Genomic DNA, 144,179 nt, shown 5'->3' on the forward strand with positions numbered 1-144,179 from the left:
AAAAAGATAAAAAAATATCTTATGATAGGCAAAAGCCATTCTGTATTACAGTCACTACAGTACATAGGAAATCTAAGTGATGATGATATTGTACCAAATAGTGATATTGTGAAATATGGAACAATGGAGCAACATATATTTAAGGTCATGCTTAACGTGAAGACAAAATTACCAAATGTATTACTTTTCAACAGGAAACACCAGCAACACGGCTGGTAACGGAATGATAGTGTAACACTATGCTAAGATAGATCATGAAAAATAGCACAGTACATATGTTGCCCTCCAGTCATTTGTTCCATAGCTTGAGGAGTATTTTTTTAAGGAACAATGAAAATGTAAATACAAAAATTAGGGAGTATCCCGTACCTGCCCCTACCAGACAAGACTTTATATGCTAGTCTATAGGAAAGCCCATAGAGAAGTGACGAACTTCAGTTGAACAATATGTTCCAAACTGATCAAGACATAGACATACAAATGTAGTACAGTGTTGGCAGTTTTGCATTAGTGTGGAGAACAGACATTTTGGTAAAAGTGGCTCTCTTTGCAATAAAACAATTGTTCGAGTTAGTACAGTTTAGCTATGATAGGGTCAGATTTGAATGCATATTGACAAATTACACAATCATGATGAGATATGCTTTATTATAGTGTTTGTACTAGCTCATGTGACTCATAACAGCTACAGTAGATCTACCTCTAAAATAAATTATACTTTTTAATAAACTAAATCAATCAGTACATTGATGTTGGTACGTCTAGTGCCAAAAGAGTTTATCATACTTTCCCCAGGCATCTACAGATTGATATGCTGGCTTTTAGTTGTAGTTGGCTTGTGTTTATTTTAAGGCTTGACATTAACACTGCTGATATCAAGCAAGCAGTGCATCAACTGTTAGTTTAATTCACATCCCACACATGCTCTACTGGCTACAGCTGCACATATTGCTATAGGTTTATCTATTTATATATGCTATTTATGCATTGTTCAGTCTGTGTGTACAGTAGTTCAGTTTTCAGCGCATTGCTGCAAGCAACATATCTCAGGAACGCATTGAGGGAATTCCTAAAAATGTGGTACAAACGTCCAGACGTCCAACTATTTACTAGTTTAAATCTAGGTGGTTAAAGGTCAAAGGTCAAGGTCACTGTAACCTATTCTCTGCCCCATTCTCATGAAGGTAATATATCAGGAATGCCTGGAGTGAATTTCATTATATCTAGCATATTTAAACCAATTTAAACTACAAATGGAATAAAATCAGTATTGAGCAAGTTTACACTTTTCTGATTCTAAGGGCTAATGTTTGTGTTTTCTATAGTTTTCAATTGGAAAATCAGTTATTTTGGGTGAGTGACACTGACACAGTTGTGCGAGTATAAATTAGGCTTCAAATACATGTGTGAAATTAGGAACTAGAAAATGACTCATGATGAAGTTAGAGATAAGTGGAGAACAATCAAGGTATCTCTTATGCAACCTTGGGACATCCACATTATCCTCTAAATTCTACTCTAAATGCCTTGTAGTCAATATTTTATACCAAAATATATAAACCAAAATAGGGAATGGAACATACACTCTCCTTAAAATAAATACATACTGTACGTAAATATATAAATAAAAACCTATTAGCATTCAGTATGGAATGCTACATCCATATTTAATCAGTAGACATATTGCCATAGTAAGCAGTTCTGGTCAAGAATGACCTCAGAACATATTACTGTACATTGATTGGTTAAGAGTGTAAGGGCAAAAGGGTTTTCTTGCATCAGCACAATATAAGAGCAGCTCTATACATTAAGAATGCAAACCTATCAACCCCCCCCCCCCCCCCTAATTTCATTTTGATCACACTTCACTAATGCAGTTCATATTTCTATTCCTTTGATCATTTTTATAAATAATGATACTGTGAAGTACCTATAATCTGGAGCTATTAATAAGGAGTCTCCATATCAACAATCCACCCATTCATTAAAGATTGCAAATTATGGGGAAAAACCATAGGGGGGGAACACATGCTGTACAGAGGTGGACATTTCCAGTACAACCGCCACTAGAGGTCAGTAGTTGTAATGCAACTTCACTACAGCTGCCAAGGCCCTGCCCAAAGTGCACATGGGTCCTTCCAACCTCCCTGTTTGTTTGTTTGTTTGTTTGTTTGTTGTTTAACTTTATTACTTACTGTAACTATATTTTTAAAACCCATGAACTTGTAACCAGGAGTCATCACCATGCCGGCTTGTGATGGACATTTTTGTCAAATAAGATTTTTTTGCCACAGACAAACAAAATGAGTAGTCAATAATATTACCTGAAACACATAGGCCTAGTCCTAAATATACAGTATAATAGTGAACTCCTAATGTGCTATAGTGTCTATGCCAATGCGCTACACATTTAGAAATGATCGTATTTCTGCATGAATTAAATCAGTGCCCTAGCTATTCTGAAGAAAACTGTCATTTCAATACTTGTTTTTTTTCAGCGCAAATTACATGAACAAAATAAGAACATTATAATTTTATATTATAATATAATATATGTTGTATTATATTATACCGGTAGTTCTTTTTTTATTCTATCGGATACATTTGTCCATGAACAAACACGTCGATGACCCTGTCCTGTCCCCTGCTTGTAACACAACAACATGAACGCAATCCCACATCCCAGAACACAGAGGTAAAGTACATGATGGCCTACTGTAAATACATGCACAAACAAACTCAGTTGCCAGGGCAGTGAGGGCACTGGCGCTGAAGTCACAGCAGACTCTTCATGTAAAATAGTTGGCATGGGGACTCTGTTGGCAGCCAGTGAGTTGACAGGCCATCACACATACTGTATGGCTGGGCCATTAGTAGCTGGGATGTGTTACTCAGTATCAATGGCAGAGGACCTACTGGTTACTTACTGAATGACCAAAACATAATTTACAGTATGTCCATGTCAAGTCCCATTGAATACTTGCATATAATGTAAATGATCTGTTTTCTAACATTGGCATGTAACCCTAACGATTGATTGATTGATTGATAGATAGCAAAGGAAATGCCAGTGTTCAGGAAACTCACAGTGTGCATATAGTTACTGGAAAGGCGAGTAGGTCAATTTAAACTAAAATAGGATGAGTCTTAATATACAAATAAAATGATAAGAAAATAAAAAATAAAAATAAAAAATGAAATATTGTAGAATAGAAGAACAATCCACACATGTACATGTGTATATACAGTATGTATACACATGGCAGCAACAATACTAAGTAGATCAAATAAAATAGAATACACAACGATAACTCCCATAAGTATGTTGAAGAAACCAAGTCGCCTGTCACCATGCTATGTTTATACCTCTTGCTTATCACCCCGTTTACTCTCTCTCCCTCTCCCTCTCCCTCTTACACACACACACACACACACACACACACACACACACACACACACACACACACACACACACACACACACACACACACGCACACGCACACACACGCACACGCACACGCACACACACGCACACACACACACACACGCACACACACGTGCGCACACACACACTCTGCCGCTGTCCCCTGGCAGTAAATGCTCAGGGCTAGATGTCCTTATATGGGTATGTGGCTTTAGGCATATGGCCTGATGGTAAAGTCAGCCTCACTTGAATTCTGGCTCTCCAGTAGCTCCAGTAGCATTTGTTTACAATTTTAAATTTGAAGGATGATACCAGCCTTTTTGAAATGTGGGTCCCAGGATTATATTGATTAAAACACTTCCACATCACACAGAACTTACCACACTCCATCAAAATGCTATTCTGATGTTGTGGAGAGGAGGGGGCATTTGCTTATGGCACAATGGACCTATTACAACATCTAAGTGAGAACATCAATATCAGAATAGTATTTTGATTAAGGGTAAGTTTTGAGGAATGAAATCCTTTCTTATTACTAATGAAAACTGTTTTGAGTAATGAAATCCTTTCAATGTAAGATGGCTTGTATGGTCCTTTAAATATTTGGTGTGTTGAAATAAAAACATTCTATAACTTGATAAAATGAGAGACCTTTGATTTTCCTAGTCTTTTGACATAAGTGCTGTAAATAGAGACGGCCTGCATTTCCATCATCAACCAAATTCAAAGCAATTCAAGCAATTTGGTCAAAATGACACTGACTGAAATGCATAGAACATCATTTAGGCCCTCATTTATGCTCTCTGTCTGACCACAAACAAATAGGAAATGGATCACCACCACAGCTGCTTCTCTGCGTGGGATTGAATTGCATATGGTAAAGTATATGAGACGCATAGCCTAAATGGCAGCAGAAGCCGTGCACAGTATTATTAGAACTCCCTTCGGACTTTTCGCCGAAGCTATAGTGTCTCGTGCCTCAAGACAGGACCCTACAAAAGCCACTTGTTTACTGTGGGCTCACTTGGCACTGTGCCCAACTGGAGGCGAACCAGGTAGAGCTGATTGAGTAATGAGTTCAATCAACAACAAAAAAATGAAAGGGGATTTTTTTTATATCAATAATGATTTTTTTAACCACATAAACCTTATACTACTTGGCTGACTGGAGTCCTACAGGGCTCTAGTGACTTTTCTGTTTTCGCTCAGAATGAAATATCTTTGCTGAAAATAGCCGATCCACAAGCTCATGTGTCGTGTCGGCTTGTGGTCCGTTGTGAGCTTACAGATCTGCCATTTTCCTGCGAAAGTTTTCCCCAGAATAGCGATGCTGTTGTCATATTGGAGAATCTAAATATATCGCACTGCACCAAAAAGGCTACAATGTAGAGTAGTAGTCTGCTGCTATTTTAACTGCTTCTTCCAGCTGATATTTATAACCGTGCACCTTATGTATATATCATGTACCTTACAGTATAGTTATATATAATTCACACTACCCACGTAAATTTCAATTTCAGCTAAATCTAACTTTCTTTTTTACACAGCTGTAATGTGACAATAAAGTTGCGTAGTGGAACTTGATCCGGTGTGTGTGTGTGTGTGTGTGTGTGTGTGTGTGTGTGTGTGTGTGTGTGTGTGCGTATTGCCAGGGCAAACATTTCAATGCTTCCATACCATTTACCTCTTCCTTTAATATCCCTTTATTTTCCACTGACAGCTGCAGTAAATAACTACAGCATGATGCCACATTCACACCATGCACTCGAATTATTTATGTTGACATTGAATGCACTATATCATGCTACGCACCCGACCCACCTGTATTCACTAGTAGTGGTAGTGATTTAAAAACAACGCACCTCAGTACTTTTGCACTGACAGGTTTATTTATAAGATTGTGTACTGACAAGTGACAAAAGGTTTAGCTACAAAATCAAAGCTTTAAAGTACATTTTAATATAAATAAATACAAAAGAAAACAGTACATTTCCAACACATATGGACCCAGGGCTTTTTGTTTTCTTCCTCAGAAGGTAGAGTAATGCCTGATTTATACTTCGGGTTAGCCGATCTACAACCTCTGTGAGCTTGTAAATTTGCCAATTCCGGTGAGCAACACAGACCACAATGAAGTGTAAATAACCCTTTAGATACTTTAATGAGACTGGCCTTGTGGGGTTCATAGAACTTCCTCAAATCACATATGACATGCTTTGCATTGTGGGATACAGTATGTGGTAATAATACCGACTTCCTCTGGACGCCTTAACCACTTGAGCCCCATTTCAAAAACAGTTAAATAGCTGATCTATAAGCTCACGCAGCATCGCATCGCGACGTGTTGCAACTTGCGAGCTTGTACATCTGCTCCTTTGGTCCGTGTAGCTGATGTGAGATAAGACCACTTATCGTCTCAGCTGGTAGGAATACTGTGGCTAAATTAAGAGCCTGAAATGTACATGGCCTCATTGGTCTGTAACAAAATAACACATGCAGACGCAAAGCTCTCTGGTCAATTTACCTTCCTGCATAACACAACATATTTATTTTACGTAGCCCTAAAGTCCAGAAAGGAGTATTGCACTAGCGTTATTCCTTAAGGCCCATTTATTTTCCATGGTAAGTATGTGTACGTGTACGGACCAAGCCGCCGTTTTTTTGGCACATTTTCTGAAAGCTTAAGGATACATATGAAACATAAATCATGGGGTACAATGTAGCTCCCACGATTGCTTGAACTGGATCTAGTTCAAGCGAGATATGGTGGACCTTTTTCAGGAAAGCTTGTCCGAGTTGGTGAGAACTGTTGAACATATATTTGATGTCACTTTGCCCAGGCACAGGGACAAACAGTTATAACAGCTCTTTCTTAGCAGGTACATTATTTTGACCTTCTCGACCGCTGCCATGTTTGTTATCAGAAAACGCTTGACGCCGAACTGTCCTCTAGTGGGTGTATAGCTTAACATCCTTGCCAAAGCAAAGGCGATGTGAGCAATGACGCTTGCATCACTTGAAACAGATGTATGTAAATGGTGTATAAATGGGCCTTTAATGACTTAATAGTCGTATGAATTTGTCAACTAACTGATTAGTTAATTTTATCAATACATCTGCAAAATTGTGTTTGCCACATACATTCATGCAGAGACATCAAAAAATGTTTCAATAATTCAAGAGAACAAATACAGTACATAACACTTTGGGTGTCTCTCTTGTAAGGCTGAGGTGACATTCTATGGCAGTCATCATTTCAGAAAAGGTAGGATTTACTTTTTTCCACTCGTCAGAAACCATACCACAGCTGGTCCCTCAAAGAGCAAAGAACACCTCCTTCTAAGCCCTATCCTCTAATATCTATTTCAATGCTCCATACTCACATAACGGCCATTTTGTTCTTATGTCATACTTGAATAGTATGTATGGTATACACACACACATACTGTACATACATATAGAAATGGCAGCCATGTGAACATGGTCTATGACATTAATATACTGTACATAGTATCTTGAACTGAAATACATTCAAGTGTATTCTCTTTGCATTCGACCTCAACCCCCAGTCATACCAGCACAGCGGTCTCAGTTGAACACCGGGGGCTGTCGCTGGGTCTTCCCGCCCTTCCCCCCACTGCTCCTATGGTCCAAACCGTGGCATGTTTCTGGCCTGCACGTCGTCCACACACCTTCCCATGGACACAGTGTGACTATGTTTGTTCTATAACCTCTCAAAAAGGCACACAGGGGAAGGGACAAACATTATACATTAGTGAGGTCTAAAGTAAATTTGCAAGTACTCTGTTATTATCCAGTCACTGTGAGCCTATTCTCTTGCTCTCTCAGCTTCAAGGACAACAGAGGTTCTGCAGAGGCACTGAAAACGACATGAACATGCTAAAGCTAAAAGCCCATTTAAAGAGAAAGCTCCACATATCCTTCTGCTATGGCGCTCATAGTGGCCATGTTGTGGTTAGGAGTCTGGTGATATGAGGATACAGACAGTCAGAAAGACGGTCATGGATGCCTTGAGGTTGCAGGCCTTAAAGCAACAGGCCAGCAGACAGTTTTCACTTCACAGTTTTCACTGCCATCCTGTAGCTGGCGAGGTCTATGGGCTCTCTGCTGGGTACGCACCAGTCATCAGCCTCCTGGCTCACTTTGTAGTTCTTCAGAGTGGTCTTGTTGTACACTGGCAGCCTCTCTATGGAGTCTGTGGACAGTGCCTGGAAGAGGGAGCAGTCAAAGAACAACAATAAGCATAGTTTACGTTGAGTCCACTTGTCTACAGTACAGCACTGCGCCTTAGTGAAATGAGGTCAGCTCGCATTTGACCAACACGTCAAGCAACAAATTTTACCAAATTCTTACTGTGTGCTGTATTGACTTTGAAACGCTTGCCACCCCCTCCCCACGCGGGGGGCCTCTGTACTATCAGTGTCTGGCTCACCTTCAAGTGGATGACAGCATCTGTGCCAAAGCCCTCCATGGAGTAGAGCTGCAGGTTCCCTTGGAAGTACTTGGCATAGAGGCGGGAGATGGGCAGACCATAGCCAAATCCAGCCTGTAGAGAGAGAGAGAGAGAGAAAGGGCGAGAGAGGAGATAAAGGTTTAGCCAAAGCTTTGTAACACAGGAAGCTGTTAGTGCTCCGCCATGATATTGGGCAATTATATCAATTTCAGGTCTGCTCTGTGTATTTTTCTAAAACAAATACTGGCCTGAATGCATGCAAGACAAGTTATTGGAATTGGTCCTGTCTGCATACATGTGTGTGTGTATAAAATAACTCAAGAACAGATGGGTAATAAGTAGGTTACCCCAAAGAGGGTAGTAACTTTTGGGTCACAACTGTCTAAGGTCAAGGTTACAATCAGTCAGGTGGTCATTCTAATCATGACGGCTGGTGAATAAGACAGCAAAAATGCCAATTTCATATGGGTTGAAGCACGAGCCGAGTAACAAACAGAACCCTCCAGAGGAGTGTGGGTTGGTACTTAGCCCCACTGGTTGCATCATAACTCACCAGAGGTGGTGTCCGTGCGTCCTCATTTAACTGTGGGGTAGGAGCGGTAGAGAACATATAACTGAAGAGGTTCTCAGTCTTCCTGAAGGGGACACCGCCTCCCCTGTCACTCACCTACCCGTGGACAGAGACAGAGAGAATGGTCAGACCCCAAAAAGACAGACAGCAAGAAATAGATGTATGATGGAGAGAACGAGAGAGACAAGTCAAAAACTGGAAAACTGCCGAGCCATAAACGGGTGCACTTTGTGACACTTGAGCTAAAGTCAAGGCCACGAGCCAACTGACTCTCCGCTTTAATCCTCTGCATATCGTCATGGAAACTGGACACCAATGAATGCTGCACTACGCTCTTTATGTCTTATGTAAGCGTCAGCCAGGTGGATTGCTGCGAGCAAAGAGCGATATCTGCAGCTTGGATGATCAAGTTACGGCAAGACTGGATCAATAGGCTCTCCAATATGAAGAGTTGTGCAAGTCAGTCTTATCAGACCTTAGCGGCTTTTGTTCCATATATTAAAGCACAGATTTAAGGAGGGTCAAGTTCCCTCTTTGCATAACAGAGTTTAAAGAGCGGCATTGGGCAGGGAAGTAAAAAACTATTCACTCTTTATGTAGAGGATTTTGTGTATAGTGTTTTTTTCTATATGAAATGACAGTAGTGTAATTCTATTCCTCATCTTTGAAAGCACAGACAGTTTGGAACCTACCTTAATGGACATGTCCTCCCCTCCAAGAGACACCATGCACTGAATGGGTGGAAGACTGTTTTTGCCCTCATGGTGCTCAATGGTGGCCCTCATGGCATTCTGTAACACAACAGTCAAACATATTACTGTTTTGGTCTGAGAAAACCATGTGATGTATGGAATATACGGATGTTGTTTTGGATATTAGATATGAAGTTGTGCCATACCTTGAAAAGCTCAAAGAGCATGTGATACAGATGAGAGGGGACATATTCAATGCTTATGGGCTGGTTCTTCATATTGACTGTGGGTTGGGGAGGAGGAGAAACAAAAACACTCTTTTACTCCATTACATCCAGCTCATTTCAGATTCATTACCTTGGGTACTCATGGACATGTACTGTAAGCAACGATGACAGTGATTCTGTCCTGCTCTGTTTCCATCATTTGTGGAATGAAGGGTAAAAACTTAAGTGTGTCAATATTGTCTGATGCATTCAGCCGTCCCCACTTAGCAATTACTTCAGCTTCAGTGGTGTAATTACAGGCCCCTAACGTACACATTTCCCTGCAACTCTTCTAAACTAGCTGTTGGCTGTTTGCCGGCCTCTCATAAGAACACCAATGTGCAGGTAATCAACATGCCAGATTACATAAAGCAAGTCTTACTGTTTGTCTCCTGCAGAAAGAGATCAGGGGAGCTGAGGTAGTACTGATCACACAGCATCTTGGCACTGTGGAAGGCATCTGAGAAGAAAGAACAGTAGTATAAGCGGGGCTAACAACACCACAATGTGACAGACAGGATTTTGTTTGGATGTGATAACATGGGAAGGCCAAAGTACAGTGTTGTTTACTCAGCAGTCAATCACAGGAGCTACCTCTGTGCAAAAAAGTGCGATGTGACGATAAGATCACAGTTCATTTATAAGAAAAGTTAGGATCTTCCAAAGTCCAAAACAAACTGGTCACGTACACAACTCCAGTGTATGCCGTTAGGTAACATTTCCATTCAAAAGTTAATGAGGGCAGTGCTGTTATTTGCTTCTGTCTGTTGTTTACCTTTTACAACCTCTGTGACTTCACAGTGAGGGTCGATGCACCCGATGGTGTTGGGGTGAACCGGATTTGTCGCTCCGTCAAACACAAGAGCTGCAGGGATGCAGGGAAAATGTGTCAGAATAAGAGGGGGAGAATATATATATATATATATATATATATATATATATATATATATATATATATATATATAGCAATAATTACGTACTAGGTACCAAAAGAATTGAGCCCGGTTAATGTTTCCCACCCTTTTTTTAATAGCGGCTACGGGACCATGAGATAGTGCAGACAGAAATGGAAGATAGGAGACAGAGTTGAAGAGAGATACATGTATAGCCTGAAGAGATCGCTTTTCAATTTATGACACACAAGGCTTTTGTCTGGAAATCCTGTGGTATTTCAAGGTTTCTCTTCTCTTCAGTGCCATAGTTCACAATACTGCTTATTCTTCACTCAATTGAGACGATTATCGTCACTGTCGGGCAGAAACCTCTTATCTCCATATTCTATCTTTTGGGTTTTTTTCGTAAATTAATGCCCTACTTGATCACGCTACAACAAAAGTATCAAAAGTAGTACATCCACAAGCTTGAAAGTGAAACGTGTCACGAAGCGACGCGGTTTGAACTTGTATATCTGCTACTTTTGAATTATTTTGAATCCTGAAAAGTAACAGTTTTGGACATGAGGTTTCCACCCGACAGAGACGTTATACATTTCTCAACCATATTAGAACACAGTGCCTCCAGCAAGATGAACTTGAAGACTGGAAACAGCTAAATAACCCTATTCCATCCTGACTCTTGCGCTTTTCATCTTAAATTTCCATTAGCAGTAATTTGTAATACTTCAGTCATATGAACAATTCAAAAGGTTTGATATCCTTTAGAGAGGTCAGTAATATATATTAGGGATACACAATTTTGGCCGATATCCAATAATTGATTATTTACATGGTCATATGGACGCTATAGTAAGAGTGAGTATATTTCGAGATGTTGGATCTTCAGGTCGCTTATTAAGTTTGCTATTAAACGACTGTGTCCCGCTCCCTCCTCACAGGACTGAAGTTGAACGGTCATCATTGCCAATGGAGAATTAGTTGTCACTTTCAGTTACTCTGAGTCTGAATTATTCCGCAGCCATTGTCTCCTGAGTAGGTCAACACATTCTCACACCCAGGTACTACAGTGACGAGTTGAGCTAAATCTGACCAAGCGTCAGACATTTGATGCGACAGGCTTTCCTGTTGCATCGCATGTTGACGAGGACGACAGGATTTACGATTCCAAGCCTATTGGTATGCAACTCTCGGCAGGCACCTCGCTCCAGCATGGAGCGAAAGACTGACTGAGTTACTGTCTGTCTGTTGGCTAATTTATACTTTATCATTTATATTCTGAACATAACTGACAGGACGTGTTGTGAGCTTAGAGATCGCAGATTCATGGTGTGTGACACCGGCATACCAAAAAGAAATCACCCTTTAAACCTAACTGTTTGACTTATGTATTGAAGCTGACAGAACTATGGTACTCACTGTGCTGGTTGATGAGCATACGGATGGATATCCGGCTCATATAGAAGCGGTCCAGGAAGTACTGGATGTTCTGGTTGGTGACTGGGTCCTGGGAGAAGGTTTCTTTGTACTCTATGATACCCTGGGCCATGGTTGGCACCACATCGTTGTGCCTGTTCCTGATAGTCACCAAGGTATCCACAAACCTGCCAAGGAAAAGATTGGCAATCATATTAAATTATGCCTCACTCACAGTGGGAACACTCCAGAACATACATAAAGATCCCTAACGGTAACACATTCTTTGAAGCCCATGTCTATAATGCATTATAAATACTTGTAGATGTTTTTTAATCTGCATACAACACTGTATAATTAGTTATGAGCACACATAAATACTAAAGCGTTCTAACAATAATCATAACACTTTATACAGCATTATATAATTACGTATTATACAGTGTAATACACAGATTATAACGCATTTATAGTGCAAGTACGTTTATAATGCATTATAGACATGGGCTGGGTTTTTTAATGGTTTACAACAGTACTGTTTAAAAAAGTAAGTCAGACCAATATCTTGAGTCTCTGTACCAAAGCATTAGAGAAAGCCAAAACAAAACCAAGAGTGAGATTTATTTCCCCCTTAGGCCCTTAGTTTCCAAAACTCCCACTGACTCTCCAGTGAAACTACAGTATGGGCAGGTGGCCTGAGGCTTTGTCTCCATTAATGATTTTCAAACAGTGTACTGATTGTCTGGGCCTCGAGAAGTGAATTCATGTGTGCCTTGAGACTCAACCCAAATATGTATGTATATTTTAAGTTGGTGCTAAAAATATATTTATACTATAATTTTTTCATTTACTGAATTGTATTAACCTATTTAAACCTAACACTTAAAAAACAAGGTTTATGATAACATATATCTTGTCACAGTGTACTGTAATTGATTCTCTATCTGATACATCTTGCCATTATCACATATGACATCCCATGATTTGATGTATATATAATACACAAATCACTGGGCGACTGGCCAGAAGAACAAGGCGACGACTACAAATTAAATGAATTAATGTATGTATTTCAAAATCACTTACTCCCCCAGTGTTCTATGGTCATCAGGATTCTTGTCCAGGAATTCAAGGATCTCCAATAAACTCTGGATATACCTGGAACCAACATTTACACACACACAAACAAGCTGGTGAGAACGATGTTGTAACCGTTTTATTTTGGAGCCAACTATTTGATTCAGTGCACACTGTAATAGGGGTCTGGTAATTCCTGGTACATAAACAACATGTGATAGTGCTCGTATTTTAAGGGCTGCTTATCATCTGAAGAAAGATATGCAGAAGGAGAAACTGTTCCAACAAAGGGGGAGGGAGGAAACTGGGGAAAGTGTGTCACATGACAAGTGACGTAAAAGTAGGGCTAAGTTCATTGTGCAGAGAACCATCCCCCCCTTGCACAGCACTGCCTGGACGAAGCTCAAGTTGGTCAAAGGGCATTCATAGGAATCCTGACCGTTTGAGATAGTTAACAATGGTGCTGCTCCACTTCCATACAAGGGAGCCAAGTAAAAACATCAACATCAAGGACTGTTCACTTTTCAGTACAGATTAGTTCTGTCATTAAGAATTACTCTTAAATGAAAAGCCACATTGGATACGTTTTCACTCCCTTCAATTATTTTAATTTTCCAGTTTTGAGACACAAGTTTTTCTTGTTTGACCTGTCACCTGATTAAGAACTCTGGGAGGAACGACCTATAGTCTATTAGTCTGCATGACAATAACAGTCAACTAAAGCGGTTATTCTGTTGTATGTTGTAATACATTGCTCTACTCACCAGCTATGTAACCTTTGTACAGAAGGGGTTGTGAGCAGTTTGTCAGGTAGGAGGTTTATTTCCTTCATGATGTTTGATAACCTCACTGGGAGCTCCTGTCTCAAAAACACAAATGACGTCTTCTCACAGGCATTGATGGATCCTGCCATTAAGAAAACAGTGAAAACTACCTTAATGTCTTGTCAAATACTGTAAGATAAGATCAGATAAACCTTTATTGATCCCCTGAGGGAAATGCAATTGTCAAAGCAGATCAGCAGTATGTGTAAAAAAATAAAACAGGATTGATAGCTATAGGTAAGAGTAGAGAGATAAGAATAAGCTAAACAATAATAATAAAATAAAATAGACCACAGCCTGGTTCCCTGATCCAATTAATCACAGGTGGCAGAATTTGATGTTGTGATTAATGGGACTGGATCCAGGCTGGTTTAGTACTGTGTGCATTAATAAAAACATACTTTTGCTTTGCTTAAACAACTATTTCAACCAAACTATTGAAATAGGCAGCCTGGATATGATGTGCAGTAAGTAAACACATACGTTGTTTAATATATTTGCATTATTAGTTTTATTTCAGTGTTTATCAGTTGTCCACAGCCTCCAATGTGGTCTCACACACACACACACACACACACACACACACACACACACACACACACACACACACACACACACACACACACACACACACACACACACACACACACACACACACACACACACACACACACACACACACACACACATTTTAACAATGTATTCATGTCCACATAAAGGAGAGCATACGAGGACACACACACTCAGCAGCTGCACATAGCTTCATTTGCATTAGTGACGCAATACTCGAGCATTCTGCACTAAATGAAGTGCAGGCGACGATTGAGGAAATAAAAACATGCTACTTCAAGTGGCACAGTCGGAGGAATAATACATTATGTAATGTATGTATTGGATATAATATTATGTGATAGGCTATGTGAAGAAAACATCCTTCCTGATCAGTGTTTATATCGGCAGTCGATTGCAATTCGTACATCTGCACAGACACAACGTCTGAAACGCATGCACATGTTATATTAGGATGGTTATTAGGCCTACTTACCAAAATCCAGAAACTGTTTCATGGAGAGTGGTGAAGGCGAGAATTTGGAGAAATGTTCGATATGTTTAGGCACGCTGGCCAACGCCGCATTCTTCATAATAAACCTCACGAACTTCATGTTTGCCATCTTATTAGATCCAAAAGGCTTTTCTCGATCTATAGTCTATTATTTAGCCTGTATTGACTTTGCTTGCTATTATACTCTGTCTGGTCTGGTCCGAACACACGTCTCTATATATATTCATGTAGTAATATATTGACGACTGACCAGCAGGGCGAGGCAGGAAAAGAACGACAGTGTTGTAGCCAATAGGAGGAGAGTGTTGTTTATTTAGAAAGCTGGTCAACCAATAGGAATCGTTAGCAGGAGGGTCGGGCCCTTTTGGGCGGGTCAGAGAACACTTGTTTACATGTGTGGGGAATTCCACACAAGACACACTTATACAAATGAAAACATCTTGTGCAAACTCTTTCACCTGTCTTATAACAACATACATGGTAACAATGTTTGGTTACCCCCCCCCCCCATGTCTGATTATGTAATATGAATAGGCATAGATTAAGTAGTTAAAGTTTAACTCCTTAATCTATGCCTGTATGTGTTGGGATTGTATCCGCGTTTAATGTAATGAGATACAATCCCAACACACACAGGTCATACAGGGAATCAACACTTGGTGTGTTGAGAATTGATTGATTGGTTAATGTACTTTATTTAGTAAGACATGAGAACATCAGTACATGGAAGTACAAATTCACAATACAAGGTCTACTAAACTGGGAGACTCATTAAGCACTGAGCTTGTTTAAGATGAGATCCCCATGCACACAAATCATGATGAGAATCATTCTATCTAATGATGAGAATCAGGTGGATTGCAGACAGGGGTGTAAAGTAACTAAGTAAATTTACTCATGTACTGTACTTAAGCACAATTTTGAGGTGTTTTTTTTACTTTAGTGGAGTATTTCCCATATTCAATATTTTTTACTTCTTCTCCACTACACCTCAGAGGCAAATATTGTACTTTTACGCCACTACAATTATTTGAAAACTTTAGTTACTAGTTACTTTGTAGATTTTGATTATTATTACAAATCATACATTACCCACTTCAGCCTTATATACTTTTCGGCCATTTGAAAATAGCCAATCTACAAGCTCACGATGCGTTGCGATGCGACGCGTTGTGAGCTTGTAGAACTGCTATTTTCAAAAGATTTTTATACAAAAATAAATGTGAAAAGTTGTGAAATGGGACATTCTGCATAATGAGTACTCTCTACTTGTGGTTCTTAAGTACATTTTTATACCAATACTTTTGTACTTCTACTCAAGTGAATTTTGTATTCCGGACTTTTACTTGTAACAGAGTAGGTAACATTGCAGTATCGATACTTTTACTTGAGTAAAACATTTGAATACTTTTTCCACCACTGGCCCTCAAATGTGTTTGTATCTGTGTCGACTAGTGAAATACAGAGGATGCTACTAATCACATCAGTTATTGTGCACTACACACGGTCATGACTGCTCAAGAGCTGTGAGGAAGGAGATTTTCAGAGAAAGCAGTTCTCAGCAAGTAAAACAAAAGGGCATAAGGAAAATCATTTTATTCTATTAAAAAATAATAATAATAATAATAAATATATATATATATATATATATATATATATATATATATATATATATATATATATATATATATATATATATATATATATATATATATATATAATTGAAGGACACATATTTGTGCCCTACCTGTGATTCCATTTCCACTGTGCCATGGTGGAGTCCATATACCCAGGGTGTGATTTTGTTCCCATTAAGGTGGGCATCAAGAATCAGGAAGGTTACATTCATCACTAACTTGTACAAATACAAGCAGCGAAATGTTGATGGGACTTGTTCCGTAAAATTGTGCTATCATTCTAACGTAATAATATAATAAAGAAAATACAATAATGATAAAATACTGGATTAATGTAAAGAAGCGTTTGGGTTTTAGACAGGTACACTAGCTTATGGATAGTGGGAAAATCATATTTTTATGAAACTACTCTCAAAATATAGTTGTTATTGTGGTAGGATTGGGGGTCGGGTATATGTTTCATAACCATAAACAAGGTCAGATGATACCATCCACTCCACTGTCATTCTGCAAAACAAGCCCACCTCCCAGACTAGAACAAACACCTCCTCCCCCTGCTGCTGGTACTCTTCTGCGCCCCTGATAGATAGAATTCCTCCCACATGTGTGATTCCATTCCGTCAGAGAAGCAACAGATCGAGGCTAAGAGAACACCATGTCCTGCTGCACAGCACTGCCATTGCATAACTGGTGGCATTGTCAGTAAGGCCATGTGGAACAAGTCCCAGTCACTCTGTCAATATACACTACAGTTAGTAGGCCACAAGACCAGTGATAAGAAGTAAAAGTACAAAAGTATTGGCATCAAAATATACTTAAAGCACCAAAAGTAAAAGTACTAATTGTGCAGAATGTCCTGTTGTGAAAGTTCAAAATGTATAAAAATCTTTTGAAAATAGTAGATCACGACGCATTGTGAGCTTGTAGATGGGCTTTTTTCGAATGGCCAAAATATATACAGTATAGGGCTGAAGGGGTTAATGTATGTTTTGTGATAATCTCAATCTGCAAAGTAACTAGTAACTAAAGCTGTCAAATAATTGTAGTGGCGTCAAAAGTAAAATATTTGCCTCTGAGATGTAGTGGAATGGAAGTAAAAGTATTGAAAATTCGAATTACTGACGAAAGTAAAAAAATACCACAAAATTGTACTTAATTAACTACAGGACTTGAGTAAATGTGCTTAGTTACTTTACAACACTGTAGTAGACTGATGACATAAGAGATAACATGCAGAGTCCAATGCATTAAAGGTAGGGTAAGTGATTATTTTTTATTTAAAAAAAAAAGGTTAAAGTACTATATTCTGAGTAATCATTGCTACAGAGCGTTTGTTCGGTCACAGGGGTCTCTCCAGCTCTTTAGTAAACAGAATATAGTACATTTTCAGGTAGGTGACACATTTTAAGCCAATCAGGAGGAGAGAGCATTGAAAATGCATTTTCTGTTTAATAAAGAGCTGGAGAGACATTGGAGACTCCTTATATGGACAGGACACTCTATAGTAACGAGCACTATCAGAACATAGACCCATTTCGCAATTATTTGAATAATTGCAAATCACTTACCCTACCTTAAGTTAAAAAGAAAGAAAGAAAGAAAGAAAGGAAGAACCATTAGATAATATCTCATGCTTTTTTATGTAAGGAAATTTAGAACAGCTGCTGCCAGAATTCGATACGTGTTCTCCAGCTTGTGGTTAAAATCGGATTGCTTAAAGACATGAGCAAAACATGAGTCCATGTTGTTTTCCGGTATAGCAGTCACCTTTTTGTACAGTGACCCACATCTGATTTAAACTATGGGCTTCCCAACTCGAAGGGACCAAGTAAAGGGAGATACCGGAAGATACACGTCAGCAGGAGAGCTATACACAGTCACTTGACTCAGATCACATGCTGGAAGCTTGCGTTGAGTCTGTGACCTATGTCATATAAGCTTACATGAACAAAACACTTGTGAAAGTGATGTGACCACTTGAAAATGAAAACAACATGTGCACCCCTCACCCCCTTTTTTCCATACAGGGTTTCTACTTTAAGATTTACCCTTTCATAAGGGCATGTACATTAGTAAATGTCCCCTCTGTGAGCATTAACCACTTAAACCATATATACTTTGTCATAAAACGAATAGCGAAAATAGAAATGTGAGCTTGTAGATGTGATATTTTTGACATTTATAGGCAATTTTCGCCTCTAATGATGTGCACAAAGTGACGCCCGGTTGAATGTGGTTTACTCAGCTTCAGGTTCCACCACATATACGTATACTGACTCATATTTATGTAGCATCCTCAGTTATGATGGTATCTGCTGATCCTTGATCTTGGTTACGAGATTGTAATTATACACTATTATTGTGATATTTACAATACAAAGTAGCACCCTGCAGCTGTTCACCAAAAGTACTGTCAGGATTTTCCAATGAATTCATCCCAAGGATGGAAAAGCTATGCAAGCATCTGAAAATACTTCTCATAGCTCATCTCATGCCTTTAATTTTCTACTGTTTAATGAACAAATATTTATCAATAACTCATATTCAGGAACATTATTTTAATCTAGTTCCATTCACAGGGGATCTAATAACTTAACTTTTGAACAAAATGAACAATTATCACAATGTCTACTATAATATTACGTAATGCTCATTTTGTGTCAATAACATTCCTTTTCCATTTATTCCACAGTCATAGACCGCACCAAGTCGGTAAGAGGTCACTGTGTCACAGCTTGCCTGAGTGACCCTAAAGCATGATTTTAGACTTTAGACCCTGCTGCTGTTGCTGCTATGACACCTGACCCTAAGCACCGAAAACAGAAGATCTACAAGCTCACAATGTGTCACATCAGCGATGCGTTGAGCTTGTAGATCGGCTATTTTCGGGCACAACACCGTTGTGCGTGAATTGGATATGCAGGGGTGGGGTGGGAGGGTATCCTCCGTACTTTTCCAGCCTACATTCCAGCCAGTGGCCAGTGGCCAGCTCCCCTTACCCCTGTCAACAAACAGCGGAGTAGTGTCGGGCATAAGTGGAGGGGCACTCCACGTCTGGGCACTTTGTCAATGCAGACAAGTGGACAACAACTCCAGGGAAAAATGACTCTCCCTGGAGGCCAGGGGGAGCTGTTAAAGCTTGTTAAGCACATTCTGGTTTTTTTCTCCTTCTAACTTTAGTTTAGAGTAGCCGATTATTTTTTACCCCCTTTTCTCCCCATTTTAGTCATTATGCCAACTAGAACTTCGGCCGCGCTGCGCGCGGCCTCAGCTCTAGCGCCCCCACTTGGCAGCGTCGATCACTGGCGTAACGTCATGAGGGCCAGTGGGGCCATGGCCCGGTCAGTGAAGATTTGCCAGAAAAATTAATTCTGCTCCGACAACAATAGACACAGCCGCCGGCCGCCATTCACGTTACTGCAGTGATACATTGGCTGGCCCATTCGCACCTTTTACAAAGCTAAAGCTGCCTACTCCTGCCTATCAATGGTCCAAGTGTGACCTGTAAAGTAGCCTATCGTAGTCTGTAGGAGACATAATCATGTCCTAAGAGGAGTCCAAAAGAGAATGGATCCTGGGATTCATGAATTAAATTACAGAGGTGAGTAAATAAGTACATGTACTCAAGTACTGCACTTTTTGAGGCATTTGTACTCTCTCTCTCTCTCTCTCTCTCTCTCTCTCTCTCTCTCTCTCTCTCTCTTCCCCCCCCCCCCATGGCGAAACGGCTGGGTGAAAATGGGCAATATATTGTCATTTTATTATGATTATTAATAACTTATATGATGATTAATTATATCATATGATTATTATATTTGATTAAAGATGGGGTGCCATGATATTTTTCAACCCTAAAACCTGATCATAAGGTATTATTGTTATGTAAGGATTAAAAAATTAAAAATAAAGTTTACAGAAATTGTTAAAATTATGTTTTTATGTGGACACGCCTCCAGTTCATTAAGTATACCTGGTTCTCACCTTAGCACCTCCTCCACCACCTTAGCACCACCCACCTGTCCTAGTTCCTCCTCCTCCTCATGCCCACACCTGTTGTGTTATGATAATGAGGGGGAGGGTATGGCTTTGTGATGTCACTAAAGCACTGTTTCTCTATTGGCACGTTTGACCCTCAAGGTTTCAGCCTCCAGGAAGAAACTCCAAATAGTCAGAGAAGACATAAAACACCATAAAAACACCACCGGGGGGCTTAATGAAGTTCTATCAACCTCATAGACACATGAAAAACAGAAAAAGTGCAAAAACATGGCACCACCTCTTTAAGATATATGATCTTATAATAATCATGGGGCACGTATAATCATTATCTAATAATCATATAATGAATTATCATACATCTTATTAAGTAATGTGTTCACAGAGAGACAGACAGGCTAGATATAGATAGATATATAGTTAGATAGATAGATAGATAGATAGAATATTCGTTTTATGCTGATTGATAGATAGATAGATAATGTAGGCCTACATTTGTTTGTACTCAAGTACTGTACAAATCTGGGGGGTTTTAACTTTACTGGATTATCTTAAATTTTCAGTACTTGTACTTCTACTCGACTACATCTCAGAGGCAAATATTGTCCTTTTGTAAACTGTAGATGTATATAATTATTACAAAACCTGCATTAACCACTGTATCCCTATATACTTTGGCTATTTTAAAATAGCCGGTGTACACGCTCACAACACGTGGCTTTGCAAGTTGTTGTGAGCTTGTACAGTAGATCAGTTTTCTAAAGATTTTTCAACATGTTGACTTATTTACGGAGCCCCTAAAGGGCCATGGTGCAGATTTTTTTTATATCTTGTTCTAACGACATATATGTTGTTCTAACATCTTATTAACTTGAGCGCTCGAGATCCTAAGACGTTCCCACATCATAATAAAGTGTGGGAACAAGATCCTTATGTCGTGGGATCCATTATGATGTGGGAACAACTTAGGATCTCGAGCGCTCAAGTTAATAAGACGTTAGAACGAGATAAGGATCTTGAGGGCACGACATAAGGATCTTGTTCCCACACTTTATTATGATGTGGGAACGTCTTAGGATCTCGAGCGCTCAAGTTAATAAGATGTTAGAACAACATATATGTCGTTAGAACAAGATTAAAAAAAAATCTGCACCATGGCCCTTTAGGGGCTCCGTAAAAACCCACAAAATACACCAAAATAACGTTCAACGGGCTAATTAGTTAGCATTGATGACATTGACCACACTAACGTTCATACAGGTTGTTGATAAGATGTTTAACATAGCCGTTTGAGCCACGACAACCACGTTAGCGTTAGCTACATGCTACGGTAAAAGTGCGTTAGCCACTAATCACTCAAATACAACGAACGCTATCACAGTGGTGGAAATAAACATTGGTTACATTAGTAGCAGGCTGCAGTGACCTAAAAGTCTTGACAATATGAATGACAGGGCGATTATTAGAGAAATGAGGGTGATTGTGCTGTCGTGTCCAGCTCAGCTCCCTGTTGTTGCTGCTTGTGATTGTAATGGTGACAGCAAGCTCTCTGCGACTGCGATGCCATTGTCTGGAAACTGGCCTCAGGATGACACGACCAATGAGAGTGAGTGCTTTCGTTGTTGCTAAGATACGGTGTATGGCACATGGCGTCTCTGCCCCATAGCTTGTGGATCTCTGTCACATGATTGGCGTAGCCTGCGTTGCCAGGTCTGCCTTTTGTATAATCGATTTTGGTCTTCTTTGGGCGCGCATTTGGGCTCGTTTGCATAGACCACGGCAGCGCTTGTTTCTTTCCCGTTTGACTGATGTGGCAAAGGTGCTCAGTTTGGTGAAACGAACCATCCGGAAGTAAATTGCGAGCTGGCGAAGTGATTTGCATAAGTATTGGGGCATAATGCGTTTCATATTAATTGTACATTGTGCAAGTAGAGTAACGGTATGGGAAGCAGCTGGTGTTACAGGCAGAATATTGAGGAATTTTGGGGGAAAATGTGGAGTTAGTTGGGCCATGTGTCTGCTTTGAGACTGTCCACATAGACTTGTCTAGCCTCCATGAGTTTGGCCGCCAATTAATGTGGAAAGATTGATTCCTCCCCACACACATTCCTCCCCACACACATTCCTCCCCACACACATTTCTGTGTTGTCACTTCTGTCCCCACCGGGAGGACGTAGAGCCTTCGGCCTACTCCTCTTGCCCAACACTCCCCGCTGACAGGTGCCGCCCCAGCCGGTAGGAGTACGTGCAATGACCAATATCACCCTCCCTCCCCGCCCGGCTTCCCTCCCCGAACACGGGGCAATTGTGTTTGTGTAGATGCTCGACAAAGCCAGATGCACCACGGTGGATTCGAACCCACAACCTCTGTGTTTTTTCTTACAGGTTACTTTTGAGAGCTTCTGCATGCTAATAGATCAATGTTTTTGTAAAATCACAGGCACACATCCAGAGTAGATCAAATGGAAGACCAGCATTGCTATTAGGGGTAACCGGAACGCTCTCCCTAATTCACAGTCGGGCCCATTTTTTTAACGGACCGCTCGCCCCCAGCGGCGGACCACTCGCACCGCTTGAGTGGAGCTCTCCCCGAGCGGCGGAACATTCGCCCCACCGGTGCGGAACGCACGCCCGGAACACTCGCCCCGCTTGGTGAGAACAGACTACAGCCCCTAATATTAAGTTAGGAAGTAGTTAGGCAAAAAAATAAATACAATGACGGATGCCCCCCATCTGAAGCGGACTTGAGCCACGAGTTGCCGTGCCGAACGTGGCGAAGTCCGCTTCAGTCGACTCAGCGCCGTTCGAGTTACGTGCCGATAGGGACAGGTGTTAGGACGTGTGGAGCCATTGGCCAATGAAATCGCAGGAACAAAGGTCAATTTGACCGAAAGTCTGTCTGTGGGGTAAGTGGACTTTATGCCGTCATGCAAGTGTTAAGGACTGTGGGGCGCAATTCCTCGCAGTCCTGGTTTTAGTTTGGGATGTCCTTCTCCTAGATGGCTATGTGCCCATGCTATTTGCCCATAGCTGGGACAGTGGTTGGCAAGCGCCAGGGTGTGTCCCACACACCGGTGGGCCTGCGCACCTTGCCTCTGGGGCCCACTGTTGCTCAGTCCTAGATCCCCTACAGTTTAGCCTGGGACCTCAAGGTACCCAGTGTGTGGCCACAAGGAAGCACTGCAGAAGTCTTCGTGGAGCGGTTTTGTACCAGCAGGAGGAGACTTACGCAATCGGCTCCTCTATTCACCCTCCATGAGGATGGCTGGCCGGTGGCAGTAGCTGAAAGCAGAGTAGCAAGCAGAAGCACCATGCAGCATGCACTAACTACAAGCACTACTACCTCAGATCTACTGCACTACGCATCACACAGCCCTGCATGCAAGCACACACACACACACATGCTATGATGTACATCAAACACAGACATGCTTGTTAAAGATAACTGTTGATAGACATACATATTCATTCATATATTGGTGATAGACCATGCATATTAATTCATGCACTCATACATTGCTGATCTTTAGTGCCTGTATCTAAGATCATCTGGTCGGTCTCTTTTGGATACTTTCACTCTTGTGTCCCTCGTGTGTCACAGTCTCTGTCGTCTCTGTGTCTTTGTGAGTGGGCATGTGTGTGGGCGTAGGCTTGGCTCCAGCTCCCAGCTTGGCACACCTGTTACCAGTTCCCTCTTCTGCCTCACCTGCCTGCCATCAGCTCATCACCTCCACAGGCTATAGGGCCATGGCTCAATACGATGCCAGATCGTTTCACAACCTCACGTGTGTGGTAACGCTTTTTGCCAGCTACTGTATTCAGTCCTAGTCATTCCTAGTGCCTTAGTTAGTGTTTCTTAACCTGTGTTTTGGTTCTCCTCGTGACTCACTCCTTTCTCCTGTTCTACAGTGACCATACTCACCTGCCTTGCCTGCCTGCCTGCCGTGCCAGCCTGGCTCCCCTCGACCACTCAAAACCAACACCACCAACCTCCCCAAATCCCCCTTTAAATAAACACCCTTGGACTTTGACTTTGAGTTGTGTCTGCATTTGTTGCTGCTAGACACCTGAATTATCCTATAGTGCGTAGCAAAAAACCTGAAGGGGGCGTCAACAAGTGTCATTTGGTAGCGGCGGACATCTTGGTGGGACATAAACAACATTGACTCCCACCAATATGTCTGCAGCTACTCCACACAGGGATATAGGGATCAATAAGGTTTGTCTTATAAATTGATATAATCTAGCTTATATAATCTTTTCTCTTTTGCTAAGAAGCATTTGAATATAATTGCTGTCTGACTGTATAGGTTAAAATAAAATGACAGCTTGGGCTTACCTTTTCCCCTATCTGCTTGTGTCCATGGAGTGACAAGGCATTGCATCACTGAGTCAGAGATTACAAATTAGGCTATATTGAATTTTATAATCAATAGTCCACCAAAGGGAGAAGCAGAGAGCATATAGCCTCCTGCAGGTGAGGAAATAATTTATACAGAATGTGAAAATGGACATGGGCTAATATTGATTAATGGTCATTACTCATTAGATGAGCTGACTGGTTGGATACATGTTTTTCATAGGCTGTTATGCTGTCTTCAGTGTTGCAGTAGGCTATATAATATTTTGGTTTTCATTCTAATAAGAGAAGCTCTGCAAATAGTAAATCATTCTTAAGTATTTCAAACACAAAGTGGGCTACGATTCATCCCAAAAAGTATTGAGGGATGCATGGTGTTATGTGCGCGCCTTGACTGGGCGAGAGACACAGAAAAACTCTTAACTACGAGAGTGTACAAATGGAACCAAATGGACCAACAAAAGGGTCCATTTGCTTCCATTTGTACACTCTCGGAGTTGCTTAGGATTTTCCAGTGTAGATGTTCACGTTTAGGACTCCATAGTCCCGCGACAACATCCCACAGCAGCTCCTCGGTGGTGTGTGATCATCAGTCATCCAGGTTTAGTTCGTTGTAGGAACAGAACAGAGCAGAACAGAGCAGAGCAGAGCAGAACACAGTCAGGAGGAGAGAAGCAGTAATAACCTGGCACTGGACACACCAGCACCGTACAAGCGAAGCGCTTCTGGGGCGCACTGCCCCCCTCCCGAGCGATGGCATTCACGGATCGATCAAAGGGAGCGTGTGAGTATGATGTCCTCCGACGTTGATGGACATGCATGGTCTTTAATGCGCGCTGTTGGCGAAGAATGCAAACCTACAATGTCTGTGTTGTGTTGTGGAAGATAGACAGGCAGACAAAACTGGATGTGGTGGCGTGTAGGAGGCGGCAATGAATATAGCGCATCACTGCCATGTTTTTACACGCTACTACAATGGCCTTATTAAAGATGCCTAGAAAGTCACGCGACTTGGGAAAAAAGGATAAAACATTCCTATCAAATTTTTCTGCAGTTTTTTTGTTTGTTTTTTTGTTTTAAAGCAGACGTGGTAATGATTTGCACTGAACATAGATGATGCATCTCCTTAAAGGAGACGCGTGTCCTCGATGCTTCGGCAACATCAGCACCACATCGACTGCCGTTCAACTCGAGCTCGCTGTGCTGTGTTGTGTGATATGTTGTGTTATGTTGGGATGCTCTTGTTTCTCAACAAATACAAGTAAATGCATAGCTATTGGGTCTATTCTGCGTGTGGGTGGTCCAAGGCCTAGGCTGATATTGCCTGTATACATTAACAGTGGTCAAATTAGGCTTGAATAGTGGTCATGTCAGTTATCCCAAATTATAGCCTATTCGCCCGCTTCGAATCTCGTGAGAGCAAAACGGAGTGGGCTAAAAATGTGGAACGATGCATGCTGAATGCTAGAATTTGTTTTTGAACATGGCTTGGAATAGAATGAAACAACACAACACTTCACGCAAAATATTTTAAATATTGTTGTTATCCAGTAATGTAGCTTTGAATGAGTGATAGCTGTCTTAGTTTCTGAGATGGTTTGGTCAGGCCATATGTTGGCCGTAAGACAAGTAGCTATATTAAGTAGCTTCCTTGATAACAAGTCCAATTATAGTTTTTAATGGCGGTTGGGCTTCAGGGATCAGACTGATTGTTATTGTCTGGGTGGAATGAGTAGCACATCATCCTATCATAGTCCACAACTAGTGGACAGCGCCATGGTGCTGATCAGTGTAGATTTGAGCTTTCAGAGTCAGGAATGTACAGGATCTCAAACGTTTTTATTGACTGAGTTTAAAGAGTTTTACAACCACCAATATATAGGCCTATGCTACAGTAGACTACATCGGCATCCCAACAAAGATCACAGGAGCTGTTATACTAAATATTATTTAAATACGACATCCTTACATTACTTTTGGTTGGCATCATGGTGTCAAGGAGCCTAGTTGGAAAGCGAATAAGCTGCGATCAAATCCAGTTTGTTTTGACTGGTTTACCATGGCAGACTTTAAGACAATCAAAGTTAGAAGTCACACTTCTAACATTACAGTAGATAATTCTATCGTAATACATTTGGGACAACAACTACCAAAAATCTGTTTCCTTCACCTAACCATGCAACCAGAACTTTACCCGACATGTCGCAACTGAAAACATGAACCTACTGAGGCCTAACTGACTGCATCACTAGTTGTAATGGGTCAGAGATGCAACCCACCCAGGGTTACTTTTCAAATGAAGATCCATTGTGGCTAACTCTGCCATTGTTCCACTGGTTCAGCCTTCATAGATTGTTGTTCAGTTTAGAGTTTGCGTTGGGTGGTACAAAGGCATGAATCCAGAAAACAAAATGGTCCTTTCTCTTCTAGGCGATAATCTGTGGGCTCCCTTTCAGTGGCACAAGGTCACATTCAAGAGTGTGTCCCCGATACTGTGCTCTGACTATTGAGTCTCACCCAATCAGTTTTGATTACTTAATAACTTAATAATTAATATGCTAATGTATTCTTGTGAACAGCCTCTAGCCACCAATCAAAAATAATCATCTTATCCACATCCACCCATCTCTCCAGTGTTCTCTCGATCCAAGCCTCCATCCTCCTATCATCCATCCATCCATCCATCCATCCATCCATCCATCTATCCATCATACATTTGTCCATCCACTGGTCCTTCATCAGTCTCTCTTTAGTCTGCAACCTCTGTTTTCATAGCTGGTCTTCAGGGCTGATTTGACCCTTTCTCTTCATTTGCAGAATGCAGCCCCCCTCCTTGTCAATGCCCAATGGGACCTGTCTGGAGGAGCTAATGACTGAATCATGGCATTAGCCTACCTGCTAATCACCACTCACATAGCCTCTACACTGTTTCATAGCCTCTCATGGGTCTGGGCTTGTTTGTTCATCCTTATTAAAATGTACTGTTTTCTTTTTTTTTAGGGGGGGGGGGGGTTCAGCGAGATGGCCTCTTTAGTCCTTTAGCTCTTACATAAAGCACCATGTAACCAGTACCACCTATGAGTGTGTTGTTGATTGTGTTTCTGTGCTGCATGCACAGTGAAGTGAAGCTGGAGGACACCAGTGATTCTACTCTCCAGTGGAAATGGAGAGTAATTGCTCTCTAGTTCCTCATTTGGGAAATCTCTCATGGCGTGAAATAACCTGCAAACCTTTATCACCAAAAGGCCAGTCGCATAATCCAACATGGATTTGTCTGAGCTTAAAGCCACATTCTATTAGCACATAACGGCTGGCCGGCTACTTTTTCTTCCATACAAGTGATTCATAATCAGAGGCACGCCAATCAAGCCCTGGATTCTTCCCGAGGAGTTAATTAGCAGTGGAGTTTTGGAGCTGCGTTGTGCTGGTTGACCTTCAGTTCAGTGCTTTAGCTCTGCTTAAGCAGACAGGAAGCGTGATGTTGGTTGTGGAGGATAGAGTGGGTCAAGGAATAACAGCCATATAAACCCAGGTAAATCTGGTTGCTCCCCAAACATTGTTTTAATGAGCCACTTTAGCCATCAACACTCTACACTACACCTCTGAGAGCTTAATGGAACGATTACAGAATTAGTGAAGTACAGTGAATGAGTGTTTTTTTGTGAAATGAGCTTGTGCCCCTGTCTGTTTCTTTGTTTCTCTGCGGCTAATCTCACAAACTGCTGGAATAATCAGCACCAAATCTGTTGTGCACCGCTGCAAGTAAATATTTAACTTTAATCATACATTGATAGGGCATAGATGACTGTCATAAACGACTGAAGTCATAGACTGGCCACACTCACTGGTGAGTGTGTGCACCTTTCTAGTTCATAATGTGATTGAGCTAATTGTTGTCACAGTGCCCAGTATTTGGCTGCTTGAGTCGGTCGGTACACGGAAACAGACCTATATATTTGCCTGACTGTAAAAATAAACTAACAAAAAGATGGAACCTCTAAAATCCCTTGTGTTAGGGCCCCTTTAAAAGTGGCGACACTGTAGTACGTAGAGTATTATCTACAATTTGACGTCAAGACAGCAATTATATGCAAGTATGCTGTACATCCCCAAAGGATTTGTTAAAGTATTATGCAACAACATGTATATGTTCTTGATGGAATTTTAATTGTGGTGTCATGACCAGCATTAGAATAACTTCATACGGTATTACCTGAGAATCCCGGTAGGAAATCTGACACTGCTGTGTCTCATCTTATACGGCCAAGCTCAACCTTTGTTCTCCTGTTAGATCATATATGAAATACCCTTGCGGTCTTAGTAATAGCGCTGATATGACTCACTCGTGGCAAGTAGATTCATGCAAAATTCAGTCCTGGATGGTTCTACTTTCACTATTTCTCATTCCCTGCCTCTTCTGCCATCCGTGATCGATATCTGTGACAATACAAACCACTCCCATTTATGCAAACGTACCATGTGTAAATGTGAATGTTTTATGTAAGCTACTTACCGAATGACAGAATTAACAGAGGGTAAGAGCCGGCAGAGCAGGGGCCCCGCTGCCAGATGGAATATTAATAGGCAGCCTTTAAGGGTCACAAGAGGTAATGAAAGGCCCGAAAGACAGGGACACAAAAGCGTGGGGGAATTGCAGAGCATAGCCACGGATACTGCACTGCATGTTTCCCATCTTCTTTCAACTGCACCAGCCCAGATTCCCCTTTGTGTGTTTACCTCCATGCATCTTTGTTATCATGTTCTTACTTCTTTGACCTGTTGTTGACTGAGCAGTCAGTCACGGTTGATTCTTTTGATCACTGCCAGTTCAGGGAAGTTTTCAGGCTCTTGCATGAGACCAGAAAAGCGCAGCAGTAGTTTGTGCCAGATGTTTTGTTTCATAACACGTCTAAAACATCAAATGGTGGTGTGACAGTATTGTCTTTGTCTAGTCGGAGGTGTTGTTTCTCACGTTGTCTTGCGTAATGATAATTCTCTAAACACCCCCCTCCCTGGACCTGGGTGGAAGCTAGCTCCTCCAGTGCGTGCTAACCAGCCTGTGTGTGTGTGTGTGTGTGTGTGTCTCCTAGCATGTTTAATGGCTAAACGTCAATCATTCCTCATAAAAGAAGTGCAGAAATCCAATTAACCATAACAGGCCCTAAGGCGCGCCGGGATGAAATGGAAATGAGCAACTCCTTTGAAAGTATGCCTGTCTGATAAGGTTGTTTGGCTCCGTAGCACACAGTGCGTCATGGTGTCTTTCTTTTTTAACCCATTGATACCTGGAACGCATCTGTGTCACTTTAGATTTCTTTAGGCTATTCAAAAATAGCAGATATACAAGCTCATAGCGCGGCACCGAGTGCCGCGCTATGAACTTGTAGATCTGCTATTTTTGAAAAATCGAGGGAAAAAAATTTGGGTTTTTTTTCCAAAATTTTTTTAGGATTTAGAAGACATTTCTAGAATCTTCTCAGGTTTTAAAGGGTTAATGTGGGGGAAAGTAAACAGCAGCCGACCTCCGGTCAGTGACAGACAAATGGACAGTTCTCCTGATGCCTTGTGTGATGTGGTCCGAGAAACAAGGTTTGGTCATGGTGCAAAATGTTACTGTGTCGGATACACTTGGAGGCCGTTGTGTGTCCATTCAGAGGCCTGACAATGTTTATGGAACTCAGCCTTCAGGGGATGTTCTATTACCTTCAGTAGATAACCAAAACCCTGGAGAAAGAAACCTGTATGTACACTCACGCACGCACGCCACGGCACGCACGCACGCACGCACCCTGAAGGGCCAATCATGCCTTGCTCACTTCAATCTTTTTTCTCTGTTCCTCTCTTTATCACCCTCTCCTCCAACACTCTCACGGTGGTGCATGTGTTCAGACATTTCATATTTCTCTCTTGACTCTTGGCAGTTAACTTGAAGTATCCTTTCCCCTCAAGCACGTTTTTTGACCTCAGGGTGATAAAAAAAAACTCCATGGTTGACAATTTGTATCAAATCCTAAAATTGTGTATTACTGTTGATTACAACACTGTTGATTACAACACTGTTGATTACTGTTGATACAAGGTTTTAGATTTGATACTTCTTTCACTCCTTTTTTTCATAGTTGATCCATCCACCTCAATATTGTACTTCCTCCATTTATATCTTCTATTTTTGTCATCTCTTTCTCTTACATAATCGTCACTGTCAGGCAGAAACCTTGTATCTCCATATTTCAACTTTTCATGTTTTTTCCTTAAATTAATACCCCACTTCGTAGCCGATCACGACACATTGTGCTATTTTTGCTGCTTTTGAAACATTTTGAAGTTGAAAGTGAAAATGGTTCAGTGTATCTGTGGGTTTTATAAATATTTAACCAATGAAATGGATTAGCAAGAGCTTTTTGACATAATATAATAACCACACTGGATCCATTGGAGCACAGGTTATTCCTTTCAATTTCCTGAAAAGTAGCGATTTTGGACATACAAGGTTTCCGCCCCCGACGGTGACATAATGCTGGTGTATTATCTTCAGGCCAAGGCTGCGACCTCTGATTATCAACATTCTGGTGGAAAAAAATGCCCTGGGCGGCCCACCAGCGGTATACTAGACCTCCTCCACCCTACTTCAGTCTTCACAGATGAGTCACAAGTGGCTCCCTCCATCAGGAAACAAGTTCTCACCTGGTTCTCTCTTCTTTAATCCCTGTTGTTTTGCCCAAAGTCTCTTTAACCCATTTTAAGATTTCTTTGGCTATTAAAAGAAATCGCAGATATACAAGCTTTTCACACATTTTCACAATTTATTTTCAAAAATAGCAGATCTACAAGCTCATAGCGCGGCACTTGGTGCTGCGCAATGAGCTTGTGTATCTGTTATTTTATTCAAATAAATCAAAAAAATTACACAGATGCGTTCCCGGATTGAATGGGTTAAAGCCGAGTCACCAGGGTTTTTTGAACCTCTGGTAGGACATACAGCTCATTGCAGTTTAAAGAGAAGTCACTTCACTTGGGAGCCATCTTGAAACGCAATTCTGACTAATAACACTCCTATCTCTTTTAATGGGTGGTTGTCTAAATGTAAAGGACATACAGTATTGTTTACATTTCATATATAACATTTATACTGTTAAAAATGAGTTCCAAAGGACACTGTTGTCACAGAAAGTTTTTTTCGTCATCCAACACTGTCGACAGAGGCTTGTCTTTACGAGTACAACAGCCTTTAAGTTGTTGGTGCTGCTATCTTTAGCATTTACCGTATCAAATATCCCATTCCGATTCATAGAGTGCACTGTGTCCGCTCTATTACACTGTCTCTGGTTTTGCTCCTCTAGGGAGGAATGAATGCAAACCGCCCAACCGTCCTGTCGGTCGAGGCTTTTATGTCTGCAATGACCCCGTGAAGTTTGCCTCGTGCAGTTGATGCGTGGAGCGTCTTGACAGTGGTGGCACGTGGGGGTTTCAGGTGAAGTGCATCTGCGGAGGTTGCTAGAACATGGTGTGAACACAACACTGTGGAGACAAAGAACCGAGGTCATGCTAACAATGTCACTTTTGTCACTGGAGGACGCCCGGTTGCTTGGGAGACCGTAGGAATGTGATTTAGCGCTGTAATGTAGTGGCTCTCCACCCACTCAAGGCAGCAAGCCCACTATACAGGAAGATAATCTGTAGAAGACACAGCATGTAGCCATGTAGTATTGCTCTATGTCATTGACTATATGCTGGTGTATTGCGTGTGCGTGTGCAAAAATTATATTTAATTACGAAATGATTCATTTTGGGATTAGGATTAGGCATTTAGAGGTTAGGTTTAGGGTTTAGGGTAATAATAATGCCTGATTTATACTTAGTTGTGCGCCAGTGTCGTGCACCAAAGTACAACTCAGGCTTTAGGTTAGTGTTACAAATGGCAAAAAAGGTAAAAACTGCATTTATATAATTGCTGTCCAAAAAGTATAGTAATACAAATAAGTGTGTGTGTGTGTGTGTGTGTGTGTGTGTGTGTGTGTGTGTGTGTGCGTGTGCGTGTGCGTGTGTGTGTGTGTGTTTGCGTGTGCGTGTGCGTGCGCGTGCGTGTGCGTGTGCGTGTGTGTGCGTGTGCGTGTGCGTGTGTGGGGACAGAGTAGCTGAAAGTACACATGTGTGGGAGAGAGGAGGCGGTAGTGAGCCTTCAGAGACAAATCCAGCAGAAAGAGTGAGTGAGAGAGTCTAGAGAGAGAAGGAGAGAGCCTAGTCTCTCCATCCACACTGGGGATTCGCACACTTCTTTTTGTGGCCCAGAAAAACCAGGTTACCCACTTGCCTGTGACTTGCCACTGGACCACTTAAATTCCCCTAGGTGTGCCTAAAAATAGGCATTAATGCTCTGAGATTGCCCTGGCAGCATTTCGTAACAAAGCGTCTCGGCGCGTCCACTTGTTAGCGCTCTTAATGCTGCCGCCACTGGGGGCATCAACCCCTTCTCTTAACGGTTATGAAGGAAAGAGCAGCAGTCAGAGAGTTTGACAACACTCCCGCACCTCTGAGAAGAAAGGAGGAGCCCGTCCCTGTCAGAAACTAGACCAAATTAATAAAACGGCCTCAGAGGAGGCACAGAAAGGAATTTCATCTGTGAGACTTTGTTTATAGATTTAAATGCTTCCCTGAAATAGGCTCTGTGTTGAGTACAGTGGTTCATGAGTTGACTAGGAGCAGAGATTCTCGACATACAGTAACAGCACAGCAATCCATACTGGGGGGGGGGGGGGGGGGTATATCTCAGTTGTTGCTTTGAACTCGATTTGTTACATCACTAGGTTTTGCAGACCAGTGGAGTTGAGCCTTTCCCTGGTCTCGTCTCTGTGGCTGTGTGAGGGTGGACTCATCTGGCTTTATTTATAAGCACTTATGAGCACGGTCTGTTTTGGTGGTGGTGGAACTGCAATTTGCTTCAAGCTAGGACAGGAGCAGATTGTCTGGTTCATTTGTTAACAAGAGTGCAGTTTTGCGGTGGTGTCCAGACAAATGCAGCTGAGAATCAAAAATATGCTGGTTATCATTCCATCCATTCAAAAACAAAAATAACGCAAATCCTCCGTCTTTGGTGCTGAGCCAAACTGCAAAAGCAGCAAAAACATATAGAAAAAGGAAGGGCTCGCAACTCACTTTAAATGCTCCAAAACTTTAATAAGCTGCAGCAAAAAAGCTGCTGTTTATTAAGGTCTTGGAGCATTTAAAGTGAGTAGCGAGCCCTTCCTTTTGCTATCATTCCATCCAAACACCACACCGAAACTAGCTGGTGTTGTGTTTAACAGGAATGAAAACGAAACATATTCTCTGCATGCATGGGCCGAAAACCAATGTAAAAAATAGACAAACTAGAAGCTCACAATGTATCGTGTTGCAATGTACTGTGAGCTGGTAGACTGGCCATTTAAAAACAAATTCAACACATTTTCAGAAAATGTGAAGAATAGGGATGTGAGGGTTAAAGTGCTTGATGTAATATATGGTTTTAATATATAACTTTTGCAACCTTTTTTATTTTTATATGTACCTTGTTATCCTTGTCAATGAAAAACCATTGTTGTAAATGTCTTTTTGTACACAGGGCACTATTGAAAAAGAGACCCTGGTCTCAATGGATTTCCCTGAAATAAAGGTTTCAATCAATCAATCAAAAGTGGCTAATAGAACTTTAACTGTAACCATTGCCACTGGTGCAGGATTTAATTCATATTAGGGATCCAGAATTGCCACTAGCAACCTGCTGCCTGAGAGGTAGAAGTGCAGAACTGAAAGCGTTCCATAAACACTGCTTCACGCATGGGTGCTGTCCTTGGTGCTGAAACCCAATAAGCGTATCTAGTGCGAATCTATGTGGCAATACTGACCAGAGGGGGTGGGGGGGGGCAGCTCCTGCCTGCGAGACCCTTTTTTGCCCACTTGCCTTACCGAATGGGTTCCCATATTGATTATTGTGTGGTCCATTGTGTGTTTTCACTCAGGATAATTGCAAAGTAAAATATACCGTTATGATTGCAGTGTGATATTTGTATTATTGTGCTCAAGCTTCAGTAGCGCCCTGTCTACTATTTCAGCCTGACAACTGCCCCTCTCTAACCCTAGAGGGTTGGGGTGCAAAAACCCTAACCCTAACCCACAATACAAAAAAAGCCTTTTGGCTATGTTTTTATCGTCAACTATTTTTAAATGTAAGTATCCCTGCAGGCCCAGCTTTATATGCATTTTAAAAGTCTAATCACTGTATACAATCACTGAATAAGGTGAAGTGAAACCCTCTCTTTCTTCTCTCTGTGCTACAGTAGTAGTAGTGTGTGTGTGTGGAGGAAAGTGGACTGGAACATGTGGGCTCAATGCCCTAACAAGCCGTGTTTGTTTCTGTGTCTGGCTGTAATAATTGGTTGTCGCACACAGCCCCTCTATCCGTCCCCTCCGAACGAGAAACACAACTTTTCTATTCCTTGCAGCCCGCAACCATTCATCTTTCACACACACCCCCTGCCCTCGTTCTGGCCTGTGGGGCTTCGTCCACCCGCACTGTACTGGGACGTACTGTACTGTAGTTTTATTTAATTTTATATCCCCTTCCAGTGTTGCATGCTCCCAACTCCCCGTCCTTCGGTTAGAGTAATGCCTGATTTAACACTTCGCCGTACAACAGAGTGGCGCCCCGGAAATGCTAATTTCAGCGTGCAACTCTGTCGTACAGTATGACGGAGTATAAATCAGGCTTCATGTGCGTCTCTCTGTCGGGTGGCAGGTGCATCTGTCCCTGTTGTTGGCAGAGCATGATGTCTGTGGGCTTGCCTCTCTCAGGAACTATTCTCTGTATTTGAGTGTGTGTGTGTGTGTGTGTGTGTGTGTGTGTTGCATGCTCGTGAATTCATTTGTATACTGGACCCGGACCGCACTTTGAGAACCACTGCTGTAGAAGCACGGGTGTCCGAGTGTGCAGGTCTATCTAAACTACTGTCTTATTAGGCTCACCAGTGTGTGCCTGCATGTGTATTTGCCACACATTTTATGGACATGCATGCATGCCCAGCTGTGTGTCTTTTAACAGTAGTTACTATATCAGTAACCCCCCCCCCCCCCACCACCACTACCACGCACACACACACACACACACACACACACACAAATCTTGCCAACACCACAAGTTCAATAGAGTGGCCCCAGTACATTTCCCATGCCCCTTACCCCCTCCTCTGCCCCCACATGCCTTTTGATTATGCACCCTACTCTCCTCTCCTCTAGAGGAGGAGATGTAATTAGCATCACATGGGGCAGCTTGTAGTGGAGGGTTGGGGGAATGTGCTGTGTGTGTGTGTGTGTGTGTGTGTGTGTGTGTGTGTGTGTGTGTGTGTGTGTGTGTGTGTGTGTGTGTGTGTGTGTGTGTGTGTGTGTGTGTGTGTGTGTGTGTGTGTGTGTGTGTGTGTGTGTGTGTGTGTGTGTGTGTGTGTGTTTGTGCCCTTCACCAAGGACACCAAAGACCTTTCATTAGAGTAATGGACTAATGCCTCAGCACACACACACGAACACACACTGGCTTGGATTAGCTGTTTACTCTGACACATGGAGGAGCCTTGAGATATTGTTTGCATCTCAAGGCTAACCATACACAAACACACATGTGCGTCCCTCATGCGTTCCATGGATTCCTCGTGATGTTCTTCCTGGTCCAATGCAGTGCAGTGCCTTCCCTTCCCACACACATCTTGTCTCTGCTTTTAGCCTACCTTCCAGCAGCAGCACGCTCTATTAATTAATTTGCTCTTGCAGATACTGTAGTCATATTAGCAGCGTGAGTCAATTAACCACTCTGATTTTCCCAATCAAGCACATCAACAGACTCTCATCAATCATAATTTCTTCCCGTTATTATGCTCATGAACTAAGCCAGGGTTTTAAGCCATTAACCTCCCTGTGTATTATTGTGACTCGCCATTCAAAGCAATGTAAATATACACTGCAAAATACTGAGTGTCAACTGTAAGAGGATAAAAACGGACCCTTATTGGTGAATTTGTAGCCAGACATCAGAGATCTCCGCCTACTGATATGACTGGGAAATCTAAATTCACTGAATGGGCTTGGACGCTGGGGAATACCAGCGATAACAGACGCCGTTTGTTTTGAAAACCAATCCTGGTACAAACCCATGAAGGAACTTCCCTTAAGTCTTTGCATTGGTTCTGTGTGTCAGGGTGAGTGTAGAACAGGACCCAAACGCAGGACGACAGAGCAGGCAGAGCAGTTCAACTCAAAAGGTCATTAATAAACTTAAGGTTCCAAACACATACTCACACCAACATAGGATTACAAACCAACAAAAACACATCGAAACAGAAGGCTATAGACCATATTCACACAGCAGCCATGTTGGCATTTTACATTGAAAAAATCGAAACAATCAGGAAAACATGACTAAACACCAAAACAGGGAGCAAGAACACAGAGAGAAAATAATGTCCAATTTGACAAATGCAGTCAATGTTCAAAGGCAGAGGACTGTGACACTGTGTAGTAGTTTTTCTTTTAAATGTCTGAATTGTTTTAGCCCATTCCTTGAATTCAGATGTCACCAGACATATCAGTAGACTAGGCGGTGGTCTCTGATCTTCTGACCACGCAAGTCTAGATTAGCTTGAGGTCAATTAGGTTGACTTTTTTAAATTTAGGTTTCCCCACACATTTCTGTGAAATCTTGTCACTGGCTGAAAAAAATTAAACCTGACTTATTTGTTTATTTGGTGCAGGATTGAAAAGGGCCGAAAGTATAAAAAAACTAAAACTAACACTAAAACTAATAAAAAACAAACTAAAACTATTACCATTATCAAAAATAAAAACTAATACAAACTAGCAAATCCGCTCTAGAAACGAATTAAAACTAAATTAGGAGAAAAAAAAATTCAAGACGAACTAAAACTAAAAATCCCAAACTATTATAACCTTGGTTGGAACGCCCAGCCAAGCAGGATTCAAACCCTTAGTCTCAGCGGTGGTGGGCAGGAACTTTTACCCCGTGTCACACGGGTGCCAAATACATTTCTTTAACTGTACAGCTCAGTACAGTGTGGGATCTCCATGTCCCATTTACTGTATATTTCACTCGTTTATAAGCAAATAGAATATGTGTTTTCCATTACACTCAGCTGCCATCATGATTTCCCCTCATAGAGATAGACTTGAGTTGCAGGGAGCTTACATAAATGGAACTCAGTTTTCCATTTGCAGAACACACTACAAACCTCTCATGGTTCTCCTGTCCTTGAATATCATTATTTTCCCTTTTCATTCTTCATTAGGCTGAATAGTTTGCATATTTGCATATTTGGTACATCTTCTCTTTGTCATTTCATCCCACGCATTGTGTGTGTGTGTGTGTGTGTGTGTGTGTGTGTGTGTGTGTGTGTGTGTGTGTGTGTGTGTGTGTGTGTGTGTGTGTGTGTGTGTGTGTGTGTGTGTGTGTGTGTGTGTGTGGGGTCTCTACTCTGTGAGTGACAGTAGGCAAGACACGCACACACACACGCACGCGCACACACACACACACACACACACACACACACACACACACACACACACACACACACACACACACACACACACACACACACACACACACACACACACACACACACACACACACACACACACACACACACACACACACACACACACTGAGTGAGTGAGTGAGTGGATGTGATGTTCTGTGAAGCACAAGAGGCTTTAGATGCCTTGCCGGCAGGCACGAGCGTACATGTCAGGGCCACCCGGCAGCAGCGTAATGACTGCACTCGCTCCAGGCTGTCGAGGTCTTTGGTTGGCATGAATGCATGAATTTACCATGAGGCTGTTAGTTTGGAGGCCGGGATGGACACAGAGTCACGGGGGGGGGGGGGGGGGGGGTACAGTATAGACCTGAGCCACGTAGCGCTGTATGCCACTATACAGCCAAGGCCGGGACCGCTTCTCTCTGCTCTGCATTATGACCTCCTTTTAACATTGCCTGCCTCCTCACCGCCCTCGCCTATCACTCCTCCTCTTCTTTCTTTATTTCTGTCTCTTTTTCTTTCTTTCTTTCTTTCAGTTTCTTCCTCGCTTGCTCATTTTAAGCACTGTCTCAGGCCTGATTTAAACAATGTATACGCCGGTATCGAGCTTGAGGACACCATTCAAAGTAATAGGGCGACAGAAAAGAACAGGGCGGTCGCGTCCATTGAGTTCAATGGAGAAATAGCGCCATGTTACATTCAGTTCCACTTTCCTTATGGCAAACACGTTGCAGCACACATGCATTGCGAGCTAGTAGAACTGATATTTTCAGTGCACGATACCGTCACACATCCAAGTATAAATCAGGGGTCAGAGACCAGTGAACACTGAGCATTTGACTGTGTATCCTGAGCAGCAGTGTGTCGATCCAGCCTGCCAGTGAGTCTATATTCTGCATAATAGAGACGGCTGTGAGGCCTTGATCTTCAAGTGCTTTGTAACACAAATTACCCGGCGCTTTCTTTAGCTGGGATCCACAGCAGTGGCTGTGAGTCATTCACTTTGTCTCATTGTCATTCACTTTGTCCTGAATGTGCGCGTGCCAGTGTGTGTGTGTGTGTGTGCGTGTGTGTGCGTGTGTGCTTGCATAATTTGCTTTGCAGTCTGGTCTCCAGAATAAAATGTTAGCATTGTACGTTTCGTCAAACTATGGATACGTTGAATCTCAATATATTTCTGAACCAAAAATACATTTCATGTCAACATTTCTAGACACTTTGTTTATGATGACGGGCTGCAGACCATGTCAACTCAACGCGATCTAACCCTAACCTTACAATAATGCTATGTTCATACTAGCAGCAACAAAAGCTACACAACGACCAAATGCGGTCAGCTACACTGTCTCTGAGTGACCATTGACGTGTTGCTCAACATGCTCGTGTTGAAACTTGCTGACGACAAGAATAAATTTTTCATTACTAGTGGAAATGGTCAAACTTAAAAAACATAATATGATTGATTGACACTACTGCATCATTGGAGCACTGCAAAAAGGTGATGGCCGGCTAAACAGTTTTTGTAGCTTTTGTAGCTCGTCACGCAGCGACAAGTGTCGGCCGTCAGTTTGTATGGCAATCCATTGAAAATGACTTGTAGCCTGTCGCTTTTGTCACTGCCAGTGTGAACACAACATCAGCCTAACCAGGGGTATCTAAATATCAGGGGCCCGGGGGAAAGCACTCTTAAGGAGCCATTCTGATTAAATCATTTGAAAATGGACTCCTGTAATATAGCTGATATCCTATCATAACTGACACTTATTGAGCCAAGCAAGCCGCAAAACACGCTTGTAGTGAAGGACACAAAAATGAAAACAGGTTACCGGTCACGATAAAATGGATGGTGAATGGTTCAGCACCACCGCTGGTGGACAGTGACAGACCAGGCCTGTGACCCAGCACCGTGCCTTTTATACACAGAGAGATACCCAAGAGAGCAAAGCAGCAGTCTGTATGTTTGTTTGTATGTATGTACAGTATGCCATGCAAAGAGATAGAATGCATAGAATTCAATGATGGAATGACAAGCTACAGTATGTTGACAAATGAGTTGTGATTTTATACAACACTCTCTCTCGCAGTTGCAATAGAATACAACTTACTAATTATCACCAAAATGTTCTCTTTAAACTCTATAGCGGTCAAGAGGTGCACGGCACACACATCCAAACATTTCGACGGGTGCTGGATCAAAATAGATAAACTGTAAAGAAAAAGAGAAGGTCCGCACACCATCTTAATGCTCCCAAAATAATGTATTAATAGAGTGGTAAAAGAATAACAACGTTTCGTCAGGTATACTGAACAGTGCGTAAAAATGCAGGTATATAAAGGGAATAGTGGGCAGAGCTCACATCAGTTTGTGAATGGAGACACCCGGGGACAACGCCCCAATTTGGGGTTGGAACTGATCACAGATCAGACAATGAGGTTACACATACAGTATGCGTCAGAGTAAGCAGCAATATAAGCCATATATATATATATATATAAACCCACATACCCACAGACATAGAGTGTCCTTACAAAATACCTGTCACATATAGAACAATTCTCAAAGCTCCCTGAACTAAACAGAGAATCATACGCAGTCAGCTATACTGAATAAAAATGCAATATTAAAAAGACAAGACCGGTTACAGGAATCGTTTGATGTCGAACTCCTCGTTTAAACCATGAGGAGCCATTGTGTTGAGATAATGAATGTGAAACATTTCTCTTTGCAAAAGGCGGTGCTCCTGATTGCCTCCTCTGGGGGTCTTTTCCACCTTTTCGATGCCTACATACCGGAATGAACTAATGCTGTGGCCTGCCTGTTTAAAATGCAAGGCCACGGGATTTCGTTCATCCCCGCATCTGATATTAGAGCGATGTTCGCTGATGCGGGTGCGAAGGGGTCTGTTGGTTTGCGAAGGCAAATGTTATGGAGTATCAAAACCCTGTTTGAAAGTCATTGTCACATGACTCATGAGGCCAACTTGGTGGAAGGAAAGTGAAATTGAAAGTGAAATCCTTCGGGGCTTGGCAGTAACATGGTTTGAGTTGAGTTGACATGGACCACATTGGTTCAGAAAAGAAGTTTACAGAAACATACAATGACAGGATTTTATTCTGGTGATTGCGTTGGCTTTGCGCCAGCATGCTCATGAACCTGTGTGTGCGTGTGTGCACAAGTGCATGATGGTTGTGTCTATCCACGTGTTACGTGCATATGTGTGCATGTACAGGATCATATCTACAAACCCTATCACCCCGCTCTCCCTATGCTCTCCGTCTCCTTCTCTCTCTCATTCCATCTCTCGCTCTGTCTGTTTCTTTCCCTCAGTCTCTCTCTTTGCTCTGTATTTCTGCTTTCTTTAACTCTCTATCTAGAACGAGACTAGAGAGATATTTCTGTTTCTTGTCCCCCCCCCTCTCACACTTCCATTGTGCTGTGTAGTTGACTTTGATTCAGATTTCAGGGAGGGGATCCAACTTTTGTATTGGTCGCAAAGAGATTAATGTCTTCGTTGGGAAAAAGTTCCCATTGAGGCTGAAGGCGGAGGAGCTAAAGACCTTGCTCTGAATGAGAGAAAGAGACAGAGAGAGAGAGAGAGAGAGAGAGAGAGAGAGAGAGAGAGAGAGAGAGAGAGAGAGAGAGAGAGAGAGAGAGAGAGAGAGAGAGAGAAAGAGCTGGTGGATGTTGGATGCAATGATTCCCTATTGCAACCAGCAGGCTGAAGGCGGAGGAGCTAAAGACCTTGCTCTGAATGAGAGAAAGACAGAGAGAGAGAGAGAGAGAGAGAGAGAGAGAGAGAGAGAGAGAGAGAGAGAGAAAGAGCTGGTGGATGTTGGATGCAATGATTCCCTATTGCAACCAGCAGAAGGAAAGACAATGGAGAGAGAAAAAGAGTAAAAACAGTAAAAAGAAAGCAATGAGAGGAAGAGAGAATCTACAGAACAGAAGCAAATATAGTACACAGCTGACTGTCTCCATCGTGCTCCATGTCATCAATCTCCCCCACGCGCGCGCACAGACACACACACACACACACACACACACACACACACACACACACACACACACACACACACACACACACACACACACACACACACACACACACACACACACACACACACACACACACACACACACACACACACACAGTACTCGCTGCTGAAGGGGGGATGATTCATATCATGGTATGGAGCATGGCATTTGTTAGAGGCTGTGTTCTGTGCTGCACTGACATACTGACTTGCTATTTTCTGTCATGTAAGTGTGTGTGTGTGTGTGTGTGTGTGTGTGTGTGTGTGTGTGTGTGTGTGTGTGTGTGTGTGTGTGCGTGTGCGTGTTATGGACATATTGTATTCATGCTGTACTAGATATACAGTATGTGAGTGTGCATGTGTGCAAGCTTGTCTGGAGGGAAAGAAATCCTATATTTTAGTATAGGATTCCTTTTGCATCTATATAAGGTGTATCCGCTCTTTTTTCACTCTACACAGAATCTCTATGCCATAAATAGTCGATCTACAAGCTCTGCTTTCTTGTGCGAACATTCCCTCCATAATAAGGATGCATGCTGGCTGGGGTTCAAGTGGTTAAAGGACCATACCGGTGGACTGGCACCACGTTGACTTCGACTCATGTTATACTGTACATGTCATGACATTACTGCTGACCATTTTCCAAAGCATATCATGGTTTGTTTGATTTCCTAAAACTGTGTTTTACTCAGTAAACGCACATCTAGGACCATATGAATCAGTATCCCATGCCAACATTGTCACTGTAATGTTCCATGGATGTATTTTTGTGTGATGGTGTTGAAGGAATGAGGTTTAATGTACAGTATGACTCTATTTTACTTTTTTACTCTTTTCACCAGGCTAATGGTTTTCATCCATGGCACATTCGCTGGCCACTGCTTCTCTGACAGAGTTCGTTATACCAAACAAGCCCTGATATTATCTACAAAAACCGCTGATACAATAGGCTGCCGGAGATGCTGATAACATACTGTATATTTGACAATATGTTTTCAGTCCAGGTAGTGAAGTGTTATTATGAGTGTGAAAAGATTCTGGTCCTTTTCCCTTGGTGTTCAGTGAAGCAGCTCAGAGATTAGGGCCTTTTTGAACTTTATTCATGAAGACTGCCTTGTATCTCCTCTCTTTTGTGTGAGAGGATTATCTCTTTGGTTTGAGAATAATGTGCCTTTGATACAAGCTTAGCCCCAATGAAATCATCTGCAGAATGTGTAGGCCTAGTCACCATATACGGTATGTCACACACAAGGAAAACGCATTGAATTAAGAGCAAGGGTACAGTCACACAAAATAATATTTTTGGCAGTGAAGATAATTTTATTATAAATAGTTCACACCTACACCATGTGTTTATTACACCTCGGTGTGGTGAGTCATGCCTACATTATCCCTTTAGGCTTTTGTTTCATTATTGTCTAAACACGACAGGCAACGGCGACCTTATCAGTTATCACATTTAATGTGGGTTTTCCCTGTGATTTGTTATTACAGTAGAAGCAAGCATTATGTTATTGACTGCTGCACAGTAAAATCCCCAGTGTTAATTCAACTCTGAGTCTGAAAGGGTAGAAATGGACCCACACGGGTCCATTTGGGTCAATTTAGTCTTTTTACACTGAGTTTGGATGACAGCAGGTCTAGAATTCAAATGTCGTCCAGTACACAGTGCAACCCTCAGTGTCAGATCTATGGGTCCATTTGGTTTCATTTGTACAATCTCTGACTTAAATAAACACTGAGGATTTCACTGTGTATATAAAACATAAAAGGGAGGTGAGAATACTTTCTTAGTCACCCTGATGGCGGCTCCCAAACATGACAGGATTGACAGTATTATTTTTGGTACCCTCTGTTTTGGCATCTGGTTGTTGGGATCCAGAATTGCATTTGGCTGAAAACATTTCAGAATCCTCACTATAACAAAAACAGCCGCATCTCTGGCTGGTAAAAGTGCCTCCTGGCTGTGCCGCGGTGCCTGAGGGTTCCAGCATCTCTTGGATAACAAACACAAAAAACTGAGCATATGGGAAAGAAAGCCCGCTCAGAAGAACCTGCATGCTGCTGGAACTGCATCTATAGACTATCTGCACACATAAAGAGGTGTCCAGACAAATGCACACATACGAGCCAGACAGTACCTGCCCAACTGCCTTCATAGCAGAAGTCCTATATAAAAAATGCATGAAACAAAATGTCGGATTTTACTTCCTTGGCCCACTGGCAGCTTGCACGAGAAATTAACACTGATCGGACCAGTTGTTTGTGAGATTAGCCCCGGACAAACACACAGACTGAGAATGAGAATGTACTCATAGACAGACAGACAAACAGACAGACAGACAGACACAGACCTACAGACAAACAGACCCATGTCTTGCCTCCCACAGAGCCACGCTGTAAAAAAAAATATGACCCAATGTGACCCGTTTTTCACTTGAAAATCTGTAATATTCATTTTGTATATTACATTATATTTGTTAAGTGACAGTCTTACAGCAAAGTCTAAATTAGGCCTAACGTTTCTGGCAGTCACAGTAGGCTACTATTTGCTAAACCACTCCAAGGGTATTAAAAGAAACACAAATAAATATGAGTGCCTTTTGCATGTTCTAGTGTCATCACTGGCTGTATCACTGACTCACAGCCCACTGAGAGCTCCAGGGAGCAGCGATCATCAGCTATGATGATGGACACATAAGTAGGTTATGATGTCAGCATATGGCCACACTGACACATGAACTCAAATCTTTCTCTGTGTTCCCTGCTGTCTCTCTATGACACACACCCACACACGCACACGCACACACACACACACGCACACACACTCTCCTTGACCTACAGTACAGCACAGACATGCACATAAGCACACATTCATAGTCAAACTTTCCTTGTACTGACACAAATAATATACGTACATACACCCACACGCCCATGCCAACAAGAATGCACAAATGTATGCACGCACACACACACACACACACACACACACACACACACACACACACACACACACACACACACACACACACACACACACACACACACACACACACACACACACACACACACACACACACACACCACTTCTCTCATACAGAGCATAAACACAGTTCATGCACACACTGTCACACGCATGCACAACGCACGCATACATGTACGAACACATAGTTACACGAATACACGTACCCTCGTCTCATGCTATCATGAAAGAACAGGCTCACACTGGCACACATTTACATATCCCCAGACTGACACATGCACACACAGAGACAATTGCATGCATACATTCATGGACCTATTCATCATGAAGGACATTATTGTATAAGGAACAGGTGCAATGGATGAGAGCTGGCCATTGTACGAACATTTCGGCAGGTGGATGTTACACCCCCCCCCCCCCCCCTCACACACACACATAAAATCCTCTGTTTGTTTACGTAACTCGGAAGGGTGAATTCAAGGACTTCATGGCTTTTGCGGCCGCTAAACCTGCGCAAATAAGACAAAAATAAACTACAGTATTTTATTTCCATGCAAATGAGCATCATTGTAAAAAAAACAACAGCAAGTACAATTCTCAAACACCAGCGGTAGTAGCCACACACAGAGTGAAAGAGAGTGAAAGAGAGTTACCACCAGAGAGTTGGGGGTAACTGATGCGCATTTATAAGGGGTGTCACGCTCACTTACCAGTGATCATGGCAGCAGTGATTGCAGACAGGCGAAGGCATCGTCATGCCAGGTGTGCGCATGACTAGAAATGTAAACCCCTGCAGTACAGAGACATGCATGCTTCCAACACTGAAAGGCATGAATGCAGTAGTAGCACACAAAATATGACGGGTAAACGTAACACTATAGGCTTAAATGTCGGTCTAGCACTAAATGGGAATGTCTATCTATACTATAACTTTTATTAGCATTTCATACTTTGCCTTGGCACCAGCTCTTGGTGACAGTCAAATGCATCAGCGCACAAATAAATACTGTGGCGCAAAGCCACAACGTAGGGTATACTTTACCGCATGGATACTTTTTACACACATTTGCAGCTGAGTGCAATTCTTTAGTGCATACATCATTAGTGCACTCAGCTGCAAAACTTTATGGGTGTATTTGCACTGGCATATCATTGCCGCAATATCTTTTGTGAATCAGGCCTTAAGACAGGGCAGGTAGTGAATGCAAGTAATGCGCAATTCATGGTGCGATTAGTGGCTACAATTCCTCGTGAATTTCGCCCCAGAGTGTAACAAAATGGGCCCAAATGTAAGGGTCCCTGTGCACACACACAGCCCACTGGCCCACTATCACACATTACTGTCTGAGTCAGAGGTGACAAATGTCTGGGCCCTGCTAGGGTCACACTGTGGCATAGAAACAGGCTGAGCTCTTTCACACATGTAAGAGAGAGGGACATGTGAGAGGAAGAGAGAGAGACCGATTTTCCCCTACTCCTTTTTCATTAGTTGCTGTGCTTATGTATGGTTATGATATGATGGTTTGTTATTGTGTGGAGATGTTTTGGAGATGTTGCTCCTGCACAAAAAGCATTTTGATATACTGAGAGAGACAGAGAGACAGGGAACAGAGGATAGGAGGACAATTGAAGCGACAGAGACAGACAGACAGACAGACAGACAGACAGACAGACAGACAGACAGACAGACAGACAGACCAGAGTCATTAGGAGAGAGGGTGGGAGGGAGACGGAAATTGACTTTCAAAAGAAGAAAAAGGTGTAAAAAGAAACATGGGCAAAAAAAAACATGGGCAACACTGCAGAGGGATTATATAAATGGAATACATGAAGGATGGGCATCAAAACATTGTGGGCACTTGGTAAATCTGGGCACTTCAGTATAGTGGGCACTTGGTAAATCCAGGCACCAAAAGAGAGTGCTAAATGTGGACCCAAGTTGACCCCATTTTTGTCTCCACCAGGCCGAAGGCGTGGGCGAGACTATGATTTCGCCCCTTGAACAAAATGCCTCCAATCATGAACGCAGTGTCCTATAATTGCCGTGAAACTTTGCACACGCATGAGTGATTGGTGGGGAGTAAAGCCCCACCAATCAGTTCTCTCTGTGAGAAGTGCTATATAATAAAATGTACTTACTTACTTACTCACGCCAACACCAGCCTTTACTTTCAAGTTTGACTTGAAAACAGTTTACCGTATTAGCCATTAGACACAGACTGACACAGTGCAAGTGGAGGGAAGGCTGAAGTGGGGGGTTGTCTATGTCTATGTCTCGTTGCGTCTGAGTACCAAGGAGAAACATTGGTGTTATTTTTGTCTCCACCAGGCCGAAGGCGTGGGCGAGACTATGATTTCGCCCCTTGAACAAAATGCCTCCAATCATGAACGCAGTGTCCTATAATTGCCGTGAAACTTTGCACACGCATGAGTGATTGGTGGGGAGTAAAGCCCCACCAATCAGTTCTCTCTGTGAGAAGTGCTATATAATAAAATGTACTTACTTACTTACTCACGCCAACACCAGCCTTTACTTTCAAGTTTGACTTGAAAACAGTTTACCGTATTAGCCATTAGACACAGACTGACACAGTGCAAGTGGAGGGAAGGCTGAAGTGGGGGGTTGTCTATGTCTATGTCTCGTTGCGTCTGAGTACCAAGGAGAAACATTGGTGTGAAACACACTTTGAACAAGCTTCCATGTACGTCTTTGATCCTGGCCACTGGAGAACCTCGCCATGACCCATCATTTCTGTCTCGCTCTTATTTAGTTATTTATGCCCCAGGATAACAACACACAGACACACACACAAAGAGGAATGCATGTTTGAGGAGGAAAAAATACTTTTCTCTCTTTTGTAACTTTTTCTAATGTAAGAATTATGAAGCCTAATTTGTACTTCGATGTACGATGTCATACGACACATTGTGAGCCTGTAGATCTGCTGTTTTCGACGTCGCTCGACAGAGTATAAATTAAGCATCATGAGCCGCCTGACAGCCATCTGGTCAAAGATGTCTCATGTGGCCGCGAGCGAGTGAGCAACGCTGCTGTCGGCATGTCAAATAGCCGCTGAGCTTTCCCATCACAACCTGAAAGGAACAATCACAGGAGACGTAATCATGCTCTCTGTGGTTTTACCGAAGCAACTATCAATGGGGTGGGAGGGGGATTTATATGTTCTTAACCACTTAAACTGTAGAAGCTTTTTTGTATAAATAAACAAAACTGTTTCACAAATCTGGACAAATTTGACCAAAATACAGAAGGAACAGCAGGGTCAATGTGGTTAAAGGACCACTTCACCCATTTTCAACCTAACTTCACATACCGTAATTGGTCCTCAGTAATGCTCATTATAAGATGGCACCATAATCTGTCTACTCGCTCTGTGTCTCAGAGGAGGGCTGTGAACAGTTCAGAAAGCTGCTTACCAGAGACAAACCCCCCCCCACAATTTGTCAGTAATGGCTTCTATTTCAGCATGCTAACTTTTGCAAGAAGAGAAAGGCTGTAGTAGCCTATCTATTTACCTTGGAATCCCTATCGATGATGTCATTGGTAGGCAGGTTTCTGAACTGTACATGTAACCCTCTGAGACACAGAATGAGTAGAAGGAAATGGTGCGATCTTATAATGAGCATTAGTGAGGACCAATTATATTAAGATACGGTTGAAAATGGGTGCAAAAAAAACTCCCACAGCAACTTTAACCCAGACTATACAGTATATGGATACAATTAAACTGAACTAACTCCGCTGACCTTATTGTGACAGAAGTTTTGGTGCCATGATTTCAGAGTATTCCTTTTCTCCGCCGTCAAACACATGAAGGTTTATGGTATAATAGGATTGCGTACAGTATGACGTCAAGGGTAATTGAGTGAGAACTGATGATGCTCGCACGCACCCACACACACACGCGCGCACGCACACGCGCGCACGTACGTACACACGCACCCCATGTGGGGGAAGCAGAGTTTAGTTTTCATTTAGCACAGATATGCTCCTCACCCCAACTGCAAGAGGGATTTTATAATTCCACAGGGGATCCCAAAAATATGATAATATTGAAATAATTACAGCCCTCAACAGCTCTGGGTGATACTGTAATAGGATTTGATTGTTACATAATGTTTATAAAAACATGAATACGTTTCTTGTTTCCGCACGCACGCATGCACACACGTACACACACACACACACACACACACACACACACACACACACACACACACACACACACACACACACACACACACACACACACACACACACACACACACACACACACACACACACACACACACACAGGCGGAGAGAACAAATCTACTTGCGTTGTATTTTTTCACTTTGATGTTCAAAAGCACAGAAAGCCTTTAGATATGTAGAATAATCTCAACACAAAAACGTCCATACAGCCAGCAAGCAATTGAACTCCTCTCAGGTGATCTAAAGGATAATGGTCTGTGATCCGCGGTCACTATTTCCAGTTAACCGATGTCCCTATTTAGGTAATGTCACAACTTTTACTTTTGGTACTTTAGGTATATTTTTATGACAATATACTTTTGTACTTTTACTCAAGTAACATTTGAACACAGGCCTTTTACTTGTACCACTGGCCCTTATAGGCCTGGGAGATGGAGAGAGAGGGGGGAACACAAGGGAGATATTTTGAGTGACGGCGAAAAGGGGGAGAAAAAAAAGGAAAGAGAGAGAGAGAGAGCAGGAAAAGAGAGAAACAGTGTGTGTGTGTGTGTGTGTGTGTGTGTGTGTGTGTGTGTGTGTGTGTGTGTGTGTGTGTGTGTGTGTGTGTGTGTGTGTGTGTGTGTGTGTCTCTGTTTGTGTGTCAGTGTGACTGCACATGATAAATGCCTCATCTCTGCGCTGCCAATGAGCAGCAGAGGAGAGACAAGATGGATGCTCCCCGTGTTCCCGTGCTTTATTTCCTCCCCGGGGCTGAGGTCATATTTTGGCTATCGATCAGCTGCTGCTGCCACCTCGTCCCTTACAGGAATGTGCTGGAACGCCGGGCCTAAACCTCAGCTGGGGGAACAACGGAATAGGATTCAATTTCCTGGTGGCAGTGTGTGTGTGTGCGTGTGTGTGTGTGTGTGTGTGTGTGTGTGTGTGTGTGTGTGTGTGTGGGTGTGTGTGTGTGGGGGGGTATCTCCCTTCTAGTCATTAATTTTGATCATCATGATATGTTTTCTCCCTGCTTGTGGTCAGACAGATTTGAATCCATGCATTTCCTTTAGTTGAATGTCTGATATGTTCCATGTTCATGTTTGATAATATTACAATTTAACAATTCAATTAAAGGTGTATGTTAACCACATGAATGTCATGTGTGGCGATGCGGTGCATTGCGAGCTTGTTGATCAGTTATTTTATCGCTGTTTATGTCTTGCGACAAAGTATATATACTGTAGGGCTTAAGTGAAAATGCCCCTCCTCAGAGAGAGAAAGAGAGAGAGAGAGAGAGAGAGTAGGGATTTAGCAGTGCAAGTATATTCAGCATAATGTAGTTATATCATCTCATCTCTCCTTAGATGTAATTTTCTCACATGGCGATAAAGCCTGCGCTTAGCAATTTCCCTAGGTTGTCCGTAAGCTGGTGCTATAGCCCATACATCGTTATTTCCATAGGGCTGTATAGGGAATTGGCCTGTGCTATTTCCGGAGCATTTTTTTAAAAAAAAGAAGGAAATCCAGTCAGTACATTGGATTTTTCTTCAGACAATGCAGGCGAAATCACAGCACAGCACACCTGGCTAGATTGTGAAACAAACCCCCCTGTTGTCAGATATGCAAGATACGATTCTGTATGGTATTTTTACTCTGCACACTGAGCATAGCTGGAGCAATTTTTCTTGAAACGCGGATCTATTTTCTTTATTACACATGGTACACAACATGTACTGTACTGCACAGTTGCTGAATTTTATTAGACTGTGGCGAGAAGGCTGTATCTAATATAGAAGGAAAGGTTTCAGACGTGACAGGTTGTTGGTAAACATCAGTCTAAACACATTTCACACCCTTCAATCCACCTCTGTGTCATTTGGTCAGACTGCAGGCAACAGGCAAATCCAATTTCTCAAATCTGATCCTTAGGAATGACCGTCAACACTTATTTTCAAGTGATCAGATTTGTATATTCAGACATGGTCGACCTATCTGCATTGGTTGCTGTGTTAAGGACGTGACGACATGGCCGTGAGTAATGCTCTGTCGTATGACGTGTCGCTGTCAGTCGCTGAGAATAGACGATCTACAAGCTTGTGTGTGTGTGCGTGTGTGTAGTATGAATGCGCGTATGTATGCACATGCATTTATGTGCGTATATGGTTTACACTCGTTTGCATTATTTTTTTTACTTATTGTTTTCATTTTTGTTTTGGTTTTATGTGAAGCCCTTTGGGACATGACTTGTGATTTTGGGCTTGATGTGTGTGTCCATGTATGCACGTGCATGCTTGCTTTCACTTACTATACAGTACTTACAGTATTCCTGCTTTATACGTGCATGTCTCTGTGAGAGTATCTGCCATGCTGTCCTGTATGTGCATGATTGTGTGTGCATGAGGACTGTGTGTGTGTGTGTGTGTGTGTGTGTGTGTGTGTGTGTGTGTGTGTGTGTGTGTGTGTGTGTGTGTGTGTGTGTGTGTGTGCATGTGTGTGTGTGTGCGTGTGTGTGTGAGAGAGAGAGAGAGAGTGAGAGTGTGTGCGCGCTCGTGTGTGTCTGTCTCTCACCATGTGCATGTCCGTCCAATCTAGTGCTGTGTTTGTGCTGTGTGTGTGGGCGGGCTTTTGGTGAACCCAGCTAGAAAAATCGCCTGAGAGCCTGGCTCAGCCTTTTTACCCCCCTCCCTCTGTGTTGAAACACAAGGAGAATACGAGCGAGAAGGGGGAGATGGAGAGAGAGAGAGAGAGAGTTGATGAAAATAGCTCAGAAGGCAACATCTGACTCATGGGGCATCGCTGCTGTTAGCAAGCAGGCAACCATTCCACTGTGTATCGATCAGACCGCCTGGTGGTGTTGCGTAATGCCTCTGCCATCCCTTAATGTGAATCAAACATTTGCCTAGGCATGATGCCTGTGTGTATTACTATACTTGTGAGAGCCAAAATGTCTCCACTAATTTGAGAATTAGACATCGTGAGGATCATTTTCCTGGCCCTCATGGTAAAAAGAAAAATAAATGTGCTTTTTTTCCTACTAATTTTAATGCTGTCCTAAACTTTTGATGTCCTCACAAGTATATAGTAATACAAACATGTGTGTGTGTGTGTGTGTGTGTGTGTGTGTGTGTGTGTGTGTGTGTGTGTGTGTGTGTGTGTGTGTGTGTGTGTGTGTGTGTGTGTGTGTGTGTGTGTGTGTGTGTGTGTGTGTGTGTGTGTGTGCGCGCATGCGACGTGCGTACGTGCACGTGCGTGTGTGTGTGTGCGTGCCTGCGTGCGTGCGTGTTGTGTGACTTTCACATGCAGGTCGCCGATGGCGGGCACATAAACAGAAGGTAGTGATATCATACAGGTTGCTATTTATCATCCATGGCAGCAGTGCCCAGAGACATGGAGGGAGGGCAGGAGTTCACAGAGAGATCAAAGTGGCTTCACCTTGACTTGGGACAGTGGGCTGAAAAAACCTGCGTGGTGCTGCTTCGTCATGCCTTTGCTTTATGTGGTCAAGGACAGTGGGCTGCTGTGCCCGCTACCATTATGTGGTTATTAAAATAAAAGATGCCGCGTGGAACTATGTACTCCTCTGCTCATGGATGCACAATGTGACGTCCATTTGATGTAAATGGACGTCGAAATGAGTATGAATTTTAATGGGATGTAGCTCAGGCCTAATGGCTATGGGCCACTTTCAGAATTACTCTATGTTTTTGTGCCTGTGGGTGCGTGTGTGTGCGTGTGTGTGTGTGTGTGTGTGTGTGTGTGTGTGTGTGTGTGTGTGTGTGTGTGTGTGTGTGTGTGTGTGTGTGTGTGTGTGGGTGTGGGCGTGCGGGCGTGTTACCGCCGATGCAAGATGCAAAAATGTGTTCTTTCACAGAAAATAGGGCTCCATATAATGTGTTAAACCTCCAATGACTATACAATATACCCCCCAAATTCAGGTACTCATAATGATTTTTAATGATCCATTCTTTATTGATTCCAGAGGAAAGTTTGTGTAACTCACTGAATGGACCGTTACAGGCATGGCGAGTACGTACAATAATGACAAGTAAAATAGAATAAGTCAAATGTATAGAACAACATAGAGTAGACTCCTATTCTTGTTTAGAACACAAGACTGGTGTAAGTTTGAGGAAACAAGATAAAAAGGCAGTTGGTTGTCTTTGACCTTGAGATAACAATGCTCTTTACACCGTGTCCCGCACTAACCTTTTTCCTCTTGCATCTCTTTAATATTTTATATCGTCTGTGTCTGCAGTCTGGCTGCCCTTGGTGGGCCGCTGCTTTGTTTGTGTTTGTTGCATCCAGGGAATAGCATTCAGTTTGCATCATGTCTGTAGTGTTGTAGTGGCATTGTTAGGCAAGGGGCCATGTGTACTTTCTAACTCACTGATTCATCTTAAAGTATATATATATATATACATATATATATATATATATACATATATATACATATATATACATATATATATATATATATATTTATATAAAACTGCAGGCTTTCTATTCCTGGAAAGTTAGAATGCTATAATGGAAGCTATTGTTCTCGTGTTAACTCTCTCAGTGCCACGCCCCGAGATATCCCGAGTTTTTCCCGAGTACCCTCAGTGCCAGCACGAGAAATCCCGAGTTTTTACTTTTGACTGTGGTCGCGCTATGCTGTTTATTTTTCATGATCACTTTCGCTTCCTGACTCCTTCAGACTCATTGGGTTCCGGTTTCATGACGCAGATTCCGTTTCCGGTTCTAATTTTTTCACGGTTTTTCACACGGTATAAAAAACAAACGGAGAGGTCCACGTCTACTCTCTTTGGTCTGGGTGACGATCAGTCATCATAGTCGTGTATCACATCGTAATTTAGCCCGATCAACGATTGTCAAAAATGTCAACATCCGGTTATGACCGGATATGACGTAAGCCTGTTTGGGAGGGGGCGAGTGAGCCAGCGAGATCATCAATGTGTCGATTTGTTGCTCTCTACTGGTAGAACTGTATTATGGGTTTAAAAACCCAATCAGATCATTTATTTGAATGAAAAATTACAAAATTAAAAAATTAAAAAAAACGCAAATTGCTGGCACTGGGGGAGTACTTTATGAAAATACTCTTGGCACTGAAAGAGTTAATAATAAAAAATAATATAGAAATTGTAATTTGTACAAATCTGCCTAATGATGATGTCACTGGTAGGAGGGTAGGCTCAGACCGACTAGAAAAAATGTGTATCGTTTTATAATGAGCATTAGTGAGGACCAATTATAAGAAGATAGGTTGAAAATGGGTGAAGTCGTCCTTTAAGTGTTAAAAAGCGGCATTTCTGTAGACACATCCAACAGCTCATTACAAATATTGGATTTGACTTCTTCACCACCCACTTGAAGTCTCATCAAAACACTTACACTTCCCCCTTCCCGTCTGTCTCCCTTTCCCAAATGGAAATAGTGATCTTTTTAAACACTTATATTAGTAAAAACTGCTTGACAACAACAATGCCGGTGTAAGAAATTAGTTGCAAAAATAGCTTATTACATGTTTGGGTTGCACAGAAATGTGAGCCTGTCTGCCAGAGAGGCTTGCATCTTACAATGGGAAAGCAAAAATACACAGGCAAGACATCCTGGCACATTTTAATCACATTGGGTGGTCTAGAGGAGTAATGTGTCGTTAGACAAATGAAAAACTAAAAAGTACCAAAATATTGGCACTGTGTCTTGGTGTGTCTGGTGTGCACAAATGCACACCAGAGGAATTCAACAAAAAAAAGAGAGTACTATCTCTTTTTTCTTTTTCAGTGGTGTATCCTGACCACACGCCTACTCTGCCAGACAATGTCATCATTAATGCCTCAGTCCTTTGTCAAATTGTTACTTTTATAGCACAATGAAACCTATTCAAAGTGCCTTCACACTCAGTATTAAAAAAAAGCAAATGAATCACCTCTCTGTCTCTCCTCTCTCTCTCCCTCTCTCTCTCCAGGTTGAGGCTCTGAGTGATGGAGTCTCTGTTTGGCGGAGGGGAGCTGGGGCTGCTGGGAGGGGGTGGGGAGTCGGGGGGTCTGAAGGAGGAGGGCTGTGGCAGCATGGCATGGCGCTCGTCTCCCCTGCCCCCCGACGACATCTACTCCGCCTCCCACTTTGCCCTCATCAGCGCCTACCAGGACATCAAGACCAGGCTGGCCAGCCTGGAGAGAGAGAACGGCGGCATCAAGAGGAAGCTCAAGCTCTACGAGATCAAGGTAGAAGGATGCCTTTGTTTTTTTTCTGTGCAGGGAAATCATTTCACTGGAGTGGAGAGGGAGGGGGAGAACATGACCCAGATTATGAGCTGGGTCATGATGTAACAAATCAGTCAATGCCCTTTGTAAGCATAATAGCTGCCTCAACGCAACACATTCTGAGCTTGTAGATCGGCTGTTTTTGGCAAAGAGATTTGGTGCAGAGGGGAAATGAGGAGAGGGGCCTACTAGAGACCCCTGGGGGACTCCGGCCAATGAAGTACATAGTGTTTAAGTGGTTAAGGAAGATTCACCCTCACTCATGGACAGTGTTGGAATATCACTTTTCTAACTAAGACCGCAGATGCCCATAGATTGTTTTTGCTCTGATTCTCACATTGTATGCAATCGAGGGCAGGAATTTCACAGGGGCCTTGGCTGCTGTGCCCCCTCAGTTTACCCTTATGCCCCTCAAAAATGTTCTGCCCTGTGGCCACAGTGGCCTTGATGCCCCACCCGCACTGTCAATGCGGATTTCATAGTTTTTTCCTTCTGCCTCTTTCCTGTCAATACAGTTTTTAGTTGAGATTCTGAATTCTTATTTGGCACAATAAATCCAACACTTTGCACATATCCAGTTCGATTTCAATATTGATATGAACCGCTGGAAACCCCGAATATTTATGACGATATTTTGACATAAATCTCGGTCCAGCCAACCAGGAGAATTAATCAAACTCATCCTGAAATGCCAATGCTGCACAGCTTAGACTGAATTAACTTATGTCCACCATTACAGACCTCCTGCTCACAAAGTCTCACTGTGCCCCTCCCAAGAGGCAGTACCAAAAAGATGCCAAACATTCATCCATATGGTCCAAGGAACCCACAAACATCCACTGTAATTCCCCCTGACTCCCCATCCCCATCTTAAAACAGGTCCAGTGACCGAGTGAACCTTTGACTTAGCTGTTTGTACAAATATTGGTCATTTGCAAGTACCAATACATTATTTTGTGACATTAACAGCTTTATTTATTTATTAAATCATCCTTAAATCTAATTATTTCCATGCTCATTTTATTTGATTGCCTTGCTGTCCTGGCAGAGATGGTGGATGCTCTGATTGGTGGACCTTGAAGTGCTCTTTCTTTGAACAGCCTAGAATGAGGTGAAGAGCAGGACTCTTGACGACATGCAGCAAGTGCAGTGACAAATGTTCAAGAAGTGATATTTGACAACAGTTATCACACCAAACGATTAGTGGCAAGGCCACTAAAATGCTGAAATTACAGGCCTGCGCAATAAGCTTCTCCAAATCACTCAACGGCCTATTGTGTGGGTTGGCTACTTCCATCTGGGTAAGCCTTCTGTCAGAAACTTCATAAAGCTGACAGCTTTGCCCCTACCAGCCCCGGGCAACTCTACAACACATACTGAACGGAGGAGCAACAGTCACTCTAACTCTTGTAATAGTCAGTGGGGGGCAGGGGTTACTAGGACCAGGGGCACCTTAAAAATATTGAACATAATGAATCCTCCAGACAAAGAGCAACCCAAGTCTATTTTTCAAACAACCACTTGCATTGTGTAGTTTCATAGTTAAAGAACATGTTGTGTTTTTGAGGAACATATTGTGTATTTGTTTTGATGAATACAGTTGTATACAAAAAAACACTTTTTGGGGCAAGTTCTTTGGCTAATGAAACAAGTGACATATTGCATTGCATACTTGTTCACATGATGTACTTTACACTATGTACTTTATTTTGATACAGTACATGTACAACTGTTTGTTTGCTAATCCACAGATTCTAAGTATTTTATTTAGATAAGATTGATACGATGTTATGTAGACAAAAGTATGGTTTGATGTTTACCAGCTTTCCTAGTTACTTTCTAGCACTTTGTAGCTAGTGTTACATTCCTATTTGTGAGTATTAGGAGAGAAGTACCCAAGGAAGCAGAGACAAAAGAAGAAAAACACTATTGTACACACTGTACAATATACGCATAAAATACACAAACACACACATGCATGCCCACGCACACACGCACGCACACACGCGCGCACACACACACACACACACACACACACACACACACACACACACACACACACACACACACACACACTCTCACACACACACACACACACACACACACACACACACACACACACACACACACACACACACACACACACACACCCACACACACACACAGAGCATGGACATACGGATGGCTGTGAAACAACCTTTTTTTCTAGTTTTTCCTGTGTGGTGGAGGCCAGGCTAATAGGATGAGAATGGGGGGGCTGGGGTACACAGCTGGACAGGCAGATGAACTCCCTGGGTCCGTGCTCCACCTGACAGCAAGACGCTAATGTCACCCGAGGGAGCGCTGCGGGTGGGATGGGTGACTGACAGAGAGAGGGATTTTAATTTGTTTTATGTGTGCATTGACTCGATTGTTGCACATTGCTATTTCGCTGCAACTGCAAGGACAATAACTGAATGGAACTGACTTGAAGAGGCAGTGGGGAGTGAGGTGCAGTGAAAGTGGGGGATAACGGTGGCAGTTAAATCGCCGGATGCATTTAAAGTGGGCAGAGAAAACAAGGGAGGGAGAGAACGGAAAGATGCAAGGACAAGAGCAGGGTTAACAGAGAGAGCCGGTCTCTCAGGTTCGCCACCTCACCCATACTGACTTTGTACTTCCTGTTCCCCGCGTGCGCGTGCTGTATGTTAGGCTACACGCGCACAGCTGTTAGCCGCGGCCCCAGGCCGCCACCCTGTTGACTCGCTATAGCGAAGGGCAGTTTATTCAGCAGCGACTGACTCCCACTGAGGCAGAGGTGATTTAGAGAAAGCAGGTGCTGAATTAGCCTTTTTTGGAATACGATCTTGCGGCACCTGTGTTAATGTACCTCTCATTTTTTTACCCACACTCAATTAGCCCACTGTACTGCATGTCCTCTAGAAAAAGCTATTTCCATTTTTATGATAATTCTTATTGCCATGGCAATAATTAACCATTTGAACCACGTATGCTTTGTTGACCGGAGTGAGTCCCCCCAGAATCTATACTATGTCCCCCCCCATCTTATTTCCATCTACACTAAATATCATTCCCAAAAATAGCCAATCTACGACCTCACAACGCATTGTGTTGCGACGCGTTGTGAGCTTGTAGATCGGCTATTTTTGCCAAAACTTCAGAAGGGATGCTATAGGGTTCAAGTGGTTAACTAAATTAAAAGATTTCGTCAATGTCATTCGACCCTATAGTCTCTCTGTCTTTTTCCCAAGATGGGAGGGAAGAGAGGACAGGGTTAGAAAAGCTGAATGCAATACTTTGGGCGATGGGTTGAAATAGAGATGTTCAGCTGTGTGAAGATTGCTGATCCCCCCTGGGGCTCTGCCTCTCACACACTAACATGCACTGTTAACTCTGTCTGAGTAGAAAGAGGTGTCTCTCCAAATGGAAAAGGTTTGTTTGGTCCTCACATAAGCACAGCAGTCGTGACGATGGGCGCTATGAAAAGCGCTCCCCCCCTGCAGTGAAGTAAAGTTATATAAGCATTGTTGCTTCTTCCTTATCAGGGGATATTATGACTAATCTACGGTTCAGCACCATTACTCTGTAATTGTCTAATAATTAGGAAATGTAATTAAGGAAAAAGTTAATCACATTAAAAGAACTTTGAGTCTAAGGTGCTTTGGCGGATCTGTCTGTTAATGCACCACAGAATTATAACTGTGAATTCACAGAATCATATCGGCATAATCTTCTCTGCATTACCATAACTGTCTTGGTCATGGTGTAGCACTTTCCGTAATCGTATCGGTATCGGTTTGAATGCTGTGCCTAACAAAAACACTAGAACAGAATGACCAGTACATGGAAATATTTCTTAACCAAGGTCTGGAACTTGCAGGCGTTCAATTGCTAAAGCTCAAACTCTAAATTGTCTTGTGTTATTGTCGTCAACATTATTATAATTATTTTTTGTACACACTATTTTTTGTGCAGTCATTGATGCCACTTCCTTGCTAACTGCATTGTCCTCTTGTTCTTTTTGCAGTTTCCTATGATCAGTGAGTTTGGTGAGGAGACCAACTCCTATTGCTCCTTTGAGAGCAAGGAAACGGCACTGCTGCAGTCAGAGAATGGAAACCTACAGCAGAGAGTCAACGCCCTGACCCACGAGGTGAGAGGAGAGCGGGGAAGATTAAAGACTGGACAGGGGGGAAAAAGCCACTTAAGCACTTATACCAACCCATCTACAAGCAGTGATGGGCAAAGTACACAACCCTAGTACTTGAGTCAAAGTATACTCCTGGTCTAATATTACTCCATTATGAGTGTAATTAGCTCAGTCCGATGTTTTACTTGAGTTAAAGTACTGGAATGTTTGCTTTAAAAAATGCCTAATTATTCAAAAGTAATTTCCTTTTCATATCAATGATTCGCTGTAATGTACTGCACAAAGCTTATAAATACTTCAGCATAGAAATGGAATCAAAACAACAAAAAGGACAGCCGTTGTTTTGTTTTTTTCTGGGACTGGGATTTGTGTTGATTGTTTTAGTCTGGATCTGCATCAATTCCACTGTCTGACTAATGCTGTGTGTGTGTGTGTGTGTGTGTGTGTGTGTGTGTGTGTGTGTGTGTGTGTGTGTGTGTGTGTGTGTGTGTGTGTGTGTGTGTGTGTGTGTGTGTGTGTGCGCGCACGCGCGCATGTGTGTGAGTCATCCCTATGTTCCCTCAGCTTTTAGTCAGACAGTGGAACAGCTGTAGTGCAGATTCCTCAGAAAATAAACCAGAAAGTAAAACAATCTAATTACCTTAAAATCCCTCATACAGCTTTAAAACTGCCCCAACAATACTGCTTTCAGTGAAACAAACTCAATATATTTTCTTATTAATTCACAAGCAAGCAAAGCCCTCAAACAAACGAACTACAGTATTACTTATTTATTTATTTAGTGGTATGTTTATAAAGGTGAAAAGAAATGCACTTCTGCACTCAATGTTAACAAGTTTTGGGAATGACTTACTTACTACTGTTCTACTGTACTGTCCATCGCAACATGAGGTGAAACAGGTCTGTTGTGGTGACAAGTGAGAATTCTTTGGCCAATCTCATTTTAAGAAAAAAATAATAAGACAGGGTCTAATGATGGTGTCACAACATGTTGTGAGCTTGTAGATTGGCTTTATTTTGACGAAGAGCTTTGGTGTAGAAGGAAAAAGGCCAAGTAGGGCTGTGCATTTAACAGAAAATATATCGAAATATAGAACCAATAACCGATCTTGCTCATGTTAATCGAAAAGCAGGGTTTTTTACATTTCTTATACAGTGTATCAATGAAGCGACATGAACAAATTCTAATAGTTTTTATAATTAATCTGATTAACCACTTAACCCTGTGTTCTACTTTGTTAATAGCATAAATAGCCGATCTGCAAGCTCACAACGCATCTGGAGTTTCATAATTTTAGGGGCAAGGCCATTGGCCTTTGGTGCTGTCCATTTTTTTAGGCCACAAAAGCCAAATTCGGACCAAATATAGACCCCTGGGGAACAACGCTCAATGAAGTATATAGGGTTTAAGAGGTTAAGTGTTATAAGACATGTCAGAAGGGAGAGAATCATGGGAGGTGGGGAGGGGGGGGAGAGAGTGTGAAGAAAGGAGACAGATGTGGGGGGGAGAAAGGAGACAAGAGAGGGCAAACGAGTAAGCGAGAGGGTAAGAGAGCAGAGGAGCGATTGAAAACCTCCTCTGTCAACAGAATGAATTAACGCTGACTTGAACGCGGTGGACACCCACTTAAAAGAAAGCCTGAAACTAATTAAGAGCAGAGAGTTGCAGTCCAAGCGAAATCTCCCAGATCATGCTGTTCCGAGTTCCAGGAACGGCTGTGACATGGAATTTTCACACTTTTCTATTTTGGTTCGGACAGCATATAAGTGGGAGTGGAACTGGCCAAAATCTTGCTGAGTGTGTCCGCCCGACACTTTTGCTGCAAAAGTGTGTGTCAACCTGTCACTGGATGTAGTTGGGGACAACATCTTGTGTTGACTTTTAAACACGACAACAGATTTGTGGCCATGCACGTCGTGTCAAATGTATTGTGTTGAAATATAACTCTATAAAGGTTTGCTCCAAACTAGATATATTAAAAAGAAAAAAAGAAAAAGGTATTTGACAGCTTTAAGATTTTCTTATTTACACAGGGTATGGGTAGGATATATAAAAAGAAAATGCTGCGGAAATAGAGAAGAGAATGGCAGTGCCCATAATGCATCTCGACAAGTCATTCCTCTCGCTCCTAACTCTTATTTGTGCAGTGGAGAGGGACAGAGTGGTGGAACAGGCATGGGTTGATGAGCAACTGAATAGGCTTGAATATTTTCTAGAAGAGGTGACAATAAGAACAGAGAGATGGATGGACAATGAAAAGGGAATGAGACACAGGCTGAGGGGGAAGGAGGAGGAAATGTTTTGATATGAGCCACACAACACGTCACAACATCTCCAACATACAAGGTCGCAGCGCGCTCACAGGCCATTCACAGTGATGGAATGTGTCACATTGGCTAAATGAGCCTGCTCAGTGGGGACACGTCACCCCCGTCCTTTTAGGGATAAATGGTATGACTTGCAGGTGTCTAGGTAGGAGAGGCGAGATGCGAAGAGGGGGCAGAATTATGTCTAAGTTATACTGTGTCGTACGATGGCGTCACAGACGGAAAAAAAGCTGTTCTATAAGCTCACAATGCATCACAGATGGGACACGTTGTGAGCTTATACTGTAGATCGGTTATTTTTGGCACACCACATCATCTCATGACAAAGTATAATGCTGCGTTCAGGCTACCATTAATTTCAATGGAAGCCAGTGGCATGAGGATACAAAGCGACACCCAACGTTTGTAGCTGTAGCAAAATCTACAAAGCCAAGTTGAGATGGCTTTATCCGTAGCCACAAAGCTACACAATAATGAAGTGTTTATCCATATCCCTCTCTTCACACAATTCCTGTTTGTAATGGGGGAAAACGAATTATTTCCATCAGCCAGTTCCGTGTTCTTTTTAACCCCAGGCTTGACTTTTTCCTTTATTTTTTTTCTTGCTCGTCGGACACACGCTTGACGTCAACGACCGTGGCGATCAACACTTCAACAGCGACTTGGCCTCGGACATGCTGCGTTGCTTTGCATCTTTGAATCTTTTGTAGCTGCCAATGTGAACGCGGCTTTAGCAGTACAATAATTATGCGGTGAGGGTTTGAAATGACTGTCCATGCCTGCACGTCTGCTCCCTGTGTCTGAATACCTCGACAACAAAGCCTCGTCCTCGGGTACATCCATTGCTTTCATTTTTCTTCCTTCAACATTTTAGGGATGCAGGATCGCATCTCCACGCTACGGTGGCAAGGCAAAGAAAACACCTACTCCCAACACACACACACACACACACACACACACACACACACACACACACACACACACACACACACACACACACACACACACACACACACACACACACACACACACACACACACACACACACACACACACACACACACACACACACACACACCAAAATGTACTTTCTTCTGGTCCTCTCTTGACGATTCAGTGCATAGCACAATGGTCACGCATATAAGTAATGACATTGGTAACTTAAATCAGCATTAGAATGTACTGTAGATCGTGTTTTAGGAAAAGGTTATTTCATGTTGCCATGGAACAAAAGGCCACTGAAAAACACATATGGCTTTGTAGGTGTAATACTGCTGACAACAAAGGCATCCCCAGCAGCATCATTTCTTGCGCGTTACCATAGCCACACTGAATACGCCGCGCTTCTCAAGCTCCCGCTGTTGACATAGCTCTTTGTGCTTGTTCTCTGTGTTTACCTCCTGCTATCCCACCGTTTTTTACTTCAGCGTATGTCACTCGTTATTTTCAAGAGAAAGACGAGACACGATGTGTTTTCGTATATAAGTATACAGCTTTTCTCTCTCCTCCCGTCAGTACACGTCCTGTTCTACCCTTGCAGCAGTTGCCTGAAGTGACCCTATTCTTCTAGATAATCTCATTCTCTCTCAATTGTCCTCCTCCCCTCCTTTGACGGTCTATTCATTTCACCATCGATTTAGCCGTTGATGACGGTGGCTTTCTCGTGCACAAAAGCCAGTTTAGTAATCCCAAGGCTTCTAGACTTTTGTTTTGAGCTCATTTTTTGGTGGCATTTTGTTTTGCAGCCGGTGTTGAACGCTCTGTGCTCTCTGGGGAAGACGCTTGTCGAAATGTCAGTCAGTCACCCCCTGCAATAGACGTGCAGATGCCATGAGTGCTCCTATGTCTTGTTTGGGTGGTCGATTCCTGTGGTTTGCAAACTTTTTGTGCCCAAGGCACACCATGGGCATGTCAAAATCTGAAGACACACTTGTATTTATAGCAAAAATAGCCTACCGTATCTATAAGCTCACAATGCATCGCTGCGCGTTGTGAGCTTGTGGATCAGCTATTTTTGCTATATTTTTTGTCATTCATGAAAATAAATAAATAAATACAAATAAATCTTTTACCTACATAATGACATGCCCAAAATAGGGCCTCCAGGTTGAAAGGGGTATTTAGTTATGGTACACACAAAGTAGGGTACACTACACATAGCAAATGTAAAAAATAGTAATCATTTGTAGTTGTCACAAATTCCCATTGTACCCTCAGCACACCATTTGGGAACACCTGGTCTATTTGAAGTAGCCATGTAAAAAGTTTTTGCTTATGTACTGTGATTATCCTCTTCATCTGGATGTGGAGACTGGAGGCGCTCTATGCTGAGCTTGTCGCTATTTTGGTGTCCTAAATGTGGCTGGTTATACAACCAATGTTTTTCTTCTGTTCTGCTTGTGAGGACTTTTACAAGTGGAACACGTCTTCTGTAGCCCTCACCTGTCTACAGTACGTCTTCCTCCTGTCTCTAACACTCTCACTCTTTCCCCTCTCTCTCTCTCTCTCTCTCTCTCTCTCTCTCTCTCAGCTCAAGAAGAGAAAAGAGAGGGAGGAACAGCTGGAGGATGTCATCCAGGCCTATGAAAAGATCCACATGGAGAAAAGCAACCTGCAGAGAGACCTGGACAAGATGGTCAGTGACTCAACATCGACGCCAGTAGTGTAGTTGGGATTTTTTTAACTGGGGGAACGCTATTTTGATGACGTCACATGCGCACACATACACGCTCGTGCACACGCATTAATGTTTTTTTTTGTTTCAGCATGTAACAAATAAATCTTATCTTGATAGACATATACGGGTACAGTACATGTATGTTATACCGTAAATGCACCAAACAGGCAGACAGATGGATAGACAAACTCTGGACAGTGAAAGGTACCACTGTAACTGAAAATGACAGGGAATATAAATGGAAGAACCTGGTTACATTGTCTATTCTAATACTGAACCGTCCATGTTGAGGTAAGTGGCCTGAGGGATAGCTTTTTACCTGGCATGTGAGTCCTGTGGGGAATAAGCCAGAGGAAGACATTAAAAAAAATGCATTGCATTGCATCACTCATCACTAAGACTGTCATCACTAGACTTAGAAAAATAACAAAACAAAAAAAAATGCCTTGGATAAGAATAATATGCTATTATCTCTGTATGACTGAATGGTCTCCCAAATGAGCAGGTCCTTTATATCGCGTGTTTTAGTGGAATTACGGCAAAGATTGAAGTGCTCCTGCTAGCGAGTGGTATATTAACCACTTAAACCCTCTATACTTAGTAAAACTGACCTGAGTTGCAACTGTATTTGGTATACTCTTGTACTGTACGTGAACGGTACCCCCAGAATAGGGAAGAGCTCACGACTTCACGTGGTTAAAAGCTGAGGTTTGATAGTCATCTGGACAAAACACACCCTCTGCGACAACAACCTCACGCAAAAAAAGAAAATCTATTTTGGAGAAATGTAGTTCGACTTGACTTTTGTGTAATGATTGACTAGATTGACTGTGTGGACCTACAGTATGATAGATGAGCTCTCTGGAGGTCAGTTTGTCAAGGACTTGCGTTAAACTATCCTTTAAAAAGTAGTACCAATCTGTTTAGGTGTTGCCTTATTCACACTGTCCTGATGGAGTTTCCTACCTCCAAGAATGAAGTAGGAGCAAAAATGGGCACTGTGTGAATATGGCCAAGTGATCATTCTGTGAGAGCTAGTGTCATGTTTTTCATGTAGCAGGTGTCTGTCTCACACTGAAACGAAACCCTTCGATATAAGGTGGGAGCCCACCCAAATTGAACACTGGGTTCCAAGTGAACAGATTGTCTGCCTGGCCCCTACCCTATTTGGGCAAATGTTCAATATTTTATTTTTTAATTAAAAGAAATAGCAAAAATAGAGATCTAAATGATTGATTTAACGATTTAATGTATAGGCCTATCTAATACAGATATTGTCCTATGACAAAGTAGATGATAAAGTAGATGCTTAAGTGGTTTAAGGCCAGGGAGTAGCCAAAGAGGCAGAGATTGCCTCTTGCCAAGCATTGACACGGTTTCAATGTCACCTGAAGCTCTCTCAGTGCTTTCAATTTAAATGGCTCCATCATCCAGTTACTCGACTCTTTTGCTCACTTGCTAATGCTTCCCTACTCAAAATCAATAATGAGTGAGTATGTGTGTGTGTGCGTGTGTGTGTGTGTGTGGGGGGGGGGGTGTGTGGGGGGGTGTGTGTGTGGGGGTGTGTGTTTGTGTGTGTGTGTGTCAATTTGTTGTCGGTATGTCTACCCGTTTCTGAGGTGGTGCATTTCTCCAACCCCAACTGTGTTGCTAATGCTAACCCCATACCTGTGTGTGTGCGTGTGCGTGCGTGTGTGTGTGTGTGGTTTCAGACCAGCCTGGTGGAGAAACATGTGGAGCGTATTGTGGGCCTTGAATCAGTTCTCAGGCAGAGAGACAGCTCCATGCTGAAACTCAACTCCCAGCTCCACAGCAAAGACATGCAATACCTCCAACTCCATGCAAACCCCGACACACACAGTGAGTGCTTTTCTTAACCCAGAACCTTCCAGTCTTGAACTTTCCAGAACTGTGATTTTCTTCTGTGATTTGTTCTTACATTTCCATTATAACCAGAACCAGAATATTGAGGCCCATGGTGTGATGAAACCAGCAATAAATAACCAATCTTAGTCCACTGACCTATTTATTATTTTTTGGAAGGGAGTAGCTCTTGAGGATCTCTTGACAGAAATGGGCCTTTGTTTTTTTAAAGGTAGGGTAAGTGATATTTTTTGGTTAAAACAAAAAGCTTTATGTTAAAAGGTTAAAGCTAAATATTCTGGTAGTATCATTGCTATAGAGTGTTTGTTCAGTCACAGGGGCCTCCCTGTCTCTCCAGCTCTTTAATAAACAGAAAATGCATTTTCAGGCAGGTGACAAAGTTTCAGCCAATCAGGAAAGTGTACCCATTTATCAGCTTCATTTTGAGAGTGATCCAGTTCCAATTTTGTCTGCTCATTTATTTGTGTCATCACTTCCAATTTCACTTGTTTAATCTGTATCCTGACTGAGTTCTCTATCTTGATTGGATAAAATTGCTATCCCGGCCTGAATATGCATTTTCTGTTTAACAAAGAGCTGGAGAGACATGGAGACTCCTGTTACTGAACAAACTATAGCAATGAGTACTATCAGAATATAGAGCTATTTAACACTTATTTTAGCCAAAGAAAATCACTTACCTTACCTTTAAGTAGCAAAGCTCTTTTATTGATCAAGTACTGCAGTAGTGTCCACACAAGCTATACATATTCCTAAGCATTTCTGTAGCAGCAGAACGTTCTGCTGTGGTCTGAAATAAAACTGTTAAGGAGCAGTTAGTGACACCGCTGCCATACACGGACCTGTATGTGTAGCTGACAGAAGCATTTCTGTGTGACGGTGACATCAATCCTTGGGCTGATGCCTGCGACTTGTCTGCTGCAGGGGAATACAGACACACAAGATTGTGAACGACTCTTTAGTGCAGAAAAGGGCATTTTCCGACCAAAGAGACCAAACCGTCTTTCTGATGCCAATTTATCCTCTAGTGAGGAGGAAACTTTTGTGCAGTGGCAGAAACTTTTTTTGCCATGTTGTTACTGTTTAGAGCATTTCCTTGCTGCTGTGGTTTGGGTTGAGTTATTGCGATTGGAGTTAACGAGAGTTTGTCCTGCAAATGTGCCCAAGTCGAAATTGAACACACCCATGCAAACACGTGTACACACATGCATGTATGCACGCACGCAACCACGCATGCACACTGTGCAGTGAAGCTTCCACTTTGCCCAATACTGGTGAAGATTATATACATGTTAAATAACTCTACATCTTGATAGTACTCATTGCTATAGAGTGATTGTTCAGTAACAGTGGTCTACCCATCTCTCCAGCTCTTTAGTAAACAGAAAATAAATGTTCAGGTCGAGATACCAATTTTAACAAAAAAACATTTAGTTTGAACCAAAACACTTACGGCACCTTTAAATCAGAGAGAATGATAGAGAGAGGTTATTAGGGCATGTCTCCTGGTGGAGATTTGCACTGTATTGACCAGACCACCTTTCTAGTTTATTCGTGTGTCCCTCAGTGATTCTCAAGAGCTTCACAAAGGCCCATTTCTGTCAAACAGGTGACTGTACTTCTATTTCATAACCCAGGGCTAAAGTATAGATTTGACTAGTTTGGTTGAGTCAATGCTTTATTTCATATGCTTTAATGTACTCTCTATGCATGACATCCATGCTATCCATTTACTTATGTCACTGTTGTCTATTACAGCTTCCTCAACTTATAACAGTTACTGTAGAAATATTTGTGTCTGCACTTTTGCCTATGCTAGTCTAAAAACTAATCTTACTACTGTAAGTCTACTAAGATGGTTTAAACAGCATCGAAACCACCCTAATCATCTCACCCAATTAGCAGATTCAGTTGTAAGACTGAACACAAGAACATACCTTAATTACAGTAATGAAACGCAATTAAATCACTCGTTAACATCTTTCAGCGGTTCACCGCTGTGTTTGGGATCCTTGTTATTTCCTACTGTAAAATAACTGCCGTTCTTGAGTCAGTAGACGCTGACTTCTGACTTCCAAAAATACCGTAGGTGGCTGATGGAATAAAAAGAAAAAACATGCCACAGTCACCTGGACTGTTGCTGACTCATACTGTAGCTTTATGGAGATGGAAAGAGAGGAGGCACGATGTTGGCGCACTTTAATAGAAATATTATTGTGTGGGATTCTTTGTGCCCAAGAATGTATGGTGAAGAAAGAGTGCACATGGGCCATTTAGAGATAGATGTATGCTGTTGATAAATATGTCTGTGCATGGCTGTGTACGATGTGTGATTGCCTGCCTGTGTTGTGTGCGGCTGTGCGCGTGCGTGCGTGCGTGCGTGCGTATTGTACGTATGAAGAGGCAGAAGAATAAAAGATTCCTGCCGATCTGTTGGCTCAAGGACAGAGCTGAACCTCCATGTGCCCACACAGACCCAAGCATCCAGATAGAATGAAACTCTTTGTCCTCATGGGCACAAGTCATTCCAGTTGTTCTTCTTTCACACTCAACTGCTGCATCATAACAGTTGTGAGCTTGTGATAAAATAGGTTTAAAATGCTTAAACTGATTTTGATGCTAATGTATATTAACACATTTTGCTGCGGACCCCCTGGAACCTTAATTGAGAACCACTGATATAACTAATAGATTCCCAGTTGGTCAGCAGCTGGTATGAGTCATTCTGTCCGTAGGTCTGTTTGTCAGTCTAAAAATGTTAAGCACAAACCGAGAGCTCATCACAGCTTATTATGAATTACATGTATGTGCTTGTTGACCATAATATCTTTTTAATTTTTTTAAATAAAATGAGCCCTTTCATCAGATTCATCTTATTTTGATAGTTTGCTTTACCGCATCACATTGCCAGAAAAAATGACCTGAAAAAATACCTCAATGGGGTAATTCCTGTGTATAATCCAGCAATCATTTTCCAGCTAGTCTCGCGTAGCCAGACCACTATTCCACCATCTCCGAATGCTATATGGAGTCTGGAACTACACCTCCCGAAAGCAGAGAAAGGAAGCTGTCACCTGTTCGTCATTTCCGTTAACAATATTAAAAAATATAAAAATATATCTTTATACATATTTTTTAATCCCCATTGCTGATAAGAAGCTATGCTTCGTCTAATTTGATTTACAGCAAGACAATTTTACGCAACTGCAAAGACGAAACGGAAGCGCTTTATCACTGGATTCAGCGCTTCCTTTGCACAGACTGTATGATGGAAGCATTTGAAAATTGTGGGAGGCAACAGTCTGCCAGCTAGTCCATGACTGAAATCAAGTATCATCAAACACTTGTTGAAAGATAATTATTTTTGCTGCACTGATGAACAGAATTTTCTTTTACATAACAGATAACTCCAAAGTTATTGACAATCAATAAGAAAAATGAATGAAAACAGTTAGATTTTTTTTTGAATGATCACATTAGTCAGCTTGACTCAAAGACACGCTCGGGTGGTACAGAACGAACCGGTGGTACGAGTACAATTGGCTATGTTCAGGGGAGAGAAGTGCTAGCGACTCCTCTGGCTAGGGACCCCAGCCTGGGGTGCCGCCTGTCGGGAGGAGTACAGGTAGGACAGAGGCTCTACGTCCTCCTAGTGTGGGCTCCTCACTGGTAGGTGAGCCATAGGGTTCAATAGCAGTGGCAACACAGACATTTGTGGGGAGGTTTAAGGGGTAAAAATAATTGGCTACTTTAAATAAATAAAAGACTAATAGATAGAACAGTAGATTACGTACAGCACATTGTAAGGGGATTACTATTAGTTTCCACTTATTTTCCTCATATAGCCCTATATAAGTTCTAGTCATATTAAGCCTCACTCTCTCTCTCTCTCCGTCTCTCTTTCTTCACCTCCTCCTCGCAGTGCTGGACTGTCCTGCCCTGAGCCTTCAGAGCTCCCGTAGTTTGGACACCCTGTCCGACCTGAAGTTGCAGCGACTGGAGGCGGAGCTAGAGGGGGCACGCCACGAGGCGCAGGGGGCGTGTCGGCGGGAGGACGAGGTGAAGGCGGAGTGTGAGAGACTGAAGGAAGAAATGAGACAGCTGCAGAACAGCCAGAGAGAGAGGGTCAGTGATGGACACACGCACGCACGCACGCACGCACGCACGCACGCACGCACGCACGCACGCACGCACGCACGTGAGGCACGCACGTGAGGCACATTGTAGCTGCAAGTAAACCTGATAACTAATAGACTGCAAATTCTACTACTGCTACTAGTAAATACAAAGGTGTATCACATATTGTTCCTTCTGGGGTCCTGTATGTCACGCTCTAACACGTTGTCTCGGCAGGGCCCTCGCTGTCACATTTATTCCGTTGGTCTCGTAGCACCTGCATGCTAATCTAATTTCACGCTCTACTTCGGCAGGAAATGACTTCGTCGTGTGAGCAGTGCGATGTGGAGTGGATAAAGAAGGTGGGAGACGAGCAGTAAGTGACCACAGCCCATCAATGGTGGAGAGAAAGGATGTGGAAGGAAAGGAAGGACGGACGAAGGAAAGGATGGAGAGAGAGAGAGAATGCCAGAAGGAAGAAAGAAAGGATATGAGGTTGGAAGGAAGGGAGGAAGGAACGATGAGAGGAGGGAAGGAATGAGAGGAGGCAACAGGAAGGAGATGAGACAGAGAAAGGGAGTGAGTGCTTTAGTTTAATACAAGTACAACCTCATCTGTAAGTTCAAATAGAGCTACAGGCGGTGCAATGCCTGCAGTGATGCTTTATTAGCTTGAAGATCTGTTCTGCTCAGCAAGCCTTTGTTCGACAGAGTACAAATTGAGCTTAATTAGTGACTTAGCTGCCATCTCACCCTCTTCACCTCCACGTGGCATTTCAATGTCCTTGGCAGAATCCTCATTAATGTTTTAAGAGTTCAGCAAGAACAAAGGTAACATATTACATAACACATACTGTACAGTAGCACACATGTAGTTCTACAGAGCGCTACGGGGATGATGTCTTTTTATGGGCCATCCCGGGAGTTTCAGTTTATGTTTATTAAAGGATTCCCAATAGAGACACATGAATGAGTCTCTAGTCTTTCTGGGGTCCTACGTACCTCTGCCATGGGTCCCCATTGGATATTCCCAGGAGAGTTTTACGATATTCACACATCTTTCTCAACAAAATAATAAACACACATTTACAATACACAGTGAAACCAGAGCATTATTTAAAAAAAACGGAAACAAAACTAAAACGGAAGCACTGTGTAGGTAGGGAGCCCAGAGAGGCCATGGAGAAGAGCAAGGGAAGTAGAATAAGGGAGAAAGTGAGTGCAAGCAGGTAATGTTCCAACAGGAGCCCTCTGCTGACCTCCTGGGGCCTCATTAGAACCTAGAAGATGATGTGATTCCACCACAGGCTAACTGGGTTCAAATGTAGCACTAATGAAACCACAGCCTCAAGAAGTGCTGAAACCGTTAATGTAGGAAGAGCTGCATTTTAATGTGTGACATTTTCCTTCTACTGTACATACTGTAAATGCATCCATAAGCACTTGCAGAATGATGTCAAATGGAGTCAATGGATCGTTAAAGTTGAAAAGAGGTGATCTGAGCAGTAGGGGGCAGTGTGATCACAGTGGAAGTGCTCCTTCTCTCTGGCAATCACTCATCTAATGTCTTTATTTTAAATGATCTTTAAAAACTTTCTCTGTTGGCTTGATGTGGTCGTTCGTGCGTTCATTCCTTCATTCCTTCATTCATAAATTCATTCCCTGCCCATTAATTTCTTCCATTCCCCCATATACTGTATGCCACCACTAAACTATTTGAGGTTCCCTTAGAACCTATAATTAGTTAAGTTAATCTCTCAAATTACCCCAGGGTGCTCATCAGGTAAACAAGATCAACCCACTGTGCTGTGAGAGGGAAAGCTGCCCCCCACGCGGCGAAACCCCACAATGGTTTCAGTGAAGAGCAAAGTGAAAGTAAACAGCAAAGCAGGTGGGCTGAGGATGGCTATAAGGACTGTTGAGCACAGCAGTGGAGGAGGCCTGCCGCTCTACTGCTCTTTCCAAACCACAGTTACCTCACACAGTGTACCTCTTGGTCTTACTCAGCAACACCCCCACTTCCATAGCCTTTTCTTGTAATTGCTCAGGTTTAGTGTAAAATGCCCAGAATGATTATGGAACATGCGCTGGTATTTGGGAGAGCACCACCTTTGACCTATAAGTCATTGACGCAGTGGAAAGTAAGTAGACACCGGTTTTAGGATTCAGGATTTAGGAGGGTTATCATTTATTTCTTTTGTAAAAGCTGTCTCATGGGTGGACACTGGTCTGTTGTACGTTAACTCACCATTGGTACTGATTAACACCTCTAGTCTTCCACTAACAGACAGTGCTTAATGTTGGTAGCAGAAGTAGGCATTGTACGGACAAGGTGTGAAACCGCTATCTCCAACCGCTATCTGATGGCCGTTTACCACCTGGACTTGAGAGGCCAGGTGATCCGTAGTACAATATGGACTAGTAATGGCATCAAAACATCAATAATTGTAGAATAAATTCATCCACTTTCATCACGTTGCATGATTTGCACAATACAGAACAGAACTGTTCTGTATTGTGCAAATCTAATTCTATTGTGCCAGGTGGGTAGAAAGGCTGAGCTGGATACAGTACATGCACAGTCTTAACCACTACATTATTATGTCGGGGCAGTGGGCACGTGCAGTACAGTTTGCACATATTTTTACAGAGTGGCTCTGCAGGATCTAGCCTTCTGCAACAGTGGTTCCCAAACTTTTTAGCTCGAGGCCCAAAAGAGAAATCTTATGTCTCCCGGGACCCAAACAAGTGAAAATAGGCTGCTATTTTCACTACTATTTTTGTTTCTTTTATAGAATGTCTTTGATTTGATTTTATTATTTATTTTGGATAATGTTTGTGATGTATATTTAAAAAATATATATATTTACTTATTTACACATAAAATGGAAAACACTGGTCTATAAGAGGATCTGTCTTTGTGTCTGGAGCTAATGTTGCAAACCGCTGGACTAATCAGCAGCACATTTCCTGTTGCAGTTATGTGTAACACTTTTTGAAATATTTAACTTTAATTTTATAATGGTAGTCAATGGGGCTCTGATCAGGCTGAAACCTTGCCCAAATTTGGCGCCATACTTCATACTGTAGATAAAATAGTGAAAAACTAAAGGAGGGGATTTCAAAATCAGAGAAAATCAGAGAAGTAACAGATCACTTCCCAGTTGTGTGAGGTTGTGTGAGGTGGGCTGAGGTGGGCCACCACCCCGTTGAGCAGGGGGGTGGAGGAAGCCCTCTGCTCTTTCCGCACCTCAGTCAAGTCTTACTCACCAATATAACACTCCCCCACTTTACTGTTTAGTGTAAAACGCTCAGATTGATGATGGAACATGCGCTGGCGTTTGGGAGAGCACCGCCTTTGACCTAGTATTTAATTTAAGTCATTGATGCAGTGTAACAGGGGTAGACATCCGTTTTTAGGATACAGGATTTTTGGAAGATTTGTTTGTACTAATTGGGAAAAGGCGTTTTGTTCATTTTTAAGTTGTCAGACACAACCTGTTTTAAGAATATATACACGCACAAGGTTCTCCAAGATCTTTAATGCCATTGCTATTTACCTACTATAGCAAAATATAATTGACTTTTATTCCCAGTATCATACAAATGCTTTGATCATTTTTAGGCTATTCCTCACTTTTCAGGTAATTTCTACACCCTTTGTCTGTGCAGTACTTGAACAATTTGGAAAGCAGTCACATTTACATTAGCAAATGAATCTGGCCTCTGGAGTTTGGACCTACAAGCCTTTCTAGAGAGTTGTAGTGAACGCAAATGTCCGACTCAGTGGGACCTGACATGCAAAAGACTTTAGTCTGTTGTACAATATCTCTAGCCTGGAATCCAGACGGAGGCGCTCGTTCAGAGGGTTTTGTTTGTTTTTTACTTAGAACTTCGAAGTGATAAAAAGAAAATACCCTGAACAGAGCGAATCAGTCTGGATTCCAGGCTACAGTATCTCACCATTGGTCCCATTTAACACCTGTAGTAGTGTTACACTTTTAACAGTGCTTAATGAGAATATCAGGAGTAGTCAATGTAGTGCTTAATGAGAATATCAGGAGTAGTCAATGTATGGACAAGGTGTGAAATCTCCTACCGCTATCTACTGGCTGTTTAACACCTGGCTCATAGTACAGGACCAGTGGCATCAAAATGTAGAATAAAGGTATTTTTTATCTACTTTACCCAACTTTGCATTTATTTGATGCAGTCCTCACAGTATTGTTCTGTAATGTCACAGATTGGTAGAAAAACTGAGATGGAGACAGGAAGAGTACAGTACATGCGCTAATGCAGACATAATAATAATTATATTTTTTTAAATATAATTTCATAAAATAGAAAAGAGTAAGTAAAAAATATATTCTATGCATGCTGGCTGAGCCTGGTGGCTCAGCCAGGAACTGGCCAGCGAGGAACTGGTATGGAATCATTTCTCGCATGTCTCTCTTCTCTCAGTCCTTGGTTTCATGTCTCTCTAAAAAACGTAAAAATAAGTGTACTGGTGTGATGGTAACTTCCCAGTTGACCCTAGCTTGAGCAGTGTGTGCCAATTCTTGACGAAAAAAGAACCATATATTGAACATAAGCTGCCAGAACAGCTTGGGTTATGGATCCCACGAGCAGCCGCGGCCCGTAGTCTATTCTCTGTAATGTCTGATCAGAGGTCAGATCCAGCCAACGCACCGCTCACTTTCTCTCCCACACACGTTGGCCTGCCTTTTCGATTTCCTGGCATGAAACTGCCATCACACACCCCCCCCCCCCCCCCGCACGCACGCACGCACGCACGCACGCACTCACTCACTCACTCACTCACTCACACACTCACACACTCACTCACACACTCACACACTCACACACTCACACACTCACACACTCACACACACAATATGCAATTTACAATCCGCAAAGATTCATTCACATACACATTTTCCTTCTCTAGGTAAAGAATGCTCTATTTGTAAAACATTTTCCTATGACAAAGTACTCCCACGCCAGCTCAGACTTGAGGTTCCCTGAGTTGGAGGTGTTGCTATTTTGACCTGCATCGTAGAGAGCGACTATCAAAAGCCCAAGGCCAGGTGACTGCTGAGATGACATAGGTGTGAAAAGAAAAGAATCACATCCATCTAAACTGACAAATATAAATCTGCGTTTAGAGAGAGGAGAATGACTTCTCGAATACAGGAGCTTAAAATATTAGTGTAAGGACGGGAGTTTTGGACTTTGTTTGAACTGCGACCAAAAATGTTCGATATAGACAGACAAATAATATGGATAGCGTATGGATAGCTTTGGCAGTGAATGTACAGTAAGTAATTTAATCTGAGTGCTGTGCATGCTGTTTTGCTGTTGATGGATTTTTGTGGATGTTTTTATTACAGCCATTATGCCTACGGTATCGTGTCTACCCCTTGACACTGGTAGTGGCTCACAACCCACTGAGCAGAGGGCCATGTTGATGATGGCTTCGTTAATGTGTTCGGGAGAAGTGGGTGGCTTGATAGCCCACCCTGTGGGTCTGTCTGACTCATAGCAAGTTGGTGGAAAACTATAAAGGGCCAGGTTGACTAGGTTTAAATCTAAGGGGCTGTAGCGGAATGTTTAACTATTGACAGAAGAAGCTTGTTTTTTATTTATTTATTCATTGTTTTTATTTTCTATCTCTTTGTAGATGTTGTAAAAGCTTATGGTAGTGGAAAATTAAGTTGTTAAGTAAAAATAAATCACCTGATGACATTGGTTGGCAAAATATTTTGAGTTTCTCTAACATTAATTGTAACCTTCTTCCCATCCACGCACGCACGCACGCACGCACGCACGCACGCACGCATGCACGCACACGCGCGCACGCACGCAGAAACGCCAGTTGAGGCTCAATTAAGTTTGTGAGTAAGCTCGCCAGGGTGATCATTTAAAATTTGACAGCGTGTGTTTTCTGCTGCGTAGGCTGCACATATGTTGTTTTTTGCTACTGCTGACGACGGTGCAGGTTTATGTCTCTGTTGCTCTATTTAGGCAGTTGAACTCCACAGACGTGTCGTGCCTCGTTCTTTTATCTGTCACCATCTCTAACGGGAGTTGAGCTGAGTCAGATTCTCATCAGGAGAGAGAGATTTTGTTAAATTGGTTTTATGAGTTCTGATAAGACGTACCTTATCAGATTTAGGTCCGACTATACCACATCTCCTGTTACTCTTCCTGTACAGTATTCAAATATGCTTCAGTTTGATATAGTTATATTATTTGTTTTTGACACAGATTTTTGCATTCGCTTATACTGTATCTGAAAGCGGAAACGAAGAGTACATATGTCTCTGTATTTATTTTTTATTTTTTCTATTTGCACTACTATAGAACCGTGCATTATTTTGCTAACGCATGCACATGCCATCCATGTGTTTTAACAGCTTTAATAAGTTGTGGGATAAACCGCTCGCTAGGTGGAAATCAGAGCATCTTTCCCAACCAATTCAGTCTTTCATCATAATCATAATCTGCCACTATCGCTCTCAGGCATGAGTAAAATTCAAGTTAAGACTGAGGAGTTCAGAGAAATTGGTTAGAGATTTCCCTTATCAGATGTGAGGGGTACGGGTGCTGACAGCTAGCAGCAAGTCAGTCACTTCCTCCAAACAACCACCCCTACCACTATGTACATCTCCCTCCCAATCTCAATCTCTCTGCTTTTATTTACCCACATATAGTAACTAGTATCACTCTTCATCTCATGTCAGTTATCAGTCGTCAACTAGCCTGTAGACTATTATTACATTGCCTTTTGTTATTGACGTTTCATGCTATCCATTTGCTTCATGTTGTCAGGATTTCTTTAAATACACGTTCTTGTCTAAATTATATACACAGTGTGCACTCATTTTACGTTGAAACTCTTCACATCTGTATTGCTTGCACCGATTCACTCACGAGGACTTGTTAGTTTGAGTTGTCATGCACCGCCCCGCCCCCCCCCCCTCCTCCTCATTTTCACTTCATAAACTGACGAGTAAAGGCAAAGAAAGACCTTTGTTATGTTTAAGACATACAAGAGTAACCCAGCCTTGTTTATGTTTCTTGAATAGAACTGCTCTGTCAATATGGCCCTGAGAGAGTCACGGCGCATCTTGCATTAAATGGTGTGATTTTATGCACTTCAATTATGCACTGTAATTTGCACTCTAAAAATACAAGATTCCCAGTTGGACAGCTTGTTTTCTAAGGTTTTATCTCTGTTAGTTTACAACATTAAGGAATATTATAGTTTTGTGCTGGGTTAGCTGGAGTTTGCTGGAGTAATAAAGGATGTCACATCAAAGGCAGTATTTGGCTGGAGGGTGAAGACAGCATGATTAAGCAGATATTACGGTACTTGCATCTTTAGTTGTATTTAACATTCCATTGGCAATATAAAATACAAGCATGACAATGATAATGATTCTAATGATTGCATGATAACTGCTCTACTCCCTCCTCTGTGCAGGGTGGACCTGGCTCTGGCCTACACTGAGCTAACAGAGGAGCTGGGACGTCTCCAGGCTCTAAGCTCGACGCAGACAGAGATCCTGAGGAAAGCCTCACAGGGGCAGGCCAGTCCAGGTTAGCACTCACAGTATGTTATATATACAGTATGCAGTTTATTTTCTCAAGCTCAGCTCTGAGAATTGTTTTGAAAGAGAGTGTCCTTTGTATCACACTGTAACACAGGTAACATATAACAAGTTAATTCAAAGTAGATAAACTACTTATAAGATAGTTATTAACCTTATTCTGTGTTTATAAACGTTTATAAACAAAGATTAAGGTGTATAAGCATCTTATAAGTTGTCTATTTATTGTTAATAAGTGTCGTGTTAATAGTATTTATAATGCTTTATAAACGTTTATAAACACAGAATAAGGTTAATAACTATCTTATAAGTAGTTTATTAACTGTTAATAAGTATCTATTAAGTTGTCTATTATTTGTTAATTAATGTTTGTTAATAGGACGTTCAATGCTTTATAAACGTTTATAAACACAGAATAAGGTTAATAACTATCTTATAAGTAGTTTATTAACTGTTAATAAGTTGTTTATTAACTGTTAATTAATGTTTGTTAATAGGACGTTTGTTTAAAGTGCTACCCCAAAAAAACAGATACCATGTCTGGAGCAGGGGAAACAGTAAGCTCAAACACGATTGCTTACAGTGGTATACAACTCCTCACAACTTCAAACACTTTTACTCTTCCTGTGCCAAGTCAAATTTATAGCTCATGTCTCACATCTGTGCCTATACCACAAACCAAAAAGCACCACACACGATGGCTTTATTGTATGAAACTGAATGGCACGTCCTGTCAAACAGCATGTTGAGGCTGTTCTATGGGATTATTGTAAAGATCAACTGAAAAATCTCTGAATCACTTGTCTTGTTGTGATTGAATGTAAATTCAAAATTAATGGTTGTTGGTACATATTTATGGAGGGAAAACACGATTTTGACAGGGAAGGTAGAGTGAGAAGATGACATGCGGGGCAAAGAGAGGATTTGAACCTGGGCTCAGCTGCGGAAAGAACTATAGATTTATTATGTGCTCTTACCAGGTGAGCCAAAAGAGCACCCCATTTCCATGAATTGTTCATCAGGGTAGTGGATTTCTTAGAAAGCCAGTGACAATTCTCCCGGTTTTATGTGGCGGTTGAAGGAGGGGGTGTACAGTACAAGATTTGAATACTATCCAATTATCTGTTTTCTGTCTGTTGTCTATTTGCTGGCTCTGTACTGAGAGTATAAACAGCACCTCCCTTTTAACACCTCAACCACAGAACAATACATTTCATTTCCCTTTTCATAGAAACAAAGCTGAATGATGCTCATACAGGGGCTGAAAAAAGTGTGCTTTTCCACCAAAAACTGGCTGATAATGATCTTATATTTAACAGGAAATATACTGAATGCACTCTAAGCAGTTGGATACATCCCTTTGAAATAAATATAAATAAACATTGCAGTAGAAATTGTATTTTATTCATGAGTTCTTTATAGTGGTCGCCGAGGTGGATGGTTGCTTGAACGAGAGGCTCAAGCAGCATTTCCATGTATTTTGCTTTATACAATAGACATCCATGATATTTGTTAATAGCCTACTAATGCTCAATTCACCTACAAGTGAAATGCCAAATGTTCGGAAAAACAACGTTAACAGCACTGAGGATTATTTTGGATTGTGATTTTTTTATCCATGGAGCAACTATTGAAGATATCTCACTAATATTTAGAATGTAACTGTCTACACACAACGCAAACTTGTAAAGGCCCTTGCACACAAAGACCGATGCAATTTTCTATTAATCAATCAGTTTTCAGCACATCTAAAAAGCCTCAATAATCTAACTGGGTTCGATTATAAAAATTACGCACCTTCGCAATTAAGGCGTTGGAATTGGAAACTACCCCAATGCCTCTCCTTTCAAGTGTGGATGCTAAGACACTGAGAATGCATAGTTTGTAGCTACAGTAGGTCAACAGCCAGGGGTTCCTTAATATTACTTGAGGCCCTGGAGCTACAGACATTTTGGCAGGGTTCAGGTCCCATTTTGGCCCAGTAGTAACACACCTGTTGGTCTATTCTGCTGGCACTCAGGTGCAGTACTGTGACTTCCCCCTCTTACTTCACACACAGTCCTGTCCTCCTCCACACCAGCTCATGGACATACTGGCTCATGGACATACCGGTAGTCCTGTGTTTTGGCATTAGTCGGCTCTGTTGGCTAGGCCAAACAGAGACCTGGCCCCCCGCTTGCAGCTGCTGCTCGACATTGCTGCTTGAAGCCATAGGCATTCTAAGAAAAAAGGTTGGCGACCTTTGGAAAAGTTGCACTATATTCTTTATTCTGTTATATTGATTTATTTTCATTTCTGAGCATTACTAGAATTTGAACGCTTACTCTTTCACACGTTAGAACCTCATATGGTCTAGGGATATGCACTTATAGCCAAAACTGGGAATAGAAAATGATCTATTGAAGCCAGTATGGTCCCTTAAGACTGACATACAATGTGTTGCCTCTGTGTCAGCAGCTCTTAGTACTTCTAGTCAGAAATGGTCGTGTAAATGGTGTTTTAAAATGTCTTTTTACACAAGGGTTTATCCTCTCTGTGTGTCCCCAGTCCAGCTTCACTCGCCTATCCACCACCAGCGCCACTCCCCTGTGTCTCCACGGCACTCGCCGATCTCACAGCGTCACTCTCCGGCCCCCACTCCAACGCACCAATCGCACCACTCTCCAATCCCCCAGAGACGCTCCCCTGTAATCCAGCGCCTTTCCCCCGACATGCACCGCCGTTCACCCCTGTTGGACGTTAACGACGGGCCCGCTTCCTACTCCTGTCGGCCGGCCAGCCACCACTTGAGGGCCAGCTTTCAGGGCCGGCGTAGCTACTCTGAGGTCGCCGACCCGTCGGCGTACCAGCGGCCGCCCCGCTTCACCCTCGACCCGGTCTCCACCCTGCCCAAGCCCCGACCGTACGTGGAGGGCTACCCGAAGCAGCAGCCCCAACACATGGGCTCCCCCCGCGGCGGACCGCAGCACAGGGGTTCTCCGTCTCCTCATCAGTGTTCCGTGGGCGGAGACGGGGGTCTCGGGGAGACCTCCCTGCGTCACTCCAGAGAGATGCCCTTCCCGCTGTCCGAGGTGTCCCACCTGCGCTTTGAGCCCCCTCCCCCGTCCACGCCAGCCCCGCAGCCGCCGCAGTCGTCCGAGGACGAGGAAGAGTGGGCCTGCCCGCATCCCATCAGCCCGCCGAGGACGCTGCATGGCATGCCCTCCCCCACCATGCCCGCAGGGGTCATGAGAGGCCCTGCGTCCTGCTCGGCGTTCCCCATCCCGCAGCGCTCCAACACCCTCAGCTGCCACCCGCCGGGATACCTGACCACGGAACACGCTCAGTCCTGGCCCTCCATCAATGTGAGCTAAGTGGTGACACCTTTACCGAAAGTTTTATTGCAATTATTCTCTATTCACATTTATATTTACGGAATGGTTCTCAAATTGTGGACCCAGGGGTCCTTGTCGGGGTTTGGGGTCCCCAGCACTATTAATATAGCATCAAAATGTAGTTTAACCACTTTAACCCTATATACATAATCGATTTGAAAATAGCCAATCTACAAGCTCATGATCAATGTGACGTGTTGTGAGCTTGTAGATCTGCTATTTTAAAAATAAATCATGAAATGATTGAACGATTTTGAAAATGTTTCTTTTTGCTGGGATCCCCAGCTAAATGTGTTAATACAGTATCACAATAATTGTAACCCCTTTGTATTTATCAAATTTGGGGGTCCTTGACATGAAAAGGTCTGAGAACCACTGTTCTACCCTACTTATTGTGTGTGTGTGTGTGTGTGTGTGTGTGTGTGTGTGTGTGTGTATGTGTGTGTGTGTGTGTGTGTGTGTGTGTGTGTGTGTGTGTGTGTGTGTGTGTGTGTGTGTGTGTGTGTGTGTGTGTGTGTGTGTGTGTGTGTGCTGTAGCTGTGGATGGAGACGGAGGAGAGTGACATGAGGAGTTGCCCTCTCTGCCAGCTGATATTCCCTGTGGGTTACCCTGACGACGCCCTTATCAAACACATCGACTCTCACCTGGAGAACAGCAAGATCTGAACATCTGATCATCTCTCTGATCATATCTCACACACACACACACACACACACACACACACAGCTAGGGGTCATCAAATATACAGGGATGGATGCAAAACTGGTCAGACAAGAGAAGTTACTATGTTATCCGTTGTTTCTGAGAGCCAGAATCAGGTCTAATGTTGATATGTTTTAAACACTTTGTATATTTTGTCTGTGTGGTCCTGTTGGATTTGGTACTTTACACCTGCAGAGAGTGGTGCCTAAGGTAAATAAAGTACTTTACACCTGCAGAGAGTGGTGCCCAAGGTAAATAAAGTACTTTACACCTGCAGAGAGTGGTGCCTAAGGTAAATAAAGTACTTTACACCTGCAGAGAGTGGTGCCTGAGGCAAATTAAGTACGAGCCGCAAAAATAAGCGACCACATTTTTATCATAACCGATCGGCATGACAGATAAAACTAAGAAATTAGGGCCCAAGTTTAGCCTAGTGTCCCTATTCTGGGCATGTCATAATGGGCGAGCATTCGTCAAAAATAGAAGATCTACACGCCATGCGACACGTTATGAGCTACCAGCTCACAACGTAGATCACAACAAACTATTTTTGGTGAAGAGATTTGGTTTAGAGAGAAAAATAAAGGAGTGGGCCATGGTTGAGCCCTGGGGATCTCGGTCAATAAAGGATATTGGTTTAAGTGTGGGGGGGGGGGGGGGGTTTAAAGAAGAAAAAAAAGACTTCCCCTGGTGTTTTGTGTCTTGGATGATGACGTTTTTGTTTCCATATGGAGTCCTTTATTGATGGCCCTAATGAGACAGGTCTGCCTTTCTCTTTTGTAATACGCACCCCGGCTGCTGCCATCTTGTAATGAGAGCTGTTGGCTTTAAGTTTTGATTCATTTTGTTCCACAGTGTGTAGATTGCGCCAGGTCTTTTTGGCGAGGGTTGCAAGGGCGAGTGCTGCAGTAATTGACTGTTTGACTTTGATGCTCAACATTTCAAAAGACAGTTGTACATCAATGAATGAGCTGGGAGATATGAGGAACCTTTTCATTTCAAATGCTACATTCACTTTCTGTTAGCTTTAATATGTCATGTGTTTTATTTTTCACAAAATAATGTGTTAGTATTTACCAATGGAGCATGTGCATTGCAGTACTTGCCATCCCCTATATTCTGGATTCTGGAACACAGTGAACCAAATGATGGATTATCTGTAGAGCAGATGCCAACTCACTTTCAATTTGGTGAAATCAGGGAGCTGTTACCAGAACATGAAAATGCTAAACAGACAGCGTTTGATCAGCTGATTGATGCTGAGATATAGATATTGAGAGTGGACTGAGTGTGACTGGCAAACTATTTATTAGATGAACTGAAAGTACACTGATCCTAATCCTGATCCTGTGTTGCGGCCCTGCAGGGCGGGGTACTGATGTTGATAGGGTCTTCCTGTCGAAGTCGTGCTGAAGAAAAGTATTAGTCATAAAATACCGTAATGCTTGCGGCCTGAACATAAGTATCTTAGCACTTTAAGTTAACCTAGCCAAAAGAGTACAGTATATCTGTTTTCAGTTGCCCATATATTCTCCATGTATAAGTTACTATTTATACTGTCGACTTGTAAGTAACAAGGTAAAAAAGAAAAATATTAAGATATATTTTTGCAAATGCTGATACACCACATTTGTCATGCTGGTGATGTGTCACGACTCCAGTGTGCTTGCACACTGCTGTAAATAGCGGCATTGAAGGTACAAATCCCCATGGCAATGAGGCATGGGATTTCTTTTGTTTAGGTTTTATTTTTCTGTATAAAGACTTCTAACTGGTAATTTCCTCAGTCTTCCTAAAGACCTGAGCTTCAACACACTCTGATGTCATGATTGCCCAGACCGCCCAACAAAAAATACTGCTGGCTGTCACAAGTGGAGCTGTGCTAATTAACTTCCACCTGAAACTGTTTGCTTTGAGAAAAAGAAAAAAATGTGCACATCCATCAAGGAGATGCCGTTTTGGGCACATCATCTCCAGTTTGCCAAGTCAGGTCTTCAGGGGTTAGGATGACAATTTCTTTAGATGTATGAAACTCACCTTTCTTCACAGGTAGAATTTCTAATTGAAATGTATCTTACACTTTTCTGTTTTCTCACAGAAAAACTCGATGTCAACCAGTCTTAAAGGTTTGATTTGTACACATAGGTTCTACATGCATCCATACATTTTAAAGCCAGTTTGTAAAGGTGCGCCCAGTACAGCGCAAATCTCCGCCAGGAGGCATGCCCTACCTCTCTCCATCTTTCTCTCTGTCTGGATCATGTGATGATAATGTTTTGGGGTTGTGCACAAGTATGAAAAGGGGAGCAAGGGATTTCATATAATAATGTTATTACATCATTACAGTGCAACCATAGTCGACGGGCTATATGGAGACAAATCTTTGGACACTGAACTCGAAAAAGTATTGTGGCATGTTGTCATCATTTGGACAAACCTGACATTATAATGTTATAGCCTAATACATTGCAATATGTGCGCGCAACACTCCCAGCTCCAATGTCAGTATATACCACACGTAATTCTGAACAGATTTCTGTCATTCACTGTTCTGCAAAGTGTGATTGTTAATTCCTTTTGCCAATTATGTTTTTAATCACAGGTTGTTATTTGACGTGTAGGGGTTTCCCTACCCCACAGTCACTTTGTGAATGCTTTGCGAGAGGTAATGTCTGTAATGACACGGCTACATAAGTTGACAGTCAATTGTACATGAAAAGTGGCAGGCCATGCCAGCACAGTCTCAGGAATGAGACCTCAGACCTGTGTGTGAGTGTGTGACACTCCATATGAAATGGAGAAAGAAGATACAGATTGGTCTCAACCCATACACACACATGACATATTCAACATTAAATTCAGTGGGGATGTCAAATCACCCAAAACCTGCTATATTCAAGCATGCTCGTTGGGCAATTGTACATATCTGCGATTTCAAGATGGCGCTTAGGCTATACTAGTTTTGGTGCATGTGTTGGCAAACAGGGACTAAAGACTGACTTAAGACAGCTTGCACTCAGTTCAATGTGCCTGGACTCTCGTGATTTGGGCATTTTGGGGTATGTTGTCTCACTGATGAATGTATATTTTGGTGTTACTCTAACGTCGACTTCTGCCGGCAAATTTGCATGTGGCTAATACTGGTACGGTACATCCCATAAGCTAGAGGGTCAGGTGTGTCGTAATTGGCTAGTTAATAGTATAGATCCCATAAGCCGTGCCGGTCCATAGCCTCACAGGATGTATATCCCATGGCGCAGAGGAAGGATTGCTCTGCGATTATTAATTCACAAAAATGACATGGTTGTCAGTGACCGATCTGAATTTTTTTTCGAGAATTTAGGTCCCTGGCCTGCCGTCAGTGTGCACAAGACATTATGATGCTGAACAGCCTAGTAGTATGCGAGATTAGCTGTGTACAGACACAAACACGGGCGAATCCATGAATCTCCTGGCGGAGATCAATTACCCTTCAGACGGTATGGGCAGATTAGGCTTTTATGAAACCCATCTATTCTATGCTGTGTGTACGTACCTACAGTATATCACTCTGTGTGTTAAACATATTTAAAGCTGTGTACAGACAGGTATTTTGCAAGCTTGTAAACCTAATGCGACGTGTACGCTATTCAATACCTTACAACTGGAGCATCTGTAAATCCATGAGTAACCCCAGCCACCAATTCTATCCAAGATACTGTACATAGCAATACTACCCTGCAGAGTTTCTCTCTTATTTGGAATGTAGTTAGATGTTCTCTAGTGAACTAATAGCCAACTACAATCTAAGCCTTCTGATGAAAAAACATATTTGCGATAAGTGGAAGTTTCAGATCTCAATTCTAAAAGCTGCTAACTATTGTATTTCTGATTTAAAACACACTGGTTGTGCACTGCCACAGAGTTTGTGTATTTTCGTAAATATATATAAACTGTACGGGTTGTGTATCTTGACCGTTAAATTCCAGACCGGTTGTGTAAAACCACATTCCAAAATATTTAGATTAAGTGTATAACTACAAGTAGATATCATTCATTTTTTAAAGTCATCATGGACACATGCTTCTTTTGTCTGAAGGCATTGACTCTTCCTACAGTAGCAGCTGTTATTAAACATCTGACACTTTTCTGGTCTGATTCATCGCTCTTCAAAAGAAAGGGGAAGTAGCACAACTGTCAAGCAAAATCTGCAAGTTCAGGTTCTGCGCCAGCGGTGCACACTGTACTGTTACCTAACCTGCTCCCTTCACTGGTACTGTACAGCACTTTAAGGGTGATTCATACTTATTTAAACGTCGGTGTCGCACACCGAAAATAGACGATCTACAAGCTTACAATGCATTGTGCTGCGATGCATTGTGAGCTTGCAGATCTGCTATTTTCGGTCCATGCAACTAAGTATAAATTAGGCATTACTCCTTCAACTCTAAAGCACAAGAAATCTGACTTTTGCTAAAGTCAGATTTCTTCCTTTGAGTTCATGAAGAATTCAAAGGAAAAGTGAATTCCTTGTGATTTTAAGTTGAACTAAGGCTTTCACTGTGGGAACAGTCGCATTCAGAGGCAGTGTTACAAAGACTTCACTTCCAACTATGTCTACTTTTTTATATTTTCACTCGGTGGATCTGTTCATTACCAAAGACAAGTGGAATTATTTGCTCCGTACAAATATGAAAATTATGACCCCTTTTGACCACAGCCAGGTAAGAAGGGTTTATGTCTGTAAGGGGAGATGAGCTTTAGTGGATTTAAAATGTTTTAAGAGTTCACAACCAAAACCCGCAGCTATAGTGCACAGAAAAAACAAAGTGGGGCCTATGACCTCACAGCGTCACACAGTCAAATGTACAGTATATACCACTCTAAGGTTCGTCAGTATGTCGCTCATATACACATCCACAAACACCGTCAGATAATGACGACAACATCAAGTCCACTTTTTCTAAGTACTGTTTCAGTCTTTGTACCTGCCACTGTCGAGATCACAACATGAATCAATAGTCAAACGCAAGATCTAAAATCCTTATCGTTTCTCTCTCCGCTTGTTTTTATCTCATGAAAGTGGCAACCCCACTCCCCCACCCACGCTCAGGAGACAAAAAGGTTCACCAGATCTGGGTTTGCATTAAGGTTAACTGAAGCCTGAGACACTCTGGCAGCCTCTGGGAAAAGGAGCAAGATTCTCCTCAGTATGCTCCGAAAGATTGAAGTCTGGATTTTCACAGGCTCATCACAAGCAAGTGGAAAATTCATAGCTGGATTGTGCAGTTCAAAATGAGAGGTTTCATTTTGCTGCAGACTCAGCTACTCAGAGCTGTGTGGTAGAAAACCACAAGGCATGTATCCAGCCGAAAAGATCAGATCAGAGATACTTACACGGTAATATCCTCAGTGTTAATTTAACTGTGAGAGTGTGTAAAACATTTTTTTTACAGTGTTACTGTGGAGGGTCAAAACAAATCAGAGTCTGTATGAATTCTTGTCTAGCGAGTCAGGTTCCTCTCCTGGGTCACGTGGAGTGTCTATGGAGACCTCAGTCTAACAGCCTCTCCACACCTGTCAAAGAGCTAATGGAACACTAATGAATGAGAGGTATGGCCAGGGCCTTTGTGTGGCACAGCTGGCAATCAAGGACTTTACACATATTGTAAAAAAAAAAAGAAATTAAAAAAAGTTACATACATTTTCTTTCTGTCTGTAAATATTCTGAAAAAAATAAATAAAGAAAAAATACAATAAACTGGAACTTGCACTGAAATAAATTGCGGAACTGGTGTCTTTATACGCCTGTGTTGTTGTGAATGACGTGAAGGGGCAAGATATGTTATTAGCTTTTCATGGCATTTAACTTCCTCTTTGTTGAATGCCCATACAGCAGATACTAAGGTTAGATTGCAGAAGGGCGTTTGATGCTCATGACATTATTCATAAAGTAATGCACATGACATTGGTTATTGAGAATTTTAGATGCTCAGTGTCATACTCTACATGCAAAACTGCCGGCATTTGAATCGGTTAGTAATTGTCACATCACAGGTTTACAGGTGTAAATAGGAGGGTGAAAATCCTCACTGCATAGTTGCATCTGGGCACAAGAGGGAGTAAAACTGCTGGAATTACTGTTGGAATGTGGGTCTCTGTTGTACACACAGAAGTATATAGGCTACTGTAGGGCTGATAATCATATACTTTTGATGTACTCCAGATAGCTACCCTTAACCCCTTATCTAGTTAGGATAAGGGTTCCTGTTCTTACTCCAATTTTGCACTTTTAAGTCATTCTGGATGAGTGTCTGCTAAATCCCTAAGCTGTACATTCTAATATCAGTGTGAAAGACAGCTGTCCAGTTTGATTGTTTGTTATATGAATACTTGTTTTCAAGTGCACTCCTGTTTAGAACTAGCCTATACTTTTTAATGATTTTGCCTACCTGTCCAGATATACATAATGTATCACTATTTACTGGAGACACTACCGTACCTTGCAAGTCTAAAACACACACACACACACACACACACACACACACACACACACACACACACACACACACACACACACACATACACGTAGAATACAAGAGGAAGTGTAAAAAAAAAACACCAACAACAACCACCAGGCACACAGGAACACATGCACGTGCATGCGGGCACACACACACACACACACACACACACACACACACACACACACACACACACACACACACACACACACACACACACACACACACACACACACACACACACACACACACACACACACACACACACACACACACACAAACAAACAAACAAACACACACAGTAAAAGTACACACGCACACACACAGTCAAAGTATCAAAAGCACAGGCACCAAAAACACAAGAGAACACACACACACACACACACACACACACACACACACACACACACACACACACACACACACACACACACACACACACACACACACACACACACACACACACACACACACACACACACACACACACACACACACACACACACACAGGTGGGATGGGAATGTGTGTGTGCTGACAGCAACTCGTGGGAGGCTGTAATCATGGTCTTCATTGGATTCAGGCAACCAGCCCTGAAGCTGCTGACTCCACACTGCGAGAGCTGCGCTAGCTGTGAGAACAGAGCTATGCTCTCCAAGAGGGGGTTATAGGGTTTAGAGCATAGATATAAATGGAATCGCGGAAAATAAATCAGTTAAAACAGTCCTGTCAATCCAAGCTCAATGTGTTAAACACAACGTTTAACACATCGTAGGCCGTCAAGTGGGGTCAACCACACGCTTCTTTCCTATTGGTTGACGCCCGGACAAAGTTTTCGAATGTGGAACTCCATACATTGAATGTAACACGTCAATGCACCACAACAGGAAGCTCCAAGTGCACAAGTTGTGTCTGTTTCTGTCACCTACAGTACAGTACCGTTACAGTACAGTATGTGTGACTGCCTTAGAAGTCCGTACACACCAAGTTGTTTGGGGTCGATTAATTTATCTGAAAATGTTTTAGTTGCTGTTAGTATCGTGAGTATATTCACACAGAATGCAATCATTCCTATGTGCATAGGAATACTCCTATGGCAAGCAGAATGATGTTATGTGAAAATAAAGAGTATTAGTATACTTTGAACCAAGAACCTGTCGCCTGTCCTAAAATTGAGCCTGTCATGTCACATATACAGTATCTGCTATCTTAAAAGGTTTGGGTTCTTCAGGCCACAAGCCAGACCACATAGATTACATTCAATCACCACAAGTGATAAGCGTGATACAGTTCTGAATTATGCTTCTCTTAGGACATCTGCTCCTCATCTGTCCTAAACAATGTTTATTCAATATTGTGGGTAAAGATTTGTGAATTGTTGCGATAAAAGAAGGTTAGCCAATGGAATACAACCACTCTAAGGACTACTAACCATTGAGTTTCCCGCACTATCTGTACCGAGAAGACCTCTAGACCTACTGCACATATAAACAGAGCTGCTACCTTTAAACATATTTTAAATCGGAGGCTTTTTTTGGTACACCATTTAAATCGTTTAAAATAATGACGCGTTATGTGACATAGCTCTGTTTAGCACAATACTGTACCCAAGCCAACTGTATACTATATTTGTTGTTGTTTTAACTATATTTTGACACTTGCTTTGGCAATATAAACATATGTTTTCTCATGACAATAAAGCTCCATTGAATTGAATTGAATTAAAGGCGGACCCGACAAAGATTCTCCAGTTTAGCAGACTTTACTGAGAAACTTCAGTTGGGTGAGTACAGGCAGATGCTCTCAAATAACAACTCAGTGACTTGATCACTGATGATAAACACGGTCATTAAGGCACTCTAGCTCGAGCACAGAACGGGGAGACTGTATCCGTCCATGCAGAGAGCTCGGGTAGCCTATCTGATAACACCTAAACAACACCTGTTTATAAACTTCCAGCATTGAATGTCCCCCAGCCAATGAGAGTGTGAATAAAACATGCACATCCAACCAAACTAGAGGGTATCTTCAGGTAACACATAGTACACACATCACAGATTGTTACAGAATAAGGTTGTACTGCTCATCACAACAATATAAAACGTGTATACACAGAAATGTATACAAGTAGACATACACACATACTGTGCACAGGAACATAGAAATCATGTAAATTATGGTTGTTGTCTTTTCAACGAAGAATGGACCAAAAATATTTTTTGTTTACGTGAAACCTTTAGCTTTGATGCCACTCACCAGAGACATAGCCTATCTCATCCAGTTAGAAGCCTGATAAAAAAGCACCCACCCATCCGGCCCACAAAAACCACAAAACCCTTTCGAGCTTTTAGTGCGAGGGCCCAAGCCACACGTGCTTGACGAAGTAGAGGTTTACAGGTACTATAGAAAAACCACACGAATCAAGTAAAAAAAGTTGAAAAAAACAGATGAAAAAGCTGTTGCTTCTTCACTGATCAAATGCAACCCCTCTGTACTTGCATAAAAGTTTTTTCATGAGACTTTTTCTTTGCCCCGATTAGTGTGTAAGGACAGGGGGTATTGTTTGTTTCTTTTGTGGGCCTGTAAACCTTTTGAGACTGTAATGCTATACAAGACTATAAATAAACTTGACTTTTAGCCTAAAACTGTAAGACCCAATAAATCAATAAAACTAGTATAGCCGAGAGTAGATTATCATACACAGTATTATAGCATTGTAATTTGTAAGGGTAGTACTTTTAGATGTTTTAAAATATTCATAATTATATTCTTAAAAATCAACTGTTAATTTAATTTGGAACTTATGTTATACTTATAATACAATTCATTATGCTACTTAATTAACTTACCAAGCAATTAATGTGATGAATTCATTCAAACTCAAAAATAGGCTCAGTAGGTAGTTTGTCTGTAAGGTGCATGTTGTGGTGCTTGAGAGGGCACTGCTAACAGACCGACAAATAGACAAATGTGTAAATATAATAATAAATTAGCTTCTTCAGAATAATTTTGTTCATGATGCTTGATACATAACACACCATATTGTTTAAAATTCAGCAAGGAACACATTTTCAACCTTGTCTTCATATAATAGGTCCTAATGTTCATTGTAAGATGGTACCATTTCTGTCTACTCACTCTGCATCTCAGAGGTGGGCTATTGACAGTTCAGAAACCTGCCTACCAATAATAACATCATCAACAGACAGGTTTCTATTTGAATTGATGCAAGAACAATGGCTTCTATTTCAAAATGCTAACTTTCCAGGAAGAGAAAGTCTGTAGTTTCCATTAGCTTGGAATCCCCATCGAATATGTCACTGGTAGGCAGATTTCTGAACTGTCCACCACCCACCTCTCAGATGCAGAGCAAGCAGACATAAATGGTAGCATCTTAACAAACCTGTAACCAGCCAATGACAAGCTACTACATAACCTTGTTTCTCGTTGATAATATATAATTCTCAAAGAGATTTACTAACACTCTGTAGTACATTCACAAAACAAAACAAAACAGTGATTTAAAAAAATATATATAAAAAATAAATAATAATAATAATAATAATTGTCACCTAGGCATATGATTATTCTGTGGGCCCTTTAATTAATGGGAAAAAAAAGTTTAACCTCCATTTAATCATTTTGGTCATCTCAATATCACAACATCAATAAATATGTTATAGAAATATATAATTACACGCATTAAGTACAGGCACAGCAGCATAAATGGTTTTAGAGAAGGTGGTAGCATCCCAGATGGCGAGGGTTGTAGCTGCTGACTTAAGATAATCCTTTTTTTTTTAAATGCCTTATGCAGAAAGTGACAACCTGTCTATGACGAGATTCTTTTCCTCCCAAACATTTCCTCTTGGTTGTGAAAGCAACAGTGCAGCAGAAGTACGACAATGCAGGTCAAAGTGAAACTCGTCCATCCTGTGCAGTTTCCATGTAGGAAGTCCCACCAGCCCACTAGGTGGCCAACCAGACCACATAAACATAAACCACAGAACACAGCTCATCTCCCAGACCTGGGTCTAGTAGTAGGCTAGTAGTTGCAAATAAAAAACATTTGTATTAAACCTGCTTAAAGTCCCAGGTATGTGGAGTTTGCCACATAGGGCAATCAATAATAAGCTTTAGAAACTGTGCCGATAACTGACCAGATAATGTGACAAACACTTCATCGTCACAACATCTCTGATTTAATATTGGCTGGAGACCAGTTTTAATACATTGAATATGTATAAAAGATGAGAAAACACAGAAACAACAGTGTAATTAATTATTGTAAAACAATATAAAAACAATGATCATCATTAGAAAGACAAACTACCAAAGTCTAATTTTGAAGATGAAAAAGAGATACCTTTTTTTTTTTAAAGATACATTTATCGCAGCAGCGACAATTGTGTAAATGTTTTCTGATACCCTAATAAATGACAAAACTGTACAGTCTGTACTATTCATACAATGCAATAAAGGATGTTCTGCCCACGAAAACAACAAAGGCTCAGTGTTCCCCAAACAATCCTTATATGCACTTGGATATCTTATGCACTGGAATCTCATACAGTATTACTGTCCTCCCAACTACTATCTGACAGGTGAATTTAAGATACCACCAACCCCATCATGGATATGACCACTCACCACGAACATTCCTTTGACAGTCTACTCAAACCCCTGTTCATCGGCACATTCTCATGATGCCAAGACGCTCAGAAACTATACCCCTCCTATTGCTCATCACTTATTCCCTGAATTTCCTCCTGCTTGCTCTAACTACAGTACATCATGGTACCCTGGTCTAATGCACTGCTGGACACAATTGCCATTCTTCAGCTAACCATCCGGTTCGACTTGATGCCTGAATGCGCATAGTGAAAAAATACTGAATGTACATTTATAGAGCAACAATGTATATTTATAGTTTTTACAGTGCATGAGGTCTACTCTCTGTCATACAGTATACTGTCTTGTACTGTACAGTATGTGGGTCCTGTCATTCCTGTACTATATTTACTGTGTTATATGTGTCATTATGTATTTAATAATAATAATAATATCTGGAATTTATATAGCGCTTTTCTAAGTACTCAAAGACGCTTTACATGTGTGTTGGGGGCCAGGGGAGAGGACAAAAAAAAGAGAACAACTTTATTAGGAAAAACTCAGGTAAACAAAAGATAATAATTAAAAGCAATAAAGCACAAAAAAATTACAAGTTGAAATCAAAGTCAACTCGGAAAGGCGATTCTGAACGGGTGGGTTTTCAGGGTGGTTTTGAAGGTAGGGAGGCAGGGGGCGTCCCTGATATGTTTGGGGAGTGCATAACAGAGGGAGGGGGCAGACACAGAGAAGGCCCTGTCGCCCCAGGTACGGAGCCTGGTCATGGGGACCTCCAGGACGCCGGCATCACTGGACCTGAAGGAACGGGACGGGACATGTGGCTCGAGGTCAGAGGGGTAAGAGGGAACCGTATTTGCAAATAAAGTGATTGTGATGCAGCCATTTATCTAAGGATGAGGGCTGGGTCTAGGTGAGATTATTGAGGAGCTGGACAGCATTAGAGGTGGCATGTATATCAGGTGGCTATGGGCCTATCCTGCTTTTGAGTTGTTAGGTTGGCGAAGAGGTTGTTTATTTATGTCTACTAGTCCATACCCGGTCGACGCATCCGTGGGGGGATATGTGCACATGATCTGGCAACCCGGGAGGGGACATTCTTTCACACAAAAACGCTAATAAACAGCTGAGATTTGGTGGTATCGAAAAACGGGCTTTGCAGTTCCGTGGGCAATGGTCAATGGTCAATGGCTGTGTGCAAATTCAGATCAATTGCTCCAGCCACTGAGGAGAACCGAGCAGAACAATATTGGCCTCACCACCACGACACCATGACACCATGCACCCACTACAGAGGTTTGTCAAATTATAGGAGGATTGCATGATGTCCCAGGCAGCATCAGATGCACAGATCCAGTACTAGGCAGTGAGAGCTACTGTCATTGCCAGTGCTGTGCCGCAATGAAAACGTGTTCATTATGTCAATTGGCAACATGCCCATGTCAGAGATCGAAACACTGGCTGCTGTGGCACAGCAAGTCAGCACGCAACGCAAAGACACATGGGATAAATGCACACACGGTCAGTTGGATGCAAGAACACAGCACTCGCACCCATATAATGTGTATGCATTGACATGCATGTAGGCACACAAAACACACACACACACACACACACACACACACACACACACACATATTGGGAAACTCACATCCACAAAGACCCACAGGCTCACATTGATGCAAAGACCCACCCACACACTCACACACACACACACAGTCAGGTAGAGGCGAGATGATTGCTGGCATGGCGTGGTGACCTGCGTTTGAACCGGTGACCTGTGTAACTCACCCCTATTGATGGCAGGCAGTGCACTCACTCACTCACAGCAGAGCACTTCAGCAAGCATAGCATGACCCCGGGGAGCGTGAATCCATAATGCATACAAGCTCCGCAAAGACCCGCCCCTTGGAAACGCCCCGCCTGCCTCTGAAACACCCTGCCTACCTCTTTTTCGCCGTCGATAGAGTATAGTTTTGGACCGCAACGGAGGGGCGCAGTCTCAAGCGAGCTTGAGCCACGTAAGGCACCACCGAGCGCACCAAAGCGCCGCGAGTTGCCGTGCCAAACGTTGCGATGTTCGCTTGAGCCTACTCAGCCCCGTCCGAGTTATGCACCGATAGGCACAGAATCGTAAATCATGTTGTGGGGAGAGCGTTTGCCCCAACTCGCCAGGCTCTCCCCTGCCTAAGGCCAATCAGAGGCAGGCGGGGCGTTTCCAAGGGCGGGTCTTTGCGGAGCTTGTATGCATTATGGATACACGCCCCCCGGACACTGGACGTCAGCCAGAAGAGCGAGGGTGGAGCATTGATAAAGGGAACAATACAGGAGTCAAAAAGATAGTTAAGTGTGGTTTCCCAACCACACATGTCAAATTGACCGGCCGGGAATCATGTGCTTGTATTTTGCTAAGAGATCTGAATGGGAAAGTGCAAAAACTCCCATTAAAGTATTTTTCTCTCGGAAACCATAAGGGCTATAGATACATCATTTGGAGGGGAGGTTCATGGTCCAATGCCAAATTTTGAAAAAAAATATTACACCAGTCGGCCTCATGGTGGCGCTATAACAGCCCACTTTACGTTTCGGCCTATAACTCTTGAACCGTCGGTCGTAGAATTAAAAAAAGAAAATCCCTGGATTTCTTGGGTCATGATGCAACTCCCCATATAGGCCACGCCTATTTGCATTAGGGCATTAACGAATAGTGATTTATGGTATTCGAATTATTCGACCCAAAAGTATTCGAATATTCGATTATTCGATTTGATTATAAAAAATTAAAAAATTAAAAAAAAATCTTTTTTTCAATTGCATTGATGACTCGACTCAAGGAATGCGAGTTGACGTCACACCAGAGCTCACAGCTGCATGTCTGCTCTAGAAAAGCCACAAAAAAAAAAAAATCTTAAAAAAAAAAAAAAAAAAATGCTTTTTTTTTTTTTTTTTTTTTTTTTCGAATAGTCGAATAGTGGTTTGATAGTCGAATAGTCGGTTTGATATTCGAATATTCGAATATTCGACTATTCTGTGAATGCCCTAATTTGCATCTGGATAGATTTTCCGCCATTTAGAATTTTCTTCAAAACACACTTTCAGCTCCTCCTCCCACATATCTTGTCCAAATTTCACCAAAATCGGTACACATGATCTATGGGCCCATGCGATAAACATATCCAAGCGGAATTTTCATAGTCCATACCGTTTGTCCGTAATAGGCTTCCAAAGTTAGTGGGAGGGGCCTGTTTTACAAAAGATTACAAAAATCACGAACGAAAGGTCCAGTCAAACCCACATTTTTATCACATTTTGAGGGACTTGTACTCAACAAATCGCCAAGAGCATTTTCACTTTGACTCATGGGCACCACAAATGCGCAAAATGTAACCGTTTGATGTGGAAACATGATTTCTGGGGTGATCAATCCTCTCAAAATGAAATACAAGTGATCTCAGGAGTGACGTAACAATGTAATTGGCTTGCAGAATGTGTGGGAGGGGCCTATTTATTTAGTGGGAGGGGCTTATTTCCTAAAATCCAAAGCCATATATCACGAACACAGGATCCAATCGGCACCGAATTTGAATCGTACGTTGCACGGCCTCCGACAGTATTCCTCCCAGCATATTCCTTGTGTCCCGTGGCCGTGACCCACGACTAATAGTCGAATACTGGCCAAAATATGAGTAGGAGAGTGTGTGTGTCAGAGAGTTAGAGAGAGAGAGAGAGAGAGAAAGAAAGACATTTACATATAATGTCGGTCTTGTCGGACATACTGTAAGCCAAATCTATAGTTTGTCATACGACCGCATTCATCACGATAAATAACATATTTCCAACTCAATGTTTTCCCCTTGAGTTCAGGCTATACAATGCCATGGTTTGTGCCCTTGCGTTTTTCTCCTAATCCTAAAGGCGACAGACATGAGGAGTTGTTCATTGATGAGGTTAAGCTCTACATGTTAGGCACAATACTGTAAATCAATGCACTCCTCTGCCACTGATCAATGGCATGAATTCATGTGCATCCTTTGCGCTCAATTACTGATTATTTTCTTGTATTATGCAATGTGCATGTTGGAGAGCAGTTGACCGAAATTGACCTGTGTGTGTGTGTGTGTGTGTGTGTGTGTGTGTGTGTGTGTGTGTGTGTGTGTGTGTGTGTGTGTGTGTGTGTGTGTGTGTGTGTGTGTGTGTGTGTGTGTGTGTGTGTGTGCGTGCGCGCACACACGTATGCATACAGTAGGAGCCTTGGGTCAAGTGGGTGAGTGTTTCTCTGTGCATGCATGCTCATGGGTATGCGTTTGTGTGCGTGTGTGTGTGTGTGTGTGTGTGTGTGTGTGTGTGTGTGTGTGTGTGTGTGTGTGTTTCTATTTATGTGTGTAGGTATGTGAGCATGTGTATATGTGTGGATGCTGCAGTAAACCTCTGCTGAAAAAAATATATTCCTCTCACCCAACCTCTATGCCAGGAGACCCCAGGAGATTCCTTCCGTTTCAGTTAATAACATCCTCCATCAGACTTCTTAAATTCGACCAAGCTTCCCTTATTTAGATATTAAAGTTTATCAAACACACCATTCAACGGTTCAAAGTTTGAATTTGGAATACAATGTAGTCCTGGCTTTAAAGAGTCTCCTTGTCAAACCAAGCCAAACACTCTTTCATGGCCAAAATGGAACCCCCGGACTTCGTGCAACTTTTAAAGCAGTTCCTGGTACCTCACTTCCTGGAACTTTCCTACAGCGATCACTTCCTGGAACTTTTACTACATACAGTATGTTGTTTTTTCCCCACAGCTCCTCCTATGAAATGAACCCTGACAACAGAAAATGAATGGCTAATACTAATACCAATAGTATTCATCAAAACACTACATTGCTTCAAAACACTACATTTAGGTGTTAAATATTCAACCATCTTCAAGTTTGTTATGTTTCTTTCAATACTCATGAAAAACAAGATGGGGGCTCACTTTTAAATGCTCCAATTATTTGTATAGTAGCAAGCAGTATGACGTTTCAACCTTGCAGTCTTTTTCAAGTAAGTCATTCAATACTCATACATGGACAGGAAATATACACTTTCACACATTTATGTGGCAGTGTCACAACAGTATGCCAATGATTGTGTAGCCCACACACGAGAGGCCATACAAAACACTCTCTCGGCAACTGTAACTGCCTTACGTGACCATCTTTACACCCAACCAACAGAGCTCAGATGAGTGCCAGCCTCCCACACCACCCGTTACAGCAGAAGGGCAACAGTTGGCCACTGTACCTTAATATTCCTGGAAAGCATAATGTCCGCCACGTCTGCACAATGGATGATAAGATCCAAAACTCCTCAGACAAGCCTCAGCTAAGGAAAAAGGTTTTCCAGAACAGCAACTTCAGACAATACTCAGTCACTCAGTGCCACATATGGTTGCAGCGTGGAGTCTACCCTGACCCTACCACCATCAGCTCAGGTGGCTTGGCCATGTCATACACATGCCCAGCTGCAAAGTCCTCCACGGCCAGCTACACCTTGGCCAACGCACGGCTGGAGGGTAGAAGAAGCGGTTCAAAGACCAAATGAAGACCCCTCTTCATTGGAGGAACTAGATCGGACTATGCAGCCACCAAAGGACACACAACTAGGAGAAGGTGCTCATCATCAGACAACCAGCAAGCATGTGTGTGTGTGTGTGTGTGTGTGTGTGTGTGTGTGTGTGTGTGTGTGTGTGTGTGTGTGTGTGTGTGTGTGTGTGTGTGTGTGTGTGTGTGTGTGTGTGTGTGTGTGTGTGTGTGTGTGTGTGCACAAACGTATTGGTCTCTGCACATGCATGCTCATGCGTATGCATTTGTGTGTGTATGTGTGTATTCTTATTTATGTGTAGGGCTGTGTGCAGTGTGTGTGTGTGTGTGTGTGTGTGTGTGTGTGTGTGTGTGTGTGTGTGTGTGTGTGTGTGTGTGTGTGTGTGTGTGTGTGTGTGTGCGTGTGTGTGTTGTAGGAAGTTGCCACACAGACACAGGGTCGGGAGTCATCTCTCCACCAGAAGTACAGTTGACAGAGAGGTGAGCCACGTTCCATAAATCATTCATTTCATTTTCATGTACATTCTCTAATTTTGCATTAGAGCCCCGTGCAATGTTTGTCGTCCCCAGGAATGCTATATGAAATATTCAGAGACACAGAGAATCAGGGTCACGAAGTCCTGCACCATTCAGCGGTGGCATACTGTATGTGCTTATCCATAACGCCTGACTTATACTTTGTTGGGCAGCGCGTTGTGATCTTGGAGATCTGTTGTTTTAGTAGTATAGATCATAAGCTCAACACGTTCCATCACACAGGTGGCAAATTTACTGTCTATTTGAAGTCTTTGTAAAAGTCCTGGTTTTGTACTGATTGTAAGCAGCTGTGAATTGCTGCTGCACTATTAGGCTACACTAAAAAGGAATTTTTTGGACATTTCAAATGTATCTCATTTTCAGAACAATGAATGACCCCACCTGACTGAAAAACACACATTTGTTTCACAGACTAACCAGTTCTACTTTACAACATACATTTGAATGACAGTAATAATGATAATAAACTTTCAATAAATAAACTTGTATACCACCTTTCCAAAACGAGGTTTACAAGGTGCTTTACAGGGTAAAAACGCCAAACTTTTTTCTTTAACAGGAATCATGACAGCGTAGGCTTCCCATTGCATTATTAATAGCCTATAGTATAGAAGCAGGCTAGATGAGAGACTTTCAGTGTAGCTATCACTGTATCTTTCAAGATGAATTAACAAGGGCTAGGTGTCTTAAGAGCATCATAATGTTTAGCACATTCATAGAATATCTCTAGTCTACCACACAGAACACATCCTAATAATGAAAAGCTGGCAGACAAAAGTAAGTGTTCCATATGCGATATCCAAAGTCAACGGTTCTGATTTCAGATAACTTAAAAGAAGAATTTTGCTCTGTCATATTATACATGATAGGTGTATCATAAAGCCACAGTGGATAATATACAAACATGCTACAATAACAATCACAGATACAGTATGCACATACATCTACAGTTCAAATAAGTTCAAATACTCCCCAACCTACTCCATTTGAATCAGATGACTGAGGACTGAACAAAACATTGAGCTTTCAACATGCTTGATCAAGCGGTGCTATGCACATCCTGCCCACCAGTAACCATCCAGTACACTGGGTCACATATCACAAGCCTAGATCCTCTGTGAGGTAAATAAATGGAGGCAGGTGGTGGAGGAAGTGCCAAAATCAAACATATGGCCCCTTAGGTGGAAGCAACAGAGGGTGCAGAGGCACTCGCTTCTTCTCCAATGTGAAGTGTGCAGCTCGACAGAACACGTCCAAGACCTGGGTTCTGATAATAGAAAATGTACGACAAAGGTGTCATAACCCGAAGACCCCCACTTGACCTCACTTGCTACGGTGAGAATGGAGACGTCTTTCTCTCCCGAGTGTTGGCACCATTTCAACACCTGTGACTTTATTGTCAGATACAGTATGGAAGCTAGTGTCACGTCGGTGATGGGTGAGGCCGGAGCTCTTTGACAAGGGCAAGACAGAGAAATGTCTGGCTGCGAACATATCAACTCAGTGATCGGCGGGCACGTCACTCAACCCGGGCGGTTCTCATTACCGGCCCCTGTGCCACACGGCAAACGGGGCGGTGTAGCCCTTTATTTTTTTCCAGGCGGCAGTATCACAGCTCCGATCTGTCACCCTTCGCTTGCCCTAATGTGCGAAAGCAAGACGTGTTGCGCCTATTAGCACTTCTTGGCAAGGATGGCACGCTGATCCCTCATCCCCGGGGAGCCCCGGCAATATGGTGCCGCGCGGTGACCGCCCGCCAGCCCCGGCTCCCACTGTCACAACACATCACGCATCCCTAGAAACCAGAAGCGCCACCAACACCTCCTCCTCCACCGTCTCCTTCACAGCACCCCCGTTACTGAGGCTGGCTGGCTGCCACTCAGCCATTGTGACATGACCCCAAACAGCCCCAGAACCAGGGCTCATGCGAGTTTGTAGAGGAACGGGAAAAAAATGGGACGTTGGGTAGTACAAGTAGTCTGTGCTTACCTAGACAATATGCATCCTGTAACCCAGTGGTTCTCAACCTTTTTCATATCACGGACATCTGAATGTTTCTTTGGAAAGGGAGGTGAGGTGATATAACTACAAATTGACGTCTCCCAGAACCTGGCAACTCGGTGTTGCCAGGGAGAGAAATAAGCAAACAGCGTTAGCTCGTTCGGCATTAGCATTAGCTTCTCAGGAACTTTCAGTGCATGTTTGAGTATCATGAGACTCTACAATGAGTAGCAGTAGAGAAAAAAATAACTTTGCATCGGTTATAATAGACGAATTCGCGCTCCCATTATGCCAACGGAGGGGGTCGAAAAAATTACGACACAGGACTCTCTGAAATAACTCAACGTCCCTTTCAAGGATGGTGAGTGATAAGCGACACATCAAAGATAACACTTAAAATGTCCGGATTTCTCCTTTAAAGGAGAACCAATTTATGTCAATTTGTGACTTACAGGATTATCTCTAAATACCCACTACATCACTACTTTTATTCAATGACCTCATACCCATATCAAAACACTTTTGTTTGCTGCTAACAACCCACTGCTCTTTGACAAAGCAAACTAACAAAGAGTGTGAGAGAGAGAGAGAGCACGAGTGAATTTCTAACATCAATTAAATAATAGTGTTTTATAAAGGCAACAGGGTAGGAAGTTGGGGGATTACGTTTTATCTTCACCAGGCCAAAGGCAAAGGCAGAGATTATGTTTTAACAGATTTTTTGTTTTTGTTTGTTTGTTTGTTTGTTTGTTTGATTGCACAGGGCAATGGGCCTATCTTGTGCACACTGCCAGTAGGTCAGTGAGTACCGAGCTTTTTTGAAATATCAACTTCAATTTGAAATGGAAGTCAATGGCAGTGGGTTTGAGCTGAAACTAAAATACGGTGTCATAAAGGTGGCTGCATGCTAACATTTTAGGTGATAACGTTTTCACCTAAAAGGTGATTTTGATTCTAGGCGCTCATAGTCGGGTGATTACATTTGCTTTCTGCTGCGCTCTGTTCCGTGTCTCCCCTGTTTCTCAACACTGTTCAGTGTCTGTGAAACCCCGCTGTGATTGGTCTAGAAGCCCACCCAACTTCTAGACCAATCACAGCGGCAGGGTGATTTTGGTTAGTAAAAACCTTTTTAACTCTATGGTAAAAACAGAGAGATGTGTTGAGGTGAGCGGTGACTCACTTATCACCGCGGCTCAGTGACGTCATGTTGTAGTTTTCAAAGTCAACCACCGCGGTGAGAGGGTGATCACCTTGAGAGTATGCGTCCAGCTTAAGTCATAGATACAGCATAGCTGACTGATGTCATAGACTGCCACTGGATATCTGGCCTGGTAGAGATACAGTATACAGTATGTGCTCCACTGAGCGCACACACCTGAAAATAAACGTATAGACTTGAAACTTGCAAGATACACAATGTGCACAATGGAAATTGTATACTGAATTTCCAATTATTTCGTGTGTCCACACGGTTACCAAGTGTGGTTTCTGCAGGACATTGAAGACATGCAAGAGTATTCACTATTCACCACAACTCACTTAGAGCACTTGCAGAGTCTGTGACCTATGATACTAAATGAGTAATCTCTCTAGAGAGATAATTGTAAGCCCTCTACCTCATCAGTCTCACCATAGGTCAGTTGCTGAGTCAATTATTTGAGTATGATGTATGGTGAGTAAAGGTCCAATAGTTAATGGTGTGGTGGGTACATCAGAACAGAAACATCTATACTTATGAGTTTAAGAAAGATTTCAATGAACGTGTAATTGTTTAATGTTATTTATTGAACTCATATGCTGTGCCAAGCCATGTTAGCCTACTGTTGAGCTGTTTTGCAATTTGACATACAGTAATTTCCTATCCCCATTACACAGTGTACAAAACATAAGAACGTGTTAATGGGTGAAGGAATTGCATCCACATGTAAAGAACATGTTTAATTCATAAGAACAGAAGGCAGTCTGCCCTACTGTAGACAACATACTTTAGTGTATAAGCAGATGGAGATTCACTGACATAAATTGGGGGAGAAAAAGGCTACTCTAAATTTTAAGAAAAGAGAAAAAAAAGGGAGTGACTTCGGCAGTAAAGATACCACTTTTCACATGTTTGCAACAAAAGCTCCACTTTCTCACCTACTATCAATTCCACACTGCCTGTACACGAGGGCTTTTGCGCTTGGCTACGTAATGTAAAAGGTCAACATAACGGAGGGCTTCTGTACGCTTTGTGACAGCTGCAGCACAGCCTGCCGTACCTGTCTGTACCTAAGCCACATCTTTGGGCACCCTTAAACCCTGCCATCACATACGTGTTTATTCCACGTGTTAAAATCAGAGGGACCCGCTGTGACACAGTGGCTCCTAGCGATGAGTAATATCCCTGTGAGGTGCCTTATTATCCCAGCCGTCACCCCCGATCCTCCCTGCCACTCTGCCACTGCCCCGCCGGGCAACTCGTTTCTACAACGGTGCCGCATTGTGGCCCTGGCACCAAATAGGGACAGGTTTCTGACCTGAAATTAAATTAGAATTAGATATGCCAGAGGGGGTCACTGCCCACATAAGCAGGGATGTTAGAGCCCTTTGCGAAGAGCAGCACGGTAGAAGAGAGAGGGGGAGAGAGGAGGCTGGCCATGCACGTGTGTGTGTGTGTGTGTGTGTGTGTGTGTGTGTGTGTGTGTGTGTGTGTGTGTGTGTGTGTGTGTGTGTGTGTGTGTGTGTGTGTGTGTGTGTGTGTGTGTGTGTGTGTGTGTGTGTGTGTGTGCGCGCCTATGCTGTGTTTCTGTGCATGTATGTGTGCGCATGTGTATGTGTGTGTGTGTGAGTGTGTGTAAGAGAGAGAGAGTGCATGCATGTGTGTGGCGATCTGTCCCAGCCCCACGGATGGCTGGCTGTGCTCCTATTAACACTGACGAGACAAAGGGGTGACATGCCCCTGCCCGCAGGGGCCGATGCAGATTTAAATGCACACATGCGTGCACTGCACATGCACACGCATTTACTTAATGCCACGTGTGCACGCGGGCGTACATTATGTCGATGTGCACTCCCGCAGCCTCGAACATGGCATTATGTGAAAACTGAGAATATTATCATGTTTCGGATATGAAGAGGGAGCCCGGCTCTTGCACGATCTACTGTATGACTCTTGTCTCAAGGCTTACACAACAACATTCTAAACCTTTGTTGTTGAGATTCATGGCCACATTTAAGCGTGTAAATAAAGTACACTAATCACTTGTCGTCTATGAAATGTCTATGACCATGATTTGGGGAAGGTTTAGGCCCAATCATTTACTTCTGTTTAGATTAGAGTAAAATATTAAATAAAGGATAAAACAATGTGGCCTTTTGTGTGCACAAGAATTTTGGTGCTGACATACAGTAGATCTACATCTATGTACTGTAGATCAAATAAATGATAAATAAAAGACCCACTTGTAAAACAAAGCAAGCATCTATACCTACAAATAGACAGTAAATGGACCAAAGAAGAAAAAGGAGAGAGAATTCTGTGTGTGTGTGCGTGTGTGTGTGTGTGTGTGTGTGTGTGTGTGTGTGTGTGTGTGTGTGTGTGTGTGTGTGTGTGTGTGTGTGTGTTTTTGCAGATCTTTGTACATGGGTGTCTGTATGTGTGAAGGATGATGACACAGACAGGATCAACAACAAACCAGGAATGGTTATACACACACACACACACACACACACACACACACACACACACACACACACACACACACACACACACATCATGGTTCACAAACAGCTGAGCTGACGGATGGGGGGTGACAGAAAGCGATGCTAAAGCAGATTGAACTTTGGGACATCTCTGCTTTCGACAGCTTCAACAAGCAGAGGGCACACGGCGGTCACCGGGGGCATGGCTCCGGTCACCGGGGGCTGGCACAACATCCTGGGTGGGGGAGGTGGGGCTAGATGGGTGGATGGGTGGGATGGGGATGGAGATAGGGGAAGGGGGGTGTTATGTGTTGGGGACAGGGGAGGGGCCGCGGCAGCGGCAATGGGAGGCGTTGCGGTGTCACTGTAATGTCAACCTGCGTCAAGTGCAATCATCGTTAGCTGTAATTTTCTAAGCAATTAGAGCGCTTATATTGAGAACGCTAGCCAGCTGACAAACACAGGGGCTGGCTGCCGGAGTTCCTCAGAGCTATGTGGACATGTACACGCACGCACGCACGCACGCACACACGCACACACACACACACAAAACATGCTACACAAACTTGTCCTGCCAAAATTTTGGATTATGTGTAGTGTATATGTAGACGTCTTTTTTTGTACATTTTTACATGTTTCTCTACTGTTTTATTTTCGCCTTGCTCTCTCTCTGCCCCCCCCCTTTTCTCCTTTCTCCGCCTCACTGCAAAATGATGCTCAAAAACAAACCTGTTTACAAATGTAAATCTGTGATTTGATTCTTATGTTTTCATTGTGCGAATACTGTGTTAAATCAGTACAAGGATAGTGTCTGAATATTAATACATATAGTACTGTACATACACACACACTTTATTCTGATATTAACTTGAAGTGTGACTCACTTCATATCACTTACATGATATATCTGAATAATATCATTATCTCGCCTAAATCTTCTGTTCAATTGCACATCCATCTGCTCTTTGGAGATAAATCGGCCATCCTCAATCAAGTGAGAGCCTCTGACATGATGGCACATTTCCATCTGCTCTGGCTTGTACAGTCTTGCTCTTGCCACAATAAATGTATTTGTACTGCCTACCTGACTGTGTCCCTGAGTGTCGGGGGGAGCCCCAGCAAAGCCATGCAGTAAACAAACCACTAGTCATCTTCAGGCCATGGTCAACATCATCTCAAATTCTTAAATAAAGAATTTGGAATTCTATGTGTCCCTTGATTTCACTGAAAAATAACAGGGCTTTGAATTTACTTTAATACAATAATTCAAGTGCAAGAAGAAAAAAAAACTAAACATGCATCTATGCACAAAAGGTGTGTAGTCTAGTCACACCCAGCTCAGTTTAATTAGTTTGACTCAGGCCAGGTGTGACTGCTTAAATCAGCCGTCACCCACACAATGCAGAACTGAGTCTGGGGAGAGGGGGAGAATCCCCCCACAGTTTTTCACTCTGTCTCATTTGCTTTCTCATGACTGACAAACTCCCCCAATAACCAGCAGGACAGAGTCTGGGCATGTCTACTGGGATCAAAATGATGAGGAGACCCCCACAGTCTCTGTCCGTCTGTCTGTCTGTCTGTCTGTCTGTCTGTCTGTCTCACTCACTCTTGCACATACAGTACAAGCACATGCTCTCACTAATGTAGCAAAAGTACACACAATGACACAATCTTAACTCAATTAGAAGTGTATATTTTTGTAAAAGAAGAAAAAGGCCTCTAGTAAAAAAAAAAGCACTAAATCCAACTTCTCAAGTAAAACTGAAAAAGTGCAAGCTCTGAAATACTTAATTACCTTTACACTATGTACACCTATAAGTATACAAGTAAAAAGTAGCCTTCTGACATTTCTACTGGCTGTTTAAATGCAAACCTAAATGTACACATCATATTAATATAAATAAAATACAAAATCTCAAAATAATGAACACTAACTCCACTCCAATGTGCAAATCAGTTGTAAAGTCAGCAACAGAACAAAGGTGTTGGCTGGTTCACTTTCATCCATGTCACTTCTAATTTAGGTCTTGATGATGGGAAGGCATAATGCATTGCAAAAAAAAAAGATAATCAACAATTCTGCTCAAATTTATTAGCTAAAATAAGGAGCCTGTTTTTAAAATGTAAAAAGAGCAGAAAGGATGTAGGCCGGGGGTACGAGTAAAAGATATTCAGTCATCTACAAAAATGCACACAAATTGGTGTGCTAACTATTCAAATACACACAGACTTTCACATGCAAACACCACATTGAGCTTGTTGTTAGACTCTCAGAAAGCCTTAATGTCTCCCAACAGGGGTCCGGCCGTGTCAGCCGGTACCTTATAGTGACACATGTCTATCCAGGACAGAAGCCATCGTCCGCTGCCCACATCCTGTCCACTTGCATCACCTCTGACAATCATCACCAGGAGGAAGCCACCAGTGGCTCTCATCCCCTTGGCCAATCCGAGGAGATTTGTCAAGAAAATAATTGCCCTGTTATCCGCCTGGGTAAACCAAAAACAAGATGACACAAACACAATATTACACACCTCAGCGTCACGTGGCCTGTTTGGCACGGGGTGGAGTGGCTCTCTGTATATGACACCAGCATGGTTGTATGTGCCACACAGGGACACGGTTGTTGCCAACTGTAGTGACAAAACGTCTCAGAGACTTAAATCTATGGACAGTGATATGTTGAGTATATTTTGTTTTGTTCTTTGTTTTTAGTTGCTGTTGTTTTTGGGGGCCTTTTATTCAAGGCATTAGGCAACAAAGTGACATGAAGGGTCAGAAATCTATAGTTAAATGTTTCCTGGCAACAAGATGTTTTTTCAAGTGGTTAAAATAACTGTGCTGAGGCCACTATTTGGGCATAGCTGTTCATCTTCACTACAGTGTTTATTGTCTCCGCCAGGCCGAAAGGCATGGCCAAGACTATGTTTTGCATCCTGTCCGTCCGTCCGTCCGTGTGAGTGTGAGTGTGAGTGTGAGTGTGAGTGTGAGTGTGTGTGTGCGTGTGCGTGTTTGTGCGTGTGTGTGTGACCAGCTAATCTCCGGCACCGTTGGGTCGTATGCAGCGAAACTGTGCACGCACACTCCCAGGATGGCAGAGCAGACCCTCTCGGTATAAGGCCAATAAAGCACTCCAAGGTGACCTCATATGGTTAAATAACAGACTTGACAGAGGTACTGTAAAGAGCTCCACAAGCACAGTGGTCTCCTTGACCTCAAACTCGTCGGTTATGTTCAAATATTTCGGGACCTCATCATATTGTCACTTACTTGATGATGTAGCTGTGACCTCTGCTATGACCCCTAGATTGGCCAAACACCTTTGAAGAGGGAAAACTATTCCTAAATGTTCCTTTACAGACAAAAAAAGTCCCACTAGTAGTGGCACCTATGATGCTCTTTACAACTGGACGGAAACTTTGGCCAAAGGGTGACGCTAGAGAAATGAGCGTCGCGCTTGGCACAGATATGCGGCAGAGCAAGTTGTCAGGGAACTCAGTGCAGTTGTTGGCGGCCGAACCATTGGGCCGCCTCAGCTCCACGTTCACATCCACTGATCCAATCACACACTCATTTCATTCTCAGACTGCTCTATTTAAACTGGAAGTTTGCACTACTAATCCCTGCTGGCTTTTGCTGCTGCTCATACTGATGCTGCTGCTGCTGCTCTCACCACTGCTGTCTTGCTAAAAAAAATGATGCTGACCCTCCACCACCCCAGCTACCACCTGTCGTTTTGGATCAGCTGTTTATGCACGAGGGATTCGGAGTCCCTATGGTCGGGAGATGCGCTTTATCAGAGTACCTAAAAGCAGATGCAATTCATTGCCAAACCATAATAAATATATTGCTCAATAAAAATATCTTATCCTTCATGAGTTGTAAAATGGTAAATGGTGCATTTATATAGCGCTTTTATCCAAAGCGTTTTACATAGATTTTGCATTACATTCACCCACCGATGGCGGAGGTAACCATGCAAGGCACCAACCTGCTCATCGGGAGCAATTAGGGGTTCAGCGTCTTGCTCAAGGACACTTCGACACTAACACTTTTGGGGGAGCCCGGGATCGAACTGGAAACCTCACGGCTTCCATCCGGCCGCTCTACCGGCCACTCTACCCCTGAGCCACTGCCGCAGTCAGTTGTCCTGACAGAAGTGGCCATTGGGTCAGAAAATCTGTAAAATTCATCCTGCAAGCTGCGAGTTATATTATAAGATGTCTTAAATTCAAAATTACAATTTTGGACAGAGGGTGATGGCAACATTAAGGTTTATGTGGTCGGTCAAATAATTAAGTAGCCTATCACTAAGACTAGAGGGTTAAAGTGGTTAACTACTTTCCAACACTGCACCACAATGACTGGCAGTTCCCTCCATTAAATAGGCCAAAAAGGTGGGTATTTACGGTACGTAGATAAAGGATTAACAAAGGACATTTAATCCTTGAGAAAATTGAGACAGTTGAGCTGTGGTTGCAAGCGTTACATAAAGCTTCAGTCTACAATATATCCTTGTTTGATCCCAGTCCAGATAGAAAGCCACCCTTCTCGGTTTAGTCTAATAATACATTTCAGAGAGAGTGTCTGACAGTCAGACTGGCTGAGAGACAGACAGGTAGAATAAAGAGACACACAAAGGAGGTCACATAGCGAAAGAGAAACTTATTTCCTCTTTTCCTCCTTCTCCTCTCTCCATTGTGTGGAAGTGCTGGGTGTATAAATACCCAAGTCCCCCTAGGGGCCTATCCAGCCCAGCAGGACTCTCTCTCTCTCTGTCCCCCTGCCCAGACTCTCTCCTCCTCCTCCTCCTTCTCCTCCTCCTCCTCATTGCCCCCCAACATCCCACCTCCATCCCCTCCTCCTCCTACACCGTCTAATTAGGATCTTGGGCCTCGTTAGGGCCAGCGGCCCCAGGGCCACCCCGCTGATACAAAAGATGATTCCATCTGACGTAACAAGTCAGTGCCATGGGGACGGATGCTAATTTTAATTAATTAAATGGAAGGGTCAGGTCGCGACAAACAAGGGCCAGGGGGTAGTGTTGGGTAGGGGTGGGGGTCAGCTCGATTGGACCAGCCAGACCTCTGCTCTCCTCTGGAGGGGAAGACCGATCCCACTGCTTGTTGTGGTTGTTCACCTCACACAGAGGACCCTGGGTCGTCCGATGACAACAAACTTTTCAGCACAGTTACAGCAGTGGTTCTCAAACTTTGAGTCAAGGACCCCCAAAATGATATGCATTTGGCCGCGGACCCCCATCTCAAAATATTTTGTTCCACGGACCCCCAGAGGCAAAGATTTTAGTTGAACAAAAATATACATATTCAAAGATTTGCACAACATTTCAAGATTTTTCAAAAATAGCCAAAGTATAAAATATGGTTAAAGTGGTTGAAATGATTGTGACGCTGTATTAACACATTTTGCTGGGGACTCCCTGGTACCCCCCCCCCCAAGGACCCCTGGGGGTCCCCGGACCCCACTTTGAGAACCAATGAGTTACGGCACAAGAATGGCCGACAGGCTGAAGAGGGGTTTCAGGAAGAACGAACTATGCTTTTGTCCTTTCTAAGCACATGTTCGGACATGCATCAACCTTGTTTTAAAGGATCTACACCATGAATTTAAAAAAGATATTTGATATTTAATATCATATGGTGTATGTCCCTCAAACCTTTTTCAAAAGGTTTGAGCCTAAATCATCACTCAGATATACTCATCCCAAGTCAATTGTCTCTGGCTTATACAGCACTTTCAGCTGCAATACCAAAACGTCCTCTTGGGCAGGGGGGGGGCTACTGAGCAATTCTGTCTGGCCAGCATCAATGCAATGGCAATGCAAGTGATGTCACTTGCATTGCCATTCTGAAATGGCCTGTTCAGACCAAGCCCCCAGAGTTGCTGAGAAACATTGAAGCTGCCACCCCAGTGGCCAAAGCTGGAACTGCAGGCGGGGAGAAATACATGCACGCGCAAAACATACTGACAGATATTTATATTTAAACATATAAATATATGAACATATTATACATACATACATATGCATTTACATATAAATATGCATCTCGAGTGTATTTAATAAATATCTCGCGTTCAATCCTTGACACACGGGCTGCCGTAGAACGCAAAAAGGACACTAGTGCGCATGCTCATAACTCTATGGGGATACAAAATCGAACCAATAATTCTACTTCCGGCAGGTTTCCGGGTGCTTCAAAACGCCACTGAGCACATTCATTGAAATGATAGCTGGGGGCGGGGCAATCCGCCCTCTAGTTATATTATACCTCTATGGTTCAGACACGCCCATTCTGAAAATCTCTGAAATGAGAATGAATGACTGAATGTTTAAAAAAAATATTTTTTGGGGTACAAGAGACACTGGGGAGCCCAAAAAAATACCCCCCCCCCAAAAAAAAATGAAATTCATGGTGTGGCACCTTTAAGGAAATCGTCAGTGAAAGGGAAAAATGTAAAAGGCGTGGCACAGTGGTAAAGTGCCTGCCCACCATCGCAGAGACCGGGGGTTCGAAACCCATTCGGCTTTGTCGAGCATCTATATGAACTCAATTGGCCCGTGTTTGGGCGGGGGAGGGAAGCCGAGCGGGGGGGGGGGGGTGATAATTGTCCCTACATGTGCTGCTACGGGCTGGGCGGCACCTGTCAGCAGGAAGTGTTGTTCTGGAGGAGTAGGACGGAGGCTCTACGTCCTCCTGGTGGGGGCTCCTCACTGGCAGGTGAGTCAGTAGGGTACAACAGCAGTGACAATACACAAATGTGTGTGGGGAGGAATTAATTGGCATAACGACTACATTGGGGAGAAAAAGGAGTAAAAAGTAACAAAACAAAAACAACACTCAATGAAATTAATGTATTATCTCTCACAACACTCCCCCCTTGTCGATCTTTTTTGATTGTCGATGGTGATCATATGACAGAACCACAGTTTCCCTGCAGTCTTGCAATTCAATTCAATTCAATTCAATTCAATTCAATTCAATTCAATTCAATTCAAACATTGTGAGCAAGTGTTTGACAGTGGCAAGGAAACCTTGATGGGCAGCCATCTGCCTCGGCTTCTCTATGACAAGGCTGTGTGCCCCCCCAAAAAAAAAACACATTTGAGCCATTGTTTTTTCCATCGTCAGACCCAGCTGGCCACTGGTAGCTGTGTGGTGGGGGCCAGCAGTAGCAACCGCTGATACCATCTGGGTAGAACAGCGCAGGTCAACACTGGTCTATAAACAGATTACCAGCATCAGTATGTCTGTCTAATGATGTCCCGGTATATCTAATATGACAGTCGAGTCAACTTTCTCTTTGGTTATCTGAGACTGTCGTAGAAATTATAGATGACGAAGAGTGTAGCACTTTCTCATAGTTTATAGTCCATTTGCATGACTGTATAATCTATTTCCGTCAAAGGTATCTAGAGTATTAATAGTCATTTATTTATTGTTAAGGTATCCCCTCTCTCTGTCTATCTGTCTGCCTGTCTCTCCCACTTTCTCTCTTCCCATTGACCTAGTTTTAGCATTTGATCCTGACTGGAAGGTTAACCCCTAGAGGGTGCACAGTGTCAGCCTTGTGCCGTGTCAATTCCCACACAAAGGCCACCCTTTGTCACTTCATATTTTCAAGGCTCCAGAACCCAGGCTTTTTTCATTGTTGTTTTCTATGGCAGGGGTCACTTCCTAGTGGCCCCCCTGTTGTTCTTCCCCAGGTGCACCCGCTGCTGCTGTTGACCATGACACAAGTGCACACAACAGGGAGGCGGCCTAGCCTAGAGACACCAACACAGAATGTGCTGGTTCATTTACAGTCATTTACATTTTACAGTCTTACATTGGAACAATACATATTTTACACATATGCAACCACATGGAAATGTATTACATGGTCATTTATTTCTCAAAGCAGAGAAAAGTTTTGTTTGAAACTGTTTTCCCGCCCGCACTCCCTCTATACCTCTCTCACATCACATCCATCTGCTCTGTGGATCGTGACTCAAATAGACAGGGCATTTTAACAGGGTGTTCTTGACGAGGCCCGGCGCAAATTACCCAAAGTGTCATCTTTGCCTGGGCTGGTTTGCCGGTCGATAGCGGGAGCATGTGTGAGGGCCGCTTGTGGCAGGAAGTGAGCCCAGGACCTGGCGTCACAGACGGCCACGACACTGGCCACAACACTGGCCACCGGCCACAGCTCTGCCGGAGGTCGGCAGGCATCACATGCTGGGACCTAATGCTACTGATGAGAGAGAGAGCCCGCCCCGCGGGGCCCTCGCGGCCCCCAGGCCTAGCCACTCAGTGTCAGGCTAACCTGAGCCGACAGACGGGCCACCGCTACGCCACATATACTTTTTGAGTTTTTTCGTAAATTAATCCCGTACTTGATCATACAGCGTCACACAAAAGTATCAAAAGTAGCAGATGCACAAGCTCGAAACATGGCGCGAAGCGCAGCGTTTTGAACTTGTATATCTGCTACTTTTGCTATCTTTTTTTTTTTAATCCTAAAGAAACAGTTTTGGACATATGAGGTTTCCACCCGACAGAGACGATGTAAGCACACAGTTACACTCACATTGAACTTCATAGCATCACACATACACGTGATAAGTGCGCACATTTAACGCATTTATTTGCATTAACATGCAATAGGATACTGTAGCATTCTAACATGCTCTCATTGCCCCTTCTCTAGGATTTAAACAACAGAAAGCTGGTGTTCAAATTCCATCTTCAAATGAGTCATGCAAATACACACCTGCATCCTGGTGGAAGCTGACCATGTTCTCCCGCCTTCACCTGTTTCCTGGCCCTTGAAAATGGTAGAAGGATGCCATAGCACATTCACCCATTCCCAACTGGGCAAAGGTCAGTGTAGATGTGATGGCTATTGCAGCTATCATGTTCATCGGTGCAAATATACAGTACGGTACTCTCTGTTGTAGATCTACAACAGATGGAGTAGAACTTACTCTGGGGCTAGAGCTGATTCTTTGAATGGACAGTAATTCACCCATCCCATGTGAAAGGCTTACTGATTCCATGTTACCTGTCTTTATGAGCAGGGGTTTCCACCTGCACTGTATCTAAGAAAGTCTTGGCCATTTCCTTCCTCCCTCCTAATGTATGCATTTATTGCATTAGCGGTCAGAGCACAAGACTACCCACGGTGCAGAATCAATGGAGCTGTTTGGGGATCAGTGCCTATAAGGGCACTTGGCAACAAAGAGCACCGAAAATGCCAGCCACATGGAGTACACTGTAGCTTTAACTTAAAGATTAAAGATGTCAATTGAAAATGCTGCCAAAAAATGTCACTGGCTGTTAAAACTATATCTGTCAATGTTGTCTCTTTTGATAGCTACAGTATATGCTAAAAGTGTCCCCTTCATGTGGATTTTATTTCCACGTTTCACTTTAACAGTCTCAGTTGAAGGGAGAATCATTGCCTGTCGTATCAATATCAAACATCATTTATTTTCTCTTTGCCGAAGAGGCACTGTTGTCTCTCTATCAACACCCCACCGGCAGACTGCACTGGAAGCCAGTACTCGCTAGTGAGATATGTCTGTGCTGGAGGCAAGAGACGGGTGGTCGAATTGCTCGACTTTTCACAAATTATTAAATACATATCCCTCGCTGGCCAAAGACTTCTGGGAAAGTGGGGAAGTTTAACTGGCTTTCCATGCCTTTTGTTAAATCTGAACATTTTGGATCCTGGTTTGAACATATTAAGACCTGAGGCCGATGCTACAAATGCTTTCTAAATCAGTGGTTCTCACACTTTCAAGATCTTAAAAAAAATAAAAAATAAATAGCAGATGTACAAGCTTGTATATCTGCTGTTTTTATAGCCAACGCAAACATCTAAAATGACACAGACGCCTTCCCGGTTTTAATGGGTTAAAGGACCACTTCACCCATGTTCAACCTATCTTCATATAATTGGTCCTCCTCACTTATGTTCATAATAATATGGTACCATTTTTGTCTACCCCGTCTATGTCTCAGAGGAAGGCTGTGGAGAGTTCAGAAACCCGCCTACCAGTGTGACATCATCGATTGGGAATCCAAGCTAATAGAAACGGCAGGATTTCTATTCCTGGAAAGTTAGCATGCTATACTAGAAGCCATTGTTCTTGTCAAATAAGTACAGAGAATGATGTCAAATGTGTCTCTACTCTCTTTCTGAAAAACCAATGTGAAGGAAGGACTACCGGATGTTTCACTCATACTGAGAGTATGAGTAACAAATGAGTAACAGATAAACAGCTCACTAACAATGATGGCAATGATGCATAATTGATCTTGGGATGCCAATTTTACATGGGCCATCTTTGCAATTGAAGATCACTTTTGAATGGATCTTCCTCGTTACCTACGACATGCTGTGACCTTGTAGATCAGTTATTTTCATGCACGACACCTGCACACAACAAAATGTATGTGTACAGTGTAACTCAGGCTTATTGTTGTTGTTGTTGTTGTTTTTTAAACTGCGTTTAAAGTATTGGAGGGGACTGGAGGGCAGGGGGTGTACGAGAATGGGGGTGGGGGTTGAATGGCACTGGGGGGACTGGGAGGCAGCGTGAAAGGAAACACCGTGGTGTTGATCTCCCGGAATGCGGCATGCCAGAGTCCTGGCTCGACTGGCACCAAACCCAAATACCTTTGCCCTGCCCCTCTTCCTGTCTCCTGGCTCCTGTCTCCTCTCTCTCTCTCTCCTGCTTGCTGCTCTCGCTGAAACAGGAGAGCCTCCGTCTCTACTTCCTCCAGCAGGATCAGCGATTACCCCGGCCCAGGACGGACAGCATTCCTTCCCTCCGCTACTGTTGCTGGCCGGCTGTCGCAGCGCACAGCCAGAATAGATTTGTGACGACCTTCTGGTTACTAGAAAACGTCGCCGTCCCAAGAATCACAGGAACACAAGGGATACACGCACGCACTCACGCGCACGCACACACACGCACACACTCCAAGACCGATGCACATAACCATGGAGATCAAAAAGGCTCATATAAACACACACTCACACACATGCAGACTCAGAGTCACTACGGCCCATGCCTGCATTGTTGTCATCACCTCATGGACAGAAACAGTTGTCAAAGTTCAAACTGTGCCGACTACATAAGGGACTGACATACAGTACAGTACAGGATACGGCACCAGTGCATTATAAGTACAAACTCAGAGCATGAGGAAAGGGGCGGGGCCAGCCACAGTCTAATTGGTGACCGAACCCTGACCCCTGACACCGATTGACGTTATCAATACAACCAGTAAAGTTCAACAGCTACACAGCAGACATCCTACACAGGACATCGATCAGTGCTGCCTATGATGACTGTCACAGATGACTGTTTCTAAGCCACTTGATGAAGGGCTAAAATTGACATTGACAGTGGGTGGTGGGTTAAAAGCAGAACAAAGTTAACAAAGGATAGAACCCGTACACACACGAACAATGGTTTTAGACTTTTTTGTAAACAAAAATAAGACGTTTTGAACCATGGTGGATCTTTCTTTGTCAGGTGCTGATGAAGTCTAAACCATACTATAGCTCGGTGTGTAGGTTCCATCCTTAAACTATGTTTCTAAGCCATTACCATCGGCAGTGGAGAAGCAAAAAAAGACTGAGGGAAAGGATGGAGGCTTTTTATGAACAAAACTTTGGAAGGCTATGGAGAGTGACGGAGGCAGGTTGGGTGAGCATGGCACGGCTGTCAAGTTTGACTGGCGAGCCTCGGCGTGATGCGTGTTGACTGGAGCCCTGCGTTTGTCAGGGGAGGTGTCTGCACCAAAAGTGCCAGAGCCCCCCAGATTGACACTCATTAGTGAGGGCCTCTGAGGCAGAGGTGGCCAGAGGGTGGGGAGGGGGGGGGGGCGGGTGGCAGGGGGCAGCAAGCCGAGGCAAGGGGCCACATCCCACTAAAAATACATGATTACTGGTGATTGATACGGAGAGCGAAGGGACTGATAGGGCCAGATGAATCAGACGGCTGGGAGCGGGCAAGACCTCTGGTTGGCAAGCCGTTGTCAGTTGGAATGCCGCTTAAAGCCACCGTGTCCCGCTCATATGGGTCTGATCTGAATCTGACCCAGTCCGTCAATGCCACAGCCTAGCCTTCCCTCCACCACCTTATCCCATTAACTTGCTGTACTTGCACCACCCCACCTCCACCCCCGAGCAGACCCTCTGTCTCCTGCCACTCAAGCTGCACACAAGTACACATGCACATTACACAAAAAATGCCAGCAAGTTAAACAACAGGGCCACTGGACCGAATATACACACACACACACACACACACACACACACACACACACACACACACACACACACACACACACACACACACACACACACACACACACACACACACACACACACACACACACACACACACACACACACACACACACACACACACACACACACACACACACACACACACACACACACACACAGCTTATTGTGGCTATTACCCTGCTACACTCTCCATGGCCTCACAGAGCCAGAACACTGTCCATCACTGTGTTTATGTATTAAATCTGTGGCTCAGGTCATTCATTACACATGCCTGCAGCTGTCAATCATTCAATCAATTCCTGCTTTATTACAGTGATTGTAAAATCAGGCCCCCCAGCACCAGCTAGCAGACCATTACAGAGTGAGTGAGTGAGTGAGTGAGTGAGTGCGTGAGTGAGTGAGTGAGTGAGTGAGTGAGTGAGTGAGTGAGTGAGTGAGTGAGTGAGTGAGTGAGTGAGTGAGTGAGTGAGTGAGTGCGTGCGTGCGTGCGTGCGTGAGTGAGTGAGTGAGTGAGTGAGTGCGTGCGTGCGTGATGGATGGACCGACCAACCAACATAGAGCACCACTTCTAGCAAAATAGCAATAAGAAATTACATATATAGATATCTCTTGTATTCATTTATAAAGCAAGTGGAAGACATTTTGAATTGCAAAAAAATGATCTTCTCATCTCCCATGTCTGTCAGGTGACACACACACACACACGCGCGCCTTTCTGAGGCAGCCTCAACTGTCCTCAAGTGGCGAGGGAAAAGGGCAGGGGCGATAGGAAACACTGGACGGATTATAGGATCTAATCTCTGCTCTTACCTTCCTGGGCCCATGTAAGCTGGGCTCCCTCTTATTATCTGAATGAACACTTACCATCTTCCAACAGTTCTCCTTCCTGGCCAGGGATTAAAATATACCCGGCTGCTGGCCTGAGGTGTCAGCCTCGTAGGTGGACAGTGGCATGGCCAGGATGCCAAGTGGGTTAGCATGAATGGGGTGGGTGTCAGGATGGTAGAGTGGCTGCGTTGACAGTGTGAAACCAACCCTTTCTTCTCTGTGAAATGCATTTATGGAGAGAGCAGTTTGCCAAATTCAATGTATATTCTGAATGAAAGGGGCAATAATTCTGCTGCTTTCGCCTGGTCTTGTGGTTAACCCCAGTTGTCATTTCATGGATGTCGACATGGGAAAACAGGGTGATGACGGAGAAACCATGTGAAGTGTCTGAAAGTGTTGAAAGGTTCACTGCTGGATGAGGAACAATTATTAAGCTAACAGACAGAGCATTTGTCTGGAGGCAAATAGACACAGATCAGTAGAAGCACCTGACACCGCGTCCACTGGGATTTATTGCCTAGTAATTATGTATTATAGACCTCCAGAATGACAGCTGTATATCCAGTGATGATGCATTGCTTGTATGAGCTTTGTCACTAAAATAAATAATATACTGCATTATTATTGTATTAGCACATACTGTATAACAACTGCCTACCATCACAGAGTAAACAGACTTTCAGTGGGTGAGAAAGATGAGTTGAAATTAGCATCGTGTTCATCAGGGTTTTTAGTTTTTTGGAGGGCATACAGAACCACCATCCCTGTTGCTTCCTGTTGCTCACTAAACGAAGCCTTCTTGAACTTGCCGTGAACCTCAACTGAAATACACAGAAATACACAGAAGCTAAGTGACTAACACACGCAAGGCTTTTCTTAGCAGACTCTTGGGGCCTGGGTGAAGCGAGGGCAACTGAGATCAAGGAAGGCATCGAACACTGGGCACTGGAGGAGAGGAACACTGCATTTAAACTTTGATAATAAAATAGGCAGTTCATTCAGCTATTCTTTATGCATCACACATTTGTTTTAAAAGCCAAGCACTGTCCAAATGAGAGATGAACACGTAGTAATCAACGCACCAAAGAACAAGACAACCAAAATGACAATTATACAGTACAAAATCATGTTCTTAAAGAATAAAGCATTATCTCCTGCAATTATCTTCAACTCTCCTCTAAATAACTGCCCCTCCCCCAATACCTCGCCCAAATATTTTATCTAATCTCTTAACAACTTTCACGTTGTGAGCTTGTAGATAGGCTATTTTTGATATTTCTGATATTTCTGATATTTTCATTGTTCGATGATGTATTAAATAAGTGGTTAATAAGCCCTAACCGTCCGCTTAAGCTAGATGACCATCTTCATCCGATTTTTGTTTTGACTTCTGCACAAACATGCAGATAAAGTCAAGTTGGACTTCTTCATGTCACAGAACGCTGTCAAAGCTTGGCCCAAAGCCAAAGAACATCTTCTGGGCGACCAGCCAACAGCTACACGACCACCCATTCATGATTTCACACACCATTTTTTGTTTGGGAGGAGGGGTGGCTCAAGTCCTGACTAACCACAAACCCAGCATGGGCTCGCAGTCAATCTAGATTAAGATGTTGCCGTCACTCTCTCTAGGCTCCTTGTTTGCTTGTAATGAAATTCCACAACAGTAATCACAGTTGTTGCTATTGTGAGAACTGCCAAACCTGACCCTGACAGTAACATTTAGTACAGCAGGGTCAGGTTGGACCTGACAAGGGTGATGACTTCTTAATGCAATCAGTTTGCAAGGCGAATGGATGGCGACGAGGTGGGAGGTCTTGTCTGTATGTGCTGGTGTGTGTGTGTGTGTGTGTGTGTGTGTGTGTGTGTGTGTGTGTGTGTGTGTGTGTGTGTGTGTGTGTGTGTGTGTGTGTGTGTGTGTGTGTGTGTGTGTGTGTGTGTGTCTGTGTCTGTGTGTGTGTGTGTGTGTGTGTGTGTGTGTGTGTGTGTGTGTGTGTGTCTGTGTCTGTAAGAAGAGACTGGTGGTGTTTTGGGGGGGGGTACATCGATCTGCAACCATGGAGTAGACCAAAGGAATGTAGTGGAGTGTGCAGCTGCCCTGTCCTGTCACAGCACGTCACTGTGCAGTCTGTCTGAGGAACATAAAGATGGCAGTGTGGCATGTCCATGTGCAGGACCTCCCATGGTCCTACAGGCCTGAGATATGAAAAGTCAGTAGTGTGGATAGGGTTAGGGTCTGCTCTAGCAAAGGCCACCAACAGAAATATAGCATCATTTAGTTTAGGCTTGTCAGTCTGTCTGCTGTCAAAGTTATTAACCACTGTGGCAGGGAACCGCGCACTCTGTACAACTGGGCTTATGCACTGTAACGCTCCACTGCTAAAGGATTAATCAGGCAGGTGAAATTCTGAATCCACTTGCTCTTGGATGTGACTGATGAAGAGCTTCAAGAGGGCAAGGACGAATACGCACCTCATTGCCTGGGCATTTGGAGTATGCTCAACCTTCCATCTAATTACCAGTTAAATATACAGGAGATGGGATCTAATTATACCGCCTCCCCTCAACAAAATACACCCCCCCCCGCCCCCCCCCATCCTCAAATATCATCTTCCTTGCATGAGTGGTATAGGAACTTAATTAATTTCTCTTGGGGATGGAGTAGCAGTTTACGACATGCTATCCTCTAAACCAAAGGTCTTGGCGTTTTGCCAGACACAAGACTCAAAGTTCCAGCCAAGCACAAGTACTTTTCCCCACAGGTGTAGTACCATTTGAAGAAGAACAACGATCTAAATGGCACACAAATCAAGTCAAGAAGCGGCAAAATAATAGCGCCCATGGAACATTTGTTTTATGTTTTATGTAGTAGTACGTTTTGTAAAGCAAAGCACTAAACCTAATTCTACATGACGCTATGGAAATTAGGTTAATTACAGATATCCTGTTGCTGAAATAAATAATATGTACTGTACTTTTTTAACCACTAAATCTAATTTAAAGGAATATTTAAGGTAAAATTAAGTTTTATTAAGGGTTGAAGGGCTGTCCGTTGGCGCAGGCTGAAAGGTCACGTCTGGAGTCTGAGTGCCATAGATTGTAAGGGCAGTGCTGCGTGCCTAAGAAGGTGCTGCCCGCTGCCCGAGGCTCACATGTGGCCCCTGTGTTTATAGGGGTTAGCGTGGGTTCATAGGCTAAGCAGAGAATGTGCACTGTCCCACTACATGCTGTATGATTACAACGCGAGTCACGACCCCCTCTTAAACAAGCTCTTAGCGAAAGTGGCAAATATCTGGGGCTCACACCAAAACAACGTGTCAACAGTGCAAGCTTTGGCTGAGGGGCAACAAGCCTATAACCTACCGACTGCAGAGAATAAGATATTAAGATTCATACATCCCTAACATTGAGAGATTATAAAAGAGAGATTAACCAAACGATGGTAATCCAAAAAAACGTACGTTTTTTATTATGGAGGACACCACTCACACATAGCGATACTCGTTTAAACAGTCTTTCTCAGGCATTGGTCATGACCAATTTAAAACGATGACAGTTCCTGTTGTCATCTGAAACCTGCAGCCATAGTGTGCAGCTGCAGGTGTAGTGTTGCCCCACTATCGCTGGGGACAGGACAGCAACCCACCCAGCATTGATTACCATCTAATTATAAACGAAGGAAGTGGCAGCTTGTTTGTTTCTAGGGTTGCTGTGGAATATAAGGTATTTGCACTTCTCCAAGAGTTCACGTGATATTGGGTGCGAATTCCGCTGAGCACTAAGTGCTACCTTCTCTTTTCTGCTCCTCTCTCTTTCCCACTATCTGCCACTCGCTTCACCCGTTTTCCACTTATTTCTGCCACCCTCTGGTTTCACAGCCTCTATAGGTGGTGCCTCCTGTAGCCACCGTTCACACCCCATCTGGAGATCTAAATAAACATATGTTGCGTTAATTAGGACTCAGTGCCGCACCACTGTTCATCTTTGGAAGAATTTTCCTAGACCACAGGAACACCACAGGGAGTCTGAAGCTTGGTTCATACTTCATCATTCTGAGCCGTTCTCGGCGAGCAACACCATCGTGCGACGGAGCATAAATTTGGCTTTACACTTACACCTTTGGCCTTATCCCTATTCATTGTTTGTTATCATGACTGTGTGTGTGTGTGTGTGTGTGTGTGTGTGTGTGTGTGTGTGTGTGTGTGTGTGTGTGTGTGTGTGTGTGTGTGTGTGTGTGTGTGTGTGTGTGTGTGTGTGTGTGTGTGTGTGTGTGTGTGTGATATCTGCCCGTGCGTGCGTGTGTGTGTGTGTATACTGTATGTGTTGGCCTACTACAAAATTTGCTATGGGCATGAAAACTGGGTTAAAGTGAACTGAAGGCCATGGTTCAGCATGGACAGTGGGCTTGATTTGTGAAGCATGTGTGACAAGCATGCCGTGCCCACCCACATCGGGCGATGTCAAGATGATGGTATTTATGGCCAAGGGTTATGCACTCAAGAGGGACAGTTGACATAAAACATAAGTGGGGGATCACAGTGTGATTATAGAATAACACTGACGATAAATGCTATAGCAAAGTGCTATAAGCAAGTTTCAATCCAAGTACTTATATAGGAAGTAATATGTCAGCAGAGAAGAATGAAGTGATGGCATGGAGAGTGACAGGATGAACCCATGGTCAACATACAGCCTCTTCGGGTTTCACGAGGCAGGGCCGGGGACACTCACTCCTTTCCTTTCATACGCAGATCCACTGGACACAAGTTATAATCTAAGTGGTGTCAACTTGAAGGCTTTATAACCTGCCTAATATTAGCCAGTGATAAACAGTGCCTCTGTTCCAATTCAAATAAACAAGCCAGATTAACCACGTATAAATAATCCTTTCAATATTCTTTCTTTTTTTTCCCCCCAACAACCCACAGTGGACTTTGCACTGAAACGAAAAGAGCCACAGCTATAAATCCTGGGGCCCCTGACACCTGGACCTTGGGGCCCCTCATGATATTAATTAACACTGACAGATTAGCGTATACATTATTTCTGAGTACTCGCCCATACCCACTACAAGTAAAAGAAAAACTTTAAAAAAAACTAGGCAAATTTGTGTGAACAGAGTATTGGTTCTTGCCATCCATGGGTTTCATTGATGTTGAGTATGTACCAGTATTTTAACCTGTCATCTCTGCTGTGTTCCAGCTATGGCACCCCCCTTCCACTACCTCCTCACAGCACCCCTCTGTGTGTAACTGTCACCTAGTGATAATCCTCTGTAGTGGCTGAGAGATACGAGATACTGTAATGTGACAGTTTCACAAAAATGAATCTCTGTTTCATTAAGTAGTCAGGAGTGTTAATGAAGAGATGCTAAAGACGTCCGTCGATGTCTATCGCCTCTAAATCTGTCAGGCCGCAGAGGTCATACAGCCTATCCACTCAGACTGCTTTTACTACATTCCCTCGCAACTGTTAGGATTTTATATCAGCATTGAGTTACAGTGCTGCTCTGCTTTCTGTGTCCAGGATTGTAAATGAAATTGCATTTTACTATTAATAACGCTGGCTCTTACCCCAAGTGACATACAATAAAGGCAACAGAAAAAGGTCAGACAGTTCAAGATATAATGTAAAATTATTGCTTCACTTGTACTCACGCCTGCATCAAAGGTTTGATTGCTGAATTCATACTCCGCTGTACGACAAAGTGTACATCAGGCTTCATGGGGGACTCGCGGGGGAACGTGTCTGGCTGGCCTGGCCATGGTGTCGCTCACACTGTGGCCCTCTCGCCAGCCGTGTCAACCCAGATGACTTCAGCACGTGCCCTTGTGAGCTCACCTTGCTAGGAGAGACACAGGAAATGGGATTACTGCAATGACAATGTGGTGGGGAGAAAACTGTGTCATACCTGCACTAGGGGGATTTCTCCTGTGTGCGTGTGTGTGTGTGTGTGTGTGTGTGTGTGTGTGTGTGTGTGTGTGTGTGTGTGTGTGTGTGTGTGTGTGTGTGTGTGTGTGTGTGTGTGTGTGTGTGTGTGTACACGGGTGTATGTGAACATCTCCTTGGACAGATACATATAGTACTGTATGCTCACACACATGGACAGCTAATACCCCAGGGCTATCTGTTTCATCTGTGTTTATGGAAGATGTCTCCGGGCAGAGTAGCGATCATACAGGTCTTAAAAGTGCTGTAACCACTGCTGTACGACTCAATCAGACACACAGCCACGGTTTTTGTTTTTAAATGTCAACCAAATGGAACTTGCTTTTAGTTGTTGTTTATGTTACCAGATGGGTGTGATTTACTATATATACAGTATATTTACCATTAATACACTCCTGTTTTGTCCTATGTGTGAGCTTTGCCAATCCAAGGGCTTATTTACATCTAAATTATACAATGACTATTCATTACTGTTGTAAGGATTATTTATTATTATTATTATATTCTGGAGAAAAAGGCCTAAAAAGTATAATTTATAACAAGTCTATAATTTAACTCTGATTTTACTGCATGTCATGTGGCCCGTTCTGGGTCCCAACAATAAACTTTCAGGAAAAGTAAAAGTGTACAGCATGCGTGCAGAGTAGACCATAGAAGTCGGAAGAGAGAGACAGAGAGACAGAGTGTGTGAGTGTGAGTGTGTCATTAACCTCTGAATGAAGTCATTAGATAATGAAAGTAAATGCAGTTTTTAATCAGAGTCACAGTCATTTGACTCTGAGTCAGTTTTCACACACAACATTCAGCTGGTTTTCTGGTAGGCTATGGAAATAACATTGTTATGAATACCTTTCTTAATCAATAGAGCTAAAAAATACAAATAAATACAAATCATGATTTGGCCAAGTGTAAAAGTAAAAGCAGCCTATGCATATTTGCCCAAAAGCATGTCTGTTTAATCTTACATGTTTAAATAAATGTTTAAAATAACAATTTCACTTCATTTGAATGTGTATCTGCATAATGTACATTAAAGTTTGTTTTGTATTAAGATAAGTGTTAAATAGCTCTACATTGTGACAGTAGTCTCTCCAGCTCTTTAATTAACAGAAAACTAATTTTCAGGTCACGATACCAATTTAATCAAATCCAGAGACAGAATTAATTGGACAGGATACTGATACAGGATAAACAAGTGAAATTGGAAGTGATGACAAAGAAATTCGCAGACAATTTTGGAACTGCAACACACCTGATTGCATTTTCAGGTGGGTTGCCAATTTCAGCCAATCACTGATTGGCTGAAATTGGCAACCCACCTGAAAATGTATTTTCTGTTTATTAAAGAGATGGAGAGACAGGAAGACCCGTGTTACTTTACAATAAATCTCATTAAGAGAATACCAGCACTCACGGAACAGTCCATTTAAGGCACTTTTATTTATATATATTAAGCATGGTAGTATGCTGCAGAGCAGACAATAACGTACGCGTTTCGGCAAGCCTTCATCAGCGTTGCGTGCTGTGTGGGCAACGGAAGTGTCCAATTTATAGTGTCCGGGTAAGACAACTTCCCCTGTCCACAGTCCATGTAGAGATCAACAACTTCCAACCAATGTGTTCACAAAAAGCGTTTATTTATAAGACCCGTGTTACTGACACTCTACAATGATTAGGCGTATACTCTCCAAATATTAGAGCTTTAACGTTTTAACAAATAACTTTTTGTTTTAACAACAAAATATTATATCACTTACACTACCTTTAAACGTTAGACCTAAAATTAATCACATTTTAATGAGTGAGATCTTGATTAGTCCAGTCTAACTCGGCTGAGGGGCTGGAGATGGCCTACCATCCTGTTAAACAACATTTAAGGACAATTTGTTTGCCTACTTTTGATTGATTTGTGAAAGCCTGCAGAATATTTTAAAAAGCAAAGGCTGATGGTTTTAATTCCAACCAAGCATGGCCTACAAGGCTTGTCAATATGTAGTCGACGACATCCACGTTATAATTTTGTTCAAATGTAAACGCCCTATCTGACAAAAAAAACATATAAAGGTTTTCATCAATAATATGTAGTCCTATATATTATAAGCCTATATATTAATGCTAATTTTGCAACATGAATATAATCTAAAAAGACAAAATTAAAAATAGGCTATTGCAATGTTTTGTTCATGCTTAAATGGCAAATACCTATTTAAAAGGACAGGCTGGCATGCGGTCGCCATGTCACAGCAACACTCTGCATCACATTGTCTCTATAGCCTATTAAGGCCTATAATAGCCTATATGAATTTATAATTATTAAATTGTTTAGCCTATTTTCTTTGTCTTAAAAAAAACTTGTGTAGGCCTACAGGACTATAGACACCCCCACCCCCCCCCCCTCACCAAGGACCAGTCCTGTGATTAAAGAGGGGCCGTCTCTGTCATCATGTGGAGCCTATCACGTCTTGCCTATATGCATCAGACACACCTCCAAAATATTACCACTCACATGATGGATATATCATACACTAGAATGCTGGCCATGCGTTACAGTCACTGGTAGCGAAAAAAATAACAAATAAACAGACACGGCATCTAATTAGACGTTATGTGAGATGGTATGCGTTTTTAAATGATATAGGCTATAGCCTATATATATTGATCATCTCTCTGCTGCTTCGCCTATAGCGAGTCAGTCACATCATTTGTGGAGAAAGAAACTTCTTGGCAGTTTTTTTTGACAGAAAAGTTGCTTCATGCTTATTTTAATATTTTTTTTTGCAGTGATTTCATTCAACCTAATTAACGGACTGTTTAGAAAAGGAGTTGAACCCATGACATTACACGCTCATCCACCTTGCGAGCAGCGGGGCTGCAGATGTTAACCTTTACCTCAGCATGTTGAATGGGACCGACGACGCGCAAACTTTCGGAAAGGACGCCGATCTCAACAACCACCACCACACTCACCACCACCGCAGCACCACCACCACCAAGGACTTAACGGACTTCAAGATGGGGATCCAGGACGCGAGGTTTTATTACTCCTCCTCGGACTCGTCGGCTCAGAGCGGACAGGACGCCCTGGCTCTATCCTACCACCACACGGAGGGGCAGACGGTCGGGGGCTTCGGTGCCCACCCCCACCACCACCACCACCAGGCGGGCAGGTTTTACTCCCAGTCCCTCGGCAGCAGCTGCCCGTTCGGCGGCGGCGTGCGGTCGCCGGCTAGGAGCGGCAGCGGACAGGCTTACGGAGGAGAGGGCTTTGCGTCCGCCGGTGGGAAGGAGGTTTATCACCCCGCCGCTGCTTCTCCGGAGAGTTATCCATCGGCAGCCTTCCACCACCACCACCACCACCACCACGGCTACCCGCGGCCCCTCTACCCGCTACCTGGGCTGCAGGTGTGCGGCAAGACCCAGACCCTCCTCAACAACTACCCGCTGTGGGCCAAGTTCCACAAGTACCAGACCGAGATGATTATAACCAAACAGGGCCGGTAAGTAGATATAAAAAATATATATTTTATATTTTCCATATAGCCTACTAGTCCCCAATTATGCGTGATGGTGTCCGGTTTATTTTTTTATTTTTTTAATTGTAAGCAACTGACCCTCCAGTTGATTTGGGAACCACTGAAAGGGGGTTTCGTCAGGTGACCAGTGGTGGAAAAAGTATTCACATTTAGTATCAATACTGCAATGTAGAAATACTCTGTTACAAGTAAAAGTCCGGAATTCAAAATTTACTTGAGTATAGAAGTACAAAAGTATTGGTATCAAAATGTACTTAGAAAGTAGAAAGTACTCATTATGCAGAATGTCCCATTTCACAACTTTTCTAATAAAGTAATGCAAAATAGTACACATACAAATGTATACAAATCTTTTGGAAATAGCAGATCTACAAGCTCACAATGTGTCACAAAGCCACACATTGTGAGCTTGATCGGCTATTTTCAAATAGCCTAAATAGGGCTGAAGTGAAGTGGCTAATGCATGTTTGTAATACTATTCAAAATCTACAAGTAACTAGGCCTACTATAGTCTTCAAATAATTGTAGTGGAGTAAAAAGTACAATATTTGCCTCTGAGTATGCATGTGAGTAGAAGTACAAGTATTGAAAATAGGAAACACTCCAGTAAAGTAAAAAAATCCTCAAAAGTGCACTTAAGTACAGCACTTGAGTAAATGTACTTAGTTACTTTACACCACTGCCAAAGTCCCAAAACGCGTGGTGGCCGCTTTTTTGTTTTTTTAGGCAACTGATTGAGCCCAGTTGATTTGGGACCCACTGACTGAAAGGGGGCTTCGTCCGGTAATAGGGATGTTGGCAGATGCAATTTGGTCCAAAGTTTAAGTTTTTATCTCTCCCTCCCTCTCTCTCTCTCTCTCTCTCTCTCTCTCTCTCTCTCTCTCTTCACAACTTTTTGGAATGTAAAGCGTTGGTTTCGATTCTCAGTTTAACACTCAGTCACCAATAACCCGATCAGTCTTCATTCATCGTTTGAGAATATGGCTAACATTCAGGTTTATTAAATTAGCAGTTACAAACACTTGCGAAATGTGCATTCCGAAAAGCAATGACCTAGTAGCCGACAACTAAATTACAATTACACATTTTTAATCAATATAGGTATAGGCCTACCACATTTATTTTATGGATTATTATTAAGTTATATTTTTTCAAATCAAACCACGCTAAATATTTTAGTCAATGTAACGGCCCTGTTCATTTAAATAAGGCTGCAATTAAAGGCCCAATATAGCAAAGTTGGTCGAATAGGGCGTATTTCAATGGGTTTTGCATGTGGTATAACGTGTAAAACCCAACGGAAGTATAATTTCCGTTTATATAAAAAAAAAAAAAACTCTTTATGCAACTTTTTATTAAGTACACTAATATTGTATCTCCTTTATGATTTTGAGAACAGGCGATGATTGTCTACTTAACCTGTCATTTGATTTCCATAATGCTGCAAATGTGATTCCAGCACTCTTCAGGGGGTTTTCCTCATTACTCAAATAGGGATACACCTGTTGTGTGTGTCTACTATATATTGGGAAAGCATGTGTCATTTTTTACTTTGGCGTTTCAAAATTCCACTTCTAGGCTATTTATTAGGTCTTTTAAAAACAAAATATATTGCCTATACTGAACGTTCGTAAAAAGGATTTTATATCCAATTTTATATCCAATATAGGCCATTCACTGTGTTTAACAATAGACCTAATTATAATGGATGTTCATTATCACAATTGCAGACCATTAGGTATCTATGACATGTTTGCATTGTGAATTCTTCAGTTGTCCCTTTGCTGTGGCCTGTGTGTGTGTGTGTGTGTGTGTGTGTGTGTGTGTGTGTGTGTGTGTGTGTGTGTGTGTGTGTGTGTGTGTGTGTGTGTGTGTGTGTGTGTGTGTGTCACATTTGTGCATGTGTATGCGTGTGTGTGTGTGTGTGTGTGTGTGTGTGTGTGTGTGTGTGTGTGTGTGTGTGTGTGTGTGCGTGCGTGTTCCATTTGAGTAACTAGTCCTAACAATAATAACGATCAACAGGTCATAATTAAAGTGATTAATTATACATGCATGATTATGTATATTCCACCTAAAATACATGTATAGTCACTGCCCTCCATTCATCCACAAGCTAGCAATATCCACACACACATGTAACCACATCTATGCACACACATTATACAGTACATAATAAGTACAATAATAAACATAAGTGTATGACATTGTCACTGGCTGCTTCCATTACCAACAATAACAGCAATGCAATGTGCATTCAAGTGTGAGAGGACAAAGAAAGTATAAGTAAGTACGTAATAACTTTGTTATCCCAAATAAATTCAAGTGGTCGTGGAACACAAACGAGAGAACGAAAAACAGCAAACACATGACAGATCTGTAGCCACAACGTGCAAGCGACACAGGCATTCAAGTCACCAATGTCTGCAGTCAATCTTTCATGCTGTTAAAACCACAAACCCCATGTCCTCTTAAAATACTTGAATCTTGTCTATATGAATTATCTTCCTCATTCCTAAAAATAAGAAAAATACAAAACACACAGTTCCAAACTCTGAGCTATGGACATGTTAAACCAGCCTGAGCCCCTGTTCGAACCATAATGTAAACTTTGTCTTGCAGAAATTCCCTTGGTTGTGCTGAAGTGTGACATCAAGTGGCAAAGAAAAAAAGCTATATTCTTTCCTCTCTCTCCTTAAATTTTCAACTTACCTTTTGACTCCCATGATAATTTTTCAATGATTTCATGAGAAAGGTCTGGGGTCTGCAATGTTAATCAAAAGCTGCAGCAGCTGAGAAGACGAGAGAAAGAAGCAGAGGAGAGTTGGTTGTAGAGAGCAGGGTCTTACACTGCTGGGTCTTTAGATGGCCATGCTGAGAAGTTGAGGCACCTTTGAAGTCCAGGAAGCAAAAGGCTGGGTATCTCTTGTTTTTTTAATACGCTATCTTCACCTTCTGCTCTCCTCTGGTAGATGTCGAGTATATAGGCAGACAGGATCTCTTAGATGTTTGCTCAGGTCTTGGCCTTTGAAATCTACATCCATTCTGAGTCCTGTAAAGCAAAGGGCTGAATTCTCAAACTCTTTTCAAATTTCCTCTCTGAGATAAGCTGAATTCTATAGAGGCCAACAATAGTGAAACTTAATTGAATTGGTTGACTATGAGATAATAGATATTGCAGATGCGCAGGAGATGGTTAACAGAACATTTTTAGTTTTCAAAAAAGAACAGGATTACTCATTTAAAACAATAAATCGTTTTATTTCCTTCCATCCAATTTCATTTGTAAGTTCATTAGTTTCACAAGTTATAAGGAACTGTAACACTTCCAGCTTTATCTTTTGTTACAAAAAAATTGCCCCACTATAAACTTGTGTTATCAACATAATTTGAAACAACAATTGAAAGTACAACCTGTTGTGATAGTTTATTTATATAATGCGTTGTGCATGTAGAACATTAACAACTGCAATATTTGGATAATTGGCCTTTGGCATAATTTGAACACTTTGAATGTATAACAACTGTTATCGATAAAATACAAAGCAGTCCAGCGTTTTTCTAGTTCCTTGAGCAATATAGGCTAGAGAAATTCGTAGGAGGATCTACAGTATGACATTTCTTTGTCATACTATGTTACTCCTTTTCAGAGAAATAGATCAGTGCTTCACTTCGGATTCAGAGCTTCAGATGCTCACACTCTGGTCCAGTGAACCCAAACCATAAGGTCTATACCACTTTCATGTCTCCCTGAGCTTCTAAGCAACGAAAGTACTTTGATTTCTGATTCTCCAGGATTAAATCCATTATACATTAAAAGGATGGATATTGTATTTTTTGCATGCATGTTAGAAGAGTGGAAAGCTCTCTCTCTCTCTGTCTGTCTGTCTGTCTGTCTGTCTGTCTGTCTGTCTGTCTGTCTGTCTGTCTGTCTGTCTGTCTGCCCATAGACATATAAAGGTAGACGCCTCCTTCGGCTTTGAGGCATTGGTATCACGGGGGCCATTTTAGCGTAGGAACGCTTCCCTGAAGCTTCCGCGTGTGTCACAGAAGGGGGCGTTCGGTAGGCCAATCAGAGGCAGGTGGGGGCGGGACAACTAGATTCTGACAGGTCTTAGAAAAGACGCACTGTGATTGGCCAGTAGTCAACGCGCTGTGAGCGCTGTGATTGGCCAGTAGTCACTTTGAGTGTCCGTTTGCCTACGCGAAAATTTGCGGCCGCGATACGAGTTGCTCCAACCAACTGCAGAGGCCAATGAGGTATCTAGGTTTCTATATCTATGTGTCTGCCTGCCTGCCTGCCTGCCTGCCTGCCTGCCTGCCTGCCTGCCTGCCTGCCTGCCTGCCTGCCTGCCTGCCTGCCTGCCTGCCTGTCTGTCTGCCTGTCTCTCTCCTCAAGAGAGAAACCTATTTCAAGGTTTTGACAGCATGACCTGACACTTCCTGTTCAGCTGTTTATGAGTGCATATGCAGCTTTTCGCAAGAACCTCTGCAGCCAATATTTTCAGAGGTAGCTTAACAAGTGCTTCCCCTTTCATTGACATTCATCCTGTCAAACTCTTTTGGCCGATTGAAATTTGTGGTTTAAATGAACCCAGGCTAATGTACCGCAGGTGGTATATTAGGTCAATTTATTGTAGTTTATATTAATAGTATTAATTTATTTTGTGGAAAATAGCCTATGTCAACATAGTTTTTTTGTTTTTAGACAGTACAACACATCAAGTTAAACAAGCATTACTCTTTCAAGCTGCTTTTGCATCATACATTATGACATGCTGCACTGCAAATTTGCAGTCTCAACATAGAAATGTGCCGTAAAGCCTGAAGTCCTGTTTAAAGCATAGCCAACATAACAAACAGGATGCCAGGCAGTGTGAAAACCTCATGGAAAGCGTGCTTGTGTCCGGCAGCAGCTGTAGACTGGCATGTTTTTATCACAGATGATCGAGTGTACGTGCGGTGACATAAACTGGACGTGAACTCCTGTCTGGATGAATCAGAGGGTGCACTCAAGTAGAAACGTCTTCTCCCTGGTGAATATCCAGCCACTCTCCTCTTCGGCTCCACATCCCCAGGACAGGAACCCCCTCCTCCAGTCTCCCTCCCCCTTTCTCTTTTTCCCTTTTTCTCTAACCTCTGTTTTCCACCCGTCTGTGGTTACCCCTCCCAAGCCCTCGACCCCTCCCGCCGACACCACCCGACACGGTTTATTTTGATTTCTAAATGTCACTAACATTTGTAACTGTCTCTGAATTACTGACTGGCTCGCTATATGCACTCGTGTGTTTCCATGGCATTGTGTATGACGGAGCACACAGACTTAAGCTATGAGTATTATTCACATGAATCACATGCACAAAACGTCTGGACCAGACAGAGAGAACAGTCCTCCGTCCCATGTCATAACCATCATCTTATCGGTGAATCATGACAGTAGACGTAAGAGGAGTCAGTAGATGAAGCGCTGCCTGTTAGCTATCTATTAAAGCAACTATAGCACCGACAAAGTGGCCCCTCTGAGTAGGGGCACATCTAACCTCCATGTGCTTGTGTGCCAGCCTGTTCTAAGGGCAGGTAATGCAAAGTAGCTCACGCTAGCTAAAAATATTTTCATACAGCGTAGCAGGCAGTTGTTTGTTCCATTTCCTTGTGGTTGTAACTGTCCTTGTAAAAATATAACCATGCGATACACAGACAGTCATAGGCAGAGAGCGCCATGGCTTCTCTTACCACTGCTACCACACTGCCACTCGCAGCACTGTACCAATACGGCTCTGTTTTTCAACGGGCTGTCTGCGCTGAACGAAAACCCCATGAGCACCCCCCCAACCTCCCACATGCAAATACGCCTCTGCGTGGTGAATGGTGATGTCTTTGGTTTCCACCCAAACCCAGTTCTGATTTCCTATAAAAGGCCCTAGTTTAAGTAAGTATGACAATATCAGTGGAGGAAAATGCTTCTTCAAATCTACTTTCTAGATTTATCTCATAGAGTGTAGGAGGGCAGCAAGATACATTCATAGCCCGAAATGCCTGTCGCCACCGGTTTCTGTTTTCACTTATATTAAACACTAGTGGAAGAAGAGACCTTTCACCTGTTCTGTGCTGGTTGCTAAAGAGCTGCTGCAATGATTGGATTTCACTGAGAACCCTGATAATTTGCTAAACTGCACTGAGACTCAAAGGCCCAATGGAGACCATCCACAGCCGATCTTGTTTCTCCATCCATGAAAGATCAAGCACAGTTTTGGTCCAAAAGCACAGCCCTATGAGAAAAGGCCAAAATGTGACCGCATAGCAGCCACGCTTTTTCTGGCAGAATGGTGCGCTTTTTAAAGTTGAAAATAGTTTCAGAAATACACTTACAGTATGACGTGGACTTTTTTTTTGTCCAATCACAACTGTTCACGGACCTGCTCCTCGTCTGAGATGGTCTTGCTATGCCACGCTATTGGTCGGACGGTGTGAGACACACAGTCAGACTACATACACACAGTATTACACACACAGTTTTTGTGAAGAGAGAGAGAGATAGATAGATAGATAAATAGATGTTCAAACATGGTCAAAATAGTCGATGCCACACATGTGAGCTTGAAGATCAGCTATTTTTTAAATAGGGCTTAAGTGGTTATTATAAGTTTCCCTTGCTACCCATATGCATTCAATATACAAACACTTCGTAGTGCATACGTACACACACACACTCATCATATCTGCACAAATATACACATGCATACACTCGAGGATGTGCCGAGGCCTCTTAACACATGTCTCTCCTTGCACACTTCAGTTGTTTTTACGACACTATACAGTTTGAAGTGGGGCCACAATGAATTTAAATGACCTGAATTTACATGGTCACGTCATACCAAAAAGTAACGATTGTTATAGTCTAGTTCTAATAAACACTTTTGGTGCAACTTAGACACATCATCAGTGATGTATCCAGGGTTCAACATCAGACACCCTCGCCCAGGCAACCCAGCCGGGGTTGATCGGGCCCCGGCTTGTGTTAAGTAGCTTGTGTGGTCCACGGATCCCCCGCTTGGTCCACAGCCATTATGCTTAATTTATACATTTATTAATGATGTATTTATTTATTTTGGACATTAAACTAATATATGGGATTATACTCCCATATATATTAATATATAATAATATCTAACCTTATTTAATTAATCAGATTACACATTCCTAATTAAGGTAATGACTATAGATAAGACATGGCAGTACAGCAGGGCAGCTAAGGGCAGAGAACAAAAATTGGCTTAGATTATAGCATACATGAAGTGATTAAATAAAAGGGTTTAGAATTAGAAGATGTTATGTATGAACTGATTAAGTAAATCTTAGGTCTGGGTGTTTCAGAGCAAATTAACTCAAGACGCAATTTCAGATTGAACTAGAAAAGTGTGACCCTCTGAGCGCAGATCCTCGCCAGGTCAGGTTGCCTACCCAAGGCCCGCAAAGTTTGGAAGGCATTCAGCCAATTGCAATGGAACCTGCAAAATCTGACTGATACATCTTGATCATATGACTGCAGAGATAATATGGACCGATTTGTGTGAGGTTTGGACAATCTGCAGGAGTAGTAGCAAAATGGCAGAAAATACTGTCAGGCGGAGAAGTGGCGTGGGAAGTTGCGCCATGATCCAAGCCATGATTTTTTTATTGTATTCCTTATGGTTCAAAAGTTATAGGCCAAAAAGCAAATTGGCCTGTATAGCGCTACCATGAGGCCGATTTGAAAGTAGGCCAAGGTTCTTACATGACCTACTGGGAGTGTGCGTGCACAGTTTCACGTGGATCGGTCAAACGGCGCCAGAGATCTGCTGTTCACACAGACACTAGCCTCGATCTCCAGACTTTTATTGTTTAGTTTTGCTAAAAAATAAAAGCCTGGAGGAACGCGTCGGTGTACCCGGTATAGGAAGTGTTTCATTTCCCCAACCAACCAGAGTGCAGTGGGCGTCGCTCGTAATGTTGTGTTAACAGGGCGGGGGTTGACGGACAGATTGGTGAACCAATGGGATCAGGCGCAATCTCTCTGCGCCTCTATACACCCGCCCCTCTATACACGAAATCAGGAGCGTTGGTGCAGCCTACACAGACACAGACGGGCAGACAGACTGGAGAGGATAAAAAGAAATGTTCAGAGGGAGGTGTTTTTCTTAGAGAATTTATTGGTTTATAGGTTATTGTGCTCTTCCCCTCTCTCTCACCGACTGAGCTCAGACACAAAACAGCGGTAATTTGTATTGATGCTGGGCATGTCCTGTCCATAGAGTATATGGACATATCTCTACAGACACAGATAGACAGACACCACCACAACTTGGAAGTTTATATATATACTGTAGAATGTGTAAGAAAACACAGCACAAAGCTTGCTGCGGTTAGTGCTGACAACACGTTGTAAAGTGACTAATTAATCGGTGTGTTTAGGTTCCAGTACCCCCTACCAGCATTTGCCAGGTTATTGTGTGGGTGAAATAGGCTCCCATCCTTCACTCTCTCTCCATCCCTCCCTCCCCCGTCTCCCTCTCCCTCGCCCCTCTCCCTTTCTCCCTCTTTCCGTCATAATCTGCAGCATCATGTGCAATGATAGCATGAATGGATTATGGGTCAAATTGTGAATGTTAAAGGAGTTATATAATTTAGTGTACAGTAGAGAAGGGAGAACCACTCAATCAAAACTAATGTTGTGGTAGTATTCTGCAGCCACGCTGTGCCCTTATGCATTCTAGATGTGGACAGTAGATGTATGCATCTAGTGTGTGTGTGTGTGTGTGTGTGTGTGTGTGTGTGTGTGTGTGTGTGTGTGTGTGTGTGTGTGTGTGTGTGTGTGTGTGTGTGTGTGTGTGTGTGTGTGTGTGTGTGTGTGTGTGTGTGTGTGTGTGTGTGTGGCTGCGTGCGTGCGTGTGAACTGTGGGTGTGAGCATGCATCCAGTAAATGTGTGCACGTGTGCATTTGTGTCTCAGTGCGTAATGTGTGCCTTGTGCATGCTGATGTGTGTGTGTGCAAGTGTGTGAATACCTTTTTCAGTGTTAGTTTGTCCCAGCTTCCTCTTGCTTGCCTCTGTGCTGAATCGCCTGGGGACAGCCTGACCTCTCTCTTACCTCTTCTCAGTGACGGCCTCTGTGATCAAAATCAGTTCGTCCAGTAAACCTCCAGCAATCAGACACTGCTTCTGGGACATCTTTTATTAACAGCAACATAAAATATTCACCTATGCTCCCTTACCCTGCCTTGCTCACACACACACATACAGTACAGTAGAAACTCTGCGCCATCCCCTCCCCCCATTGCATGCACTCTGCTCCTTTGGTCGGTGAACCGAAGACAAACAGTTCATGGTAGTTGTGCGCCGGAAATAGCAGATCTACAACCTCACAACGTGTTGCACCGCGACACGTTGTGAGCTTGTAGATCTGCTATCTTTGATGCGTGACCCCGTCGCACGAAGAAATATATCAGACTTTTAATACAGGCAGGTGAACACATTGAGTCCATGCCCCATTTGCCACATCTGCACACAATGAGCCCCTCTAGAGTCTCTTCATTCGTGTAACCTTTTGTATTGATGAATGTGTTTAACCTCATTTACACGTTTCACAGGGTAGCCATGTGTCCCCAGTGAAAATAGGATACGCCACCCTTACGGACAGATCTGCCGTCTTGTGATTGAGCTGCTAGAATGTCTGCATACAGTGGACGGAAGAGGGGAGGCGGGGACTCCCTCTCCCCCTCAAGTTTTTGTTGTTGTGGTTTGAGAATGATGACTTGTGAAGTGTCCCATTTGTTGTACAAACTCAGTGCAAACTGTACAATCATAGCCAGTGGTTTAAAAGACAATTGTGTGATGTCAAAAACATCAAATTGAGAAATACTATCAATGTTGTGAAAGGACAGTGAAAGTGTGTAAATTGCTCATTAGAGTGGTTTTGTACAGCGGTGACATGTTTTGAATGATCAACCAAAACCCAAGTTTTTGGGGGGTCTGTCTCACCCTATCTAGTGCTGAAGTGAAGGGGGGGCATAATGGGATGGGGTCATACCTATGTTCCCCGGACCTATGTTCCCCCACTAAGGTTATGGTTAGGGTTAGGTTTAGGATAGGTCCTATATTCCCCCTATGTTCCCCCACTAAGGTTATGGTTAGGGTTAGGTTTAGGTTAGGTCCTATATTCCCCGCTCTCCTAGGAAAGCGGGGAACATAGAACCTGGGGAACATAGAACCTGGGGAACATAGGTACGGTCCCAATGGGATAGTTTATGGTAGATTATAATAACTAGACCTACTCGGGAGACGGGGACCATGCAAGTTTGGAATGCATGCCCCACCCGGTTATGCAATACCCATCCCCAAACTGTGAATGCCTGAATGTGAAGAATATGATGGTCTCATGGTATTGTCCTCGCTGCACTGTAAATGTACACACACAATTTAACTTAATTTAACTCCCATTCACATTTGTGAACTCTCTGAGTTACAAATGGATGTATCAACACTGAGGATTTTACTGTTTGTGTCGGTCTAGGAGGATGTTTCCCTTCCTGAGTTTCAACATCAGTGTGCTGGACCCCTCTGCCCACTACAACGTCTATGTGGATGTGGTTCTGGCAGACCAGCATCACTGGAGGTACCAGGGAGGCAAGTGGGTCCAGTGTGGCAAAGCAGAGGCCAACATGCCAGGTGAGCTCAGGAACAAAATGAAACATATCTTGTCATCCTGATATACTATATCGGCACATTAATTATGTTGGTTGGCAAGCTAAATCTGTGACCTGGAAAACATACTGTAGCACAGTGACATTTAGCAAAACATTTGATAAATGTAGGCCTAACCAAAACTCTGGTATGCACATACCAAAGTGCATCCCAAAGGAAAAGTTGTATCCAACCATTAATGTTATAGCTAACATTAGCTATAACATTATAGCTATTGTTAGCTATAACATAGCTAACAATATTATTGTAGCTAACGTTAACGGTTTAAACATCTGAGACTATAACTACATCCCTGCATTATTATATTAAAAGCACATTAGTAGCCTACTTACATTTCGTTGCACGCACACTAACAAAAACATTGCCCACAAAACTCTTCTAACATTGGGATGTCCAGCTGTCCTCACACTGAACTAATCATGTACTAGGCAGTGTTGCCAGATGATTTTGCGAGAGAAAGCAACCAGGTCTATGAAAACAAGCGACTAGACCACATGAGCGAGTCGCATTGTGACACGTTGTGAGCTCTAGACCGGGAGCAAATACAATCATTTAAAAAAACGCAACTACCAATATTTACAAGCGACTTCATAGAAAAATAAGCCCAAAGTCGCTTATAAGTAGACATGGCAACGCTGACTGCAGGCACTAATTAACCACACCTGGCTTGCATGAATAATGCAGAGACCTGCAGTGTTACATAAATTAGGTAGCAAATGAAATTGCCTGAATAAAAAATACTTACTTAAATTAACCATTGAACACAAAATGCCAGTCTGATATATATGCAACATAAATAATAAACAATATTACTGGCCTGTGTTTCCGAGGCCTATAGGTCCTTACACACCGGGGCGATTTTTTTCATGCGAATAATAGTTTTTTTTTTTTTAACCTTATAAAGTCAATGCAAGCTTCCACACCAGTTTCGCGGAGCGAAAAAAGCGTCTTTTAATTATTCGGAACGAGTCCGAATTTAGCGTATATTCGCATATTCGCCGGTGTGTAACCACCTTATGCCTTGTAGGAAGTTGGAAATTGAACTTTATGGAAAATAATTTTTATTTGTAATTTAATTATCTGAATAAAGATCATAATTTCTACATAGATTAAATCCTTTACAGATTATGATTTACACTCATCTTTTGCACTTTTCTCTCATTTAGTAAAGTTTACTAATCTAATAACCCTTGTTTAATACCATTAGCTTCCAATAATTTTTCATGTCACAGACCCTCAAATTGAGTTACATTAACGCCATGGACCAGATATTGTCCTAGGGACACAGACACTTATATGATTTCAATTAAATCAACCTATATAAAATCATAATAATAAGTGTGGAATAATGTACAACCGGTAATATTGAAACATAATTTGTTAGCATAGTCAATCATACCATTTTTGGATTGTAACAATTTAAACTATTCTTAATTTTTCTGGAGACCCACTAGACCACTGGGGGTTTCCCAGACCCCACTTTATCAACCGCACACTGTCACATCATTTTTAGTGATGCAAGAGAGCATTAATTTACTCCATCAAGTGAACACAGTATTTATGACTACTTGTACTTGTTTCAGTTTCATTTAATCTCTCTCACTCCAGTACGTGGGTGGTGTCTCCCTGCATCTATTTGCTTTTCTGTTCACACTACGGAAAAGTATATAGAGGGTTCGATTTGTAAAAATAATTAAGTTATTCAAGCCCTATATACAGTACTTCTTCTTACAGCAAATAGTGAGAATATATCTCACTATTTGTGATAGACAAAATACCCCCCCACACCTCCCCCAGAGGAAATATCGAAAGCCGAGGTATGGCTTTCCCCTTAGCAAATCGAACCCCTGAGTTATCTGGAGAGTCATCCAGGCACGCTTTTGTGTCTACATTTTTCTGAATGGCAACAGTTTTACCACAGTTATAAAAAGTGGGTGAGAGTGCATGGTGTTGTGGCTACAGGTGACAGCTGATGTGTTAAAGTGGTGGCTGTGACACAGTTTTGCTTAATTATATTCAGTGTCGTGAACAAGGTTAGTGGATCATTGTGGTAACTGGGGACATTCGTGTTACATCACTCTCAAATCACCTCCTGAGTTTCCTGTGATTTCCAGATTTAACTTGAGTGAGTGAACTATAGGCTACTACTGCAAGTGTTTTTAGATAACTGAAGTCCAGTTTCTGAAATATAAAATCATATACGGTACAGTGTTGTTACGTGAGACGTCGAAAACGTCAGTGATCACTTAACCTATTTCATACTTCATCAGATCAGCAGATCTACAAGCTCACATGCATTGCGATAATGACATGGCCAAAATAGAGACAGTCAGGTTGAAAGTGGTCGAGACAACTATACTGAATACTTATAACGTGTTTTGATTTTGCCACTCTACCAACAGGCAACAGGATGTACATGCACCCGGACTCTCCTAACACGGGAGCTCACTGGATGAGACAGGAAGTGTCATTCGGCAAGCTGAAGCTCACCAACAACAAAGGCAGTTCTAACAATGTGGCACAGGTACAGTACTGTGTGCATGTGCTGTCCTCTCTTCCTGCATGCTGTCTTAAACCATTTTCATTTTGTATGTCTATCACTTTACAGTAAGTCCTCTTCCTCTTTTTAAGCTACGTAACAGGAAACATTTTAAAAACCAGCCATGTGAAACCTGCTATAACCCAAATTAAACATACATATTGTTTCGTTTTGGTAAGTTTGTTGTCCCTATACTGTAAAACAACCTGCTTTGTCATAAAATGATAATAATAATAATAATGTAATAATAATCCTCATCATCAAATTATATATAGGCTAATATAGAGTTTTCACAAGCTTGGTCCTAATAAAACTAATAAGATTAGTTTTGGGATCTTGACTTTTAATGATTTCCATCAAATTTTCTTGTGATAATATTCTGTCACCTCATCTTTAGTATAGGCCAATGGAGAGATTTAGTCATTTATTGTCATTGTACCATTGCCTTTGCATTCGGCAACTCTAGATGATTGTGCTCCAGTCGCTCCACAAGTACCAGCCTCGCCTCCACATCGTGGAGGTGAAGGAGGACGGTACAGAGGAGCCCTACCTCTCTGCCAAGGCCCAGACCTTCATCTTCCCCGAGACACAGTTCATTGCAGTCACTGCCTACCAGAACGCTGATGTGAGTAAATAAAGAGACACGGATTAGCACATGAGTGTTGTATTTTATGCCAAATATTCACCAATTATGACATGCCCAGAATAGGGATGCTAGGCTTGATTGATTGATTAAACTGAATACTTTATTAGCAGTTTGAAAAAAAAGCAAAGGAAAGTACAGTTCAATACAAGGTCTGCTAAGAGGATTATACCCAAGAAAGTGCTATGGCTTGTTTCCATGTTGAAAACATGTTAGCAATGTGGTCTCTTTGAACAATTCTGTTTGTATCTGGAATAGTCTATGTGAATTATAATCTTTGACAATTATCTTTTTAAATTGTGATTATTATTTTTTTCAGAGTCTAGGCCTCATGCAATACAAAAAAGGAACAAAAACTTGTGCATTCCTGCCCTCATCTTGGCAGTGGAAGACTTAGCTTCTGTTTGTGTTTAGTTTTTTTATGAGGGGTTGTGAGTAAAAAAAAAAGCAGCTTTGGTATAGGCTAAATATATGCCCAATGAGTTCATATCAAGATCTCGAATGCAACCTCCATACGTTCTAGGATCAATGATTAATAGCAGAGCCTTGTTTAAGGGAGATGGATTTGATTTATGCATGTAGGCCTCATGAATAAGTACTGTAAGTGGTATTTGTAGAATACCAGTGTCTTTATGGACTGCTACGTACTTGTCAAACACCCCGACAACAACAACATCAACGGCTGTGTAATTTCACCTCCCCTGACCCCCATAGCTCATGAGTTACAGTTAAAAATACATTGTGTAGTACTTCAAAGAGTTACCCTACACTGACATGAAAAAGACATGGTGTGTTGTGTGATAGACACGTTTACCCCACCACTAGGAATAGAAATGCACCCACACCCACATGTGCCAGACGCAGCCATTCCCATGATCAGAAAAGAAATCACACGTTATCCTCATTAATAATTACTCTCACTCACTCTCTCTCTCTCTTTCATATGCCTATCCCTATAAAACACTCTCCTAACACAGATCACTCAGCTGAAAATAGACCATAACCCCTTCGCTAAAGGCTTCCGGGACAATTACGACACGTAAGTAAGCCAGAAAATAACTGAATTAATAAAAGAGTAGCACCGTGGCTGAGAATATTTGAACTTTTAACCCCTTTAGTATGCACAGTGAAATCCCCAGTGTTCATTTAACGCCATTTGTACACTGTCAAGAGTTAAATGAACACTCAGGATTTTACAGAGTGTGTAAATAAGAGGTACAGTAGGGCGTGGACACATAAATATCCAGGCCCCTCCTGCCATATTATGTTCTTAATATCTAAATTAATACGTGTGAATATTGTGCGTCTGTGCTGTGTGGCTGTGAGTTAAAACACTTGGGTATATAGCTTGAGGTTTGGGCAGGAAATAACACCTTCTCCTTCCTCTTCTTCTCACTCGCTTTTTGCCTTACCTCCCTGCTGCACCCACGTGCGCGCACACAAACAAACACACACACACACACACACACACACACACACACACACACACACACACACACACACACACACACACACACACACACACACACACACACACACACTGTACACACACTGTACACACATGTCCCCTCCTTCCTCGCCTAGGCTGTATGCTGCCCCCGAGTCAGACCGCCTCACCCCCTCCCCCACCGAGAGCCAGCAGCTGCTGCCGGGGACCTGCTACTCACAAAGCTACCTCTCTGAGCAGTACATGAGCCCGCTGCCCCAGAGCCGCTTCTACAGCCGAGAGCCCGTCGGCATGGCCCAGCAGTCCAAGGACCCTTCCTCCAGCCCCGGCCCCCACAGCCGCTGGTACCTGTCCCCGCAGCAGAGCGTGGCTCCTGGTCGCTTCGACTTTGGCTCCTCCTACGAAGGCGACTTCTCCAGCAACGGCTTCTACAAGCCCTTCCCCCTGCAGACGTCGGCCCATCACCACGCCCTGGGCTACTACTCAGACCACCCCTTCGCCTCCGCCAGCGGGGCCTCTTCGGCGGGCTGGAGCTCCTGCCGCCCCTCCCCCCAGTACCTAAGTCACCCCGGCAAACCCGGCTCCGGCCTGGGCTGGTACAGGCCCATGTCGTCGTCGGCATCTTCCTCGCCCTCCTCTATGTCTCCCAGCAACCACAGGCT

General features: G+C 42.7%; 3 protein-coding genes across 3 annotated transcripts in view; 2 read left to right on the forward strand and 1 right to left on the reverse strand.

The window, feature by feature from the left end:
• Positions 1-5,363: 5,363 nt before the first annotated feature.
• Positions 5,364-14,928, reverse strand: pdk2a (pyruvate dehydrogenase kinase 2a). Its single transcript, XM_080456094.1, has 11 exons — positions 14,683-14,928; positions 13,578-13,719; positions 12,823-12,894; positions 11,740-11,924; positions 10,203-10,292; positions 9,810-9,887; positions 9,368-9,444; positions 9,162-9,260; positions 8,452-8,565; positions 7,878-7,991; positions 5,364-7,653 (listed from the first exon to the last, which is right to left on the reverse strand). Exons 1-11 carry the CDS (start codon positions 14,807-14,809, stop codon positions 7,498-7,500), a joined length of 1,254 nt encoding a protein of 417 aa, XP_080312220.1. The 5' UTR covers positions 14,810-14,928; the 3' UTR covers positions 5,364-7,497.
• A 10,443-nt stretch (positions 14,929-25,371) lies between these two features.
• Positions 25,372-82,551, forward strand: tbkbp1 (TBK1 binding protein 1; the record flags this gene model as incomplete). Its single annotated transcript, XM_080454699.1, has 10 exons — positions 25,372-25,478; positions 55,447-55,705; positions 59,772-59,897; positions 64,753-64,857; positions 66,612-66,759; positions 70,706-70,908; positions 71,214-71,275; positions 78,385-78,500; positions 81,059-81,855; positions 82,423-82,551. The coding sequence occupies exons 2-10, from the start codon at positions 55,463-55,465 to the stop codon at positions 82,549-82,551; spliced, it is 1,929 nt and encodes a 642-aa protein (XP_080310825.1). The 5' UTR covers positions 25,372-25,478; positions 55,447-55,462.
• A 44,617-nt stretch (positions 82,552-127,168) lies between these two features.
• tbx21 (T-box transcription factor 21) overlaps positions 127,169-144,179 on the forward strand; it is a 23,265-nt gene continuing 6,254 nt past the window's right edge. The window contains exons 1-6 of the mRNA XM_080455464.1: positions 127,169-128,116; positions 138,698-138,852; positions 141,291-141,412; positions 141,894-142,052; positions 143,048-143,109; positions 143,655-144,179. The exon at positions 143,655-144,179 is cut by the window's right edge and continues 6,254 nt beyond it. Coding sequence (XP_080311590.1) covers positions 127,515-128,116; positions 138,698-138,852; positions 141,291-141,412; positions 141,894-142,052; positions 143,048-143,109; positions 143,655-144,179 — 1,625 coding nt within the window. The 5' untranslated portion in view covers positions 127,169-127,514. The remainder of the gene's footprint in view (positions 128,117-138,697; positions 138,853-141,290; positions 141,413-141,893; positions 142,053-143,047; positions 143,110-143,654) is intronic.

The sequence above is a fragment of the Gymnoscopelus braueri genome (genome assembly GCF_963280865.1).
Source record: "Gymnoscopelus braueri genome assembly, chromosome: 17".
Taxonomy (NCBI): domain Eukaryota; kingdom Metazoa; phylum Chordata; class Actinopteri; order Myctophiformes; family Myctophidae; genus Gymnoscopelus; species Gymnoscopelus braueri.

Coding starts and splice junctions, on each gene's coding strand:
- pdk2a (XM_080456094.1), bottom strand. CDS start 14,809: ATGGCAAACATGAAGTTCGTGAGGTTTATTATGAAGAATGCGGCGTTG. Junction 8,566..9,161: donor GGGAGGACATGTCCATTAAG/GTAGGTTCCAAA, acceptor GTCCACGGGTAG/GTGAGTGACAGGGGAGGCGG. Junction 7,992..8,451: donor ACGCACGGACACCACCTCTG/GTGAGTTATGAT, acceptor CTCTCTCTACAG/GCTGGATTTGGCTATGGTCT.